Consider the following 144,179-nt stretch of genomic DNA (forward strand, 5'->3'; position numbering starts at 1 on the left):
GAGGACATAATTATGTGATACAGTAAAGCAACTTGCTACAATTGATGCTAATAAAATAAATTAAAAGTTATGCAGTTCTAAAATGGTCTAATAGATAGATTTTTTTCCTCCCAGAAAGCTAGGGAACCAAATGAACTTTATTCCTACTTGAGCATTAACTGACAATCATGAGAGTAGAACCATTAGATTTTAGTTTTTAATATCATATGTGTGTTATCTTTCATCAGTTAATAATGAGTAAGCCTATTCAGAAAAAAAAGTAAACTGATCAAACACTCCAGCCTTTCATTTCAGCATCTCCAGCCTTTCATTTCCTGCTGTTCAGGAAATTGCTTAGAACATCTTGATGTCCTTCTTGTTCTTCCTGGAAAGGGGCTTTTGGGGATTTTGTTCCTACTACGTAATGTGATAGCTACTTCAGAGTTTTAAAAAATCTTAATACACTCAGTAAGTTGAACTTTTGTCAAGTTTTACTGTGAAACTACATGTTAAAACATTTTTACTAAACAGCCTGAATTTTTACCTAGCACTTTTTTTGATATAAAAATGATATTACAGTGCTAGGTAGTTTTCATTACAGTTGATGTACAATAGTATATTAATTTCAGGAGTACAACATAGTGATTCAACATTTATATACCTTATAAAGTGATCTCCTTAATAAGTCTAGTAACCATCTGTCATTGTACAAAGTTACTACGATATTACTGACTGATATGCCCCATGCTGTATATTACATCCCTGTGAATTATTTTATAACTGGAAGTTTGTGCCTCTTATTACCCTTCACCTTTTTGATTCTCCCTCTTTACCCCCCTCCTGTCTGGCAACCATCAGTTTATTCTCTACAAGTCTGGTTTGTTTTATTTTTTATATTCCACATGTAAGTGAAATCATACCGTATTTGTCCTTCATTGTCTTGACTTATTTCACTTAGCATAATACTCTCTAGGCCTATCCATGTCGTCACAAATGGCAAGATTTGGCTGAATAATATTCCATTTGTGTGTGTGTATATATATTTATATACTACATCTTTATCTGTTCATCTTTCAATGGACACTTACGTTGCTTTCATATCCTAGCTATTGCAAATAATGCTGTAATGAACATAAGGTGCACATATCTTTTTGAATTAGTGTTTTTGTTTTTTTCGGATAGATACCCAGAAGTGGAGTTGCAGGGTCGTAAGGTAGTTCTATTTTAAATTTTTTGAGGAACCTCCTTACTGTTTTCCATGTGGCTGCACCAATCCAACCAATAGTACGTGAGGGTTCCCTTTGCTCCACATCCTCACCAACACCTGTTTGTTGTTTTTGATAATAGCCAATCTGACAGGTGTGAGGTGATACTGTGGTTTTGATTTGCATTTCCCTGATGATTAGTTATGTTGAGCACCTTTTCATGTGTCTGTTGACCATCTGTCTTCTTTGGGAAAATGTCTATTCAGATTCTCTGCCCATTTTTTACTCATATTGTTTCTTTGATGTTGAGTTGTATGAGTTCTCGATATATTTTGGATTAACCCCTTACCGGACGTGTCATTTGCAAACATCTCCCCTTCTGTGGGTTGCCTTTTCCTTTTGTTGATGGTTTCCTTCACTGTGCAAAAAGCTTTTCGGTTTGAAGCAATCCTGTTTGTTTATTTTTGCTTTTGTTGTCCTTGCCTGGGGAGGATGCTAGAAAGTCTTAAAGTCCACAAAATCCAGTTAGCAAATACTTTGTAAAATTGAGGTATGGAAATTGCTGAAATAGTTCAGGTAAATTTTTTAGTCTAACTTTTTAAAGATTTGTTTTCAGTTTTCACCAGATGTTCTACACCATAGTAACATGTAAAATATGTGCTGCATTATGTGATACTTAAAGTTGTTAAAATTCAAGTAATCTCCAATTTCACTGTAAAAAGTATTTTCAATTCTGATACGAATCTGTGGGAAACCTTTTCAGATTTAAGGACATCCCTATTTTGATTGTTTCACGTGTCCAGGATTCTTAATCTCTACATTAGGAACTTTAGGCTTAAGGATGATTAAAGCTTTTTTGAGTAAGATAAACAGGCTTTTGGGATAGATAGTGAATGAGTGTTGCTGAACCTGACATTTCCAAGGGTTTCTGTGGATGCCATCTAATTCTTAGAGGAAGTTTATATAATTATGCCCATTATTAAAGTTTGTATAAAGTAACCCAAGATATTAACTGAAGAAGCCAGAACTTCATTTGATTCGTGTGCAGCTATGTAACAAAGTGATTGAATTTCTTTACTTGGGGTTTTCTGAAGATGTGCAAACCTCTTAACCGTATTTGAAGTCTTGTATGCGTATTTTGGGGGAGCGGTCATAGCATTTCTTAAAAGATTCTCTGTTTTCCCCAAAAGTTGAGAGCCATTGCTATAAATTATTTAATGTGAGAATAATATAATTTATGACTCATGCTAATGATTTCGTGTGCTAAACCTCCAGTAATTAAAACTGTCTTCAGGGTACTCATTTCCAAATCATGGTCTGTATTATCAAAATTCATGTCCAAGCTCTACTGCAGACCTATGGAATCAGAATCTTTAGAAGTTGCATTTTGTCAGGCATCCAAATAGTTCCTGAAACTCCCTAAAGTTAGAGAACTGCCGTTATATTATATTTCATTGTATTATATTATATTTCATTATTTTATATTAAATACATTATATTGTATTTCATAGGTTAATGTTTTGGCTTATGGGCAGGTAGACAAATCCCTAAGTTTTTCAAAAGTAGTTCCTTGATTTTCTAAGGTGAATTTGCTCTAGTTCTGGTCAACATTTTTAATAAAAAGTGATGCCAGTCATCTTAACCTATTATTAGATTTCCTGCTCCATTCTTACATTTTGAAGATAAACTTTCATGAAACAGGATTAAATTTGAAATCAGCCTGAAAGGTTTCCATCAGTATCTAATGTCATTACCTGATAGTAAATATCTGTACTTATTTGTGCTTTTAATGTGAATACACTGCCATTTGAATGATGCAATATATTTGGCCTGTTCTCCCCTTGGGTCCTCATATAATAATATGGGAATTTTCAGTTGTGGATTTTTGGGCGTTCTGATTACACATATTTTTCTCACTGTTTTGTAAGTAGACTTATATTTTTCAGGCTATCCATCTTAACACAAGGAAAAACTATGTTGTCCTTGGATGCAAGGATGGGGTCAGGTAGGGCAGTTATGACTGGACATACTTGTATAACTCTTTTTGGATATCCAAAGCTCTTTCAGTCTGTGTGAAGTTATACTTTACAAACTTGCTGTAGAGAAAAACTATAATCAAAGTCTTTTTCTGAAAGAACTACCAAATATGGAATCAGAAATACCATATTTGCCTAATGTAGTTCAATCCCTAAAGTTAGAACTGGAATGTTAGAATAAGAGGGAGGTCAGCTATTAAATATGCTTCTGTTAATTATCTGGATAGTGTGTTTCTCCTCACATGTCTATGTGCAAAAGAAGACTGAAAAGAACAAACTGCAGTAAGCTTAGCTGTGATCAATGAGCAGTCTAGTTCTGATTCAGTTTTTTTAATTAAAAAGACTTATTAACCTCAGAGATGGGCTTTTGCTTGTGACAGTCAATAATAAAAGTTTTCCAACACCACACTAGTTTTATTGGAGGCATATGATCCAATAGGTTTGTAGATGGCTTTAAAACAGGGCTGTGTTTTAGATTGCTTTAGATGTTGTAGGCCTGATTGTAAAGTGACTAGGATCTCTTCCGTGGTGGATCCCAGGCTCACTTTGAAGGCAAATTGCTCTCCAGTGGAGAAGCCATCAAGGTCCTTCTGAGTGTTCAGCAGTTACACTGCAAGCTGCTGTCTCTGTTGGACACAGTATGTGGGATACACCCACAGAAAATTGGGGCCACATGCTTTTTGTTGGCTGAGGCAAGTTCAATGATCCAAATGGAGTATTGCTGACTAGGAAGTCATTAGCAATTAACAGTGTCTAACCCAAATAGACGATTTGGGGAAAGACTTAAGTTATCTAAGTGAAATTGTTTAGGTACTTTTACTTTTTGTACTCTTAATAGAAGTAGTACTATTATAAACGCACAGATGCTCCTATACCCTCCTCTCCACCTTCCCCCAAAAGGACAAAATTCAAGATACGTTCTTTTGCACACATCATGGTGTAAAGAAGGTAAGTCAAAAAACTGAAATTTGTTAAATGGCTCAATTTAAAATCATCTTCTGAATAGCTTTGGGATAAATAATAATTCTCTTGGTTTACAGAGCTTTTAAGGATTCTGTATAAAGGGCTCATGAACTTCCCGAAGGAGGGGAAAGGCAGCCTGATGATTCTCACTAGTTTCTTCCACATCCTATTAACCAACAGTATTTCCCAAACTCCCCTTTAACCTTTTTTGTTTAGTATGACTTGTGCTGAAATTTTATTGATTTGTGAAGACAGAGGGAAGAAGAATCCCTTTCATTGGCATTTCATACCAATGAAACGAAACCCTAGCGTCATCAACTACGACTTGCAGAATGAATGGGTAAGTCTTGGCAGAGGCACATTGTAAGGGAGGACATTTAAGGAATAAGAACGCATTAGCTGAGATCAGATGGCAGAATCCTGGAGCCATCACTCAGCCTCAGCAGAATCCTTTTTTCTAATCTCTTGGTCCTAACAGCTCCAGTTGAATCATTCCACACATGAGAACCCACCCTCTCTCTTCCAAACACCAGTAGAAAAGGAGATTCTTTACCACAGAAATTCTCATTTCTTTTGGTCACTGATTTTGCGGTGCTTTTCACGTGTCTGGGTTGCTGAGTTTTCCCTATCCCTTCAACTCTATCATTCAGAATTAGACGTAAAAGGTAAATTCAGAAGAGTGGGAGTTTCTGTGAGAGGGCTCAGCCATTTGTGACTGTTTTTTACATTCAAGTCTTAAATTCATTTTGAGTTGATTTTTGTGTTATGTGTAAGATTGTCCACTTTCATTCTTTTGCATATCGATGCGCATTTCATTTGATAGCTTCACAGTAGAGCGATTTCATCAGAGGCCTGGCCTTGGTCTAAGGTGTTCTTTTTTTAAAATTAAAGTTTATTAGGGTGACAATTGATAGTCAAGTTACATAGATTTCAGGTGTACAATTCTGTATTACGTCATCTATAAATCACGTTGTGTGTCACCACCCAGAATCAGTTCTCCTTCCATCACCATATATTTTAGGGGATTCTTTTTAATCTCTTTCCTAAGTTTATCTTAAGGATTCTCACGTTGAGAGTATCACCATAAATTAAAAAAAGAGTAGACAGTCTTTGTCAGACTGGCTTTTAAAAACCTTAGAAATTTTGCATGCTTTTTTTCTCTTTGTTTTCTTAGTTACCTGCTATCACTGAGTCAAAGTTTCTTGGTTACAATTTAGAGCCCCAGACCTGTGTAAACATATAATATGACGTGTCTTGATAGGTGGAACTTCTGGGCATGTAGTGCAACTTGCTTGGCATCTGTTTCCTCAAGGAATTCAAGGTGGCTTAGGAGGGGTATGTGTGGATGCTTGGATCACCTTATGCTTTATGTTCTTGCCATGGGTGGAGAGTTGACTCTATAAGCTCTGGGAGTCAGATGTTAGAAAAAAAATTTAGTCCAACTGATGGAATTGTTCATTTCAGAAAAATGTCCACTGTACTTACTTATGAATGTGACGCAGAAGAGCTAAACTATTTGGGCACAGGTTTTGGAGTCAGCTAGTCATGGATTTGAGACCTGGCTCAGTTCCTTCTTAATTTGGGGACCATAATCATTCTCTCTGAGTCTCTGGTTTCTCACCTATGCGTGGGGATACCTACCCCAGTTGTGAGGAGTAAATGGAGTACATATAAAATGTTTAATATGGTCCCTGACATGATTAAGCATTAATAAATGCTATCATTATCATATGACAATGAAACAGATACTGCCACAAGCCATCTTTTTTAATCTTAATAATACTCTGGTTTGTTTTTCCTCCCTAAATATAACTATACAACAGGAAGAGCCCTGGGGCACCATTCAGTTTGTTTCCCATTGACGGAAGTTATTTTAATTTCAAATCTGAACTGTGTATTCTGTTTTCATCTGAGCCACTGCCTCCCTGACCCCAAAATAAATCACTGTCCCCTTTGTGCTTCAGTTTTTAAAAAATTTTATTGGGGAATATTGGGGAACAGTGTATTTCTCCAGGGACCATCAGCTCCAAGTCATTGTCCTTCAATCTAGTTGTGGAGGGCGCAGCTCAGCTCCAAGTCCAGTTGCCTTTTTCAATCTTAGTTGCAGGGGGCGCAGCTCACCATCCCATGTGGGAATTGAATTGGCAAACTTGTTGAGAGCGCGTGCTCTAACCAACTGAGCCATCTGGCCTCCCCTGTGCTTCAGTTTTAATCCTCTTCAAATTGGACTTAAATGTGTTTGCCTTTTGTTAATTTCCCTTTACGAAAGTTGTTACAAAAACAGTGAGAACCCAAGTATAAGATACACCTCATATTTTGCTTAATTCAGTCTGAGCATTCTCAAGTCAACCCTCTTGGTCAATATAGCAAATAATCATAAAAATAAAAAACAATCACAATGCATGTCTGTATTAAGCATTTTTAGGAGCATGAGAAATTAGTCAATGAACATTTTATCCCCCTGGCTGTAAGGTCAATGCCTGGCTCTCGCCTCCTCAGATTTGAGAGTCTCAGTATCCAGTGCATATATTCAGTTAATCACCTCTTTTCAAGATTATACCCCAATTCTCAACTATGGCTGGTGCCCTTCTGTTAGGAGGACCTCTGTTTTACTGTTTCCAGAGAATACGCTCCACTCATCTGCCTGGGGGCAGGAAGGGAAGTGGCTTGGCTATGTAGAATGAGGGAGGGAAATAATGGGGTTTTAACTACTCCCCTTGTAAAATAACAGCTTCATGAAGATATAATTCATATGCCATAAAATTCACCCTTTTAAGGTGTATAGTTCAGTGGTTTTTAGTACATTGGCAAGAGTTGTGCAACTAGCACAAATATCTAATTTTAGAATATTTTCATCATCCTCAAAAGAAACTCTGTACCCATGAATAGTCATCCTTCCCCTCCCTCCAGCCCCTGGCAACCACTACTCTCTCTCTCTCTCTCTCTTTCTTTTTGCCCTTTCTAGACATTTCACATACATGGAATCATACAATTATGTGGACTTCTGTGACTGGCGTTTTTCACTTGTAATGTTTTCAAGGTTTATTCATGTTGTAACACATAGTAGTACTTCATTCCTTTATATTGCTATTTATGTATATACCATATTTTGTCTTTTCATCAGTTGATATTTGAGTTTCTACTTTTGGCTATTATGAATAATGCTGCTGTGAACATTCATATACAACTTTGTGTGTGGACGTATGTTTTCATTTTTCTTAAGTGTATACTTAAGAGTGACATTGCTGAGTTATGTGGTAACCCTAGGTTTTTCTGAGGAACTGCCAAACATTCTTTCAAAATGACTACACCATTTTATGTATACCTAGAAATAAAATTGCTGGGCCATATGGTAACTTCATGGTTAGTATTTTGAAGAACTAACAAACTTTTCCAAAGTGGCTATGCCATTTTTCAATTCCACCAACAATGTATGAGGGTTTCAATTTTTCCACGTTCAATACTTCTGTCTTTTTTATTTCAGCCATCCTAGTGGTTTATGAAGTGGTATCTCGTGTTTTTTCATTTGCATTTCTCATGACTATGTTGAGAATCTTTCGTGTGCTTATTGGCCATATATTCTTTTTTTTAAAAATTTATTGGGGTGAAATTTTAGTAAAATTACAGATTTCAGGTGTACAATTCTGCATTACATCATCTATAAATCCCACTGTGTGTTCACCACCCAGAGTCAGTTCTCCTTCCATCACCATATATTTGATCCCCCTTACACTCCTCTTCCACCCCCCTCTCCCCTTACCCTAGTAACCACTAAACTATTGTCTGTGTCTATGAGTTTTTGTTTCTCATTTGTTTGTCTTGTTCTATTCAAATACTTTGCCCATTTAAAAATTAGTTTGATTGTCAAGCTCTAAAAGTTCCTTATGTATTTTAGATACATCTCCTATGAGATACATGATTTACAGATATTTTCTCCTACCTGTAGGTTGTCTCTTCATTTTTTTGATGGTGTCCTTTGAAACATAAAAGTTTCTAATTTTGAAGTAATCTTGTCTATTTTTTCTTTGGTTGCTTATGCTTTTGGTGTCATAGCTAAGAAATAATCACCTAATTCAAGATCATGAAGATATACTCCCATGTTTTCTTTGAAGAGTTTTAGCTCTTACATTTAGATCTATGATCCGTTTTGAGTTAATTTTTGTGTATGATGTAAGGTAGGTGTTCAGTGTCATTGTTTCTCAGGCAGATATCTCAAGTTGTCCCAGCAACATTTTTTAAAAAGGTTGGTTTTTCTCCATTGAATTTTCTTGGTCGGAAATCAGTTGACTGTAAATGTAAGGATGTATTTCTGGACTCCAAATTCTATTCCATTTATATGTCTATCCTTTTGCAGTATCACACTGTTTTAATTAATGTAACATTGTTGAGTTTTGAAATTGTTTAACTGCTTCTTAAATAGGCTTTCAACCACTCTTTTCAGTTTCTTCCATTTACCCCACACCCCAACTCCACTTTTGGAAGTATTTGAGTCTTTAGGGGATTCTACAGTGTAAATCAAGTTGCCTCTCAGTTGTCTTCATTAATAGTTTAAGGTTCAGTTTTCTTATGTCTGCAAAGTTTTTGATCACTCATCTGTCAAGCTTCCAATTTTTTGGTTGCTATTATTTCTCCAATTTATGCTGCTATTTGTGCCTTAAAAGGAAAGTAAATTCTTTACTGTTGCTTTAGTAGGATTTCTGGAGGAAGCAAAAGTACCGTGTTTCCCCCAAAATAAGACCTAGCCGGACCATCAGCTTTAATGCGTCTTTTGGAGAAAAATTAATATAAGACCCAGTATTATATTATAAATATTATATATGTCATATCATATATATCATATCATATTATATATTATACCTGGTCTTATAGTAAAATAAGACCGAGTCATATATTAATTTTTGCTCCAAAAGACACGTTAGAGCTTATGGTCCAGATAGGTCTGATTTTGGGGGAAACCCGGTAGTTAAAGCTACATTATTAATTAGGAATAGCCCTTTCCTATCTTATATAAATGGTCTAGACCTGTTGCCTATATTTCAGCAGCCACACTCTTTAACGCCTATAATCCGGGTTTGATTTCTTCTCTTTGCTAAAATGGCACTCTTTAAGGTCATTAATGACAGTTTCGTATCCAAATCTAGTAGTCTTCCTCTGGTCCTCATTCCTTTTTTCTTCTCTGTAGTTTTTGAAACCAGTGACCACACATCTTTTCTTACATCTTTTTTAAGCGTTCTTGTTTCACTTCCTTCAATCATCTTCTTACCTCATGACTTCTCTTTTTCATTCTACCTTTAATTGTAATACATTCACGCTGTTGTGTGACCAATCTCCAGAACTTTTTATCTTATAAAACAAAAACTATGTACTCTGTTTTTTCCTTCCTCCAGTCCCTGGCAACCACCATTCTACTTTCTGTTTTTATGACTTTGACTACTCTAAATCCCGCATATAAATGGAATCATACAGTATTTGTCTTTTTGTGACTGGCTTATTTCACTTAGCATAATGTTCTCAAGGTTCATCCATTTTGTAGTATGCATCAGAATTTTCTTCCTTTTTATGGCTGAATAATATTCCATTTGTATGTATGTACTACATTTTGTTTATTCATACGTCGATGGACAGACACTTGGCTTGCTTCAACATTTTGGCTATTGTGAGTAACAATACTATTACAGGTGTACACATATCTCTTTGAGACTGTTTTCAAATTCTTTTGGATATATATATATACAGAGGGTGCCAAAAAATATATACGCATTTTAAGAAAGGAGAAAACTATTAAAATTGTAATAATATATACCAATAACACAAGATGAATACAAGTCATATGTATACATTCTTTTGGCACCCCCACTATATATATATATATATATATATATATAGATAGATAGATAGATAGATAGATAGATAGATAGATAGATAGATATCTGTATATATATATAGATATAGATATCTGCATATATATATCTCCAGAAGTGGGATTGCTATATCATATAGTAATTTCTGTTTTTACTTTTTTGAGGAACTGCCATACTGTTTTCACCGTGACTGTTTCATTTAAAATTTCCCCCAACAGTACACATGGGTTCCAATCTCTCTTTCCCCCCTCTATGTATTCTTTTACTTGGAGAGTTTGTATTCTACATGAGCTAACATCACTGAGTTGTTCTCAAATTTCTATTCCCAGCTCTAATCTATTTCTCAAATTCCAGTTCCACATTTATGATTGCATGTTGTTTAAAGTCATTTGATTGTACTGCACCCACCTCAAATTCACCGTCCCTAAAATTCTCCCCCACCCCCAACCTTATTCTTTCTTTGGAAATAGTGAAGATCCCACTATTTCCAGCCATTGGAGGCTTGACAGTTTAGTCTTTATCTTTGACTTCACCTTTTTTTTCAGAAGTAAAATTTAATGAGCCACCAACTCTTTGTTGATTCTTATTTTTTAAATTAGATTCAGGTGTACAAAACAATGTACTAGTTAGACATTCCTTTTTGTGTTCATAACTGCCACTACCCTAATTCAAGATTTTACCAGTTTTCTTCCCTCTAACTGGTTGTTCTTCCTAGATAAAAGTATCATTATCATTAGGGTACAGTTCCAGGACAAAAATAGTAAATGCTCCTCTTTAAATATAATTTTTTTATCCTAGCACTCAAATTTCCAAATAATCAGTCCTTTATCCTATCTTTTTTGTTTCATATTTGTCTTCTAGAAACGTAGCTTTGCTTTTCCTACCTTTCTGAACTTTTTTTTCTTATTTTCATTTTTTAAACTTTAAATTGCTTCTTAAATTTGATGTTCTCCAGGGTCTGTTCTGGTTCTCTTCTCAAACAACATATTCTCTGTAAGTGAAGCTATACTCACATAGACTCAGTAATTTGGCAATACCTAACTCTATATATTCAGTTTAAGTCTCAATTCAGGTTTTGAACCATATACCCAAATGCTCATGGAACATCTTCATTTGACTTGTCATATGCAATATGTATAGAAATCCAACTTTAAAAAGTTCCTCTTAAAAAAAAAGTTCCTCTTAAATTGCTATTATTTACGTGTGGTTTAGTTCAGTGAATGACACAATCATTTACCCAATTCTCCAAGTTAGAAAGTTGGGAATTACACTGGAACCTCTTTTTTCTGCTCCCACATCCAAATAGAGGTGTCCTCTTAACATCTCTTGTTCTTTTCATTGCGTTCTCGGTGCTGTTAGGTGTGTCACCTGAATCCAGGCCATCACCTGGCTAGACTATTTCAAGTCCTAAGTGATTTATGCCTGCAGTCTTTAAGTCCTCTTGCAAGCTGTTATTTTTCTACCATATCAATGTGGGTATGCTCTTGCCTTGCATAAAGCCCTTCCAGTTGTTTTCTTTCGCTTACAGGATAAGGTGATAAGTGCAAAGCCACCAAATGCCATTCAGGGTTTATCAGGATTTGGATCCTGCTTTCCTCTTCAGCTTTATCTCTCACTGGGCACCCTTGCCCCCAAACCATACTCTATCATTGTTGAGCAAAAACTGTCCTCTATTTTCTTGTATTGTTCTCCTGGTCTGAAATAAGCTCCTTACCATCTCCCATTCCCTTCCAAATGACAAACACAAACTTACTTTTAAATATTCAGCCCAGGCAACACCTCTTCGAAGCCTCTAAGGCAGCATTACACATTCTGTCCCCTGTGCTTCTAATGTCTTCTGTAGAGAAGTCAATATACAAGTATTTTGTTTCACTTATTTATTTGCATGTATGTTTCTTTCAGCTAGTCTGTGATCTCCTTGAGGGTAGGCACTGTATCTCATTCATTTTGCACCCCCAGGATTCAGTTTCAGTGCCTCACACAAAGTGAGTGCTTAACAAATCTTTGCTGAATTACACATCTCAAACCCTGTTCTAGCTGAAATAATCTATATATGGTCTCTTGAGTGTACTTTTTTTAGGATGATATTTCCTTGTTTGGAATACTCAAGAGGCTGTACAATGTAATAGTTGAGAGCATGGATTTTGGAGCCAGACTGCCCAAATTTAAATACTGCTTGAGCCACTCTTTAATTGTGTGAATTTTAAGTAAGTTACCTAAATTCTTTGTGCCTCAGTTTCTCCATATATAAAATGTAAATAATAGTTACTTTCTAGTAAGTGTTGTGATAGTGGATCCCATTTTTACCTAACAAAGTGCTTAGAATAGAAATTGGCAAATACTCAGCAATCAGTAATATTAGCTACTATTATCATTACTTCAGTTAATGTATTTAAACTTGGCTTTCCTCTTAGCTGCTCAGAGGTGATTTTTAGAGGAAAGCAAGCCAAATAGTATTTCCAAATTTAGATCACAGTTATCTCCTCTTAAGGAACAATTAAAGTCTGGTTAATATTTGTTCATCCATTCCTGTTTTGAAAATGTTCATCTTGTTTTCTATGTAAACAAGGAATATCACCCCCAGGTTTTGTTTCATTTTGTAGTCAAGCAAATTTGGTCAAGAGTCTTTCATCCCTCAGGAGGATGGCAATATATTCCCGTGATATATTGACTTTTATGACTTGCTTAAGTTTGAATAAGTACATCAATTGATCTATGCATTTCAAATGTGTTGGATTTGATCTAGTTACAAGTGAAGAGGAAAAAGTCAGTAACCACATCAATAGCACTAAAGGAATGACTGATATATAGACATTTAGTTTCCTTTTCCTTCCCGCTTAGTGAGGAAGAGTCTAGGGTAAGTGTCTCAGTTATGTCTGTGTGGTGTATAAAAATATATTCGCATATATTTATATACATGGCTAAATCAAAGCCTCACAATACAGTTGCCTGACTGACACCACAAAATGGCATCACACAATTGGGAAGCAGTGCCGTTTATGAAAACCATCACACACACACGTGCATGCACAGAACCATACACATCAGATCGGTAAAAGCTAATTCGCAAAATAAAGTGGCTTAGGAGATCAGCAGTGCTGATTTTCCTAAAATAATTTTCCTCCTTTTGGAAAAAGAGCGCAAAACCTTTGAATTCATAGTCACCTAAAGACTGAGGTTAAGTTGCCAGTAGCAGGTTTGAATGATGGGAGCTAACATCAGTAGACTGATGTTTTCTTTTACAAATAATACTCTGTTATGTATTGTTCACCACCAATGCCAAAACAGCTACTCGACCTATGAAACAAATCGCACCATGAGCACAGATAACCCCAGGCTTCAGGCCTGTAATCTGTCCGTGGCCATCAGCAGCCTGAAATGAGTTTCTTTCTAATCAGCGTTCCATCAGTCCTCAGTCACTCATATAAAGGAGTCTGGGAAGGAGAGGATTCACTTTCTTCAGCACCAGGGTTCTGGACAGCGCCCCGAGCCGGCTTCTGTTCTCACTCTCCTTCCTCTTTCAGTCTCCTCAGGGCTGCCACTGCCCCTCTAGTCCCCTCTGCTGCAGAGAAAGAAAATTACATCAGGATCCATGCAGCCGGCAATGATGATGTTTTCCAGTAAATACTGGGCAAGGAGAGGGCTTTCCCTGGATTCAGCAGTGCCTGAAGAGCAACAACTACTTGGCAGCTTAACAGTGAGTACTGAGTAGCTAGCACTCTCTAGAGAGTGTTTTCTAGGGTAGTGGTCGTCTTATCCTGCCATATTGCCCTTTGTACACCTGATGTAGAGTAAGCACAAACACCTCAACTCCTTCCTCTATCACCTGTGTACTCTGCCTTTCTCCTGTCTGCCTCCAGTTTTCCTTCTCTCCCCATAAAGTAAAGCAAGTATACTGATCGCTACAGCTAAACTTCCCTTCCTCAAAGTTTATAAGTAGAAAGCAAAGAAGGTCCTGAATATTAAGGACAGGAGATTGTATGAACCAGTGTCTTATATCCACAACCAAAATAGGTGTGGAGAATTTTGAAAGGCCATTTGTTATGAGTAGGAACAGGGAGAAGAAATTAAATAGGTTTCTATGGTTCCTGCAAGATTGTTTTGTCTCCTACCTAGACCCTATTCCATCTACAAAGCCTGATCTTTAAATGCAGAAGTAATTGTTTTCTATTTTTGTCTATAGGTGCTGGTTATTAGAATAAAAGAATGGCTGCATTCCTTTCAAAAAACTTTCTCCTGTATCCCTCATTACCCCATTTTTATTTTCAGTTTAATTGATGGAGGAATGAAAGCAATACACCACTTGTTTCAATATTTAAGGCAGGTTTTATATTTAAATGTTAACAATAAAAAAGTAATATTTTGCAGGATTTTAGATCCTGATGTGAGGTAATCGTCATGGGATTTAATAAAAAAAGACAGTGAAAGAAAAATGTATTCAGATTCCTAGTCATTAAAAATATTAAGTGATACTTCATTACTGTTCTATCAGACTTTATCTACCAAATACAATTCAGTCTGTATCAGAAAAATCTGTTTTAATATTATAATTCCAAATACGTGCCAGAGGGTTGTATTGTATTGGTATATTATTACTGTTAAAAATGTCTAAAAGTAATCAGGGCAAGTTTTATAGAACTATTTAAATCAATTTGTAGGAATGAGACTGAAAACTTAATTTTTTTTTAACATTTAAATATCATGAATATTTTGTTGAGACATTACATTGAGGAATTTAGAAGTCATAATGAACTGCTAGAGGAAAACAAGAAAACTCAGAGTTATGGTTAATGTGTGACCCTTTCATATAAGAAAACTGCTACTTAAATATGTAAGATACGTGTGTTAGGTGGTGAGGAGGAGGCAGATGGAGAGAGTACTAAGACATTTGAGCTTTTAATGACTAAACACACTATCAAATGCCAATGTCTGCTTAAGCTTCTTCTCTCCCTTAGGTCATAAATAATGAAATATTTTTTTTATGATGTAAAAATTTAGCGAGTAAGGCAATACTAACTTGTGAAAATAAAGCCAGTAGAGAAATCAGAGGAAGGCAATGGTAAATCACTATTCACTGGGTTCCATATCTAATGTACATTTCTCAGTTTCATGAGAAAGCAATAGATTGGTGTGATTGTATTATATCACTATACTCCAGGGAGAAAGTTCTCTGCCCACCTGATTCTTCATTTTCTTGTACCCTAATTTTGCTTTGTCTGTCAAATGAAAGTCTCCAGCTTTTCCTTCTGCATTTCTGACAATGTGATCCGAGTTTCTGGAATTTGTCATTTTTGTCTTTAGCCAATAAGACTAAACTGCTCTTTGATCCTAACGATTAGCTAGTTATTTCTCTCTCTCTCTCCAGCCCCGCCCTTCTCTCTCCCTCTCTCCCCCATCTCCCACCCCCCCACATCCCATTTCTTTTCTTTCCTTTTCTTTGTGGCTGAATTTTAACAGCCACTTTTCAGATATCATCTGCTGACACAGATGGCCTTATTTTAATACATCCCTTTGTGCTGAACTTCTGTAGATAGATTCACATTGGCAATGTGGATCTAATTGCAGAAAGTAAGGTTATCAATTTCAGTGCATGACCTGACATAATTCAGAATGAAATGAATATTTTGTTTTTAAGATTTAATTGAAACTATAGTGATTGTTGTGAAAAATGTTTCTTCGTATTTGTGTTATGTTTAATAATTAATATAGTTTCCATATGATTCAACTAGGCTAACATCAAATTTTATGCTGTGAATAAATCTAGAAAGGCAAGAATTATTCATATATGAGATTTTTTCACTTTGTGATGGTCATATTTTTGTTGTTATTAAAATGAAGCAAATCTGATCCCCTTTTTATTTCAACCACTGGATGATATTTTAGAGCCCTGGAAAACAGTTTCCCAGAGTAAATTAGACCAATATTTATGATCAAAAGTTATGAGTTGACATGGCAACTTCTTGAGTTTATATGATTGCTGGGGCTCCCAGCATATGAATGGAATATTTGAAAAAAAATCTAGTAAAAATGAATCCTAACTAATATTTTTCTGTGTCCGTTTCTACCTTCTTGAAGCTAAATAAAGCTAACTCTGGCAAAAATGATGATAAAAAAGGCAACAAGGGAAGCAGCAAAAGTGAAACCGCCACTGAAGGTGGCAAGACCGCGGTTGTATTCTCCTTGAAAAATGAAGTTGGTGGATTGGTAAAAGCACTGAAACTCTTTCAGGTGAATGTAAAATATCATTACATAACTTTAAAAGTAACTGTGTTCCTGGTTACAAATCTGTCATATGTTATGAAACATTACTGAATCAATTTCTGGATAATGTATTGAAAGGTTCAAAGAAACCAAACTTCATGAGATTTTATGAGGGGAGTCTGCCAAACAATGGAATAAGCAGATTTGTATGAAATATGTTTTATCAATTCAGAGTTAGCCTACAAGTAATTCTGTGGACTCTTGCTAGGTGAGGAAGTCAGTAATTAAAAAATGTGAGCCTCAACTGGAAATGCAAACACAAAAGAAGCCAAACAGGTTATCTTTAAATGTCAAGAACCGGCAGCCTTTTTTGATTTAATAGTTGCATCATGCCCATGTCCTAGGAGCACAGTTATTGCATAGAATGAGATACATGAGTATAGGCATTCTGTACTCCCCTAAGCCTTATTGTTTCATGAGCTTCCCATGTCTTTTGTAAAGATGAGTCACTGTCCATATGTATAAGCTAGGACTAGCTCTCTTTGTCTTATAGAGATGCAGTGGTCTTTTCCAAGGCCCAAATTAGTGGTTTGAACCCTCAAAAAAAGAGCCTGGTTGAGGGTGACGTTAGAAACGTCCAGATAAACAATTGCCTTCTTGCCAGGATATACCTGATGGATCCCCTGCTCTTCAGCAAGCACCCTCCGTTACAAATGCATTTTGTTTGGGGGTGATGGCTGCTGATTAGATAAGGTAGGAAGCCCAGCTCTGCATGGTGCCTTGGGCTGCTAGTGCAGTGGAAAGATGGTTGGAATTATAGTCAGAGGATTCAGACTTGTGTTCTCGAGGCTTGGCTAATCATAGCTGCTTCCTTGGTTCAATTTCTTCATTTGTGAAATAGCAATAATACTTCCTACCTAACAAGATTGTTGTGATGAAGTAATATGAGTGAACGGGCTTTGTAAAGTGTACAGATATCAGGTGTTATTGTAATGCCTCTTTGATGACTAGAGAGGGGGAATTAGCAGCCTCATTTGGCAAATATTTCCTTGTTCTCTTTTGACCTTGAAGAAAGGATCAGGCACCATAAACAGTGGTAATGAAAATCTGAGGAAATATTTTACACACAATTATATCATCCAGCGCTGTCTTTGTACAGTGCCCAAAGGCAGGCCAATTCAGTTAGACAGCTGGGTGCGGTGGAAAAACCCCTGGAGAAGGAGTCAGCAGCCCTGAATTTTCCCTTGCCCATGAGCTCGTCATGGGGCCTTAGCTAAACCGCTAACCCCATCGAGACCTCAGTTCCCTGGTCTAAAAATACCTACTCTGCTTTAACCAAAGAACATTAAAAATCCAAAGTGACCCAATATGATTGAAGACTCTTGAACTTTGAACTTAATATTAATCTTACCTTTATTATCTGTCATTTAGAAAATGTGGCATTCGTGTAAAGGTTAATCCAAACAGAAAAAGAGCATTTAATTTCCTTGTCACAGGACTAGGTTCTTTATACAAGGGGATGCTATTTGATTTGATCTTACTCTGGCACTGGAAACTACCTATCCTGCTCCTATGCTGAACGTTCTGAGGCCATCCAGGATTGTACTAGGAATTGTGCTGATCAGAGTGTACCTTCCTGAGTGATGGCGGGTGGGTATCTTCCTATTTGGGGGTGGGTTAGGGTGGAGACGAGAAGTCTGTCTTCAGTTAACTCAAAGGAAAAGAAGACTGTATCTCTGGGGAAACTGAAACCTGAGGTTTCAGTTTTAAACTGCTGCCATCCCTCAAACACCTTCTTGTAAGGAGACGTTTACCCCTAAAATCCATCATGGGGTGATAGTTGTAGCAAAACATCCTTGTATGAAGCTAGCCTGGAGGTTGCTGAGAGAGAAGAGTTACTAAATGCTCCCATTTAGGGTTTTTATGTTTGTTTTTTGGTTTCTCTTGGCCCTCGGAGATCCTCTCTTGGCTGCTTTTCTTTTTCTACAAAATGGGCTATATTTTGGCAGATGTTTCCCAACCATCAGTCATTTTCATACCACCTTCCAAATTTCTGCCTCATTTGCCTGCCATTGTACTATTTACTCATTTTTTTCAAAGATTATTTTTAAACTTTAAATCATTTATTTTAGAATTTTAATTTATAGTGGAAAATGTATACCACCATCAAATTAGGAGTTTGAGTTTTAGTTATGTTTTTGAAAAACGTATACAAATAAAAAGATAAATCTGGGAACTATATGCCAATATGATAAGCTAATTGCTCCCCTCTTCCACAAAATAATCATGCATACCACCAGTGGGATGTGGACTGCTCTGGGAAATAGTGATGTTTATGATTATAATATATTTTATAATATATATTTTATAGTATACACCTTAATGACCCTCCCTTTTTTAATGAGACAGGAAAACTGACACACAGTCTCTTCCTATTAATGGAGACACTGGTTGAAAATATTTCCATGTTTTCATCAACCAAAGAGGGAGGAGATTTTCTTTTCTTCCTTTGTGGGCATTTGGCACCTTGTTGTGTAAGAGTTGAACAAGAACAGCTAGTGGCATCTCTTTTATTGTGCCCTGGAGGTGACTTAGAGATATTGCTTATATTTCCACAGGAAAAACATGTCAACATGGTTCATATCGAGTCCAGGAAATCCCGGCGACGAAGTTCAGAGGTGGAAATCTTTGTGGACTGTGAGTGTGGCAAAACAGAATTCAATGAGCTCATTCAGTTGCTGAAATTTCAAACTACAATTGTGACGCTGAATCCACCAGAGAACATTTGGACAGAGGAAGAAGGCAAGGCCAGTTTTTGCTTGTCGGGTGATTTTGCAATCTGACAAATGTTGCAAAGGGGAAAACACAATCTGTGCACTAATATTTTTGAAACTGCACTGTGTTTTCAACAGAGCTAGAGGATGTGCCCTGGTTCCCCCGGAAGATCTCTGAATTAGACAAATGTTCTCACAGAGTTCTCATGTATGGTTCTGAGCTTGATGCTGATCACCCAGTAAGTGTCCAGTAAAATCCATTCCACACATGCTCTTCCAGCTTTGCCCATGTGCCAGGCGGTGTGCCATGTTCTGTGCTGTAATGCTTTATTGTAGAGCAATTTATTATTTCTTCCCCATCACTGAGAGCAGACTTTCAAATGATAAAGCTTCCCTGTGAATATGTGTTGGCTGGAAACAGGTTAGAAAGATGGCATTTCCACATAGCATTCATTTTTTAAAGGGTTGGATGGAGGAGTAGATTCTAAACCTTGAAGAATATTTCTGTAGAATTAGGCAGCCTGAAATATACTTGCAGATGATGACCCTTGGAAAAACGATGAACTGAAATTGATTACTCCTTTGGGAAACTAGGGAGAACTTGGCATTATGGGGCTCAGTGAGAGAATAAAATTCTCCTTGCTATTTTCCTTGACTGGAGGTAGTTAGGAGTAGAGTAATGGAGTGGACGTCAGTCTCAATGGAAAGGCAGAGGTTTTTAGAATAAGGCTGTGATGGAAGACGCATCTCTTCCCACATCTACCCGGAATGTATTTACCACCATCTCTCCTCTACGCCAGTAAAAACGACCACCTTTAAAGAAATATGATACGTAAGTAAGCATTTCCCATTATTCCCTCTCTCCACCTTTACATCGGTTTTTATTTAACACAAGAGACCTGGAACTTCTTTATGGTCAGAATGAAGTACAGTTAACAGTCTGGGAGAAATAAGCAATGTACTCATTCGTTACAAGCATTTCCTTCCCCTGGTGCCTTTTGTCTAAAAACAGGGGGATAGAAAGGCGAAACCCAAGTGGATCATGCTTATAGGAGGGCTAAAAACAGGGGGATAGAAAGGCGAAACCCAAGTGGATCATGCTTATAGGAGGGCTTTGTGGTCTGAGGGTAATGGCTTACAGATATTCATTTTATTTAAATGAAGGAAATCTGATAGTGGGACTATACTCTCTATGCAGTGGTTCTCCAACTGTGGCCCTGGGACCAGCTGCCTCAGCAGAACCTGAGAGCTGGAGTTAACAGGCCTATACTTCAGTGTGAGGAGTCTGCTTTAAGTATGGCAACTTCAACGTGAGGGAAATTTTCGATCAAACCGATCATTTGGCATAACATATCAGTTCAAACTAATTCATAACATAGCATTCAAACAAAGGGTCAAATAAATCTAATTCAATTGTATTATTAAAAAGCTGAATTCTCTCAAAGACACAGCATGTTATATTTGCCATCATCACCTACAATTTCAGAATAATTCACAGAAATTCCCATGTAAGGCTCTGGAACATTAGGAAAATACTCAAAAGTGCCTTACTTAATAAGCATCCATTTGTCACCTTCCCCTTCCCCACCTCCAAAGGAGTCAGAATTAGCAAAGAAGTATAATTTAAGAGATTAGCAATAACAGGACTGCCCAGACACCAGCTATTAACTTGCAGGATGAGGGCAAGTCCGTCTACCTCTGTGCCTCAAATTCCTTACGTGAAAAGTGGAAATAAAATTCTTATTGACTTCCAAGTGGTGGCGTTTGTATAGCCTAGTTAATAAAACAATTGCAAAGTATGTTGGCAAGAGTAAATACTTAATTCCAGGAATGGAAATGCTGTGTTAAATCATCCCGATCGTACTGTGTAGGGCCTGCACAGTAAAAGATTTCTCACTAACCTCCTATTTCCAAAAACTCCCCTTAGTCTAGTTTGAAAATTACTCACCAGGAAGGGGGTCAGTCATTTTAAAGGAACAACCGCAGGAACCACTGACCTTGCTGTGGCATTTATTCCAATACCAAGCGTACATTGTCCTGTGCTTAATTTTGTTTCATTACTCCTAATTATGCCCACCTTATGATCCCTTCTCTTATTTTCTGTGTAGCCACTTGAAATAATTGCAAGTACTTAGCAATCTCCTACCTCACTCATTTTTTTTTCTTACCACACATATTTCTTTTATAAGCATACCAAATGTTCATCATGCAAAACTCGATATTGGTAAGTTGGTGGTTTTTATAAATTATTATTTGATGAGGATGGAACAAGTTGTCTAAGGACTGTTTGAGCTTGGGAATAATCCCAGTTTTGAAACAGGGCTTATTGTGAGAGGATGGCCCCCTTGTGCTGGGGTGGCTCAGAAGGGGCTTGGAATAGAAGAGATTGCTGAGGCTCCCTAGGAAGGGTTCAATATCTATCTAGGTCAGTGCCTCTCCAACTTCAATGGACAAATCACCTGGAGAATCTTTTCAAAATGCAGATGGGGGGTCCTGAGATTTTTAGGGAGCTCCCTAGCATTTCTAGTGAGCTCTCATTTGAGGCTTATTCTGGAGGTTTGGGGACTACACTTTGAATAGCAAGGATCTAGAATGGGAGAATCGTTCAAAGTGTGGTTCAAGGTCCACCCACAAAGTGTGGTTTAGGTGCTCGTTAAAAGTGCCGTACCTTGAGGCTCATGTGAAGCCACCTGAATCAGAACTTTCAGGATGGACCCTGGAACTCGTATTTAAAAGGACTTGAAGGAGCTCTAGGGTTTGAGAACTAATGTCCTAGGTCAGTGATCCTCAGCCCTAGCTTTCCATTCAAATGATCTGTAGGGGATTTAAAAATACCCCGAGGCCAGGGTCTCATGCCAAGTGAGGTTCAAATCTGACCCTCTGGGAATGTGGCTAGGTTTGAGTCATATTTAATGCTCCCCAGTTGATTCTAATATTCCATCAGGGTTGACTTATTTGGGATAGCTACAACGTACCTTTAGCGGAGCACTTCAGGTTGCTGGCTGGTCTTCAGTTTCCCTTGATTTAAACCGAGAGAAGAAGGGTGGGTGTGCAACAGATACTTTCCTGGCCCTAGGGTTGCCAGATTTGGCACATTTGTAGGATGCTCAGTTGAATTTCAATTTCAATTTCAGATAAGCAACAAATAATTTTTTCTTATAAGTATGCCCAAATATCACACGGATGTCCTGTACTTTATCTGGTAACTATCCCTGGCTTCAGTCTACAGTACATGGCCAGGTAATGCTGTGTCTCTGTAACAGCCAGTGGAGCCAGCAGCCCTGCTTTACTTTGCCGGTTCCCGGTTCCATCCTGGAAGCCCAGCATCGCCCACAATGTTCGCGTAATCACTACCACTCTAGGCTAATGAGGCATGATGAGTACATCACTCTCTCACATGCCTGGAAAAGGTGCAGGTGTTTGCTGAGGAGAGACGATTGAGATTCTTCAGGAAGCCCAGCAGACTATGGGGCTGTTACCATGGTGTCCGGTTTGGCAGGAACCGGGGAACAGATGCTGTGCTTTTCGCATGACTCTTTTCCTTTTGTCACGGCCTGCTCTCTTTTTGAGTAATAACGATGCTTCAATCTCTTCAGTTTCACCACCCTGGGTTGCCTGATATTACTAGTGAGTGTCGAAACTCATACTCTCTGGCATGACCATTTATACCTTCAACAGCAGGAGACCCCCGTTTAGGTCACAGACCCATTTGTGAATGTGGTAACTATGGTCACAAAATTTTGTATATACACATTTTAAGGCTTTGCAAGCCTGCTGATGAGCCCCAGTTAAAAAACTCCCAATTCATAGCAAAAGGAAGAAAGTGCTAGCTACTAAGACAGGATACTTCATTTCGGCAGTGTGTTTGGGTGATCTCTCTCTCTCTCTCTCCCCTTGTTAGTAATTCTCTTGTCATTCCTGAGAGGAAGGCTGTTGGCAATGGAAGTTCTTCATTTCTGTCCAGTCCAGAGAACTGGCCTGAAAGCCAGTTCTCCTTTAGCCAGAAGAGAGAATGGAATGTTCCTATGAGGAACGATTTTCCTCTTGCACAGCCCATCTTGCACAGAAGTGTCTGAGCTGCAGCAGCGACAGGCTGGGCCTTTGTGGGCCTGTTGCCTCTCTCCTCTTAGAGCCCGGGATCCCAGCTGCTAGTCTTCTTGCCTGGGCCCCATTCTCTGAGTGGCCACTGCTTCATGGTTATTTTTTTGGGTTGTAATGGTAAAAAGTTATATTGAAACAATTCCTCTTGGGCTTCCAGAAGTTTGAACAAACAGCCCTGGAAAGAATTGATTATCTGAAAGTACTAGAAGGGAAGGAAAATGGAAAGTTTGTTGACAAGAGGAGAAATTCTTGAGTAAACCAAGAAGTTGTCTTGGAAGGATTCCACTTGACTGAAGAATGACAGACGGGATGTTTCATTTCCCAAGTGTTATGATGGTGGCTGAAAGTCTTAAAGCCACTGAAGATTAATCTGAATCATAGGAACTCAAAGTGGAATGGAGCTATCCTGCTATCCTATGCATGAATCCCTTAAAATCGATTTTGCGTTGTGTGGCTATACTCATAAAATACAGCAAAACCTCTTTCACTCATATTAATTTGGGGATTTGATAATTATTGTGAATGATAGAACTCTTAATAAATAACTTTGTCATTTCTCCAAAGCAATTAAATGTAGGTGAACTTACCAAATAACATGTTAACCATGTTAACTGTTTTAATGACCAAGATAAGATTAATTTGTGATTAAGATCAATTACATGTAAATGATACTTGAAAAACCAAAGCATATTGTTCTTAATATCAATTTGCATGGCTAAGTCATCCTGTCTGCTTAGCAGAAAGGTAAACTTTAGCCTGAATTCTCACATATTCCAAATTAGTAGAGCCCAAATTTAATGAGGTTTTACTGTAAGCACAATTCGCTTCTGCCTGTGTCATCAAGATGGTCATACAAGGATAAAAATTAACATTTGAATGGAAAGCTCAATCAACCTTGCAGTGCTTTTCTTTTAGGCCTTCAGCAGCTAATTTTTTGGCACTCTGTTAAATAACTTAATCTCTTTTGTATTGAAGGGATTTAAGGACAATGTCTATCGACAGAGAAGAAAGTATTTTGTGGATGTGGCCATGGGTTATAAATAGTAAGTACCTGTATAACTCTTTCCTGCAACTTGTCGCTGGGTAGTTAGAAAAAAAAAACACATGCTGTGTTAAACAGACCTGTCTTCTCTTCACTTCAGCTTTTTCACAAGGCAGACTGATCCATTTTAAACACTCAGCAACTCCGTAGGTTTTAAATGCCGTCACTGATATTTGACATCCGGGTATAATTGTAAAAGAATGAGACCTACAAGCCACAAGCCAAAGTGCTACCTTTTCACCATTGTATTTGCAGCTCTTACACTAAGGTGAGGAACCATTTTGGTACACTCTGCAGGGCCCAGAAAATGTATTTTAATTTTAAATTTTGACTTGAATTTTCAGTAACCCCCTTCAATGTCTAGCATCCCCAGTGAAAGCAGAGAATCGGCAAGAATGGTGGAAAGTGCTCATGTAAGCAGCCACAATAAGAAAGAAATGTGTTCATTTTATGTGGAAAGGGAAACTTGCTGTAACTGGAGTGTTTTTGAAGAGTTTCACATCCAATCCTGGATCAGGGTTGGGGTGAAATTAGAGAACGTCAGGATTGGAATGAGGATTGCATGGTGCATGGTGTTAAGTGGCAATGACAGGCTCTTTGCGACAGGCAATAATGTAGTGTGTTGACTGCAGGCCATGTCTACAAAAATGGAGTGGACGTTAGGCCTCTGTTCTGCTCACACTAATAAAACGTATAGGCCATTGTGCACTGTCTTTACTTTGCCTGGTATGTGCTCAGCCCCCAAATCTTGTCATCAGAACAAAATGTAAATCCATAGCTGACAGGAAAGAGTCTTTCTTATTCTAGTTGAGATTAGGTGAGAACCTGGACTGTCCTGTGGGGCAAGCTTGTCCTTGGTAAGAATTTAGGGCATTGTATGTATTATAGAAGGTGCCTCCCTTCCTCCTTCCCTCCTTCCCTCCCTCCCCCTTCCCTCCCTCCCTCCTTCCCTCCCTCCCTCCCTCCCTCCCTCCCTCCCTCCCTCCTTTCCTACCTTCCTTCCTTCCTGGATTCCACATTGCAGCTCTGATTGGGTCAGTGATTTGCTCATTTCTAATTTCATTTGAGGCTTTGTTTCTTTTCCCTTCGTCCTGTCAAGCCCTAGGCATCCTTCATTCTTTCTCCACTATGTGTATCACCCTGAAAAACAGGCCTACTTGGCACATGCTTTTTCCACATGTGTGTGCAGCCATTCTAATCACCTCTGTTCCATGCGGCTTGTCTCTCTTTAACCAACTGTGACGTTCTGCCCCCTCACAATGTCAGTGTGCTGATGGCTTGTCGTGGCCCAAGCCCAACCGCATGGCCCTCAGCACCATCGCGCAGTAGCCCTGTCTTCCATTGTTTCCCAGTCAAGTTGCCAAGCTAGCACCCTGATGGCCTGAGCTCACTTTTCACATCAGGCCCTGATAAGGGTTTGTGAGGGTTCAGATTAGTTCCCCTTGATTCACAGACCCTTCCTGTGGAATCAGAGCACAGATGGATCCTTAGAAGGGGTGTGGGCAGGCCCTGCCTTTGGGGCATGAGCTGTCAGGACATGGTAAACACTCAGTGCTTGGCATAGCCTTTTCCTTTAGATGAAAGACAGATAAAAATGTATTTTATATGTAGGTGCTATATGTAATATGTGTGTGGTATATAAAGGATTTTGTTAGCATAGCAATCGAGGGACTAGCTCAGATCTTACTTCTTCATAGAGCCCAGAAACTGCACAAAGGCAACCTGATACTGGGGTGATGCTAATAGAACTGTACAGACAAGGCAACCGGTTTTAAGGGGCATTGATAAGGGGGAGTCTTATGGTTTTAATGAAAACTTATATACGAGTGTGGAGAGAAGAAAAGAGCGTAGAACTGAAATGAAATGATGGAGGTTGAGACTCAAAGTGTTAGCAAGTTTGCATTTGCCACCTTCCCTTAGCTAAAGAAGAACATTGAGGTCTAGTGTTTACGGGAAACCAAAAGTAAAAACTGGAGGTTGGAAGTGGTGGAGATTTTGCACAAAGGAGGGCTGGATGGAGCTGGAGTCTTCCAGGATCTGGCCCCAGTTTACAGAGGTGGGGTATGCTCAGGCTCGAGGGCCTGACTCTTGGTAAGTGAAAGTTCAGGAGGCTGAGGTAGGCAGGAAACCTCCCATTCATCATTTTACGGGGAGAAACCACTCTGACACACCTCACAAAACTCTCCCTGTTGTCATGATACCAGCCAGGCCAAATTATAACCTGAAGATTGTTTGGTGGATATAGGGTCAAAGCAAAAGGTATTTAAGAGAGTTTGGGATATAGGGCCATTGTAACCCGCTCCCCTGGAGAGTGCAGAGTCCAGCCTGACTACATAGAACAAAGTAATTGAAAACTGGAACTCTGGAGTCAGACAGTCTTGGGTTGGATTCCATTGCTTCCTAGCTGGGTGATCAATATCACGGTGCCTGTTTCTTCATTTGAGAAGTGTGTCTAGCAGCAGGACCCATCTCACAGGGCTCTAGCGAGGATTATGAAAGAGAATGCATGGTTGTGCTTAGCACAATGCCACATGATTGGTGGTCATAAGTGTCAGTTATTATTGCAATCTCCTCCCTTTTCCTTTTCCACAGGCTGTCTTTAGTTTCCAGTTGACCCACTGTTTAATTCTTTAGCTATGTTACTACAATTGTTTTTTGCTGCCACCTGAACAAATATGGTGGCTCAAATGTCCCTGGAAGTCATCCTTGGAAGAAAACTCTTTCAGTTACCCATTTAAAGACTGTTGTATACACTGATGCTTTTCGTGCTGACCATCATCCTTATTTATGGAGAGATTTTGTAGAAAGCAATAATATTCTCATTTGTGCGTGGGGAAGGGGAGGGGAAGCTGCCAAAATACTGATAACAGATCGCCAGTTGCCCAGGACACTTGTAAGTGGACGGAGTGAGGAAGGTGCCTACCAGGAGTCGTTAAATCTGGAAAACACGACCCCAGGAATTGTGGAAAGTAGAGAGAAAAGGGTCATTCCTCAATGCGTCTCATGTCATCACAGAGGTGGCTTCTATGAGTATGAGTTTGAGGATTGATAAGGGCTAGCTAGCCATTGTGTGTGTAAATACATGTGGGTTTGCAAGCACACTGAGGGCAGGGCTCAAACTTCTGTTATGGTGCTGGTGGGGGTGGGGCACAGGTACTAAACAAGTGATTCATCGCTTCTAATTTGCCATACAAGGTTTCCTTGTATTTTATACAAAAAAGTAAAGCTGCTGTTTCTAATTGAAATAGGTCTTTTTGTAGTGCTGATGGCTTTCTGAGTGAGCAAACAAAAATAATGTCAATACAATAATTACTTAAAATAAACTCTTTTGAGTGGCTTCTGGCAGCGTGCTATGATCTGATTTTCCAAACCAAAGCTAGGAATCACTGGTTTGAGAAGCAGATTATTTGAAATTGAGGTGGTCCCCCAAAATCCAGCATGTGAGGTCTCTGCAAATACAGTTTGGTGATAAAATTGGGAACCGTTCTGTCATGGGGAGAACAATTCAATTCCCTGTTGATAGTTCATTACGACTTCTAGGACACTAAGGAGAAGTCAAATATATGGTCAGAAATATAGACGAAAATGGAGTACTGGTGTCTTGGGGTTATTGTAGGGATTGGCAGGATGTAGTTTGAGGTGTCTAAAGGAAGGGGAAGGAAAAGAAATGAAATATGGAATAATATCTATTGAAACCATGGCCAGAAAGCCCTCTGGGGAATTCATGTTGAATACTGTATTTTCTCTGATAGTGTTGAAAGGATAAAGCTGGGGCTGGGGGTGGGGGGGAGAATCAACACACGCAGAGAAAAATGAAGCAATTCTACTCTATGATGAAAAACAGCAGGCTCAAAGTCAGTATTACCATGAACCTGAAAAAGAAGAGGGAGTGAGGACTGTGTTAGCAAGCTGAGAACCATCAATAGGTGCCACTGAGGTGAGTTTCTGATTGACAGCGCTGCCAAGAAACATGATTGATTACCCAGAGGCCCGCTGCCGCCTGCAGACATGCCTGAGCTATGTGGCCACGAGTGTCAGGAAGACCTAATTGCCTCACCAATAATGGCAGAAGAAACATTCATTAGTGCCAATATCATTCTCCATAGAAGACCTGAGAATGAACGCTCCGGGTTGACAGGGCACAGTTTCTAAAATTATGTGTGAGAGATGCGGATCTCAGGCTGTCCTCCCAACCCAAATAAAAGAAATTCTAGTGTAAACAGGAAAAGAAGTTCCCCATGACTAGATAATGTGGAGTGCACATACCGGGGGTGCCAAAAAAATGTATGCACGTGACTTGTATTCATCTTTTGTTATCCGTATATATTGAGTATTACAATTTTAATAGTTTTTTTCCTTTCTTAAAATATGGATACATCTTTTGGGCTCCCTCTGTAGACTTTCAGTTTAGAGGAAATGGAAGTGTGTGAGGGCAGATGGCATGTGGAGGAAGAGAAAATTATGACTGTGATGTTGTAGCTCTAAGGTTTTTTTGAAACTCTCCAGTTTTCTGTCATTGGCACCTTCATATTTTAACCTTGGCATTAGTTTTGCTGCATTTCTGTGCATTTTACAATTGCTACATTGTTGGGGGGAAAATCAGTAATACATTTTTTCAATTGACTAGAAATAAACAAATTTTTCTTTGGGGGCTATTACAGTGATTATTCTTCAACAATATGCATGCATATTTAATTTAATTATACTTGTGGTGGGGGTAGTGGTTGTTATTCCAATCCATCTTACTCTCTTGGAAAAAGGCCCCGAGCTCTGACTTTAATTATGCCACTCTTGTTTGCTTAAATTGATTTTGAATATTACCGTGATTGTGTTTTGTTATGAATGTCCTTTTCCCTGGTTGGAATTAAGGTAGTACATGAACCTCATGTTCTGCTCATGGGGCTGCTTCCTCTTTGCTTTATTTATTTTTTTAGTGCATGGAATCTGAAATGTAAATAGGTAAAAGCAAATGTCAGTGGGTAAGGTAAGGAAGGGAGTTTCAATATGCCAGAATTTGCTTAAATTAAAACTGAAAAATTCCCTAATATGCCGAGAAAACTCATTTCAAATTCAGAGATCCAAGTGGTTCTTTAACATTGTTCAACCTCAGTGTTCTCCTCTGTAAAATGGGGAGATAATAGTATCTCTCTGCCTCTCCCCTGGGCAGATTAAATGAAATCAAGGATTAAATGAAATCAATAGAGCATTGCTATACAATGTACTTTACTATATTGTCTTTGTCAAAACAATAATCAACGACTCTAGACCAAAAGTCTGGGGTTTGCTCAGACCCTGGCCCACTTGGAGGGCTTTCTCCAGTTCTCTTTCTTTCTTTTTTTCTTTTTTTAAATTTATTATTAATTAATTTATTTAATTAATTAAAATTTATTGGGGTGACAATTGTTAGTAAAGTTACATAGATTTCAGGTGTACAATTCTGTATTACATCATCTATAAATCCCATTGTGTGTTCACTGCACAATTTGATCCCCGTTAACTTCATCTACCACCCCCCTCCAGTTCTCTTTAGATCTGAGAGGCAGTGTATAGAGCGGTTAAGAGTGTAGAACTTAGAGCTGCATTGCTTGCGGTGAATTCCAGCTTTGCCACTTCCTAGCTGAGGGAACCCTGCAAGTTATTTGTCTTCTATGCCTCATTTTTCTTATCTGTAAAATGGGGATAACTACTACTGCTTTATAGGATTGTTATGAGGATTAAATGAGCTAATATATTAACAACACCTAGAACACTACATAGGAAGTGATATATAAGTATTTGCTAATATTTTTATAACATAATTTTTTCACTTCAACTGATCTCGCCTTTTGTCTGCACTCATGCTCCACATTTCTTTATTACCTTTTGTTAACACCCTCCTCCACTCCCCTTGGCTTAGACTTTCTTTAAGCCTCAAATTCCGTCTGATTTGTCCACTGCATTATTTATTTATTGCTGTATAACAAATTACCCCCAAATTGAACAGCTCAAAACTGCAAACATTTGTTATCTCACAAAGTTTCTCAGGGTCAGGAATCAGGGAGCAGTCCAGCTGGGTGGTTGTGGGTCAGGGTTTCTCACGAGGCTGGAGTCAAAGTGTTAACCAGAGAAGCAGTGAAGGCTTGACTGAGGCTGAAAGATCTGTTTCCAACATGGTCACTCACATGGATGTTGGCAGGAGGCCACGATTTCTTGCACCGTGGGCCTCTCCACTGGGCTGCCTCAAGAGATGGCAGCTGGCTTCCCCCCGTCAAAGTCATCCAAAAAAGAGCAAGGCAGAATCTACCTAACCTCAGTAATGACATACCACCACTCCTGGTGTATTATATTAGTTTCATAGCCCAACGCATGTACACTGTGTGAGGCGACTACACATGGGCATGAATACCAGGAGGTGGGGACTGTCTTGGAGATGGGCTAACAAGTACATTTAACATGTGTTCAATATTAGTTCTTCAAGACCCCCCTCACTGCCCAATCACAATGGGTGCTCAGGCATTTCTGTGGAACTAACCTACAGAACGCCAAGGTGACATGGTGTAGCAGAACGTGTGGCAGAATGTACAGGCGTTGGAGTGGGGCAGACCTGGGTTTGAATTCCTGCTCCATGTACAGGCTCTGTAGTACTGCGTGCTGACCTAGGCTCTCTGAGTCTCAGTGCCCTCATCTTAAAATGGGCACAGTATCTACCTTGTACGACTGGGAGGATTAGCAATGATTACAGGGCCCAGAGGTGACTGGTCCAACTGGTGTTGAATCTATGAGAGTGTGATTGTTATTATCACGTTAGGTAGCTAATGGTTCCCTGATTCCATATAATCATTTGTTAAGTTCACTTCATGAGTAAAGGACTTTAAGGAGTGAATGACTTAGGGAATTTCAGGTTCCATGGTAGGCTGTGTTAAAGGAGCTTTTCAAAAAAGTGTGTGTGTGTGTGTCCCTTTCAGTTGCATGTAACTCATACATACAGCTTGCTGCTTCCATCTGAAAAAGTGACCCTCTCCAAGGCTTTCCCAGGTCAGTAAGTCTCAGTTAAGGTTAGAGGCTGCAGGTTGGGGCTGGGTTGTGTTGGACTCATCCCTGAATGGCTGATGGTGGTAGAAATGTTTACCGTAAGTGGACCTCTCAGCTGGCTTATTTGGGTACTTTTAACTTCCTTTGTTAAATTCTGGCCACGAGCTGGACACCATGTTAAATACATTACTTATGTTCTCTCATTTACCCTCACAATACACCTTTGAGATAGCTGCCATTACTGTACTCATTTTAAAGATGAGGGAACTGAGGTTCAGAGACATTAAGAAACTTACTAAAGGTGACACAGCTGATCCTGTCATCTGCATAAACATGTTATTAATGCTTTAGTTTCTCTGAGACTGAGTAATAAATTGAAGAGCAGAACAAAAGCAAATATTTGTAGTCTCGGTTGATTTCCCAGATGACCGAAATAGTTTCTGAATAAGGTCACTTTCAGGGGTTTCAAATGTGCCTCTCTCATAGAATCTAAATGTCTTTGTTTCCTTTGCTTATGAAACCACATCTTTTCTTTCTTTCTTTTTTTTTGTTTTGTTTGGAAATGGCTGTAGGACTTCCACTTGCCATAGGTGTTTTTATACACAAGTTGAAAACAACAGTGACAGAACTAAGTGACTTGGGATTTTTAAAAGTCATTCTCTTTATAGAAGTCTTAGAATATTTGAAATGCATAGGTCTTGTATGTATTTAATACACTTAATACTTTGTGAAGCCGGGACTCAAACGGGCCCTGTCTGACCTCAAGGCTACGCGTTGTCCTTGCAGGGTGCTGGGGACCTCTGCTTGGCCCTGGCCTGGCAGCACCGTGTCCTAGCCCTGTGTCGCGGTTGTGATCTCCTTTCTCAGGCCCTGAGCTCTTCTCCCCCAGCTGGAAGCCTGACCCTTGTCGGTATGTAATGGATGGAAATAAACACAGCTGGGCTGAGGCTTGAAAAAACCATTGGCAGGGACTTGTCTCTCTCTGGCTTTTTCTAGTTGCTAACCTATGTATTTCTTGATTTTTTTTGATTTACAAAATTGTACCCTTTGTGATTCATTTGCTGTGAGGGTAGGTACACAGCTAAACAGAGACTCTAAAACAAAGCAGTCCCAAATGGAGACTAGCATATTTGAAAAACGCAATCAACAGCCCAGCAGTTTGGGTGAGCTTGGGAATATTCTGCTTAGCTCCATCAGAAAGAGAGAGAGAGAGAGAGAGAGAGAGAGAGAGAGAGAATTCTCTCATTTATCATGGAGTGGTGATGGTTCTAACCTCCTTGCCCCATCAAAGCAGAGAAGGGCATTTCTTTGCCACTCTCTTTCCCCCTCCCACAGCCCCAAATACCACATGTTGTTAAAATGAAGCCCTCTGGGACGGAGACACAGTGATATGCTATGCATTTTAAGGTGTTGAATAGATACATAGTTACGGAATGGATGTATTTTGTGATAAACATATTGGGCTTGCAAGCCAGCATCTCACTTTTCAGGAGGTCTTCTCAGTTTCATTTTTTGCTAGATGACTTAGTAGGAGTCAACCATAGGTTTACAAAGAAAAGGAAGGAGATGGATGATCAGAGACAAAGGTAGGCTCCCTTGAGTTTGACAGATATTGGGTAGAGCTGTTTGCTGCTCTTCCTCTTACCTCCCGATGCCCGTGTCAAACAAAAAAACGTTCATGGCAGAAAGCTATTCTGAAAGAAAAGGTTTGTTGAGCCATATGCTAGCCAGAAAAAGACCAAGTCCTGGGGCATGAAATCTAAACCACCAGCAGCAAGGTTAGACGGAGCAGACAACATGTCCGCTGTCCCAGAGGCAACAGACGCTTTTATACATTGTGTTTTGGGGAAGAAAGATATAAATTGCTTTGAAAAGAATTTACCTTGGGTACGGATAAGGGGGGCAGGAAAAGGTGAAGTGGAGCAGTTCTAGGATAGGTGCACAGTCTGCACAGAAGAAACACATACTACTTTTGATGGTTATAGGCAACAGTACTGACCATTCATGCAGATGGAGCATGCGGTGGCATCTGCTGGTCAGCTAATAGACTCTTGGAAGTTGAGTCAGAGCTCCAACCTTCGTTCAGGCATGTGAGCAGTCTTTGGGTGGTTGGCGCACAGCTGTTAACTGGTTAACTATTCTTGTCTCTTTCTGACACTCTCTGGCTCACTGCAATTTAATGTAGGACATCCCACAATTTTTTTTTTTTTTTTTTTTTTTTTTTTTTTTTAATTTATTTATTGGGGTGACAATTGTTAATGAAATTACATAATTTCAGGTGTACAATTCCGTATTACATCATCAATAAATCCCATTGTGTGTTCACCACCCAGAGTCAGTTCTCCTTCCATCACCATATATTTGATCCCCCTTACCCTCATCTCCCTCCCCCCACCCCCCTTACCCTCTGGTAACCACTAAACTATGTCTGTGTCTATGAGTTCTTGTTTCTCATTTGTTTGTCTTGTTTTTGGTTTATATACCACATATCAGTGAAATCATAGGGTTCTCTGCTTTTTCTGTCTGACTTATTTCGCTTAGCATTATATTCTCAAGATCCATCCATGTTGTCAGAAATGTTCCTATATCATCTTTCCTTAATGCTGAATAGTATTCCATTGTGTATATGTACCACAACTTCTTTATCCATTCATCTATCGAAGGACATTTTGGTTGTTTCCATGTCTTGGCCACCGTAAACAAAGCTGCAATGAACATTGGAGTACACGTGTCTCTATAGAGAAATGCTTTTATATTTTTGGGGTAGATACCCAGGAGAGCGATTGCTGGGTCATATGGTAATTCTATTCGTAATTTCTTGAGGAACCTCCACACTGCCTTCCATAGCGGCTGCACCAGTCTGCATTCCCACCAACAGTGTATGAGGGTTCCTTTTTCTCCACAGCCTCTCCAACACTTGTTGCTATTTGTCTTGTTGATGATAGCCATTCTGACTGGGGTGAGGTGATATCTCATTGTGGTTTTTATTTGCATTTCTCTGATGATTAGTGATGTTGAGCATTTTTTCATATGTTTATTTGCCATTTGTAAGTCCTCTTTAGAGAAATGTCTCTTTAGGTCCTCTGCCCATTTTTCAATTGGGTTGTTCGTTTTTTTGTTGTTGAGTTTCATGAGTTCCTTGTATATTTTGGATATTAGACCCTTATCGGAGGAACTATTTGCAAAAATCTTCTCCCATTCAGTCGGTAGCCTCTTTATTTTGTCGATGGTTTCTTTTGCTGTGCAGAAACTTTTAAGTTTCATATAGTCCCATTTGTTTATTTTATCTTTTACTTCCATTGCCTTTGGAGTCAAATTCATAAAATGCTCTTTGAACCCAAGGTCCATAAGTTTAGTACCTATGTTTTCTTCAATGCAGTTTATTGTGTCAGGTCTTATGCTTAAGTCTTTGATCCATTTTGAATTAATTTTGGTACATGGTGACAGATAGCAGTCCAGTTTCATTCTTTTGCACGTGGCTATCCAATTCTGCCAGCACCATTTATTGAAGAGGCTGTCATTCCTCCATTGTATGTTTTTAGCTTCTTTGTCAAAAATTATCTGTCCATATTTATGTGGTTTTATTTCTGGGTTCTCAATTCTATTCCATTGGTCTACGTGTCTGTTTTTCCGCCAATACCATGCTGTTTTGATTATTGTAGCCCTGTAGTACAAGCTAAAGTCAGGCAGTGTGATACCTCCAGCACTGTTCTTTTTTCTTAAGATTGCTTTGGCTATTCGGGGTCTTTTGTGGTTCCAAACAAATCTGATGATTTTTTGTTCTATTTCTTTAAAAAATGCCATTGGGATTTTGATGGGGATTGCATTAAATCTGTATATTGCTTTGGGTAATATGGCCATTTTAACTATGTTGATTCTTCCAAGCCATGAGCACGGAATGTCCTTCCATTTCTTTGTGTCATCTTCAATTTCTTTCAAAAATGTCTTATAGTTTTCAGCATATAAATCCTTCACATCCTTGGTTAAGTTTATTCCTAGGTATTTTATTCTTTTTGCTGCAATTGCAAAAGGAATTGTTTTTTCTATCTCTTTTTCTGAGATTTCATTGTTGGTATATAGGAAAGCAATGGACTTTTGTACGTTGATTTTGTAGCCAGCAACTTTACTGTATTCATTGATTGTTTCTAATAGCTTTTTGGTGGAGTCTTTAGGGTTTTCTATGTATAGCATCATGTCATCTGCAAAGAGTGACAATTTAACTTCTTCATTCGCAATTTGGATGCCTTTTATTTCTTTCTCTTGCCTGATAGCTCTGGCGAGGACTTCCAACACTATGTTGAAAAGCAGAGGTGATAGGGGACAACCTTGTCGTGTTCCTGAACGTAGAGCAAAGGGCTTCAGCTTTTCACCATTAATTATGAGGTTAGCTGAGGGCTTGTCGTATATGGCCTTTATTATGTTGAGGTATTTTCCTTCTATACCAATTTTAGTAAGTGTTTTAATCATAAATGGATGTTGTATCTTATCAAATGCTTTTTCTGCATCAATTGATAGAATCATATGATTTTTGTCCTTTATTTTGTTTATGTGATGTATCACATTGATGGATTTGCGAATGTTGAACCATCCTTGTGCCCCGGGGATGAACCCCACTTGGTCGTGATGAATAATCTTTTTAATGCATTGTTGTATTCGATTTGCTAGAATTTTGTTTAGGATTTTAGCATCTGTATTCATCAGAGATATAGGTCTGTAGTTTTCTTTTTTTGTGTTGTCCTTACCAGGTTTTGGTATCAGGGTAATGTTGGCCTCATAAAATGAGTTAGGGAGTACTGACTCTTCTTCAATTTTTTGGAAGAGTTTGAGCAGGATTGGTATTAGATCCTCTTTGAAGGTTTGGTAGAATTCACTGGTGAAGCCATCTGGTCCAGGACTTTTGATTTTGGGAAGGTTTTTGATGACTGATTCAATTTCCTTACTGGTGATCGGCCTGTTAAGATTTTCCAGTTCTTCATGATTCAGCCTTGGAAGGCTATATGTTTCTAAGAACTTGTCCATTTCTTCTAAGTTATTAAATTTGGTGGCATATAGTCCTTCATAGTATTCTTGGATAATCCTTTGTATTTCTGTGGTGTCCGTGATAACTTCCCCTTTTTCATTTCTGATTTTGTTAATTAGTGTCTTCTCTCTTTTTATCTTAGTGAGTCTAGCCAAGGGTTTGTCGATTTTGTTAATCTTTTCAAAGAACCAGCTTTTTGTCACATTAATTTTTTCTATTGTCTTTTTGTTCTCTATTTCATTTAGTTCTGCTCTGATTTTTGTTATTTCCTTTCTTCTGCTGACCTTGGGTTTCGCTTGTTCTTCTTTTTCTAGTTTTTTAAGGTATAACATGAGGTTATTTATTTGGGATTTTTCTTGTTTCTTGAGATAGGCCTGTAATGATATAAATTTCCCTCTTATAACTGCTTTCGCCGCATCCCAAAAATTTTGGTAGGATGTATTTTCATTGTCATTTGTTTCTATATATCTTTTGATCTCTCCTCTAATTTCTTCTTTGACCCAGTCGTTCTTTAAAAGTATGTTGTTTAATCTCCATGTATTTGTGTTTCTTTTTGCTTTCTTTTCGCAGTTGATATCCAATTTCAAAGCCTTGTGATCAGAGAATATGCTTGGTATGATTTCAATCTTCTTAAATTTGCTGAGGCTGCTTTTATGTCCCAATATATGGTCTATCCTTGAGAATGTTCCATGTACACTCGAAAAGAATGTATAATCTGATGTTTTAGGATGAAGTGCTCTATATATGTCAATGATGTCCATTTCATTTAATGTGTCATTTAGTGCTGCAATTTCATTATTTATTTTCTGTTTGGATGATCTATCCATAGCTGTCAATGATGTATTTAAGTCCCCTAGTATAATTGTGTTTTGGTCAATTTCTCCCTTTAGTTCTGTTAGTAGTTGCTTGGTGTATTTTGGTGCTCCCTGATTGGGGGCATAAATATTGATGACTGTTATGTCTTCTTGTTGTATAGTCCCCTTTACCATTATGAAATGTCCATCTTTGTCTCTTGTTATCTTTTTCACCCTGAAGTCTGTTTCATCTGATATCATTATGGCTACACCTGATTTTCTCTGGGTACCATTTGCTTGGAGTGCCAGTTTCCACCCTTTCACTTTGAGTCTATGCTTGTCCTTGTAGCTGAGATGTGTCTCTTGGAGACAGCATATGGTTGGGTTTAGTTTTTTGATCCAATCTGCTACTCTGTGCCTTTTTATTGGTGAGTTCAGTCCATTTACATTTAGGGTGATTATTGATACGTGAGGATTTCCTGTCATTCTATCTTTAGTTTTCTGGTAAGGCTGTGTCTCCATTGTTTCTTTGCCTTTTTGTTGTTGTCTATTATTTCTGTGTGGTGGTATTCTATGATGTTTCCCTCTGTTTCTTCTTTTATTACAGTATATATTTCAGTTCTGGATTTTTTTGAGTGGTTACCCTTAAGATTATGTAAAAGTAAGTTTGATATTTAGAGTATTCCATTTTCTTCAGCACGCTTACTTTCTCCATTCCCATATTCCGGTTCAGGCCTTTACGCTCCCCCTTTTTATGTTTCGGTTGCCACAAATTGTCCCTGTTGATGGTGGTTTAATAGCCTCCTTTAGTATTTCTTGTAGTGCAGGTCGTGTATTAGAAAATTCCCTCAGCTTCTGTATGTCTGGAAAGGTCTTTATTCCTCCTTCATATCTAAAGGATATCTTCGCTGGATATATTATTCTTGGCTCATGATTTCTCTCTTTCAATAGTTTGAATATTTGGTTCCACTCCCTCCTGGCTTGTAGAGTTTCTGCTGAAAAATCGGATGATAATCTAATGGGCTTTCCTTTGTAGGTTACCGTCTTCTTTTCCCTGGCTGCCTTGAGGATTCTTTCTTTGGAGTTAATTTTAGACAGCTTGAATACAATGTGTCTTGGAGAAGGCCTGTTGGGATTGAGGTAATTAGGTGTTCTATTTGCTTCTTGGATTCGAGGATCCAATTCTGTCCACAAATTTGGGAAGTTCTCATTGACAATTTCTTTGAGTATATTCTCTGTTCCCTTCTCTCTTTCTTCTCCTTCTGGTATGCCCATTATTCTTATATTGCTCTTTCTGATGGAGTCAGAAAGTTCTTGTAGAGTTCTTTCGTTTCTTTTAAGTCTCAAGTCTCTTTCTTCTTCCATCTGTGTAATTTCCAGGTTTCTATCTTCGATGTCACTGATTCTTTCTTCCATCTGGTCAACTCTACTACCTAAGCTGGTTATTTCATTCTTAATTTCTTCTATTGAGTTCTTAATCTCCAGAAATTCCATTTGGTTCTTTTTTAAAATTTCAATCTCTTTCGTAAAATGCTCATGTTGTTCTTTGATTGCGTTTCTGAGTTCATTAAATTGCCTTTCTGTGTTTTCTTGCATCTCTTTGAGGTTTTTCAGAACTGCAATCTTGAATTCTCTATCATTTAAGTCACATATTTCCATATCTCTAAGTTCCTTTTCTGGAGACTTTTCACTTTCTTTTTGAGCTGTCTTGTTGCTTTGGTTATTCATGGCAATTACTGATTTATTATTTCTCTTCCTAGACATCTACAGGAGTGGTTTATTCAACAGGTTGATAGGAAGAGGTCTCTCTGACACAGTAGTGCTATATTTTCTCTGCACTTTTCCAGCTTCTCACACGATGGGGGGATTCCCTGGGAGACGGGCCTCTCCTCTGTTAACAGTTCACCTGGGTCATAGGGCGTCACCTCCCTGTGGGGGTGCGGAGAGCTTTTGAAGTTCCAAAGCTCTTTCTGCACCCGATTCAGAGCCCGTATGTTTCAGCAGTTCTGTTTACTCCTGCAGGGATCCGCCCAGATAGGTGGGGCCAGGGGCGGGGTGAGTTGTGAGAGGTGGCCCAGAGCAATGGCGGCGACCACCACCACAGTCGGTCCTGCTTCCACAGCTCCCTCCCCTTTGCCGTAACTAGTTGGGCTGCGAATCTGTTTCTGCAGTCCACAGTTCTCAGAACAGCAAAGATCCTGTCCTTGTGATCTGACACTGCTAGTTTATCGCTTCTAGCACCGGGCAGGTGGGGGTGGGGCGAGCTCTGGGAGGGTAGGGAGGGGCGGCTAGTCTCAGTGCCTAAGGCTTCCGTTCTCCGCTCGGCAGTGAGGGCTTAATCACAGTTTTCAGCCTTCTTCCCTCAGTCTTTTCTCCGAGGTCTGCCGTGAACGTTGGGTTCAGCTGTGCTATATGCTGCCCCCTCAGCCCTGTGGGCCGTAAGCGGAGCCCTAGCAGTCCGAGTCCTTCCCTCTCCCGCAGCTGCGGTAGTTCCGGGATGCAGCGAGCTCGGAGCACTGAGCTAGGTCTGTGTCCTGCGCCCGCGGGGCTCCGTCCAGCACTTCTCCCTTCCCTCCTCCCCCGCTCGCGCGATTCACCCACCTGGAGGTGAATTCAGTAGTGGACCTCTTCGTCTTGCCTGTCTGCTGTGCAGGGAGTGTTTTGTGGAGTTATTGTTGTCCAATTAGTTGTAAATTCCAGGAGAGCTTTACAGAGGCTCACCTCACGCCGCCATTTTGATCCGGATTCCACCACAATTTTTTTCTTGTCACCAGTACTGTGCATATTGGGGTTTCCCTACTCCCAGGTAGCTGTGACGATTTAGCTTTTGTTTGAGCTGGAGGATTACCAATGCTGAGGTTTTCCTAGGAGGCATTTGCAATTATTGCAATGTGCAGAAAAATAACTGGGGTGGCTCCACCTCTCCACCTTTCCAAATATTTCCATTGACCTTAGCATTTCTCATTTCATGCGAGAAGAGGCATGATTTATGGATCCTGCTTGGTTTCAGAATGTAGCTTAAAGGAATACATTACTAACAGGAGTCGTAAGTGCTGTATTACTTGTTTTTAGATAGGCGAATCTTAATTGGAAACAAAACAAATAGAAGGTGGAAGAAGAATGAAAGGGAAAAGTTCTGCTTTCTTAACAGGGAAACAAAACTTAACTGGGGGGGTTGGAAGTTTTTATCCTTAATGACATTTTCCTCATCAGTTTCATTGGCAGATCGTCACCTTGAGGAATTGTGGGCTCTATTGTGATATGGGACCAAGCTTTAATTTTTTATCTTCTCTGCCTTTTTGAGAAGTTACCTTAGAAGGCCAATATGTTTTCTTCCCGACTGAGCTAATTTTATCCTATTTCATTATCCTCCATTGATTTGCTTTCCCAGGTTTTGAATGAAACTGAGATATATGTGGCTGTTTGGGTACTTTGTGACTCCTGCGTAAACACCAGTTGTTGATGTTTTAATTTCTCTGAAATGGAGCGGTAAATTGAAAAGTAGAACAAAAGCAAATATCTGTAATACTGGGGTCATTTCCCAGATGACTAGAATAGCTTCTGAGGAAGGTCGCATTAGGGGTTTCTAAGAGTGCCTTTCTTACAGAATCTAAATAACTTTCTCTTCCTAAGAGGCCACACCCTTTCTTTCTGTTTTAAAACATCTGCACAGCAACTTCCATTTGACAAAGGTGGTATACACAAGTTGAAAACAAGAACACCAGAATTAAAGGACTTGGGTTTTTAAAAAGTTGTTCTGTTCTATATTGAATTCTCAGCATACATGAAACTCACAGTTCTCATGAGTATTTAAAAGACATCGAGCTTTATGGAAGCATCATTTTCATGCCAAATGTTTCTTCCTACCTGACATTTTCAGCTCAATGCCTGAAAGGAAGGGAGCCTGGGAGTTGCAAAGAAAAACAAAAGGGAAAATTGATTTGGAAAATGTTTCTCCTTCTTATTTTTTGGGGCTTGGTGGGTTTTTTAGATGTGTATGAATGCCTCAGTAGGATGTTGTCTGATGATAGCATGGCTCCCACAGTTATGGAAAACATCAACACAGTATGGCCCGATATTACTAACAAGGCCAGAAGTTGCACCAAATACTAACGTGTTTCCCAGGGAATGAGGTATGAGTAGTTTTACATTTTTACTTTAAGATGATTTCCATGAACATGAAGGATTAAAATTACTTCCACAAATCCTGTCCAAGAGATGAATGGATTTATACAGAATAGTGCTGTTTTGTCATCTTCAGACCTACTTCTGGCCCTGCAGGGAAGTGATGAAATTTTATTCATTTGTATACACCTGGAGAAAGGAAAGCGATTAGTTTGAGTACCTATTCAGGTATTAGGCAGTGGCACAGGTGCTTTACAGATGACATGTCATTTGATCTTCTCAGTGTTGTATGGTTGTCTTATTTCCTTCAGTTTCAAATGAGGGAAATTAGTTTCAAATGAGGGAAAGAGGCCAAACTCAGTGCAGGATACATACTAGGTACTCAGTACCTTGCAGTGAAGTGCACTGGTTAAGAGTGGGATCTCTAGAGCTAGCCTTCTTAAATCAGTCCTAGCTATGCTACTTACTAGCTGATTGATCTTGGACAGGTTACTAGGTCTCTAACCCTCAGTTTCCTTAGCCATAAAATGGGGACACTAGCAGTCATTTAATCACCCTATAAAGTGAGCATCATATGACATAATCCATGTCACGTACTATTATATATTGTTGTTACACTTAAATGGATGAATGAAGGAATGGATGCTATTATTAGGGCCGTGAACTGTAGGGTAACTGCATTTCCTCCTCCACTGCTGAAAGAGGTGGGGCCCAGTATTTACCAACATTCGGTCCCTGTTGGTCAAAATACAAGATGTATGGGATGGAAAGTGCAGCTCTCGGAGACTAATCTGGGTCTCTTCCTCCCCGTGGCCTGAGATTGTTGACTGCTATTGAATTTTAGCTCCTTTTTGGATTGCTTTCTTTGATTTCCACTTCTTTGTGTATGTTGAGCATGCACATATCGATGGATGTTAGACCCATTGTTGCTGTTGATATTTAATTTCATGGTAGTTTTGGCAGAAGAAAATCACTTCTCTGGAATGTGAAGATGGCTTTCTGCAAGGTGAGAAAATGGTGGGAAGCTCTATCCTGAGGCACAGGACAAATACAAACAAACAATGTGCAGGAGTTAAATCTCCTGTCTCCCTGGGTACAGTAGTGTATTTTCCTTATGTCTCTAATAAAGGCAGCACTGAGATTAACAATAGGAACAAAACAAACTCACGCTTTTGCTTGCTACCATCTGAAAGTTCCTTAGGGCCCATAGACTTATTTACAAAAATTCATGTGCACAAAACTCATTTGCAAAATCAAATAAAATATGTGATTACAAATGCTCTTTACCCAACTGGCCTAGGGGCCTAGCTGAAAATGAATTTGTGCCTTGACGTTTATTCTGTGGGGTAGCTTAGCAGATCCAGGTCACCCCATCGGCTCAGCAAGTGAACCCTCATCTTGAACCCTCACTTGATGTCAGACCACTTGAATGATTTGAAATCTTGGTATAACTCATGTGGTGGTTACGTCATCGTGGTGGTCTGTGAGTTTCCTTTTTGAAAAATAGCATTCAACCATCGTGCCCTATGGCTTTGAAAATATCTTTGAAAGTTCATTGATGAAGATGTCCAGCCAAGGAAACAGGATTGTGTTTACTTAAGTTTGGCTTTCATGTCCCTTTGGATGTATAGATGCTGCTTTCTTTCCTGGTAATAATTTTGGCTACAAGTGTTATAGGGGATAATGCCAAGGAGTTATCCTGAGTTGAGAAAATTTAAAAAAAGAGACCTTTACATGTAAAGTAAGTAGTACATAGGGGTAATTGAAGCGACCAGAAAACTTGTTAAAATCTCAAAGTGTTTAGAGTTGCTTTTTCCATAGCAATTAAAATATATTGAGGCAGGGAGGAGATAAGACAATACGTACCTGTCAGATTTTCTGATTCACAACTATAATTTTTCTCACCCTCTAAATTTGTGGTTTGTTTTAGCCTGATTACTTATTCAACAAATATTATTTACTGAATACCTATATATTCCAGGCTCCGCTCTGGGTGGCAGAGATATAAAAATGAGCAAAGCAAACAAAAATCCCTGCCTTTGAGAAGTGTACATTGTAAAGGGGGGGATAGATTAGCAGAGTAATGTTTTTGGAAATTTTACTTCTTGTTTTTTTCTCCTGGATATTACTGCGAGTATTTTATCATACAGTTATTGTCTTTTACTGTCTGAATTCTGAAGTGTAATTTTATCAAATGTGGGAGACTTACAATTTCCCCAGGGACTCATGGAAATAAGTAGAAAAAACGGCATTTGATTTCTGGTGTAACTATAATGGAATCCATCCACTCCACTTAGAATTTTTCTTTTTCCTGGTTTGTGGCACATGTTTTCCAGTCTTAGGGACATAAGCCATCTTCCTGTTGAACACTCACTGACTATGTAGCTCTACTCAGGAGATGCCTGGCTGCAGGTGGTACTATTTCATGAAGGTACCAACCAGCGTAGTACTAGGTGACATTACGGTGAGTCGTAAGTGCTGATCGAAATTTCTGCGCACTGTGGTGTCACCTCAGTTATAAGAAGTGTAACAAATGCTTGGTAACAACTAATAGTAAATTTTGTGAATGATGAATGTTTTTTTCTAAAAAATTACATTAGATCAAAATCAAGACCATTCTATAATAATAGTAGAATAATGTCAATCTCACTCTTCTATGTTCTTACGTACTTTCTTGATGGGAAGGAGAGAGGATGAATTATAGATAGCTCCCTGGGAACAATGCAGAATTCAGGGTATGCTCATAGAGGAGTGTAGCACATACATGTCATAAGTTAAAAAAGAACCAAGATAGAGACCTCCAGCCTTCATGTTTGTCATAATCTTTCTCCAAAGGCCCTATCCAAACCCTTAGAGGAGCTGCTAATTGCTATTGTGTTGCAAGGTTGATGGAATTTTACATTCACTTCTTCTCATTTCCCTTCTGCCACTCCCAGGTGGAAGTGTCAATAAAGTGAGAACCATCTCAGGTGGGGAAAGAGAGAAAAGATGAGGCAGCGAAGAATGGGACCGTCTATTCCAGGCAGATAAATAGCTCTTGAATAAGTGAGGCATCTCTTGCCCTGAGGAACATGTAATGAAATAAAACAGAAAATGAGCTCATGTCTAACTATTTCTATCAGACTCACCAGTCCCCTTAACCAATTCTCTGTTAACCTTCTGCTCTGCTTAGTCCTTGCCACTGAGGAAATCCAGCTTTCAAAGCACACAATCTACATTGTACTTCAGCCGGTCTTGCCGTTTTGATGTAAATACTATCAGCTGCAGTCTGTCACATCTTCCTCCACTAAAGAAGTGAATTGCTGCCAGACACTAGAGTTCCTCTAAAGGTAACACAAGCAGAGAAACTGCATCTCACATGTAGGAATTCTGGCCGCAAGGACTCCAGGAGGCAGCCAAGATGTACCACCATGATCAAATATTTTCCAATTCCCCAAATTGAAAAGAATATATATAAGAAAATACCTTGCTGTTGCACCTGCTGGAGGAAAGATCAAATAGTTAAATAAAACGAAAGCATTATTGCTTATTCCTCTGGCTATAGAGAGAACCCCCACCATTTCAGCCTCAGTGGGGTACATGTCCCTGGATTTCAGTGTCAAAAATGTGTTTGTTAAACAACTTTGCTCTAACAAGCTCAGGACTTACATAGAATAACTGTATCTGTACCTACCCCCAGTTAGGTTTGTCTACGCACTTTCTACTCTTTCCTCTCTGCAGGGACGAGGCAGGTGTTTTAGAATCATCCCCCTGCCTCTGAGAAGAATGGAATTTAAACGTACACGCAGAGAGATGCCTCCTACAGCCTTCAGTATTTTCAAAAAAAGTTCTTAGTCATCCCTGTGTAACATAGGGTACCAGGAGATTTTTCCATTGTCAAGCCTAAATCCCCACAGTGACCATTTCTGTCGTTTTCCTGGTATGTCTCCACTGAACACTGATTTCCTATCGTGTTTATAAAGTCTTAGCATTCTTTGGCAAGAGGGCAGAAACTGCAGTGAATGGAAACTACTGAAAGTGACATCTGTTTTCCTCCAGTGAATTAGGAATCTGTGAATAATAATTTTGGTTGTTGAGAATTCCGGATCACAACTAATTCCATATAAATGGAGGAGTTCCCTAGAGATCTCGTGATGTTTACATGAAATTAGTTTATTGAGGAGTCTCATCTTGTTGGGGTTTATACCTATGTAAAATGGTTTTGTTTTTCCCACTCACTCTTTTCAACTGTCTTGTGTTGGGTCCTCTGTTCCTGCTGGGAGCTAGTTCCTTAGCAACGTCTAATTTCCTGTCATTTTCAATTATTAGTATAGTCTCATTTGTATTCGTATAGTCTCATTATAGTATTTAAGGTATAGTCCAGTTCATTTAAAAAAAGATGAATCTCAAACTTGATTCAAAGTGTATCCTCTGTCCCCCTCAGTTATTTGTAGTGTGTGTGCACTTGTGGGTATGCACGCTCTAGTAATGAGACATTTTTTCTTCCCTCTTCTAGAACCTAGTTCCTCTGGAGTTGGGGCTGAGAGGAGGGAGGGAGGAGGCTGAGGGCTTTTTACTGGACTGTTAGACAGTCAAAGGTGGCCAGGCCTCAAGCCAGAGAGATTCTTTCCGATGGGTGGTCTCTGTTGAAATGGTTTCTGCATAGTGTTCTGTGTATTTTTCTTGGAGTAGGAGCATTGCCTTCACCCCCACCCCTGCAGAGATGCACCCTGCCTCCCTTTGGTTTTATTAGCTGTCATACCACCAACCCCTTGTCCAGGATGGGCACGCCATGGTTTGGGTCCCCCTCACCAGGTGTTATAGGTGCCACTGGAACATTCTTCTGCCTCCTGAGAACTGAGCAGAACTGGAGAGGTGAATCTTCCCCATCTTCCTCCCAGGCAGATCGTGTGGAGTCCCATGAAATTCTCTACATTTCACTGGGCATCAGGCTCCACATTCACATGAACCTCAAATTTCAAAGGACACATGGCAAGGGTCCCCTCTTCTTCATCACAGCATGTCCTACTCCTAGGCTTCCAGATCCTCTTCCAGGACTGTCTCTCTCTCAATCTTCCTCTCTGCTGACAGGACCAGGGAGCGTCTGTGTGTCTGCTGCTCAGCAAGTGTCCAGTTGGGAAACAAGATGCCAGATCCCACTTCTCGTGGGCATCTGCAGTCCTTATAAATAAGTCTCATGGCACAGCCTGCCCTCTTCACTTAGGGATGGTGAAAGAACCTGCCCTTTCCGCGAACCCGGGCCTCCACACAATACTGTGCACCTCTTGTTTCCTGTTAGACTGGCGGGTGGGGTCTGGCTGGGCAGGGTGACACGAGAGGGCTTTGCTGGTGGTAGGGCCATTTCTCCTGCCTCTTTTTTTAAAAAAATTTATTGGGGTGACAATGTTTAGTGAAATTACATAGATTTCAGGTGTAAAATTCTGTAATACATCATCTATAAATCCCACTGTGTGTTCACCACCCAGAGTCAGTTCTCCTTCCATCACCATATATTTGATCCCCCTTATTCTCATCTCCCTCCCCCCACCTCCTTACCCTCTGGTATCCACTAAACTATTGTCTGTGTCTATGAGTTTTTGTTTCTCATTTGTTTGTCTTGTTCTTTTGTTGTTTTTGGTTTATATACCACATATCAGTGAAATCATAGGGTTCTCTGCTTTTTCTGTCGGACTTATTTCGCTTAGCGTTTTACTCTCAAGATCCATCCATGTTGTCACAAATGTTCTTATATCATCTTTTCTTACCGCTGAATAGTATTCCATTGTGTATATATACCACACTTCTTTATCCATTCATCTATCGAAGGACATTTTGGTTGTTTCCATGTCTTGGCCACCGTAAACAAAGCTGCAATGAACATTGGAGTACACGTGTCTTTATGTATAAATGTTTTCAGATTTTTTTGGTGGATACCCAGGAGAGGGATTGCTGGGTCATATGGTAATTCTATTCGTAATTTCTTGAGGAACCTCCACACTGCCTTCCATAGCGGCTGCACCAGTCTGCATTCCCACCAACAGTGTGTGAGGGTTCCTTTCTCTCCACAGCCTCTCCAACACTTGTTACTATTTGTCTTGTGGATGATAGCCATTCTGACTGCGGTGAGGTGATACCTCATTGTGGTTTTTATTTCTGCTGCCTCTTAACGTGACCTGCAGGGAGATGGCTGGCTTCAACTGCTGGTGGATTTTTCTAGAGTGTGGAGTACTTAAATGAGAAGAGAGCTGTAGGATGCTGAAATATGACACCTGTAATGTACATGTTATAACATGTAGTCATAGAGAGACGCCTAACGATATGTGGATGTGTACCCTGAGCCCTAAGACAGAGCAGCACACCCCTCTGCCACCCTCCTCATATCTATTTCACAAGAAACCCACCAACCCATAACAACTACAAAGGAGTACAGTGCATTCTGATTTTTCCCATGACTATGGTTTTTATTTTTCCAAATGCCAAATTTCAAATTTTTTAACAAAAGACATGGCTGCCCCTGCATTCCTGTTCCCCAAGCACATGTTTATTCTGTTGAGGAACCCAGAACCATCCCAGTCTTACTGAGAAGGGTAAATGAGTAAATTAATATGAAAAAGTATGTGACCTGCAAATGCTTGGTAGCATCATGTGTACATCCAATTGTATATGAGATCTTCTTTGTATGAATGACTACACAGGCCTAAAAACCTTATTTTAGTTTGGTATGTGAAATAGGTTAGTGTCTGGAATACGTTTTTTATTTCGTTGGTATATACTAATCAACTAAGACTACAGCCAGTTTTGAGCCTGGCACCATCATTTTAGGCAAATGGCTTAATCTCTCTGAGCCTCAATTTCCTCATCTGTAAAATGGGGATAATAATAGTGTCTACCTCATGGAGTTGTGCAAATCAAATGGGTTAAATCGTATAAAAACAACCTTAGAAAAGTGTTTACCACCATAGTAAGTTCTCCAAGATGAGCTATTATTATATACCTGTATTAACAACAAAAAAATGGGAAGTTTCTTATTTTTTCTGTATTTGAATATTTAAAATAGAAATTAAATGGATAGAACTAGCCTTGACTTTGTGATGAAGCTGATTTTTAAACATTTATGTTAAAGAGTTACGGGGGTGGGGGGATGGGGATGGAGATGGCGGTGTGTGGCTGGGTTAGAGTGGTGTGAGAAATCCCTTGATGTGATCGGAGGCAGACTTACCAGTGATTGAGCAAGGTAAGAATCCTGTACTGCCCCGGCCATTAACTCAAAGAGCAGGCCAGTTAGACAAGTGGAAACAAATGAGAATATACACTACCACCCATATTATAAAGATTGTGACACTGGGCATTCATGACTAAGAACCAGATCTGAGTATCGCTTTCTTTCCACCCTGACTCACACTTGTTTTCCTTCTGCTGCTTCCTGTTGACTACATTCAGCTCCCTTTTGAAATGCTGCATGTTTGCAGATTGATATTGAAGGGAAAAGTTTGACTTAACGATTCTTTTCAAATGGCTGCTCAATATTTCACTTATTGTTTCAGCCTCATCGCTTTTCTACCTTCCGACTGGGCACAGCCCTTATTAGCTTTATTGGCTTACCTGACTCATATTGATTGCGTTGAATTTTCTGGAACTGGAGGTGGACCGTTTATATATTTATTTTTTTTATGTCCTTTCTATTTTTGTCTTTCCATTTCAAGCTTTCATTCTAAATTCATCACAGATGCTAAGTGTTCACAGCCTTGATCTTCTGAGCAACTATATGTCAGGTTGTAGTTTTTTTGTTATCAACAGCCAAATTTAAACAATGCTAACCTTGTTCTAATTTGGTTTGTATAAGCCCTCGTCTTGGTACTGAGAGAAAGCAAATGTTAATTTCTGGTTCTTTCTTGCATGTATGTTATTCCCCCATCCCTCGTGGACTGCAGTTGATTAAAACATAATAATTTGGGGCAATGGGAACCACATTTGGATCTGAACTTTAAAAAGAAAGCATTTTGGCACCACCACTGAGGTACATAGAGGGTTGGAGGCGGGAAATCTGTTTGCTATCCTACTCTTGCTCTCATCCCCCTTCCTGGTTTTACTACCTCAGGGAGTGCTCTGGAATGGCCTCGGCTTGTAGAAAGTGCACTGCTCTTGCAGCAACCCTGAGTGACAGTTAGTCTCTGTACTTGGGCTCCCGTGGTGGCTGCAACTACAGGCTGGGTTACTTAGATTGCCAGGGCAAAATTCCTAGTTGTATGTGTATGCATTTGGACTTCCATATGTTGTGTGTGGAGACTTTCTGACGAGTGAGCAGGGTAGGCAAAGGGGAGTGCTGCATGTGGCTGTTGAGCGTGTCATGAGATGTCTTCTCAAACCCGACTTTCACTTTCCAAATAGGTATTTTATTCCGAGGCTAAATTCAGATTCTGGGTCCTTAAGCAATAGTTTGCAAAAGCACATGTCTTTGTTCCCTCTGTCCACTGTCCCGCGTACCTCAGGAGTTGTGCTCCCTGCTCGTGTCTGCTGCCCGCTTTCAGAACAGTGTTTCTTTTCTCACCTTTCTTACTGTGGGGGAACTTGCAGATCGTACCTGGCCAACAAGGCTCAGCTTACGTGTGTCTCCTCCAGGAAGCTCTCCCTGATCGCTCCAGTCAGCATTGTTGAGGGCCACCTCTCAATAGTCTAAACCAGGTGTCAGCACAATACTGCTCATGGACCAAACACGGCCCACTGTCTGGTTTTGTAAAGAAAGTTTTATTAGAACATAGGCTATGTTCATTTGTTTCTATATTGTCTATGGCTGCCTCCAAGATACAATGTCAGAACTGAACAGTAGTCACAGAGACTATATGGCCCACAAGCCTGCAATATTTACTTCCTGGCCCTTTACAGAAAGGGTTTGCTGACCCCTCTCCTAAACGGAGAGGGTTTAATGTGTGCACCTCTCAGCCTGATTGTAATAAATGCTCCTATTCTGCAGTTTGCAAAGCTCTCAGTTTTGCATGTAGTGTAGTCTTTTAGTATTTCCCATTTTGTTCACTGAACAAAGAGTCTCCAAATTACAGATTGGGGCGAATGTCTCACAAGGGACAAAGAGAACCCACAGATGATTTTATTTTCATGAGGAAATATCTGTTTATTACTGTTATCAGGTGATTGCAGATAAGGCTCTCAGAACATAGATTTTTACCTGAACTGGTTCTTTCCAACCCAGAACTCTTACTTGTTACTGATCTCAGTGTAAGAATATAAATCTTATGAAATTTCCATAAGGATGTGTGACGATGTAACTTAATCAAATCATTTATAGGGAAGTCCAAACACAGACACACAACTTTAGAAAGTTATTGCTTAACTTTAAATAATACTTAATGGGATTTTTTTAGACACTCAGTTGTCCCGCTTGATAAGAATCTGACTTGTAATACACATGAAGGTGAGAGTATACTTAACTCAGCGACCCAGAGCTAGATTCTGAGCTCGACACTCTTTTGTCTTCTCTCCTGCCTAGTGGTCAGCCCATCCCCAGAGTGGAGTACACGGAGGAAGAAACTAAAACTTGGGGTGTTGTGTTCCGGGAGCTCTCCAAACTCTATCCCACTCATGCTTGCCGGGAGTATTTGAAAAACTTCCCTCTGCTGACTAAATACTGTGGCTACAGGGAAGACAACGTGCCGCAACTTGAAGACGTCTCCATGTTTCTGAAAGGTAAGGCTTCACACAGGCTGTCTTCCTGGCCAACGTCCTCGTGTGCCTTCCAAGGACACATGTGGCCGCAGTGGCCCTTGTTCCAAAAAGGAAAAACTCCTTTTGATTTAAAAAGAAGAGCATTGAACCGATAATTATCTGGGGCCCCCTTCGGGAGGCAGGGACTTTGGGCAAGGGATGGAGAAGTGTTCACACCTCACCACAAACTTCGCGACTTACAACAACACAAATGTATTTGTTTACTGTTCCGGAGATCAGAAGTCTACAATCAAGGAGTTGGCAGGGCTCTGTTTCTTCTGAAGGATCGTGTTTCCTCGTCTTTTTCAGTTTCTAGAGATCTACCTGTGCTCCTTGGCTCATGGCCCCTTCCTTACATCATTCCTTACATCATTCTTGCTTCCGTCATCATAGCTCCTTCTCTGAGTCTGACCCTCCTGCTTTCCTCTTATAAGGATCCTTGTGATTATATCAGCCCCACCTGAATAATCCAGGAGTATCTCCCCATCTCCAGATCCTTAACTTAATCACATCTGTAAAGTCCATTTTCCCACATAAGGGAACCTATTCACAGGTTTGGGGGGTTAGGATATGGACATCTTTTGAGGGCCATTTATTCAACTAAGGATTAGAAGCATTGCCACTTCTAGCATTGTGACCCACTGTGAACTTGTCCTTTACTTCCCATTCTAATGCCATCACCCAAATCGAGGTCCCCATCATTTTATAACCTTGACATCTGTATCTTTCCCCCCTTTCCTCTCCTCTCCACTGCTTCCAGATAAAGGTCTATCCGTAACGCATTCCTTCCTTTCTGGCATCTCTGCTCAGAAGCTATCAGCGGCTCTCCTTTGTTTTTATTGGGGTTAGCAAACTTCCTTTTTCTGTAAAAGACCAGATAGTAAATATTTTAGACTTTGTTGGCCGAGAGGCAAAATTGAGACTGTTATGTAGGCACTTATATAACCATTTAAGTGACTACTACAAAATGTAAGAGCTATTCTTAGCTCATGGGGCGTATAAAGATTCGTGACAAGTTTGATCGTAGTTTGCTGATTTCTGATTCGTACTATCAAGTTCTGAATTGCTCGGCTTCAACTCAAGGCCCTGACCCAGCTTTCCACATTTGTCTCGTGCTAGGACTACACTGCACAATCCCCCTGTTCTTGCTGTGGGCTCTTCATACTTTTGCTTAGACGCTGCCCCATGTTAGAAAAGGCATGTCTTCTCTACATATTCAATTTCTACCCATTCTTCAAGACTCAGAGCAAGTCCTGCTTTCTCTATGAATCCTGATTATAACATCCATCATGATCTCTCCCACTCTGCTTTCATTCTAGATCAAGTGTGTATCAGGAGAGAGACAGGCGTGGTCTGATAACTGTTACACTGAGAACCACACCTAGCATGATCAGAGGGCCCCGTGGGTAAACATCATCCATGATATTTGTTTCTGAGGGGAAGGGGTGGAGAACCACTGATCAGTGTCACTTCATCTGCCCCTATTTACACAATGCCTTATGCTGTTGCTTAACTAGATTATATTTTCCCTAATGGCCCTGTCTTTGACATGTCCCTCTTCTTTTCCCACAGAGTTATGTGTATATTATATATTTACCATGGGCTTGGTTGCTCATATATGGCGGTTGCTTTCTATTTCATTGTTTCTCAAACTCCAGTAATTAGAATATCATCTCATAATGTTTGCCATATCTGTCTCCAAACTTAACACTTTTATGAGAGGTGGTATGGTATAGCATGGATTCTGGATGCCCTGGGATTAAGTCCCCACTCTGCGAGTTCATAGCTGTGTGACTTTAGATGAGTTACCTTAACCTCCCTCTGCCTCAGTTTCTTCCCCACAAATGAAGATAACAATTTTATCTACCTTACAATGGGTTGGGAGGGTAAACTAATCAATATACTTTATAGCCCCAATGTTATTGCTTGGCACACATTAAGTATAGCAGAGTCTTGATTGTTATTATTATTATTAATTATTATTATTATTGTTTTTCACAACGCTTGGTGAACTGGAATGTATCATTCATTGGCATATAGCAAGCACAATGTCAGTATATGTGTTTTTATTTCTTTTAATTCAATCACTTTAAAAATACCTAATTTATTTAAAAAGGAAACTTATAAAGCAATGGTATCCACAAATTGAGAGTTCTTGATGTGATAAATGCATATTTTAAAAACTTTATATAAAAATAAAATATATAACTATTAAAATAAAGACTATTCCTCTGTGTACCACTGCTCATGTCCCACATGTGGGATACACTGGTTTAATTGACATAAAATAGAAAAAGAAGTACACGCACTTATCTTTTTGATATTCGGTGGGGAACAATCCAAAGTGAAAGCTTTGGAATGAACATAATACTGTTAGAATTATGGGTCTGAGGAGGCGGAGAACAGGGTTATTTCCTTGTAGACACCAGAAACTCCAGAGGGACTTGTTTTATAAGCTTAATTGTTTTTTGTCTTTAAAAATCATTTATGACCATTCTGAGGTGTTATCCTAATGAGCTGAGGTTTTCAGGATGAGCCTCTATAATGCTGATATGTGAAAGAAGACTACTCCTCCGGTCGTAAATTCCTGGGCCTTCCTGGGAAGGAAGCAGGAGGAAGCCCTTAAACTGAGAACATGGATGGTCCACAGCCTAACTGAGTTAGTAGTGTAGAACGATTTTATAGATTTTGTGATACGCTGCTTATTTTGTTCCCTCTTACCATAAACCAATGAATCATATAGAGCTTTACTGTACCGCTTCAAATTTCAGTAACCAATGTGATTGCTTTCATAATATCACAGAAAACAACAACATAGAATGAAGGAATTAGGTGGTTGTCATAAGGGAGACGCTGCTCACTGCGCCATTTGTCGTGCGGGGTATCAGGCGGGGTCTCTGCTCCCGCTCCCCACATAAGAATGCAGGACATGGTAAGGCCAAAAAGGAACACCCACGGAGCCATAGATAGGAGAGTCACACCACTATGGTTTCACTGGAGGCTGGGTTCACACAACATGTGACCTGCTGTCCGCTTTGCTGCCAACTGACCGACTCTCCTCCACTCTCCTACCCAGCGCAGCCGCGGCAGTTATGTCAGCGGCCAACGGCTCTAGGGTTACAGCTGACGGCCAACAAGCCACAGCTGATGGCCATCTATTACCCAAGCCAGCACCCTTCCACGTGAGGGCGAGAGCCTGGAAACTGCTCTCTGGGGCTCTGTCCCCACAGTGGTATTGACAGTAGAAAGCTGTAGTGTGAACTGATTCCACAATGCTAGTGAAGGGAGTGACTTAGCTGTGTGTTACCCGACCACACACACGAAGAATGCATCCCTACCTAGGTGTGTGTTTTAGAAAGATACTAGGTAATGGCGTGGTAAGCATTGCTTTCGATTGTAATCTCCTGTGTATTTGAGCTTTCTGATTTTAATTTGGCTTCTGAATTTAAATCCTTAAGTATTTTTTTTCATCTTTCTTTCCATTTTAATGAATGTGTTGTCCCCCTGGAAACTGTCAACAGTGTATTTTAGTAAGTAGAAGGCATGACGCCATAGCTGTTAACAGTACAGTTGACCCTTGAACAATGCAGGGGCTCCCTGCGCAGTGAAAATCCGCATATAACTTGACTCTGCAGTTGGCCCTTCCCATCCCCAGATTCAACCAACGGCAGATAGAGCACAGTATTTTCCATTCAGGTTGGGAAAACGTCGTTGGGAATGTGAACATACTTGTTTTCATCCTCAGTTGGTCGAATCTGCAGATGTGGAACCTGTGGATAGGAAGGGCAGACTGTACTTATGGAAACAAATCCACATACAAGTGGACCTGGGCACTTCAAACCTACATTATCAAGGGTCAACTGTATATGTCATTTAATTGTCAAGAGTTTTAGGACCTTGATTACTTTGTTTCTAGAATATCCTTATAAATAATACCGTGTTTCCCCCAAAATAAGGCCTACCTGAAAATAAGCCCCAGTTAAAATTGTCAGCCAGACGGGTGCATTTAGTACGTTATGACGATGTTCCAGAAGATGACGTGACTGTATTTGAATAAATGTAGATTGTTGTGCATGAAAAAAATAAGACACCCCCTGAACATACGCCCTAATGTGTCTTTTGGAGCAAAAATTAATATAAGACCCAGTCTTATTTTCGGGGAAACATGGTAGGAAGCCCTGTGTGGGCCCTCAAGTCCTGTCAGGGTAATATTTAGTTGGCTCTTTCTGTTGCCTCCTTAGAACGATCTGGCTTCACGGTGAGGCCGGTGGCTGGATACCTGAGTCCGCGAGACTTTCTGGCAGGACTGGCCTACAGAGTGTTCCACTGTACTCAATACATCCGGCATGGCTCGGACCCTCTCTACACCCCGGAACCGTGAGTACCCACCCTGGAAGCCGTGGCTGGATGGAGACTACCTCACTGTGGAGTGGTCACTGCTCAGTTTATTTGAAAGTGACGGAGGCCCTCTTTTCCTCCTGAGTAATTGCATCCTTCTAGCTGGTGAGATGCTCAGCACTCACCTGGAGAAAGAAGGGCTTATTGCAAGATCAGACTGCTGGGCTGGGTATGTGGGGGCCTCTGACAGTCTCGCTTGCCTCTCTAAATTTATGCCAGCACTGAACCTTCCGCTTTGGTCAGGCTGTTGATGACATTGCTCCTTAAGCCATGTGTAATTTTCATAAAGCCATGATCCGTATAGACCGTTAGGATAATGTTGCGTTGAAGATGGAATTCTCCTAATAAAGATAATTCCCACCGGCCAGATGCTGCTCTCATTAACTCATTTAATCCCCACGGTAACCCTGGGGGAAAGGTACCATTAGGATCTCTGTTTTTACTGATGAGGCGATGAAGGCACAGCGGGGCAGAGTAACCATTGACACACAGCCAAGACACACGTGCCTCTCCCGTGCGGAGGCTCTTCTCATGTGAAGGAGGTTACACATGCAGTACCAATCCCTGCTTCTTCCGTCCTTTCATCACCCCCAAACTCAGAACTCTGTGCTCTGCTCTCCCTGACGTCTTAGTTTCTTGAACGTTCCTGCACCCCTACCCACCACCTCTGGATGTATATGGGGTTTGTGATTCTTCTTGGGCTCTGTCAACTTTCCTTCAGAAATTCCAGCTTTGGGACTTCTTCCCTTTCTCTCTTGGACAATGGGTGGTCTAAGAGTGCAGAGAGAAGCCAAGTGGTGATGCTGAATGCTCGCTCAGGGTGGGCTCGGAGCAGAGGGTAAGTTGGAAACCCGCACATGTTAATGATTTGGCCTCATGGCACCTGGCATTGCACAGTCTCTTGGGGTGAAATGCCCCGGGCTTTTTTCCTGAACTTCCTGAATTTTCCACTGCCTTCAAGTGGATGCAATTTCCATCTCCTCTGGGAAACACTTGCCACCCTGTGCTTACTCTGTCCTTCCCCAGAAAATCTGTCATTTACTCTCCTTATTATCCATCTCTTATATGTATGTAACTATATATATGTTTTAACATTTTAATCTTCCCTGAAATCATAAACTACTTGAGAGTAGTGCTCTGAAATATAATTCTTTGTGTGCTTTGAGAAAACAAAACAAAACAAAACACCAAACACATATTGGGAGACTTGTGTGTTCCTGGATTGTTCAGGAACAAGACAAAGTCTCTGCCCCGCTGGAATAATGAAGTGGGGGTTTGGGGGAGACAATAGCCAGCATATAAACAGATAGATAAGTAATATGGTATCAAGCACAAGTGTTATTATGTGCTAAAAGTGCTATGAAGACAAATAAAGCAGGGGGAGGAAACGACAAGTGATGGGTACTCCTTTTTGGAATTGAGTCATTAGGGCAACCTCTTGGGAGGTGCCATTTGAGCAGAGTTCAGAATGTGATTATATCTGGGAGGAACATTCCAGGTGGAGAGAACAGAGCAGAAGCTCCCTGAAGCTGGGAGCAATCTCTAGGTCTTTACCCCTTTGGACTCCATTCAAATAAGTGCCTAGCTCCCATCTAATTTGTCACCCACTTGTAACATTGTGATTTATAATAAGAAACACATATTTGGTCTTTGTCCCCATTTCCGGAAGGAAGCTTCTAAAACCTTTGAAATGTCCTTGGTGACAGAGGAAATGTAGTCTTTTGTTATATCAATGAGGTGACTTTTGGAAAGCCTCCAGGTCATTTAAGAGTGTAAGCTGGCTGTCAGGGGAACCAACCCTGTGATTGGAGGGATGGAACTTTCAGTCTCACCCTATTGGCCTCTGGGGAAGGAAGAGGGGTTGGGAGTTCAATCAATTGCCAATGGCCAATTATTCAATCCATCAGGCCTATGTAATGAAGCTTCCATAAAAACCCAAAAGGACAGGGTTCAGAGAGCTTCTGGGAAGCTATCTGCCCCATCCCACATACCTTGCCCTATGTATCTCTTCCAACTGGATGTTAATCTGTGTCCCTTTCATATCCTTTTATAATAAATCAGTAATCCAGTAAGTAAAACGTTTCTCTGAATTCTGTGAGCTGCTGTAGCAAATTAATCAAACCTGAGGAGGGGGTCCTGGAAACTTCTGGTTGATAGCCAGTCAATCTGAAGCTCAGGTAGCAACCTGGACTTATGACTGGTGTCTGAAACCCAAGGCAGGAGTTTTTGTAACCTTGAAACTATAGTAGGCTGGTCGGAAGCACAGATGACAAACCTGGACTTGTAACTGGGGTTTTATGTGGGTGGGGGAGCGCAGTCTTATAGCACTGAGCCCTTAACCTGTGGAATCTGGTGCTATCTCTGGGTAGAATTGAGTTAAATTGTAGGACGCCTAGGTGGTGTCACAGAGAATTTCTCCTTGTTGGTGGGAAAACTACCCCCACCCACACACTGAAATTGGGTCCAGGAACCCAAAAGACTGCAGTTCTTTAGGCCACTAGGGTTATTAGGTTGCTTATGATGCTGTTTTACTTGAATAATCTTGTGATTAATGGGCTGCCATTGTCTTCACTGGGGAGCAGAGAGCGCTTGGAGATTCAAGTAGTTAAATGGGCAGAGATTGGAGCTGAGCCTATGAAGCCCCATCCCCCCTCCCAGGTGGGCATGGGGCTCACTGACCAGTTGGGTCCCTGCAGAATCACTGCATTGGTTTTTAAGCTCCTGTCAGCTTCCCTGAAAGTGTTTTTAGGGTAAACAAAGGTTACTTATAGGGCTCAAGACATTTGGAAAAGAAATGCTTCTTAGAGTGGAGTGAGGGCTCAAAGGAAAGTTGTCAGAGTTAGAAAGGAAAGGCAATCTCTAAATCTAGCCCAGAGGGTTTACAAATGGCCCTGTTTACAAATAGCAAGCACTTTGTTAGTTCCCTTTGAATAACTGGCCCTCCTGAGACCTGTGATAGCATGCCAATAGGTATGCAGAGAGAGAGGGCAAAGAAATGAGATTTTAGCCACAGTAGTCTATAAAATTTGGGGAAAATGTGTTACATTTTTACCAATGTACTTTCAGCCAATTCATTCAGCAAACATTTATGTGCAATGCTAGCAGGGAGGTGCAGTGGATTCAAAGATGAATAAAATATAGCAGCTGTTCTTTTTTTTTTTTTAAAGCAGCTCACATTCTGGCAGGGGAGATAGAAACATAAATAATTATGAAAGAATGTGGTTAGGGCTACCCTGTGGCTGTATACAAAGTTTCAGAGGAGCACAGAGGAGGAAGCAATCCTGAAAGGCTTTTCAGAGAAGGTATAATCTGAGTGGAGGGGGTTTCAAACGGTGTGTGTGTGTGTGTGTGTGTGTGTGTGTGTAGGAATTTCTTTTTAGGACAAGGCAGGGTGTGGAGGGAAGGGAAACAAGGCTTGTTACACCCAAATGGCCAATGCATTGGTTACATATTAGGTGATGAAATGTTTCTGTAAGTCCTCAGTGTAAATGGCTCTTTGCCAGGCTAGGTCCTTTGGGCTTAATTCTGTAGTCAGTAAAGAGCTATCCAAGCTTCTTAGGCATGATCGGATCATCTTGTTTAAGAAAGATGATGGGGGCTGAAATAGCTGGAAAACCAGACAGGAAACTCGCATTCCAGTGAAGGTATATCGTTTATAAGGTGTCGAATTAGGAAAACTCAGTGAGACATGACAAGAGGGAGCTTTTGGGAAAAACAATGAGATGGAGTTAACACTATTTGGTGACTCTGATGACTGTGAGAGGGGCGGGTCCCTAAGGTAACGCTAAGGTGCTTTGATTGGGAAGCTGAATGTGTATGTAGTTATTTTTAATTATGATTGAAAAGATTGGTGGAGTATCTGGCTTGGAGGGAGGAGGGAGAGAAGAGGACGATTTGGGTTGGGGGCATGTTGTCTTTGAGGTGCCAATGGGTGGGACCTCCAGATGGAGAAGCCCTTGTATTTGGACAGAAGGATGGAAAAATCAGAAGTGAATTTAAAGTTCCCACTATAGATTTCAGTGTTTTCTTCTTCTTTGTGTCCTATGATGACTCAGACAAGAGGAGGCTAATTCAGAGGATGGAAACTTGGGATCCACTAACTTGGGGCTGTTTTTACAGGCTCTTTTTCTTATTGGTGGGTTTTATACCATTCTTTGAAAAAAATCATTCCTATTCTTTTATGACAGGTAATACATGTACATGATTCAGTATTCAAAGCTATGGAAGGGGATACTGTGAACACGGACTTCCTTTCCCTCTTCGGCTCCCTCCACACCCACTTTGTTTTCCCCAGAGGCGACCCCTGCTACCAGTTACCACTGAATCCTTCTCGAAACACGCTATGCCGACAACGTTTTCAGTAAAGGTCCTTTTAATCCTTGTGTGTTGAAAGCCCCAAGGCCTTTCTTAGCCACATAGTTTAAATCTGTGGGACACTATCCTGGAGTGCTGCTTCCTGCCCGAGCCCTTTCACAGGCATTGTCTTTGCAACGGAATCCCACTTCCTCAATTGAAAACCAAGAGGGCAGATTCTCCAGTTTGTGAAGTTGAACTTGGCTACTGTGTTTGTACTCTGCTTCCAAATAACTGCCTTCAATCGCTGAGCTGTTGCAGTAGAGGCAGCACTAATGAGACCAGTGTGATCCCTGAGGATAGATGCAGGTAGAAATGAGAGTGAAAGCAGCAAAAAGACGTAATCTGAAAAAAACAATTATATTTTCCTTTTCAGGCTGGGTAGAACGTATTTTGATATCACAGCTTTCAACACACATTGGGTTTTAAACACATGTTTGGCTTGCTTTTTGCATTTTGCATTTTAAAGATTCTGGGTTCTGTAAACCCGGCCACATAATGGGACTTGGATTTAAAAAGCGATGGCAGATTGGACTGGTTCCCTGGGGAAAGTTTTCTGGCCTGGAGGACGCTAGAGAAAGTCTTGGAGAATCGGTGACTCCTGGTTTCCTGGGTGGGACGAGTTGCTGTTCCACGTGCTTTTACCTGGGTTGAAAGGTGCTGATGTTGCCAGAAGGAAGGAGATATTCTTGCTGTTTCTCCCTTTGAATAGCGCCGGAGGCAGTGCATAGCTGCATGCTTTGATCAGCTGTGATTGCCAGCAACCTTGTCACTAATTGAGTATTGAAGTTTGCAAACGATTTTCTTTAAAAAAAAATCGGTTGGGTTAAATTCAAGGTTATCCCAATAATAGCATCCGTCTCACTCAGTGGCATGGAAGGGAAAGATGCAGAGTTCCAAGTTTCGTGGGTGTGTGAGTATCACTCAGCCTGTGGCTAGTGGCAGAACACAAATTTGAGATGCCCCATAATCTCCTGGTCTTTCCTTTGCCTCTCTGGGCCGTCCATCGTGGGCTGTGCCACATTGCACCTACTGGCCACCTCATCGTGTTTTAGGACAGGATTTCTCCACCTTGGCTCTATTGATATTTTGGGAGCTGTCCTGTGAATTGGAGAATGTTTAGCAGCATTGCTGACCTCTACCCACTAGATGTCAAGAGCACCCTTCCACTCCTGTCAGATGTGCAACCAAAGATGTCTCCGATATTGCCAAATGTCCTTATGTGTGTGGGGGAGGCACAGCATTGCTCTGGGTGAGAAGCACTGTTCTAGAAGAAAAATTTGACTGGCCTTGTTAATACTACTGCTCCATCTGCCAATTATTATGTTCCTGTCTCTTAGAAGCAATCTGTAGACTCTGTTTCCTTTCTAAAACACAAATCTGAGAATCACATTCCCTTGTTTAGCTTCTCTTGGTTCCCTGTTACATATAGGGAAGAAGTTTGATCTCATCAAACCATACCTGCTTCTCTTTCTGCCCCCTCTACAACCTTATGCTCCCGCCACACTGGACCTCTCACCATCCCCACGAACCTGCTGGTTCGTGACTCCATCTTTTTGCACAGGTGTTTCATTCTGCTTGGAATGAGTCCAGTAAAATCCTTTACTTCTCTAGAATTAATGCTCAGTCACAGCGTTATCTGTGAAGACTTTTCTAGGCATAGTTAGCTGTTCCTATAACACTTTGCCTTACTTCTAGGTTAGTACTTACGATACTGCGTGGTAATTATTTGTTCATGTGTCAGTTCTCCTTCAGAAGCCTGTAATTAATGCTAGACCAGTTGGGAAGGCAGTGCAGGAAGAAGATCCAGACTGAGGTTGGAGTGGGTCCCCAAACCTGTCGTATAAAGTGAAAACCGAGTCCAAAGTGGGCTGAAGCCCTGAGCAGCACCGCCACAACTGTCCCGTGGTGGTGGTGGGAGGGTGTTGTCCATGTCCAAACTGAGAGGGTACTCTTCCCTTATGGAGGAGAGTGGATCAGAGAGATAGGAACACATCTGAATTTGTCTCTAGAAGCTTCTTGCCGGAGCGTGTGGTGATTCAGTTTAGGAAAGTCTTGGGCATCCGGGAAAGAGAGGTGAGTTGGAGGGAGGGATCTTTCCCTCAGTCTCTGGTCGGGTTTGGCCTGGTCCGGTCTCTGACATCAAGCTTCTGATTTTCAGAGGGTGCTTTAGATTTCCGATGTGGTGTTTATCCCACTCCTCCTAGCTCTGCTTTAGTTCGTTTGGCTTGTCTTCCTGTGGCGCTTCCTTCTTGGGGTCTGTGGTCTCCCATCTTCGTGGTTCCTACAGACTTGTGTTTTGTACAAGGTGGGTGTGGAATACTTGCTTCTTGAGTATGCATGCCCACAGGGGCTTGGGTGTACTATTTACCATCACATCTGTCGTCCTGATGGCTGGTGGTATCTTAGAAATGCAGACCTCTGTAATAAGAAACACACTTTAATGGAACTATATTCTTCTGGGGTCAACTTTCATGTGTTCCTTCAGAAGCTGTAGGGACTTGACTGAGATCTCAGAAATAAAGGAGGTAGGGGAAGACACCCTATTTTCTAAGGCATTACTCCTAGTTACATAGGATCATTCAGTCTTGTTCTCTTCAGTGTAGGCCAAATCCACCCTGTTCTAGATTTCTGGTTGGAGACCACAGGTGGCAGATGTCTCATGATTCGGCTACCCTTTGGAACATAAAATATTGCCCAGGGCACAAGCCCCCGATGCCTTTTCCATTGCTCAGGGAGAAACAACAAGGAATTTAAAATAGAAAGCCATATTCTTTGACATCAATTCTCTGAGGGAGAGCCAGTGCAATCTCTGTCTTTCCAGAAGAGCTATTGCCAAAGTCATTGTGCAATTTTGCATCAGAAATCCCTTTTTAAAAATGCTTTAATGAAAACATTTAAAAATATTCATTCCGTTTTATTTTTCAGGTGTTGTGCTTAACATACTAGTAACAAAAATATCCTTGGCACAGCAGAGTATAAGCTATTCCATTGAGGAGTTCTATACTGAGGCCTGCATCGGGATGAGTGATTATCAGCCCACACTAATGTGGATGCGTTCTCTTCTGCTTGTACCTGCGGTGTCACTTTTCAAATCAAAGAGCAAACTTTCAATCATTAGGAAATAATTCATGACACCAGTGACTAATATTGCAACATTTATTGCCATAATACAACGAACCGCTTTTGCATTAAGGAAAATCTTTCTTGCCGCAGTTGAGTGTTTTAGGGGCAATTAATGTTAGTTTTAAATATAACTGTTTTAAAGTTTAAAAAAGGTTTGGCAGTCAGGTGAGTGTTCTTATAATGGCCACCATGTTTCAATTTTACAAGAAAAGTAAAAGTGAATTATTTCTGGCATATTTTTCCTCTCTTTTCTAAGTAAAGTAAATGAATTTTATGTTGAGCCCTTGCTTATTAGAATAGAGCCCTCTCTAAAACTGGCAGAAGATGTCATTTATTTCCTTTCCTTGTGGCTCAGACATTAGTCCTCACTTGTTAAGTGATAATATCAGCAGGTAAATACGCAGGCTTTCAAATTTATAAGAAAAGTTGGGTCCTCTTCTCTTAAACCCACAGATGCCTTTCACTAGGTCTGCAGTGAGGGGAAAAATAGGATCTTTCTTTTTCCAGCTTCCCTCCTTGCTGCCATCTGAGAGACTGTGGGTTTGGGAACTTGTCTTACTTACGCCCTGGCAATCATGGGTGTTTTTAGTATCAGGCCCGGCTACAGTCAAGTCTGAGCAAGTTCTCACGGCAGAGCCAGGAGGATCAGCCAGAGCGACATAGACTTTAACCTTCCTTCCTAGGAGTTTTGTTCCGCTTAAACTTGCTCTTTCCCACAGGGCACCCAAACCCAGTGCCAAACTTCCTGCTTAGCCACCTGACTACATCCACAGGGCTATTTTCACGTTTGCTGTTCAGGACTGCAAAGAAGCATTACTACCAGTGATTCTCAAAAAATGACATATTCTCTGAAAGGCAATCCCTTCTGGCCTTTCGTGCCTGCATTGTAACCCAGAACTCACACCCCCAGCGTAGCAGCCATCTCCCCTCTCAGGAGAAGTTTGGTTGGGGCTACACCCAGGACCAGTTAAGATGTTAGTGGCCCTAACACCTGAAAATATTGTCATCCCTTCCGTTTACTAACGAAGATCATTTCAATAACAATAAAAACAACAACAGCAGTATTTTTTTTTTTTACTAGTCATAGCAAACATGTATATATCAACTAGTATATGCCAGGCAATATTTGAAGTTTGTATGTGGATAAACTCATTTAATACAACAATCATTTCAGTTGCTACTATTATTATTCTGAGTTTATGGATAAGGAAACCGAGGCACAGGAAGGTTAAGTAACTTGCCCAAGGTCACACAGCTGGCAAGTGAGGGAGGCAGAATTTGAAATCAGGCAGTTGTGCTGGCATTTGTGGGATTAACCACTGTTTTATGTTAACCAGTAGCACTAAACAGAAAAACTCAAAACTTATGTGTGCTGAAGCTGAAGGGCTTCTTTCTTGGTTTTCTAACTATAAGTTTTGTGTGAGATAGTAAAGTAACACATTCTTACTTTAATTTGGTGGCCTTGCTAAGTACTGTATGTGCCTATTGGATGGTCCAGAGTTGTGTCATCATTGGTTCCAGTCTCCCGTCCAACTACCAAGCTTGTGAGAAGCCCTCCCTCTCCTTTGATCTTCACAGGATGTCCATTAGCCTGCCCCATTTATCAAGAGGCGGTATCTCCTACTTTATTGGAAAAAGAAGGGAAAAATGCCTCAGTACAGTGTAGAATTGCAGAGAGAAGGGTGCTGTGTCCACGTCCACAGGCAGAAGGACCTACGGACTGCATGCCCTGACATCCAGGCTCCACTGTCAGCTCTGTGTGACTGGAAGCAAACCACTTAACCTCCCAGTGGGAGGGATGATGAAATAATAGCTTTGATCTTTGAAGAGAAAAAGCTTTATGTAAATACCAAGTAGGTCACTCTTACTTGGCACCTCTTAAATTCATGTGGAGGCTGATGTGCCTCATAAAATTCCAGCATGTCCTTAGTTTCAAGGCCACACGCCTAGACCAGGACTCCCAAGTTTTCCATCATAATATCATGTCTGGTTTTGTGAAGTGTCTAAAAGCAAAAATAGCCGCTAAGACTTTTTACAGAGATTTTTGTCTCAAGAGCTCCAAGCACTCTAACAATAGACATTCTATGAAAACAAAACCAACAACCCTAGACATTTTTTAAAACCTGTGCATTTTGAAACCAAATTTGTGTCTAAGTGCCTGTTGGAGCCCTGCTTTTATTCTTTTAGGCTATTAAATGTAGTGACTTGGAATAAAGCATGTGTGTGTGTGTATATATATATATATGTATATATATATATATACACACAAATATATATAGAAATATATATGAATGATTTTTTTAACAAAAAATATAAGTCAATATATATTTACTTAATTTTTTTAAATTAAAATTTTTTTTTTAGCAGATTCAAAGCAGAATTCCTTTTTCCCACTACTCCACCCCCAAAGGTTCACCTTCTTTGCATGGTGCCTGTAATCCAAAAGTAGCAGTCATAGGCACTTGCACCTGAATCATAATTTATATTCCCTTAGTGCCACGTGTTCAATGAGAGGCTCATTGATGTACCCCCAGGTGTGGATGACTGAGATGACCTAGGAGAACTTTTTTTTCAGGAATATTTGCATTTTTAAATTGCAAGTTCAGAAGAAATTCAAAATGATTGAATATTTTTAGGCCAGGAAGCGATGAGCATGGTTCATACCCTTCACTACTGTGTAGAGAATTATTACATCTATTGACAGTCATGGAAGCCACCCTGAGAGAGAAGGAAAACGGGATCTGACATTTCCCACACATGTTCCGTTCATCTGGCCTCATCCCACACATCTCTGTGACGTAGGCAGGGTTGTCACCATTCTATAGATGGCAAGTCCAAGATTCAGAGAGGTCAGGTCATTTCCCTATAGTCACACAACTAGAAAATAGTAAAACCAAGATCTTGTCCAAAGTCTTTATGCTATACTGGAAATTAGAAAAATTATACTCGGGATTCGCTTGGGTTTACCTAGACATGGAGCAATAGCGCCCCTTGGTCACTCTTCTATTCAGTTGAGTTCAAAAAAGAAGTCATTGAACATCCATTATGTGCCATGCTTTTCTAAGCACTGGGAAACCAAAGATGAACATAGCATGACCTCTGTCTTTGAGATGCTTACTGCTTCTTATTTAAGTAATAAAATATATTCCAGAAGAGCAAAACTTATTGAAATATAATAGACTTAGGTATAGTTACAACTCAGTGTACTATGACTACTAATGCATAACTTGATGGAAGCTTATGTTTAATGCGGTATCTTACTGTATTGTTTAAGAACTCCATGAGATAGAGACCCTTATAATCTCCATTTTATAGCTGAGAAAACAATATATCTGGACTGTCCAATGTGGCAGAGACATGGCTATTTAAATGTATGAATTAAAATTAAATAAAACTATAATTCAGTTCTTCAGTAGCACTAGCCACATTTTAATTGTTCAATAGCCCCCTTTGCCAAGGGGCTACCATACTGGGCAATGCACATATAGAGTGTTTCCCTTATTTCAGAAAGTCCTCTTGCACAGCACTCCTCTAAGTTATATGCCTATGGAGGAATGTGGGTATGGACTTGGGTCTGCCTGCAGAGTATGTGCTTTTAACCATTGTGAGATATTGCCCCCTTAATATTTATTGAAATTGGGTTGGGGGGAGGCAGGGAAAGAGTTAGAAACCTCTTCTTTCTTTAAGAAATAAGAAATATCTGAGATGGGGAACTAGAGACATATGAACAGTTTCCCCTGCAGTTTGTTTGTGGTTCTTGTAAGAACTGGAAACTTCCTTTCCCTGGGTCAGGAATGTTAGGACTTGCTGTTTGACTGTACTTTTCTGGAATCATAATGTGACTTTACTAGGAGTTACACTAGGGTTATGCCTTATTTACTTTGAAGCCTCAGTTCCTAACATAGTACCCGGCCCATAATAGGCCCACAGTAAATGCTTTTTGCGCTAAATTTCGAAAAAGATAACTACAGTCTCTTTTGTCTGGCTCAAAATAATCATAGTGCTGAAGAGTAACACTGGTGGCCTTTCTTATGATTCCTAGGGGGAAATAAGGAAAGACTTTTTCCAGGGCTTGGCTTTGTGAAAACAAGGCCACGTATGTGTTTATCTACACTGGGTTAAGGAGGTGAAGAGGAAATGAGCATAAGACCTGCCGAAAATCTGGGCCAGATTACACAGTATGCTATTTTAAATCTAAACTAAAGAAACTCTGTATATGGCTCCAGAGTGAGCACTGAAAAACAAAAACTGCTTCTATACCAAATTAATTCCTGTTATCATCTCCTTAGTGCAGTGAAAACAAACTGAGTCACCGCCTTTTCAATGCTTCCCAGTGTGTTATCCTAGATAACTTGCACTTACCCACCAAATGTGGCATGAAAGCTGAAAAAAGACCACCAACCACCCCATTTTGGTTCCCAGCTCATCCCCATGCTTCTTTTCATCAATGTAAGCGCTCCAGTCCTCCCACTCATCTTCCTTTCTTTCTCTTCATGATTTAGCTAAAGTATTGGCTTCTGTGTCATTTAGAACAAACAAAACCTATAGAAATATGGTTTGAAAGACAGATTCGCTGATTTGGGATGGGAAGCAAATGTTGGATGCTCTCTCACTGCTTGTTAAAGGCTTCAATTTACAGCAGAAATACAAAAGAGCCGTTCAACAGGTAGTGTGAAACAGTCAGCTTTGCGGCTTTGCGAAAGGATAAGGGGGAAAAATGCCAGGCTCGTTTTGAATTTGCATTTAACAACTAGGACCCTTATTTCTCCAGGCAGCAGAAAAATGGCAACTTTCTTAGAATGATTTAAGAATTCCCTGGAGGCATTTTGCCCGGGCCCCTTTGTAGGCCATTTTGGGAGGCTTTAGAGTCTTTCTAACAGGGCTTATCAGAGAAGATTCCAATTTAGAGCAGCCAAAGTTTACTGTCTGATATCAGCTCTAGCTTTTCATTCATTCTTTCTGTCTTTATTTTTTTTTCTTCTTCAAAAGGAGACATGATGTTTTACAGTGTTAACAGTTTTGAAAGGTCCTACGTTTCCAGTGAACAGAGTGCTATTGTGAAAAGGCTCTGAAAAGCATTATTCAGGCAAAAATGCATCAAAAGGATGTGAGTTAAAAAGAGGAAAGTTTGCCGATGTAGAGATTGGAGGCAGCATGTACTGACAGGTGCAATTATAGACAAATAATTGAATCTTTTAAGAACGAGCTGGTGAAATAAGGCAAGAGCTGTGGACTCACCTCGGAAACCTGTTCATAATTAGATACTCAGGGGTCCAGCTGAGTATCTGGATGACATACATAACCAACATAGGGAGCTACTTTACTTGCAGGACATAATAGCTATTGCATTTTGTAAATAGGGTGAAATAGCATGCTTTCATCCCAACAGAACTTAATTGATGCAAAGGTTGGAGAGAAGGCTCAGCTTGCTCCCTTGGACCCCCAGTAGTCTGGAACTTCTTTCAGGCCCGAAGAGCTTTAGTCAACTCAGCTTCTAAGTCCTTCAGTCTCAAAGAAACAAAAGAAATGTAGACTTTTCAAAGTTAACTAATTGCTTTGGTTAGTAATATTAAAGATCTTTCTACTTCCGTTGACTTTGTGTACATCCTAGTGTTAGCTGAAGACGTGGGGATAGAGAATAATCTGGTGTTTATTTCTGAGGCTGTTCTGATAAAGTCTCAAAGAATAATAACCTTCTTTCTGGTCTTGAAATATAGGTGCTTAAAACCTTGGCTCGAGGAGAAGTGGGGTTCGTGTATGTACTGCAGCTATACTTGCTCAGCAATCTGAGCAGCCGCTCTTCCTCAGGCTCCCTCTGCCTGGAGACGAAGGACGATTGAGGAGAGGGCACAAACTAGCGCAACACAGAGCGGTCGTTTCTGCTTAGAACAGGGCAACGGGCACCCCTGACGTGCCATGAATGCGTCTGTTGGACACATTGCTTCAGGCTTTCATTCTTAATGAAACAATATAACTTACGCTGCTGTAGTGTGTGATTGTTTTTCCTTTCAAATGTATAATTTCTTTTTTCCTCTTCTATGTATAGTTGGATTACGTTGTCATTGTAATGCTATTAAAGTTTCTTAAATTGGCTGCAAGTTACAGGCTTTATAATGACACCTTAACTTAAAGTCCAGGTGACAACCCTTTTCTACCATAGAGAATTGACTCCTTAATGTCTTTGGATCTCTTGTATTTTCCTTCCTCTTTCCTGTAATGGCCAGCTTTTCACTTTCCCTTCTGCCTTTCGGACTCCATTAGGACCTATGTAGACAGAAGAATGTCTTCTGCAGCAGCCTACCTCAAGTATTTAACAAGCTCAAAAGTAAATCCAGAATTTACCACGATGGTAGCCACGGCCTCTCCTGTTCTCACATTTATGAAGCACTTAGCACAGTGCCTGACCCACAATAAGAATTCATTACGGGTTGGCCACAGAAATCATTTTAGTTTCTGCTCACCTCATTTATTCATACCATGAGCTAAAAACATCTTCCGTATTTCCCTGGAGTTTGACATCTGGTCTACTTTTGGAATTATTGTTGTCCCATTTTTCTGCCTGGATCAGTAGGGGTGCTTTAGTATTTACATCATAGACTACAATGGGGGTATTCAGATTTATCCATGGTGGGCCACCTTGATCCTAATTCCAACATTGGTGCAGACTGCATGACCTTTTAAAAACCAGATCACAGGAGTGAGTCTATAGGGCCCACTCCTACTGTGGAAGAATTAGACCTTTAACTGAATCAAATGCACATGGAGGAATAATTAGCTATCTTGTGACCTTTATGTCACCTCCTTTCTTTATTCTCCAGTATCAATGATGTAATTGTAGTGGAATTAAACGTGGGCAGCTCAAAATTATATAATCACATTCAGCTTTAGTTTCAAAAACTAGTTGCTTGAAGCCTGCAGAGCTTCTAGCATCGTAAGTGGTGACATTGGGTCTCCACCCTGGCTGTGTCTTACTATCACCTGCAGAGATTTTTAAAAAATACATATGCTCAGGTGTATCCCGGACAGTCTGCTTGAATTGGTATTAGGTAGGGCCCACTCACTGGTATTTTAAAAGAGGCTCCTCAAGTAATTTGAGGGTTGAGGACCACTGATTGGCTGGAAAAGAGACTTACGGCATACTACAGTTTTATTTGTGTGAACCAACTTAGTTGAACTCTCCTCCTCACAACCTAAACCGTGGCACACCCTCTTCTCATTTACACAAATACAAGTTAAAACAGCAGAGCAGAAAGAGCATAGCTTTGATGCAGAGGAACCTGATTTCAAATCTTATCGCTGCCTCTTAGTAACAGAATGACCTTGCAAAAGATGCTTTAGTTTATGAAATTTTAGCTTCCCCATTCGTCAGATGGGAATAATACAACTTCTTTGTATGGGAAGATTAAGTTAGTAACGTGATATGAAAACATGTAGTACAATATCCAGTATACAATATGAACTCATATATGTTATCTTCCCCCCCCTTCTGTCCTTAATTTATTCATAGGTAAAATGAGAGGCTTAGATAACATTTAAATTCACCGTATCCTCTAAAATTCATAAGTCTGATTCTCTGCTTTTGACATTGTGATTGGGGAACAAACAGCACATATCATTTCCCACAAATTTCATTTATGTACAAGAAAAAAGCTATTGGCACACAGTTGACAAGGAATGAATTTGGAGTTTCTTTGAGGATCATGTCCACAAATCTCACTTGGCTGCCTTTTCAGCCTGACATGTCTATGAAGTGGCTGGCCACGGTTGGGGATGTGGTTGAAGCTGTGGGAACAAGATTTTTTGATTGAGTAATGCCATCTGTTTTATGTGGGCATCTATCTTGTGCCTTTGACCACCATTCATTTGCTTCAACCACATGACCACCTAACCTGCTTTATACTTGTAATAATGGTGGTAGCACCTGGCATTTATATCATAGCACCTATTTAAAGTGATACACTCCATAGGAGCTCACGTGAAATCAGAGACAGCTTTTCATTACTGCCTGGCTAATTAGTTTTTGTCACAAAAGTAAATATATTGCTGCCTCTTGATCTAGTCCCAGAGAGTCAGAGGAGACTGCATTTCAATGTAGCTTGGTATCAGGGAAGAGTTGTGATTCATGGCAATGACTCAGTAAGTCATCTGCCTTGCTTGTTGGTGACACATACTGACCTGCCTTTGCCTGGTCATCTGGCTCCAAATGGAAATTCAGCCAAATGATAGAGGGTCTCAGCATCTATTGTCACCTAGTTCAGGCTAAGAAAGCAGAGGACTGGGAGGGTCTTCCAAGGTGCAGGCTCAAGGGAAGTCTTTGTGTTATAGGCAGATAAATTGTCTATGGGAAAAGTCACTTTGATGATGACAATATGCTCTGCTGTTTCCCAGTGACTGGCAAAGTGTAACATGAGATGCAGTGCAATTTAAGGGTTAAGAGCAAGAGATTAGAAATCATGACAAGCTGGATTCAATTTTGGCTTTATCACAAAAACAGACAGTGGGCCAGATTTGGTCTAGGGCTGTAGTTTACCCTACCCTTCTGACCTTTAGATTTTGCACCAATAAATTACTTTAATCCTCTAAGTTTCTCTTGAGGATTAAAAGAGATAATAGATATAATAAAACACTTATCAGATTCTTGGCATAGAGTAAGCCTTTTACAATAGCTGCTCTTATTTTATTAAAAATATTATATATCGTATGATTTAAGATGCCATTGACTGTAAGGTATATTGGATTTCAGAGCTGTGAAGATGTGATAAAAGCCTTAGAATTAATGAAATTTGGTAATAGTAATTATTTAGAGTAACAAGGTTATGATTAGAATTTTAACCCGTGGTAGTTTAAAGCTTCTCATAGAACATTTCTTTGTAATGGTTTTCTTATCAGAGACACATGTCACGAACTCCTGGGACATGTTCCACTACTTGCGGATCCAAAGTTTGCTCAATTTTCACAAGAAATAGGCCTGGCATCTCTGGGAGCATCAGATGAAGACGTTCAGAAACTAGCCACGGTGAGTTCATTTTCAACTTAACTGTGGTATTTATGTCCATTTGAAGGTGAAGGAAGCTTTATAGTTATCAGCTATGAATTTGAAGGCAGCTGTTCTGGAGAAGGCATGGTGACTGTCCCTTTCCGTGTTGTGTTCTTTTGAAGCACAGTGTGTTCTTGGCTTATTAACCATCGAAATATGTGTATTGTATCTTTCTCATTCAGGCGTTGGCTAGGTAGAAGATATTTTAGGTCAGGTCATAAGGTCTCTGTCACAGGGACTCAGCTCAGCCACTGTGGTATATAAGCAGTCACAGACAATATGTAAATGAATGACTATGGCTGTGTTCCAATAAAACTTTATTTACAAGAGCTGGTGGTGGGACAGATTTGGCTTGTAGTTTGCTGACTCATTTTATTTTAGTGTTTATTTCCTAGAACTATCAGTCATAGTAAAAGGTATGCATTTATGATAGGGTGGGGTTGTACTTGAGATGATCTCTTTGATTAGTTGCTATGATAGTGGTAAGACACAACTTCAGTCAGCAATAAGCCGCTCAGGCTAAACAATTATGGTAAGTACAAAACTGGAAAAAGATTTACTTTATGCTATGGTCTCAGCAAGTTTCTTCTCAAAACAAGCACCATGAGAGGAAATGTTGGCAGCTACCTTTAAGATGCTGGAGAGCTAGACCTTATAAGCTCATGTGCCTTATTTACAGAGCCCAGGGCAAGAGAGAGCAGTTTAGCAAACTCACCTACAGGGACCAGTCTGTTAGCCTCAATGAGCAAAGCTACCAGAGGAAGACAAACTGGGATCTTAAGTTGTGTGTATTTGACAGAGATACACATTGATGGTTTATTAGACATGTGGGAATATTTTTCACTCCCACCAAGAAGTAAGTTTTCTCCTAGATTTCTTAAGACACACACCCTTTCTGTATATCTTTTGTTTCCTACTTTTGATAGGGATGTGGGAACTGGCAAATATTTCTCTACTAAAGGAGAAGCAGCAGTGCAAAAACCATGCTGTTGGTGTCAGTGAGGGGCTGAATAGGGGGTGGTGGGGACTTTGGTGAACTTGGGGAGAGCACAGCTGTTCCACAGCAGAAGGCCGATCCTCGCTACCTGCTCATGGCTGCCAGGTGGAAAGGCAGGGCTTTGTGTTGCCAGATCTCCAAGTTTTTGAGAGAGGCTGGCGATCTGGATTTCTAAATAAAATTACATGATTTTAAAAATTTTAGCTCATAAAAAAAAAATCTACCATCATGAGCTGAGGAATATATATTTGTAGACTGAATCAGGATCTTGACTTTCTACTTTTTAACTTTTGCCCTACAAAATATATCTCATTTATATTGACTATCTATTATTGTGTAACAAATAACCCCAAAATTTAGTAGCTTCAAACAATGAACACCTATGAACACTTATAGTTTCTGTGGTTGGGAATTTGGGAACAACTTAGCTGAGTGTTCTGGCTCAGGGCCACTCCTGTGGTTGCTGTCGTGATGTGGGCTGGGTCTGTCGTTGTCTGAAGGTTTGGGAATCTTCTCCCAACACGGCTTACTCATGTGTTTATTGGCAACTAGCTTTCTCAGAGCAAGTGATGAGATCGTGAGAGAGAGAGAGAAAGAGAGAGAGAGAGAGATTGAAGAGAGGAAGTTGTAATATCCTTTGTGACTTGATTATATGCTGTTCATGTCGGCCATATTCTGTTCATTAGAAGGGACTCACTCCAACCCACACTCAAAGGGAGGAGGATTAGCCTTCACCTTTTGGAGAAAGGAGTGCCAAAGTGTTCGTAGACATGTTTTAAAACTACCACACATGAGTCCTGTTATTTAATTCTCAAATCTTGGATCTGGGTTTCAATTCCACATTTGGAACCTTTTCTGTGCCTTTCAAATTTCCCTTGAAATTTTCTGGCTTCAGCCTTTGACCCACAACAATTCAGACATTTGGATAGGGATGGATGTGTTGCTTACTTATCTGACTCTGAATAGCTACGAACTGGGATTTAACTCTGCCAGGTTGTGCGCGGGTGCATGCGTGTTTGTGTGTGCATGTGTGTGCATGTGTGTGTATGTGTGTGTGTATGTGTGTGTGTATGTGTGCAAAGAGAGGAGAAGAAGGAATAAAGTAGGACTCGATGAATATGAATGTAGGTGGATCTTAGTGAGTGATCTTACTCTTTTCCTAAAAGCAGTGACAAGAAAGCAGTTTTGTTGTCCTTTATTTTTACATTCCATCAAATGATCAATTAATCCCATCATTCAAACCAATAGGTGCAAAGAACATGTTCCGCACTTGTCAAACATTTATAGCCTATATAGATAAAAACCAAGATTTTTCAGAGGAGAGGAAGTTTGTGCTCAGTCTTCAAAGATGAGAAAAAGTCAGCCAAGAGGTAAAGGAGAAGGGGGAATAGCGGGACCGTTTCAGCGGGAATAAGAAATCTCTCTGGTTTGGGGGTTCAGCAGGGAATGCCTGCTCACCAGTTTTGAGGGCTGTGCTGAAGCTCAGGGTTGCCTTTTGTATTAGTTTTCTGTTGCTGCCGTAACAAACTATGTGTGGCTTAAAACAAATTTGTTATCTTACAGTTTCATAAGGTTAGAAGTCCTTATGGACTTCTAACTGGATTCTCACTGGATTAAAATGAAGGTGTTGGCAGAGCAGTGTGCTCCCCTGTGGAGGATTTAGAGGACAATCTGTTTCTTCGCTTTTTCTAGCTTCTAGAGGCTACCCACATTCCTTGTCTCATGGGCCTCTTCCTCTGTCTTCCAAGTCTGCAGTGTTACAGCCCTCTGACATTCCTTCCATTGTCACATCTTTTTCTCACTGACCGTAGCTGGGAAAGGTCTTTTAAGGACTAATGTGACTACATTAGATAGGTAATTCGTGATAATCTCCCACCTCAAGTCCATACCCTTAATCATATCAGTGAAGATAACAAATTTGCAGGTTCCGGACAGTAGGGTGTGAACATCTTTAGGGGTCCTTTAATCGTTGTTCCTATTTATATATTTGCAAGAAAAAAAAAACCTAAGGCACATACCTTGAAAACTATTTTTACGAGGGCCAGGAAACCTGTAGGATGAGTAAGTTTTCTTTTGGAATTTACATGTCTTAGCATGATTCCAATACTCTGGGCCATGGATTGTCCTAGGTCCAACAGCTAAAAACACTTCCATCTGTTAGAAAGCATTAGGTCATTAATTATGTTTCTTTTTCTGTCTCCCTCCTTTTTCATTGTCCTTTCCCTGGAATGCATTTGCTTTCCTGCAAAAAGCCAATTCAAGTCAACAGATATTCTTTAAGTTGCTAAAGAACCTTAGATACCGTGAGGTAGGGATAGAAAAAGACTCAAAGGTAGTATTTGCTTCAAGGAACTCACAATGTAGTATGCAAAACTATAGAGCACCCAAAGTTAGCGTCAGCTGTTATTGATATAAATGAACAGATATGTAGGACAAGTGGATTTCAGGTAACTCTGCTAAGCGTGTGTGAGTTCTGAGTTCACTGTTGGAGACTGGGGTTTAGAAGGGGGGCCCTGGGCCAGCACAAAGTTTCTTCTCTATACTGGAATTGACTGGTGACAGGTTAGGAAAATCAAGTGTCTCTCAAGGGAGCCGACCTGCCTGGACTCTTGCAGTGGCTTTGACAGTTAAAAAAACCCCACAGTATAAACTTGCAAAAGACTTCAATGCAGAAGATTTTGAGTCTCTTCTAAATGCAGTGGAGATTTGGGGTAGAGGGGTGGTGTCTCACCATTGTTTTGCCTGCTCGACTCATTTCTCCTTTCCAAATATCGCATCAGCCTCCATCCCAACTTTCTTTGATTTTTTGTGTCTCACAAGCCTTACATTTCCAATTCTTTCAGTTTTATAGTCTGTCCACTTACTTTGAATAGTATTTTGCAGACCAAAGACAAATTTGGAGAGTGTTTTCCGTGTGCTTTAGAGAATATGAAGGAGGATACACTCACAGGGGGAGGAGGGTAGGACGAGTTTTCCAGAAACGATACTAAAACTGCCATTGATTTCTAGAACCACATCCCATCCCTCAATTAAAAACAAAGCAAATGGAAAACTGCTGGAAGATGGTCTTACATGAAAACACAGTTAGATTTCAGCAGACAATTTCAAAGTAAACCTTGGAAAAAGTAACCTATTGATGACATGCATATTAATGACCCTCAAGCCAGATGCTGAAGCTAGAAACCCAATTTAATGACCCAACTGCAAAGACTAAGAGATCAGAGCTAAGGTCTCACTAGGAGGGGTATAAAGCCCAATGATTGGAGGATAGTGGTGGTTAGTGAGGTCCCTTAGTGTCCAGGTGCGAAACAGAGATAATTGGTAGCTGATTTCCTTAAAGTGGTTCCCATTAAGTTCCCTGAAAAGAAGTACTAGAAGAAGTACTAGAATAAAATGAAAGATGAAATGTGCCAAAGGAGAAAAATCCATAGAGAGGACAAATGGCAAACCACAGAAATCACTATTTATGCAGAACAACGAAACAGGCCATATTATTCTCTTACTCTAGATGAGATTTATATTATTAATGACTCTGTTTATATAGGGCCTGCTTTTCATTGTTTAGTAAATTTAAGCACTAATGAGAAAGAGAGTCACACCTACTAAAAGCAGATACTTAACTTTCCATGATGTGCTGTCAACAAATCCATCTAAAGAACAAAACAACTCCCACTGGGACAAATTGGTGCCGCCTGACTCTGTCTTGTCCTGAGCTGCTTTTGAACTTCTGGGCCTGATTTCAGAGGGGCCAGGCTGTTGCCTGTAGCTACTGCCTCCCCTTGCTATATTTCTGCCTGATATTTATTTTGACATTTTAATAATGCTCAGTTTTGATAATGAAGCTATCTCTGCTGTTTTATGTGGGCAATGGTTTCTTTGCCCTGAGAACCATTTAAATGAAACTCTTTTGTATCTGAAGAAATTGATGCTGCTGCTTGGTAAATGTATTTCAAATGCATTGTTATACACGTAAATAATTTGCCCTTTGGTGAGTAATGAATAAGGCTACTGGTTTTGGCAGCTGCACTCTTTTCATACTCATCATTGCCGTCCAAGGTCTGTGCATGATAGATATGTAAAAATATTCCCAGTAAGGGCTGCTTAGAATGAGCTATAATTTAGAGACCAGCCATTTCCCACTGTAGTGCTAGCTTAAGTGGATTTCATAGATTAGTGTCTTCTTTAAGGGTTGTAAACTTAAATGCCTCCAGGGGCCAGATAGGTAGCAAACGTGTAAAATAGCCTGATATAAGATAATAAGGAGTATTGGAGCCTCTGGAGAACTGGAGGATACATATTATACCTGAAGGCCTTACAATTCAAAAATTAAAGCAAAACAAAATGTTCTTTGGCTACAATTTATGTCTACAAGCTGAAACAGAACTATAGGTGCTCCGCTGCCAGCCCTTGTATCTAAAGTTAGATTAACTTTATACCATCTTTGAGGACCAGCCCAACCTACATTCATCTTCATATCATGTGGAACATTCTCAATGACTTTTTGCTGAACAACTGGCTATTTTTTTTCCCTAGGAAAAGATGGGTATTACAGTGTTCACTAGAAATAAGTATCTCGTTGTTGAGAGGTGACTGGTTTTGAATTATAATTTTTAAGAGATATAGGCATGGCTGTCATACACTGGTGCTGAGCACATGTCAAAGATTTATTTAGCTCATTAATGAGCAAAAAGCAGGGTGGTATACCTAGTTCAAAGAAGAATTTGAGAGACCAAGACTTTATCGCCGCTGAAAGACAGATTCCTGGAATAAGGTGCAGCAGGGTTTCTGTTCTACAGGGCAAGAAACCATAACCTTGAACTTATCTTTTCTACCAGGCAGAAATCATTTACATGTCTAGTGGACAAAAATAACTTGCAGCTGATCAATTTTCACAAGGTAACTTCTATCTTACAGCATCTGGGCCCTAATCATTAGTAAATAGGAAGTCAGACAAAGGTTATATAGCTCCTAGATCAGTGCTTTTGAAACTGCAGTGTAAAATAACCTAACGATCTTGTGAAAATGCAGATTCTGATCATAAAGGTGTGGAATGGGGTCTGAGATGTGGCGTTTCTGACAAGATCCCAGGTAATGCTGGTGCTGCTGGTCCAAGAGAAGCAGGTGACCTATTAGGCAGGTGGACCTGTTAGACAATGCTCCAGTGTGTTTTTGAAAAGGTACATGGTAATCTTTTAGCCTTCCTTTCACATTTGATACTTTTTCTAAAAACTGGATTAATAGAGTATCATCAGATACACATTGTATGGTGTAAAATGAGTTTATTTAGGGCTTATTCTGGGCCTGAAAATGGACCCTCGCATCTATGAGAGCCATGCCATTGGTTCTGTTATGTGTGTCTGCTCTCACACTTTCCTGCTGCCTGCTATTTTGCCATATGCCTTTCTTTATTCATTTTTATAGGAATGAACAAACAGAAACTTGCTGATAAGGTGAATTTAGGAACTAGTCCTAGAAAAATATTGATTTCTCTTCTTCTAAATGTTAGGAAATGTAAGGGGGCTCCTCTTACCAGACAGTGAATCCCATCGTCTGATGCAGATGGCTTCAATTCAGTCTATTCATTTCTCACATCATAAAGGCATTTGAACAGACAAAGACGTGCATCACTTCTAGGAGAAAGCAATCAGGATGAATACATCACAGATGTTTCTCAAGCAGAATAAATTGGCCTCTGGCCCACTTGGAATTTTCCCTGTACTGAGAATTTTAGGTCATCCATTAATTTCTGTCGACCCTGAAACATGTTCCCCTTCACTTTCTGATGGAAGGGTTTCTGTCACTGGGTCTTGGTAATGCTGGTGAGAGAGGAGTCTTGGCCAAGGGTGAGAAGCAGTCTCTCCCAGAATGTGTTCCCAGAATGTTAGTCTCATGAAATGTTATTATGAGTTCTATAAAAAGAGGGATCTTTGGGTAAATACACTTGGGAAACACTGGATTAAATGAAGTAAACAGATTTGTTTTTTAAGTGTAGGACTTTTCAGAGCCTTTAATAAGATAATGTGCAGAGCAAATTTCCATAAGTGATAAAAAATTATTTTTCCAAATTTACCATGTTTCTCCATTTTAAGATGCCATTGACTGTAAAACACCCTCTTAATTTAATAGTGTTTTTGTTTTTTTTTCGTTTTTTTTTTTTAAAAGGGGAAAAAAGATTCAGCTGGCAAAAATTTTTTTACATTGTTTGTAAGACAAAGCTCCATTTTGGAAATGTTAAAATGTGAAAAAATTGAACTCAAAAATTGAGAAAATACATTATATGGTTGCAAAAGTCTATTTTTATTAATATTCCAAGGCACACAGTTTAGGAGATACAAGTCTAGAATATTTTCTGAAAGGGTGGAATTCATTGTGAGGAGAGACCTGATCAGCAGCTAATTTTTTTTTTTTTGCGGGAAAGAATTGTCAGAAAATTAATAATCTAGCATTCCATTTATGCTTTATCAAAACGGTAATTTATTCGTTACAAGTAAATGAGGTTGCATTGACTGGGGCTTTTGACAGCCATGAATCAAGTGTGTTTGAATTTCCAGGTATAACCAGTACTTTATCATGCTGAGACTGGTAATAATATATACAGTCAGTCTTAAACTAATAATCGACTGTAACTCACATTAGAAGTATAATTATAAAGGTAACCTTAGTTTATGAATTGCCAATTAATATTTTCCTGCCTGCTGAGGACATTAGCTTGTTCCCCAGTCTCTCATGGGTTTGCCTACCTGGCCGGGGGTGGGGAACTTTTGGATGCTTTTAGAGACTTACGCCCAGCTCTCCTGAAGATGGATGACATGTAAAATGACCATTTTAGTATCTGCAGAAAGCCTGACTTAATAAGCTCCAGGGTTATTTATTCCATGTAGCATCTTTGAACTAGTTCAACTATTTGGAACATTTGATACAAAGCTGACGAAAGACTGGAAGGAATGCACATTTATACATTTTTTAATTGAGATATTTGAGTGGATGATCAGTTTATGTGTTATTTCTAAGAGTAACTTAATTAAAAGTTAATAATGTCTACTCCAACTCACTACTTTCACTTTTATGTCTTCTATGCAGGTAGAAAAGTAGTAGCGCCTGGCAAGGAACACGACATTTCTTTAGCTAGCCTTATAGAGCTTCACTTCTGTCCTTTCTCATTGTTTTCACCACTGCCTTCCCTTGGTCTTTTTCTATTGGAGTGATGCTAGGCCATACTTCCTTGACTCCCACTGTAGTCTGTGAACTTGGATTTGGGAGCTAAGGCTATTTTGCTCTATCTATTTGTATATATTTCAAATATGATAGTCATCATCGCCATTATGATGTATGTGCCATCTATTTATACCACGATGAGACCATAACCATTAATTGGAATTAAAAAGTGAGCTCTAGATTGCTCACTATGTTTAGAAACAAATCCATTTGCCATCCGGAATAGCTGGACATTTTGGCAACTCAAATCTTTCTTTGTCATTTATAACTGTATCCTAGGGGCTTCAGAGAACCATCATATAACTGCAGATGAGAAAAAGAACCAACATATTTTAGATATTTAGAAACTCAAAATAGAGCTGCTTTGATAGCTGTTCGTTCTCTGTACCCACTTAATTTTATGCGTGCGGTAAGTGGCACCCCAAGGCAGCAGCTGGGGGTCTCTCAGCATGTGAAGAAGCTGTTAGTCAGGATGTTTGATGGGCAATGTATGGTGTGGTGTGATGTGGTGGAAAGGGTGTGAACCTGAAGTTAGCCCAGTGGAGTTTGAGTGACATCTTTTTTCAACCCCAGCTTTATTGAAATATAATTGAAGCATAACAATGCGTAAAGTTTAAGGTGTACAACTTATTGACATAGTAATAATACACTTATATGTTGCAAAATGATTAGTTAGCTAACACCTGCATGACATCGCATAATTTCCATTTCTTTTCATGTGGGAAGACATTTAAGATCTTTCTTAGCAACTTTCAAGTACTTAATATGGCATTATTAGCTATAATCACCATGCTGCACATTAGATGCCCAAAACTTATTTATCTTGTAACTGGAGGTTTGAATCCTTTGATCAGTTCTACCCATCCCACTCCCATCCCTGGTAACCACCATTCTAGTCTCTGTTTCTATGAGTTTGGCATTTTAGAATCTACATATAAGTAATATCATACAGTATTTGTTTTTCTTTGTCTGACTTATTTCACTTAGCATAATGCCTTCCAGGTCCATCTGTGTTGCTGCAAAAGGTAGAATTTCCTACTTTCTCATGACTGAATAATGTTCCACTGGAATATATATATATGTATATACGTATATGTATATACGTATATATATATATCCATTTATACATCTTTATCCATCGATGGACACTTAGGTTAGTTTTGTATCTTGCTATTGTGAATAATGCTACAATAAACATGGGAGTGCAGATATTTCTTTAAGATCCTGTTTTCATTTCCTTTGGACATATACCCAAAAGTGGAATTACTGGATCATATGGTAGTTCTACTTTTTTTTTTTTTTTTTTTTTTTGAGAAACCTCCATATTATTCTCCATAGTGGCTGCACCATTTTACATTCCCTTTCCACAAGGGTTCAAGGGTTCCCTTTTCTCCACATCCTCACCAACATTTATCTCTTGTCTTTTTGATGATATAAATGCCAGCTTTGTTACTTACGAATCTCGTACTCAGGGACAAATTATATTATGTCCTTGTGACTCAAGTGTCTTCTTCAAAATGCTAATATTCTTCTACCCAGTGCTTCACGAGGAGCAAAATGCAGTGAAATACTCTTAAAATGTATGTCATGCCATTATCTACATCAGACCCAGGTATGATAGTACTTGATCTCACTATTACAGACTAAATAATTTTAAAATCATTTCGAGACCTGAAATTCTTTAATTCTTCTTAGGAAGAGCTAACTTCTTCCTGTGATTCGATAGCCCTGACATAGAACCCTTCTTACTTTTTTCTTCTCGAAGTAAGCCAGAATGCATTTGTCAAGAACAGAAGGTTTTTGCAGTCATTTTAATTTCCACACAGAAACACAAAGGAAGGACTTTTCTAGTTTAATTACAATGGAGTAGACTCTCAAATCTTATACTTGTATTAGAAATATCTGTAGTGTAATTTCATTTCTAACAAAAGCAGAGAGAAGAAGGTTGGGATTATTTTTTAATGAGCTAGAATAGCAGAGGTAATGTTATATCGAACTATAGGAATTTAATTACCCCATTCCACAAATGTAGTTTTCATATAAAGGAGTCAAAAGGATTTCCAAACCTATTCTTCTGAACTGTGATATAAAAACCCAGGACACATTTAGTGGATGTAAAATGTATTACTGTACATTATGAGCCACTACAATGAATGGGAGCACAATAAGAAACATGGCATGAGATTGAACACACAGTGATTAAAGATCTCTTTGCTCCCTTAGAAATATTGTAATTTGCTTAGAGTTTCATATGCACATTTGTGGAATATTTTGGGTGGGAAATACTAAGGAAATATATACTAGGGAAAGGTTTCCCAGGAAATAGAAATGCTATCATTGAGGGGCTTACATCCAGAGTAGGTACAAGTAAGAATGCTGAGAGGAATAAATCACCCAGGGGGCCTCATCATTCTTTCCTGGGTCTGCAAGTCTGTCTTTATACTGCCGATAAAAGGTCATTCCCTGAACACTGGAGGGAGGGCTGATGTAGGGGACTTAGGGACTCCTTTACCGAAAAGTCTTTACAAAAACCTTTGTTTCTCTTCCTTATTATAAAAGTGACACACATTCATTGTGGAAAAGTTTTAAAGAATAGATACGTAAGGAAAAGAATATAAAGATCATTTGCACCATCACGGCAGCGATAACCGCTGTTAACATTTTGGTATATAGCCATCTAGTTTTTTTTGGAAAAGTCATTTTGCCAAGTCAAGTAAGAACTAAGTAAAAAGGAGTCCTGACTTTGTGAAAAGGAGTACTGAGGTGTTCATCCATTTATCAAAGACTTGTGCTGTCAGGAGAAACTTGATCTTTTATATCAGCAGAAGAAAGAATAGATTGGAAGTACTCAGGAAATATGGAGTTTATGACTTTTCATCAGTTGCCAAGTGGTTTAGTAAACATCATATGTAGCTAATAAGTTTTATTTGCTTTTCCTCTTTTTTTTGAGAAAAAAGTTAGTAGATACAACTTTTTAAACTAAAAAATTGCTTTCCGTATGTTTTTTAATCTTCAGTCTTCAAATTTTACCTTAATCTTGTCCCTAGGAGTGAGTGCTACTTTTGTCTAATTAACATTCACCCCTCCTATTGTTCTCTTCTTGAATAAGATCATAAACATCTTTCCCCACAGCACTTGACCTCAGATAATCATACCAGTAGGGAGTAAAGGGAAAACTGGGATAAAATACAGTGGGCCTTACCATATGTGACACTGTTGGCTTTCCTCGGGCCTGTACCTGTACGGACCTGCTAATGAGGCAGTATAGTGTAGTGTTTAATCCAGAGTGCAGGTGTTAGGGTCAGATAACCTGGATTCACATCCAGGCTCTATCACTTATTGGCTGGGTAACCTTGGATAAATTAATTAACCTCTCTGTGCCCTAGTTTCTTCGTTTTAAAAATGAGAATAATAATATCAAGTTTTGTAGAGCTATTGGGGATTAATGAGACAATGCATTATAAAACTGCTTAGCACAGTGCTAAGTGTTCAATAAATGCTAGCTTTGACATGATTTTACTCTTAGATATCTAGGTAGTCACATCAGTAAGATTCAAATGCAGGAGAGGCCCCTGGAGAGAATTTCTACTCTTGCGTAATTCTCTAACTTTCAACAACTCAGGTTTTCCCTTCTGAAATGCAGACTCTGCAGTTTATATTACAAAGGGGCTTTAGATGGAGACAGCATGCTACCTTGCAAAGTGAAGTATTTTAACCATAAATAATAAAGGTAAGACCTCCCCTAAAAGATGTCAAGCTTCTTCCGGAAGATGGAGGAGGCCTCCCGTGAGTTAATAGCACACCTCCTTTGAGTGAACATAAAGAAAGACAAGTTGCAGGAAACAGCTTGGGAAAATAAATGAATAAATACTGTTTGTGCCAATGAGAGCACATGAAATATGAAACCCTGACTAAAGTTTTCAAGCAGATTAGGAGTGATGCTGTTCGTTGATACATGCAACACTCCCTTAATAACTAACGAAAGCAATAAGTTTGGGGTTTCAAATCTTGGCCGCTCCGCCTCATGAGTTCAAGATTCTGAGAATTCAAGCCAGCTGTTTGCAGTTTGGCTGAACAATGGCTGCATTAATATAAAAGTATGCAAAAAGAAGCTATTGGAAGACTTCCAGAAAATGTTTGCTCTAGTTTTGATGCATTTTGGATGTGTCTCCACGTTTGTATACAGGGGTCCTATGTTGGTTTCTAATTAGCAAGGTTTAAACGTGCTCTGGACTAAAAAAAGGGGAGTACCTTAAGATGGCATACTTTAGAAACATTTAAACATTTAGCTCTCGCAAAAACTTTTTTTGGGATGTTCACCTTTTCCTCCTGGAAATATAATTAAGAAGACTTAGTTCTGCTGAGATAAAAGTCAAGGCTATAAACAGCAAGGAAAGGGGCATTGGATTCTGCTTCTTTGCCTAGGTGACCTAGTGAAGGCATGACCTTGCTGATTCCTACTAAATATCTTTTCCACAACTCTGATAGAATCAATTACGGCCCATTGTTTACTCACTCGGTAATATTTACTGAGGATCTACTATGTGTCAGGAGTTGGGAATTCAAGTGTGAAATAGGTAGATGTGGTCCTGCTTCTTGGGGACTTACAGTCTAGTGAGGGATACTGATAAGTGAGCAGAGATTTATATATAACTTGGTAAGTGCAAAGATAGGGGCACTTAGGTCAGGTTTAGGGAGCAGTATGGATAATCGAAGGTGGTTTCCTGGGGGCAGACTTTCTCAGTGGTCCAATTGGTAATTTGAAAAAAATCTTTCAATTACAGTTGACATATAATATTGTATTAGTTTCAGGTATACAACATGATGATTAGACATTTATATAACTTATAAAACGATTACCCCGATAAGTCTAGTACCCATCAGACTCAAATTGCTGTTATATATGCTTACTGATAGAGTAGGTGTTAATACTTTAGGACATTTTTGCATCTCATGGATTGAATGCATATTGGAAAGACCCTTAGATTGGGTTTTAGGAACTGTTGACCTGTAATTAAGTCTACAGTCACCTACCCAGAAGGAATTTCTGTGTAGAACCAGAGCCCTGAGACCAGATGAGTCAGCCATGAAGATAACTATGGTCTTAACCATCTTAGAGCATGGAACCTTTACCTAAGTTACAGCTTGTACACTGATGTAGTGTTTGAATCTCACAAGGACACTTGAAGACAGCCAGGACTCATATTGTTATCCCCTAACACAGACCCCGGTATCCATGGGGTGTTGTACACACACTTGGTGCCCAATAAAAATTTGACAAGGAAAGGAATCCCCATTTTATAGATGAATAAAGGGAGGCTCAGACCAGTGAAATGACTTGCCCAAGACCATACAGTAAAGGAATGGCAGAGAGTGAACTGTTAGTTTTTCCGAGTTCCGATCTGGTACACCAAAGCACTTCTCAAGAATTTCGGATGTCAGGGCAAGGTGTGACCAGGTGAGATAGCAGAGGCATGTGTTTGGTGTCCTGGATGCCAGTTACCACTCCTGAAGCAGGATTTAGGCTCTTTAAATCATGCTATCCTCTAAAGAGATGATGCATTAGTGTCCTCTGTTCTGGCTCATGTCTGTGGGGGAAATATACGTATTTAGTCTACACCTTTCTTAAATTTAAAATATAGCCTGCGTTTACACATCGGAGACTATCACATAAACATCCAGATTCCTGCTTCCCTTAAAGAACCCAGCCACTCTGGCAGTCAGACTGCCGCTACCCAAGGAGACAATTGGCTGGAGATGCGGTGGTGTCCTCATTTGATGGGGTACACGATCCTGAATTGGGAAGTGAAATTTCATCTTCAGTCACCTATCTGTCCTCCTTTACTGAGTAGGGGACTCTGCTAATTAGGGGAAGGGAGAGAGAGCAGAGGGATTGGCATTCTAGACAGTAGCAGTTCTCTTGGTAGCCAGAGCCAGAGAGTAAGTGTGGCAAAATAGCTTGTCATGAGATACCAGAGATGTTTCAGGTCATACCGCTCTTTACTGTCTCCTGAATGCTCACTATCCCTTACCGAGTTTATTTTGTGCCCATCAAATAATGCATCTATATAAAATATAAGTAGATTGTTGTCGTTTAAAGCAATGCTATATAGCATTTGGTTTTGTGCTTTGTAATAGAATGTTTTAACATAAACACGATGTATTTTATTCCCAACCCAGCCTCATTGGAGGTAGGCTAATTGCAGTGCTGTTTTCCGCCGGTAAGGCTCAGAAGACTTGCCTTCCTTTTATGACTGGCTGCTAGTGTATGCTCTTCACTGGCTCCCAACAGGCCTGTGCTGTGTTACCTGGCTGATCCAGGGGCCACAGGTGAGATTAAGGTACCTACCCCAGTGCAAGCCCTGGAGAGATGACTGTAGGCAAGCTAGCAGACCTGACGTATACCAAATTCAACCATTAAGGACATGGCATACGTCCTATGGGCCTGCCATGTTCAGTAACTGAGAACAGAGAGCGAACAGTGCAGTAAAGTACAAATAACATGGACACTGAGGGTCAGGCACAACCAATTTCTATCCAGCTTTATTAGCCTTAAACTTGCCCAGCTTAGTCAGCCTAAGTCTCAGTTTTGTCATCTATAAAATGGGGGATTTAGCATTGGCACATAGTAAGAATTCCATAAATGTACGTTATTCCTTTTTATTTTTTTTTCATTTTACAGACAAGAAGCCTAAGACCGAGAAAGGCTAAATAACTTTCCTAAGGTCCTGCAAATGACAGAGCCTGCCCTTGAATCTTGGTCATTCTCTCCAAAGGCAATGTGTTGAAATCACCACGTTGTGTTGTTTCACAGTGTCTGCCTTGTGGGGGTGTGAGCGTGATGTGAAGTACTTGGCATTGTGCGATAGTGTAGGTTTCAGTAATTGGCAGTGATTCTCATTAGAGACAGGGGAGCTCCACTGAGCTGAAATGCTATCTAGAGGTTCCATTACCTATGGACCCTCACTGTCACAGGGACCCCAATTCACAGGTAAATCTTTTCAGCCCCATTTACACATACAGATGGTAGTGTCGATTCTGAGTGTGAGAGATGATGATGGTAGTGGTGATGGTTAGTGACTAGAAAAGAAACATGACTTCATTAATAAAAGCTTAAAATCGAAGACAGCTCAGTGCAATGGAGCAGTGAGAATGGCTCTCCCCGCTAAACATACCTTTCTTGTCAGTTTTCAGACGTATAATCATCTTCCAGGATTCCTGTTCTTGCCTAGAAGGAAACAGGTGAGAAAGTGCCGGCTCTGTAGCCCTAATGTCTGGGAGGGTGTTGCTTTTCGTAACACGGGGATAAAAATAAAATGACCCTCTAAAGGCAGTGGTGACTACCCACAGCTTACTTGGGAGTCAGTAAAAATCTCATTTTTCATACCAGCATTCAAGAGCTGACCTTTAAAATCACCACATCTGGGGAGAATGTGTGATTTGATGCAGAACATTTTAGGGCATGCCAAAGGATGAACGGCTGAGAATGTGCTCATCAGTTTTCTTCTCCTTCAAGGAGTTCAGAACTGCTTAGGTTATAAAAGTCAGTTCTTGGGCACTTCTGAACCTATGGCAGTATTTCTTAAGTAGGTCTTCTGTGTGAAGTCGATTAAGCGCGTATATAAAGGGAATACTGATCCACGTACCTGGCATGAAAATGAAGTGTGTATGTGTGTGTGTGTGTGTGTGTGTGTGTGTGTCGTGTATGTGTGTGTGCATGTGTCCTCAGATTAAAGGCTTAGTCATTTCAAGGTAGCTAGTTACATAATAAGTTCATCAAAGGGCCATTTGGGAAAAGATGGAATTGCTTTAAAAGAAGAGGGAAACTGCGTAAATCGTTTGTTATGGAGATGTCGCACTGAGGCTGATGTACTACATGTAGGGTCCAAGGAATAATACCGATGCATATCAAAGCGGCTTTTGATTTGTGAAACTCAAAATACCTGCAGGTCCAGAAGGCATGAAAAAGAAGCCTATTTGTATTCATAATACCCTTTTCAAAGAGCCACAGATTATGTGGAAAACAGAATTGGATGGACGGTCATCTCACAGATTCATCTCCAGGAAAAAATGGTGTCTGTCTGATGTTGGGTGTCATCATTTGTTAAACGAAGGTCTGGGCAACGATGCCAAGAGCAATTCCTTGTAGCTGCTCATTCTGAGCAGTTTGGGCTGGGACGCTCGTCAGGGCCTGGATCTATCTCAGTCAGACTCCTCTAGACCCGACGTAGCACAGTTAGCATTTCCCCTGGCTGGTCTCCAGTTGGCTGCAACCTTCAGAAACAGCAAACTGAGAAACTTTCCCCTGATATGTTCTTTTTTTCTTTTTTTCTTTTTTTTTTTTTTTAATATTTTATTGGGGAAGGGGAACAGGACTTTATTCAGGAACAATGTGTACTTCCAGGATTTTTTTCCAAGTCAAGTTGTTGTCCTTTCAATCGTAGTTGTGGAGGGTGCAGCTCAGCTCCAGGTCCAGTTGCTGTTGTTAGTTGCAGGGGGCACAGCCCACCATTCCTTGTGGGAGTTAAACCAGCAACCTTGTGGTTGAGAGGACACGCTCCAACCAACTGAGCCTCCTGGGGCCTCACCCCTGACATGTTCTGATGAGGATCCAGGTGTCGGAATCGGTGGGTTTTCAGAGTTGCTGCTTATGGGAATGAAGAAGGCCAGAAGGCACTTAACCACAAGACGGCTGCCAATCAACCTTCATCCTCGCTCCTGAAGGCCTGTGAGGAGACGGGCTCCTTCCCCTTCCTCACCGGCTTGGAGAGCATTGGCTGTTGTTGAGAGGTCCAAGAGAGAGGTCCAGGGACAGATTTATTTCTGAAGCCATAAGTGAAACTGATCGGATGGCTCCAGTAGAGGGGTTTTCATCTTTTCAAAGCCTGTAATATTGGAAAATTTGCTGATGATAGTAGTTACTGGTCTGGAAGATTGGCACTGACCTGGTTGGCTTGGCCCACTGGAAAACTCTTCTTGCTTAACCGTTTCCTCCCTTCTTTCAATATTTGATGAGTACCTGCGACAGGTCAGGCAGGGTACTGGTGATCAGACATTAAACAACAATAACAAAAAAAGGTCCAGATTTCTTCATATGGTAGAAAAGACCCTCCGGGACCTAGCCCCTGCCTCCCTCATACTCATCTCTCAGTTCTCTTCCTCCCTATTGCCCACTCCTCAGGGAACGATTTGCAATTGTGCAGACTCAGGGAACTGTCCCTGACCTCAGGGACTTCAGAGGCTGGTGGAGGGGAGAGGCAAGAAGACTGACAAGTTTAGTATGGATACCTCAGTGCTCCCCTGGGGTGAGAAGAGGACCACCTAACCGGCAGAAAGCAGGAAGCAGGCAAAGGAGATGGGCGGTGACGAGAGCATTCCAGACAGAGGGACGGTGGTGTGCAAAGGCCTAGATGGGAAGCTGAAGAGAGCATAGTGAGTCCATGCAATTGCAAATAGTTCCCCAAGGGGTCGGCAATAGGGGGGAAGAGGACTGAGAGATGTCTGGAGGAGGCAGGGGCTAGGTCATGAAGGGTCTTTTTTGCCGTATGAAGAAATCTGGACCTTTATTCTAGGGCAGTGGTGCCAGTGAAGGTTTGTCACTGTGTTACCATATGGCCATTGTGACTGGCCCTTGAGCCCTGGGGGTGGAGTGTCTTACAGTGGGACTTGTCAGGGACTTAGGGGTGGACCAACTGCTTGGGTGGCACTGAAATTAAGTGAATGCTTGTCACTCCTCTTAATCCATGAGTGGGAAGCAGAGAATGAGGGATGTTTCTTTTAAAATAATACCATTAAAGCCCGATGTAAAAACTGGGAAATGTTAAATAATAAGTCATGTGGCCTCCTTTGAAATTGAGAATGCTCTTAGAGAAGCTGAAGAAGGGGCAATAAATCTGAAATGGCCAGAAGACACTTTAATAAAGTTATCCATTTATTCTCAAAACCAACCTTAAAGATATGGGAAATGGATTTAAGAAACACACAGAAAAGTCCTGACTGAAACAGTGCTGCTGAAAATTGCCTAGGTCGATGTATTCTTCAGTAAAAGTTGTTTCCTGCTGACACTTTTTTTCTCCTACGGATGGTCCTCTTATATTTGATGACCAATTTTCCACAAGGTTTGCCATAATGTTTCCTCAGAGCTTAGGTTTCACATTTTAATTCATTTGATGGCTGTTCTTAACCTAAGACAGTATATGCTGTTTCCACGATTCAGGTCATTGTATTCTAGCTGACAAGACGTTACTCAAATCCCAACCCTCCTCTTTTTCTCTAGTTGTTTTTGTCTGTTTTGGTTTGAGGAGAATCACCGGTAGAAGAGACAGTCTCTACTGGTTCAAGTGGAGCCTGTGACCTGGTACATTCAATAATTTGACTTATCTCTACCTCCCTATGACGTATATTTTGGGCTCCCATAAGTCACCCCCTCCGCCAACCCCTAGATGTTATTGTTTCCAGTAACTTTCCCACTTTCCGAAGCCCTGTCAAGAGTCCATTTACCCATCAAAATCCAACAGAAGCTTCAGATTCTTCATGTTCTGAGACAGCAAGCACTCTACAGTTTCACGACAGAGAGAAGTATGTGGTGGGTGGGATAAAAACCGCAGTTTTATTATTATTATTATTATTATTTTCATATTAGTCTGGTCTCCCCAGCCATATGACACCTTTCTTGAGCACAGATGCGTATCTTTAGCGACTTTTGTAATCTCAAGTAGAGCTTAGCACAGTAGAAGTCAATAAACGTAACTTAAAAACATGTATTTCGATGTTATGACTTGCCAAGAGCTATGGTGATTTTCATTTAGAGACGGGTGGTAGAGTCTAGATACCCAGGTGGAGCTACATTTGCATGAGGCATTTGGACAGTGGTAGTTGGAATATATGCAGTGACTAGACCCCAAATCTGGGAACCTGAGGCGTGGCTTCCTTTTGCCAAGGGGAGACTTCAAAGACATGGTGTGAGTGGTCTGTGGTTACAGAGCTGCTGTAGCTCTGGGACTGCAGATGACTAGTGTCTTCCAGCTCTGAGTTTCTAGCATTTCTTATACTTTTATTTTACACGGAACTAGCCCAGGGCAAAATAATGAAGCCACAACTCCCCACGTCTCCCCTTCTGCTATCTCTGGAAGCTCATCCCAGGACACTCTTCCGGTCAGGAAGCCTTGCTCTGCAAACCGAGCATTGGGGTCATCATTGCACCTAATGGGATCTGGCTTTATGTGTGACTCTTGAGAGTTTTTGTAGTTTAAATGGTCAAAGAAACAACCACAGAAATTGATGTCTGGTGGGAAGTTTCCTGTTTTGTGCCATTTGAGCGATGGCTTAAGCAAGGCAGCTTCTATTTTCACTTCTGTTTCCCAATTTTTGTTGATTTGTATTGCCTTAATATTTCTATCCCAACGCTTTCTGTTTAGCTATCAAATTTCACTCCTGTTCCAATTCTATTAATCATTTGTAATTTAATCAACATTAAGGGAAATTTGGCCAAAAGTGAGAAGATACTTGTTGCTTGTAAACTAAGTTTTGATGTAGCAAAAAGTCAAACTCTAATATCTCGGGATGTGTGGTAGAAGGGTGAGTGGAAAGGTGACCTAGAATGGTTAAACAATTAAGTGTATTCTTTCACATGCCAGCTGTTCAAACTAAGACAGAAAAATGTTATAGAAAATACGATGAAAGCAAGACGGTGAAATACAGAACGCTTTTCACGTGTTTTTATCTGCATTTTATCACAGGTACAGACATCTGATGTCAGGGCATCTTTGAACGGCATTCTTTCCTTATGGGATTGATCCTTTTGTTATGACATGAGCACCACGCAGAACAGGTGCTTGTTAGACTTGTGTGGCGCAGAGTTCTGGAGGCCCCAGCTTTAGAGGCATTGAGTCTGTATTTGCTAGATAATGAAGGGTAGTGGTGGGAAGGGCAGGAGGCATGGAGCCTGGAAGGGGGCTGGGGCCATGTGAGTGGCCGGAGGTACTTTGGGAGTTGGGGGAATAGCTCTGTATGCTCATCCTGGAAGCATTTCAGTATTTCAGCACCAGGAACTGCTGTGCCACTGTGACTGGCTGATAGTGGTCATGCACCCACAGTGCACTTGTTGCTGAGTTTGACATTAGGAAATGAGCTTGACTCCTAGCTCTCCCAGCCAGGAGTTGTGGAATCTGGGCAAATCATTTGCATGTTGAGCTGCAATTTTCCCATCTATTCAATGGAAATAATAATAGCTGCTCTGTCTCAAGTTAGTAGCAAGATAATTTTAGAGTTAGATGTATATGAACCACTTTACTAAATTGGGAAGTCTTCTGGCTAACTCTCTTTATTATCGTGATGATTTAGCATCATCATAAAATTCTGTTGTTTAGTGATAAGTTCAAATGTGGACGTGTTTAGGGTTGTTTACCCAAATATTACATTACTGTGCTTCTTGAGTTGTTAGGTCTGCTTTTGTGTGTGTTTTTCTTGTGCCCTTCTTACGGTATGGGCTTGGAAGCTACATAAGCAAACTTTGTTTGCACAGTGTACGGATAAGGATAAATAGGATCGGAGTGAGGGCCTGAAGGATTCTTTTATATGTAAAGTAAATCAAATGTAGCGTATGACTTTTTGTTATGTTTAGTACATCTTAGGGCTTTTTCAAACTCTCTTTGCTAGCTTCTTGCTTTGGGCCTGTGTCCTGGCTATGTGGATAAAGGAATTATAGATGTGGAATGATGTGTGTGAATATGTTAAAATATATACTACCAGTAAGTAGAGGTCAAATTTTTAGTGAAGGTGGTAGAGAAAATACATCCCTCATTCACTCATTCACTCCCTCAGGCATTTATTAAATGACTTGTGTAGCCCCTTTCTTGAAGAAAGGACACCTAGGCTTCCTCAGAAGTTTGTATGTATTTTTTTAATCCAGTCTAAGAATATAGCATGACTCTCAGGAAGAGGTTATAGCATTATTTCCTGGGATGCAGAGAATGGGGGAAATGGGAAGCAAAAGGACCCTTTTTTTGTAAATTTCTTTTCCATCAAGAGTTCTTAAAAAAAAAATAAGTTCATTTCTTTAACGGGAATATGTGCCCAAGCAAGAGCTTCAGGTGCCTAACACCAAACATAAGAAGGCTGTTACATGGTGTGCTTCTGTATATCACCATGGGGGACCAGTGTGTATTTTGTTGGTGTGTTCACTCTCCACGGACTTTGTTCCCGCAAGCTGTGACTACTGCCCATCTGGCTAGGCTAGAACTTTGGCAAGAGTGGTATACTACCAGTAGTGATCTGAAGATGGCAGCATTGGGCGACCTATCTCATTTTCCTCGGCACGCATTCTGTGGAGCTGGTCCTGTAGCTTATTCCATAGCAGTGTTTGAATTTCAGATTGTCACTCAGAATTTCTTCTGCTTAATGACTATATGTATGTAAATGACTCTGCTTTTATTTTGTGGAAGAGGTCAGATCTATCATTCCTGTTTTGATTTTCAGCTAATGATTCTATGCAATTATATTCAAATAAAATATTTATAAATAATTACATATAATTAGTGGTGTGCAAAATTTGGAATTCATGCATGTCAGCTTTGATGAAAAGTACCCTTCAATTTGGGAGGTGTTAGTCTCAGTATTATTATTTGTTTTTGTTTGAAAGACATTAGTGGCCAAGAATCTGCAATTCTCTTATTGGTGTTCTTATAAGGTTCAGGATTTTATTTCCCTGTTATTGTTTATTTGTTTTTTAAATAATAGGTAGGATATTTAGTTGGTAAATCTCTAGGGAATATATTATAGATTCACATCTGGAGAATCCTCTGAGTAAAACAAATGATATTTTCTTAAAAATTTCGGAAGCAATTAGTTATCCTTGAATTCTGAAGGTCTTTAAGGGGTCATCCAGTGCCTCTCTAAGCAGGCTTTGCGTTTAAAACCAGACAGAGGAAATATGCAGTTGCCCCCTCATCCCCATTAGTGATTGTGACCAGGGCACTCTGCCTTTTGAGGTCTCCACTGGTATTGAAAACAGAAAGAGAAAAATTATCCTGAGCAAGTCCGTTATTCAAGTTTTGCCTACACCTGAGGTTCAGGGGCATTTTGCCATTTCTCTTTATCTGTTAGCCACACATGGAGCTGCAAATGGAAAACTGTTTCAGAGCAAAAGGACTGATTCTCGGGGGAAAGTGGGCTGTAGAAACTGCACTGAGGCACCTTCCTTGGTTGAGGATAACAGGAAACCAAAGGGAAAGGTAGATAGGGAATGAGCAGATGGAGCTGTGTAAGGCCAGAGTTTCTGGAAGGACTCCCAGGAAAGAGATGGGGCCAGAGAGCATTCTGAGTGGAGGGAAGGAGTCTGCACACAGGGCCTCTTTCCTCTGAGGTTGCCCGTATTCTAGAAGCACACGGACTAGAGATACACTGATAGATTTAGCCTTGAATCTTTAGATGAATTAATGCAGACTTTTAAATTTTCCTTAAAATAGGATGGGATGCCAAGCTAAGTGAAGACCGTGTATATGAAGCATCAGAGTTTCTCAGAGGCTCCCTCAGCTTGTTTTGATTTAGGTTGTAACCATGATCATGCCTTGTGTACGCTGATATAGCATAAGGAAAATCAAAGATGCTCTTCACAGGCTGACCTAAATGCTCTCATGACTGGCTCCATATGTGTATTTTGGAGGCTTTAGAACATGACAGCACATTTTCCCATAAGCTCTTCTTATGCAATGTTAAGGCTTCAAGGATTTCCAGTCATGTGCTATCAATGCAATATAAATTAGAGAAATCAGCAGAAGACACACTAAGAAGATGCTGTGGGAGTCTGCTTTTCCTTTTTGAGATATCTCTTTGTCCATTTTTTGATCGTAAGGGAAAAATCATGTGTCTGTTAATCTTTTACCTAGAAACTTTAAAGTGTGACAATCAAGCTCTTTAAAATACTGAGCTCTAGATCTCTTAAATATCACCATCTAGACTGGTTCTGGGTAAATCACGTCATCTCCTTAAACTTGAGTTTTCCTTTTGGTAAAATAGGAGGCTGAACTTCCAGTCTTACTGTTGTAGGACTGTGTGATCACTTCTCTTTATTGTGTCCAGCATTCTGTAACGTTTTTTGGAAGACAGACTTGAGGGCTATATTTTAATTTTTCAAAACAGATTCATGTCTCTTATTTTGTTTTTTCTCATTAGGCCTCTGACATGGACTTCTCCCAATCTCCTGCCACCCCTGGTCCAAGTCATGTTCTAAGTCAGTCAACTCTCTTGTTTCTTGGCTGCCACTTCCTTCTGGCGGGTCTCTCTGCTTTCACTATTACCTCTCTATGGTCTATTCTTTATCCAGCACCAGCATGATTTTTTTGAAAACTAAATCAGACATGTTTGTCTCTGGCCTAAAACTTTTCAATGACTGCCCTTTTTTCTTGGAAAGACAAATATATTCCTGCCTCAGGGCCTTTGCACATCCTCTGCTGGGAACGCTCTTTCCCCTAGGTCTTCAAGCAGATTGTAGCTTAAATATTACTCCCTCAGAGAGATCTTCCCTGACCTCTCCATCTAAAATAGCCATGTATTCTGCTTAATATTACCATTACATGGTTTTATTGTTTGTATAGCATATTTGACTTGAAGTTATCCTGCGTATTGATTTTTGTTGTTATTATTGCCTGTCTCATCTCAGTATAGTACGTATACTTTCTGGGATCGGGGACTTGTTCATTGTATATCCTTATCAACTAAGGCATAGTCTGGCATACGTGTATAACAGGTGCTCAAGGAGTGTTTGTAGAATAAAGGAATGAATGAGTGGATGTCATGGGCAGGAAAACCACATGCTAGAGAGGTTGTGGTCACATAACTAATTACAAACAGCTCATGCCTTCTTATGTGTTTCTTTCCTCCAGGTCATGCTGCCAGACAACAAGCCTAACTTAGAGATAGTTCTATCGTTCACTATTTATTTATTCACCAAATATGTATGGAGCTCTTATTATGTTTCAGACATTATTCTATATAGTGGTTCTCAAGCAGGAGTGATGTTGCTCCCCTGGGAACATTTTTCAATGTCTAGTGACATTTTTGGTTGTTAAAACTGGTCTGGGGCGCTCTATTGGCGTCTAGTAAGTAGAGGCCAGGAATGCTGCTAAACATTCCAAAACGTACAGGACAGCCCCCCGACAGAGAATTGGTCAGCCTAAAATGTCAGTAGTACTGAGCTTGGGAAGCCCTGCTCCAGATGAACAGACAGATACCTGCTCTCATGGAGTTTACAGTGTAGAGGGGGAAAACAGATGACAAACAGTACATACCACACAGAAAGAAATGGAAAACCGTGTCAAAAGAGTGGTGTAATGGAAAAAGCAAGAAAAGTCAGAACAGAGTAAGGAATTCTGGTGGGCACAGGGTGATGGGGGTGGGAAGGGCTGTAATTTTAGTTTCCTTGGGAGGTGAACTAGGAAAGGAAATTTTTCCTCTGGAGGTTCAACTCCACGACCTGGATTGGCCCGGGGGATTGGCCCGCTCAAGGTCAGATCATCTTCACACAGTGAAAAAATACAAAACCCTCCTGAACCAAGGGGTATCTTAATCTCCAAATAAAAATAGAGTCAACTGCCACGGGCTAGAAATAAGTACTATTTTCTGCCTTTTCAGGAGTGTTCAAATTCTCTTCCTCAACACCTTCAGGACTCTATCATCACTAATACAGGGGAGTGTTAATTTGATGCAAGTTTTATTGCTCATTGTCAGTTTCTCACTTTTCACTCAGAGCAAAATGGTGTGATTTCAGCCTCTCTCAAGAGCATTGTGAGTTTTTTGTTTTTGGTGATACAAAGGTTTCTGTCTGTCTAGGTTGGTTTCCTAAACTCAACAGAAATCAGTGTAGACTTTAGTATCTTGGGAAAGCTGTAGTCGTTGATGCTGATAAAACTCAAGTCAGTGAAATGGTTCTTACTATATATATTTATCTATATGTATATACACACATACATTGTATATGTATGTGCATGTGTACACATAGATAGACATTTAAGATCTCGCTAAAAGTATAATATTGAAATTGTGGTTTTGGTAGTTTGATAGGCATGTACTTGCTTTCTTAGTCTCTCTCTTGTTTCTTTACCAAGCATTGGCACCTAGTAGGCATGCAACAAATATTTATTAAGTGAATAAACAAACTGCAAAAATCAGTTTGGGATTATTAGGTTGCAAGTTACTTTTTCACATTGCATGAACTTATTTATGTCACTGAACTACAGCTTGGTAAATATTGTAGCATATTCTTATGGCATTATCTCTGTGACATATTCATTCATTTCTAAATTGGCATTTTACTATTTTTAAAATTATTGCAGGGGATATGAAATTATTGCAGGGGATATGCAGGGGATATGACTCATGGGATTTCTGAATCTAAGAAGCGTCAGACTTTTAATAGTTAATAACTTTTCTGTATGCCTTTAACCTAGGGAGGGACTATTAAGCAAGAAAATAGATTTTTCTTTATTAAATATTTAAATAAATATTTTTGATTCGAATGTATTTAAATTGACATTGTTGAAGAAATTATGCACAGTGCACCATTTTACTTTGGGTGCCATTTTATTCTATGGAAGAATTTGTTGACCAGTTCACTGGATGTCTGTTGATTCTTTCTTTATTTTTTTTTTCAGTGCTATTTCTTCACAATTGAGTTTGGCCTTTGCAAGCAAGAAGGGCAGCTGCGAGCATATGGAGCAGGACTACTTTCCTCCATTGGAGAATTAAAGGTATGAAGCTGTGAATGAAAGTATCCTTCCCAAGCAAACTGGTTCAAGGTCATGAAAATATTGATTTGTTTGTCTGTGCATTTCTACTTGCAGATAGTCCATAAATATTTAACACAGAGTATTTGGCACCTCAGTGTGGGTGCTGACCTAACTTTTTGCACTTCTGAAAATGGGTCATACCTTTCTGGGTTTGTGGTGTGACTCAAATGGATGAGCAGCCATGTGCACAGTCAACAGGAATGACAAATGTATGCTCAAATGTTGGCTAACAAATGACTGTCCTAAATTTAGTGCTGAGAAGTGGACAATGAGCTAACAGTGATCCTACTGATTAAATTTCCTTGTAAGGCTGGCTATGGCTCCCATGGACTCCCCGGCATTTATTTCTTAGAGAGAAATTTGAGATGATTTTAACTTCTTCAAAATTAATTTGTGTTAAAACATTTGTGGACATACACAATTTGGGAAAAAGAAACCCAAATAAACAGATGATCTGAGAGGTATCTATTATGTGTAGTAATGCTTAAGGAATGCTATCTTTTACCTTAAAATACTGTAAAATGATCATTTATTCAGAAGGGGCCTGGGGCATCTGATAATTTAAATACTCTGGTCACTTAAGAATTACTATCTGCACCAAGTTTTGTACAGCAAGTTTTGATGAATTTAGAATGTGATGTGATATATAATCTGGAAATGGTTCTGAAAATTTAATCTTTCTTTGATTATTTAGATTAAGATCAGGATTATGGACTATCTTAAGGTTTTTATTTAGAGTATTGATTATCGTTATATTGTTGGGAAATATATGGCAATTAGAACTTTTTGGCTATTTCTATTCTTGAAAGATGTAATTTGACTGTAATTTTATAAAGTCCTCTCACTTGATGACTTCATTCATTCATTCCCCAAACATTTGGTTGAGCACCTTCTATTTGCCATTTACTGTGCCAGTCACTGGGGGATACAAATACAAATAATAATGATGAAGAATAAGAATAAGAAACAAATAACAGCTACTTCAATGGACATTTAAAGAAACCTTACTATTTTTAGGTGCTTTAGACATATAAACCCACTTAATTCTCCTAACAACCCAATGAGATATACAATATTATCATCACCGATGAGAAAAACTGAGGACAATAAAGAATCTGCCCAAAGTCATACAGCTGGAGCTTTTTAGTCCAGGCAGTCTAGCCTCCAGAATCCAAGCCTTTAACCAGTAGGCTACACGTCCTGGGATCCCTGTGACTAAGGAGTTTACATTCTAATGCAAAAGATAACCAATCAGATAAAACAAAGTGTAGCAAATGTGTCTCGCAGGTATTAGGCCATCCCTGGCAAGGCTTCCTGATTAGAGCCTGCTGCCCAAGCTGATTTAAAAAAATTTTTTTTTATTGGGGAATATTGGGGTGCAGTGTGTTTCTCCAGGGCCCATCAGCTCCAAGTGGTTGTCCTTCAATCTAGTTGTGGAGGGCGCAGCTCAGCTCCAAGTCCAGTTGCCGTTTTCATAGCCGGAGTGCTAACCATTACACAATGGAACCGAGTTGCCGTTTTCAATCTTTAGTTGCAGGGGGCACAGCCCACCATCCCATGTGGGAGTTGAACCAGCAACCTTGTTGTTAAGAGGTCACTCTCTAACCAACTGAGCCATCCAGCTGCCCCTCGGGCAGCTCAGCGGCAGCTCGTTGTCTTCAATCTATGTAATTGTGGAGGGCACAGCTCACTGGCTCATGTGGGAATTGAACTGTCAACCCTGGCGTTCAGAGCTTGCGCTCTAACCAACTGAGCGATCCGGCCGACCCCCAAGCTGATTCTTGATGAATGGAAAGGGTGAATGGGTAGAGGATGAGATACCCAGATCAGTCATTGGGCAGCAGTGTGTGTACTCTCGTCAAAGTCTGGCCCATTTAGGGAGCTGCCTGAGATTAGGCATGGCTGGAATAGATGATAATATTTAACATTTTTAACGTAACAAAAGCCTGATGTAATGTGGTAAGAATTGTTTTACTAAATTCTCAACAAAATAATCCATTTGGAGTTAATCTCAGCTCAGTGACCAGAATCCACAGCAATAGCCTGATGTCATGTCCCTGAAAGACCTCTCCCTTCTATAGCGTGATTCTTGCTTTCCCCGAAAAAAGAATTAGCCAGAAAATGATGTAGCTCTTGAGCTACATCTATTTACATTCTCCTCAGAGGGTTCATAAATTACGCCAGAAACAAAAGAAACGTATCTCATTGCCCCAACTTTCGTCAGGGCCCTCTGATCTGGTTAATGAGGCATGTGTAGGCAGCACTGGGGTGAATCTGTTATTTTTGTTCCTATGGGTGCGGACAGAATCGTCTGGAAATGGAAATCAGCCAGAAATATGTACACTGAAGGGCATTGTCTGCCGTGAATCTTCTTGTTCTGGTCCATCACCTCTGGTCATTAGCCTTCCATTCTCAAATTTCAGCACTCCAACATCCCTATGATTGCTACTTTGGACCATTTTTACAATTCAGAAATTCTTTCCATAAGAAATATTTTTTGATTGTTCACAGAGAATACATAACATGATGTAAATGCTTTCTGTAGCACCCCTTCTTTCATCCCATCCCATGGCCTGCTCTGCGTAGGTTTCAGAGCCCGCTCACATCACTTCTGAACACTTCTGTCTAACTTTTATTTGAATAAACAAATGACAGTCCTGGACCCAGGTAGGAATAACTTTATTAATAGTGTTATAACAATTCCAGTCTAAACACACAATTTTGAATGCAATTAACCTTGCCGCAAAATATTTTTTGCTCTTCCAACTGCAGCCCAAATGTAGGCCCCAGATAAGTTGTTGGAGGTTTTGGTGTAGTCTTTATAACTTTTACCTGAATATCCACAATTCACCTCTTCTTGAACAGAACCCATTTTAAAATTTGTGCTTTATGAGGCTGGATTTTCCTGAGTGTACATGTTGTACTTCAGAGCTGACCTAGTACTTCCAAGTGGTATATCTATAGTTTATAGGGTAACTTTCATTATTCCAATCTATTTTTTTATTTTTTTACAGCATGCTTCTTTTTTTGGACAACTTTTTGACAAAGCTTATTTTTATCTTGAAGACAGAAACACAAAATATGGAAAAGCTTGTAAAAGCTAACATAAATTTGATAACCAAAAAGATTATTTAAAAAGAAAAAAATTTCAGCAATGGTTGCTTTGTCTTTTGTTCTATTTATCTGTTCTGTCATGAACTTTCAGGAATTCCAAAAGTGTGTTTGGGTAGGGCCTTTTCATATCTTCATCATATGGAGAGAAGTTAATAATGAGCTAAGTGGTCTGGAAAACTGACTTTTAAAAAAGGTTGAAAATAGGATAATTGACTGCCATTCACCCACAGTCTGTCTAGCACGCGTCTTTCCTTTCACACTTTTTCTTTCTACCAGAGTTGGCCTAACTATTTAAGTCTCTCATTTAAAAATTTTATCATTCATTGATTCATTGATTGATTGATTGATTCATTCATTTTATTCAAAAAACCCCAAATTGAAGGTCTTGGATTTCAAGGAAGTTGGAATCTTTAATGAGGAAGTTCTAAGAAAGTGATTTATATGGATTTTTGTTGAATCCAATCCTCTTGCAGAAGCAACAGTGAAGCTTGTTTATATTACGTGGCAAGCAAATGATTTCTAATCGAATTGGCTGAGTCTTATTTGAAAAACAATCTATCACAAAAGCAACAGGCAATTCCTCCTTCTTTTTCATGGGTATTGGTAAAGTCTAGTTTTTCATTTCCTTAAGGGTAAACATTGTTTATTTATTTATTTTTTATTTTTTATTTTTTTTAAGGGTAAACATTATTTTTTTTGTAAATGGCCTTAGCACAGACCCCATCGTAGTCGCTGGAATATTATGTATAAATACGTCTGTTCTACTTTTCAGGTTTGATGAAGCCGATGGTTCAAAAAAAATTATTATTATTTTTTGGCTTTAGTTTTAGGGTATCCTTGCACAGTGAATTTATTGTACAGTTCTTTTATAGCTATTAATCAGCATTCACAGAACAGGTTTATATTTATTACAGTCATTTGTATTTACTATCACTTGCAGCAACTTAGTGAGGTGGTCAGAACTACTGCTTGGCCATAGAGAAGAGACTCTAGACACTGTAGGTTCTCTGAGGATGTCTGGTATATCAGCAGCATGGCTAGAGTTAGGACTCACTGCTCCTGAGCTCCCACACCTTTACCCTGTTCAGCTAGCTCACGCCTCCCTTCCTCCTCTCTTTTCCTTTCCATCACTCTTAGTAATGACTGAGCAAATGCTGGAGCATTGGGAGCTGGAAACAGGTCTTCAGTCTTCATGAAAGATTGCTTGAATAGCTAGGTGGTTTCCTCGTCCCTGCAGCTTATTCAAACTGATGAAACTTTCAATATCACTGATTTAGAAAAAAAAGTACGGTGCCATCATCACCCAGTTTGGCAATAGGGATGTCAATGCCACTTTGTGTTTGGTTAGCAGGAGGAACATTTGAGGGAGACTTAAAAAATATTATATACATATGAGACCAGACAATTAAGTTCGCGAATTTTCTACCATGTAAGTGCATAATACATACATACATACATACATACATACATACATACATATGTATGTGTGTATGCAAATGTACATATTTGTTGTTCTGACTTGGGAAACGATAATTGCACTGTGAGTGTAGGGCTGTTTGCAAATTTTTATTCAGAATCTAGGGCCCAAATTACCTATAATCTTGACTTCACACCTGAGTTTTTCCCCAACTTTAACCAGTCCTCATATAGGTTCACAGGGTTTGAATCTAGAATAGTTGAGATAATAATTCAGTGTCATTGCAGAGGCAGGTGGCTGGGAGAAGAAGGAAGATTTTAAACTGGGTGAAACAAGGGCAGGCACTGTTGTAGAGTAGGACCTGGAAGCCTGATAGCTAGGGCCATGTTTATTTACTTGTGGGTTCTAGACCCCTGGGGGATAGGAGCTGCACCAGTGGTGGAAGCTGTGACTGAATGCATATGTACACCAAGCATCATCCTGAGACTATATTAGCAATGATAAATAAATATATTGAGCATTTCTTATGTGCCAAGTACTTTGCATGCATTACTTACTACAGCCCTGGGTTACAGATACTATTATTATTTTCATATTTCCACATTAATAGTTCCAATTTTCAGATGAATACTGGAGCAGGCTTACAGAGGTGGAATAACTTCCCCAAAGTCATATAGGAACTTTAAGTAACAATTGGATTCTGGCAAATTTTTGATGTTGAAAAGAGACTTTTTAATTTAAAAGGCTAGCATGGCAAGTAAGTCTTAATTTGTGCACTAAAACCAATTAGTTAGTAATTGAGAAGTTATTGGGTCTTCTGTTAGTAATTGGGTCTTCTCTGTTGGGAAGACCGTACCCGGGCCCAATGGGAAAGGCTGTTATGGTCAATTAATGCTGGCTGGTATGGAGGGAGAATGGGGGTGTGAGTGAAGGCCCTGTTAAAATTGTATTGCAAGAAGAGCTTTAGAATTGACCAATTCTAATTGGTCAATGGAGGTCAATCTTTTCAGTTTATCGAAGAGGAAACTGTGTCTCAATCTGGGGATTTTTCACGTACGCGTGTGTGATATCACACCTCTGGGAAAGCTACGTTTTGAACCCAGGTCTCCTGGCTCCCACTCTTCCGCCCTTCTCTTTAGCATTATGGATAAATCTAGTACAGTCTTTTGAGCTAAGAGAAGGTGATTCTCTAGCATTCCTGTACTTTAAAAATGGCTTGAGAGTAATAGACCATCAGCCAGATCCTGTCAGCATTATAAAGCCTCTGTCTGCAGAAAGTTGGATTAATTCTTGCAGACGTCAGCATACCTGAACAACACTTCAGGAAGGATTCACCACGGAGTTCCCTGGGGACATTAAGCAGTTTGGCTTGATGTTTAGAGAATCCATTCTGGATTCTCTAGAGTAGAGGGCGTAAGAGCTGCTTTCCCAAACCCAGCAACTTAGAGAGAGACATGGATTGTGGTTGAGGAGCAAACTCAGTAGGACTTCACTCCAGTGAGCAATGGATTTTGGAATCAATGGAGACATGGATGCTTTTTATATCCCTTGGGCCACACTCTAGTATTCAGAAACAGGGGACCTCATGGGCTGCATGGATGTTCCTGGCAGTCCTCACACAGGACAGATCCCTGTCAGGTAAATGAGACCATTTATAGGTGTGATCACCACTTTATTTGTTCACCTCACTCACTGGCTGCTTCCTAAACTCCAGGCTCTTGTTATTCTCCAGGCCAATCCTTGGGTACCATTATCATCCCTATACTCATAACAGCCAAGGAGCAGCACTGGTCCCACACTCCATGGATGGAGAGGTCCCCAGTAAGGACCTCTCAGGCTCCTGAGGATAGACTGCATTTTTGAGAGCTTAGAACAGTTTTTCCTTTGAATATTACATGCAACAAATGTGATAGGCATTGCTTAATGGTCTTTGCCTCAAATTATGTGTTGCAAATCCACTGACTTTTCTTGAAGTCTGGGGCAGACTACCCTGTCCTCTGGGATTTTTCTTGGTCTACTCTCATCCCCTTTGCCAGTGAAAATGATGACACAAGCTCATCTGAGTATCCAGTGGCGTCATATTACATGATAAAATTTTTAAAAACTACACGGATTCCAGTCTCTGTTATTGCATCCACACATTCTGGAGGCGTCCTCTACACATAATGACTGCTAAGGTTGCTAATTTCCCATCAAAGCATTGCAGACCCTAGCAGATGAGCTTCACCCTCTTCTTGTATTTCTCCTTGATCCAGTGAAAAGTCTCTGGCTCAGCAGGAATGCCCCAGGGGAGCGGTGGTTTAAATGTTCTTACAGCCTGTTCTGCTTTGACTCTGTCCATGCTCCTGAATGTGGAACTGAGAGAATAGAAACACCAAGGACACTGAGTCACTCACATTCCTTTCTTTCACATGTCCTGAGGAATAAATGCACAATAAGAGCAACATACTAAAGTAAAATGCTCCGAGAGTATATGGCTGCGAAGAAAGCAACTTCTGATTCTGAAACCTGTGGTGAATCAACAGGAGGTCTATTCTTTATAGAGGAGCAACAGCTCTTACAAAAGGACAGTTTGTTTCTTGAAACTGAAGTTGTTTTAAAAATGTGGTCAGAATTATTAGTCATGTGGAACCAAAATGCCCTGATGTTCGCTGCACTGCATTGAATCTACCACAAATGCATTTGGAGGTGTAGTGACCTTCTGCTTATTATCAAGTATTTTGTGCGTCAAAAAAAAAAAATTAGTTCAGTCTGAGAGGCTCCCTGATTCATATATGCATTGATGTAGACAGTGGAAATTGTGAGAAAGCAAATCACGCATAGGGTAGGGCCATGTGCCCTTTCTCTTGTACGTCAGTCCTTTGGTTCACAAATGTATTTTGAAACTTAGGGAAACACACCCTTCTTCATGAAAGGCTGCAAATCAATCCATGTCTTTTGAAATTGTTGGGAGAATGCACCAAGACACTTGGCCAAGGTTAGGAGTTGTAGTGGATCTACCTAATAGAAACAAACAGAGAAGCAGCCAAAATGAGGAAACAAAGAAATACATCCCAAATGAAAGAACAGGAGAAAACTCCAGAAAAAGAAGTAAATGAAATGGAGGCAAGCAACCTATCAGAGACAGAGTTCAAAACACTGTTTAAAAGGATGCTCAAGGAACTTAGCAAGAACTTCAAAAAAGAAATAACAAGCATAAGAAAGGACATACAATCATAAAAAGGAACCAGGAGAGAAGAATACAATAACTAAAATGAAGAATGACTAGAAGGAATCATGAGCAGACTAGAAGAAGCAGAGGATCAACTCAGTGATTTGGAAGACAAGGTAGCAAAAAACACCCAATCATAACAGCAAAAATAAAAATGAATAATAAAAAAAAATGAGGATAGTTTAAGAGACCTCTGGGACAACATCAACTGTATCAACATTCACATCATTTGCTGTCTATGAGAAACTCACTTCAGATTGAAAGACACACACAGACCAAAAGTAAAGGTATGGAAAAAGATATTTCATGGAAATAGAAACAAACAAACAAAAATCTGGAGTAGCAGTACTTATACCATACAAAATACACTATAAAACAAAAGCTATAATCCCACTTCTGGGTATTTATCCAAAGAAACCCAAAATGCTACTTCGAGGGTACCTAGCATCCATATGTTCATTGCAGCATTACTTACGAGATATGGAGGCAGCCTGGGTGTCTGTCGATGGATGAATGGATAAAGAGGAGGTGATACATATAGACAATGGAATATCACTCGGTCATGGAAGGGAATGGGTTCTTGCCATCTGTAGCTGCATGGATGGCCCTGGAGGGTGTTGTGCTGAGTGGAGTATGTCAGACAGAGAAGGACAGATGCAATGTGGTTTTGCTTATATGTGGAATCTGAAGAACAAAATAAACAAGCACAACAGAAACAAACTCATAGAGACAGAGAACATTTCGATGGTTGCCATCTGGGAGGGGGCTTGGAGGTGGGTAAAAAGAGGAAGGGATGAAGAAGTAAAAATTGGTCATGGGATGTAAAGCATAAGGAATATAGTCAATAAAATGGTAACAACTGTGTATGGTGTCAGATGGGTACTAGATTTATTGGGGTGATAGATGGAAGAGGAGTTGGTGGACAGGGTGAAGGGATTAAGAAGTGCAAATTGGTAGTTACAAAATAGTCATGGAGATGTAAAGCAAAGGGAATATAATCAATGACATGGTAATAACTATGTATAGCGCCAGGTGGGTACTAAACTAGTCAGGGGGATCACTTCTTAAATTATATAAAGGTCTAAACACTATGGCTGTACACCTGAAATTAATATAAATTAATATTGAATGTCAACTGTAATTGAAAAATTTAAAAAGGGGGGAAAAGGCAAAAGGGAACGAGAGGTCCAAATTTCCAGGTATCAAAAAAATAAGTCATGGGGATGTAAAGTACAGCATATGGAATATAGTCAATAATATTGTGATAGCATGGTACAGTGTCAGATGGTTGCTGTACTTATCATGGTGATTGCTTCTTTTTTTTTTTTTAATGATGGGAATATTCATTTGCTGGGCTTCATACAGATTTCAGTGTGGAACAAGCAAGACTACTTGCATTTTTGTTATAAATAATAGAGGAATACATTTTTATAGTTGAAAATGTTATTGTACAGAAACTGTCTTCATTTTCATACATCTGAAATCCCACCACTTTCCCTAGAAGTAACCTCAGAAAGATGTCTGTATGTACCTGTCTTGATATCGTTCTATTCATTCTTTAGGTATATAAATGTTGGAGAATTATGGTGTACGCCTGAACCTAATATGATATTGTATGTTAGCTCTATTTAAATAAAAATCTTAAAAAGAAAAAAAAAAACCACTTAGCCCAAACCTCTCTGAGGAAATGGAGGCACAGGGAGGTGAAGTGATTTGCTAGGGTCGTCTAGTCAGACAGCAGCGACTCCTGGACTAGAGCCCAAGCTTTCGAATGTCCAGTTCAGGGCTGCTTCTGCTACCCCTTTTCTCTCTCTCCCCCAACTAATTTACCCTTTAAATTAAGAAAGAGACAGAATCTAGCAGAGCATTGATCAAAATATAGTTCACAACCACTTATGTCTGAGTCACCTTGGATGCCTTTACAATCCAGACCTACCAAATAAAATTGAGGCCGGGGTACCTGCAATTTCTTCACGAGCTCCTTAGTGATTCTTGTGTGCATTCCATTGAGAACCATGGATCTACAAGTAGGCAGGGAACATGTGGCAGGAAATGACCAGTAACTTTTGGCGTGACTGAATTTATCCTGAGAATCCAATCGTTCATTGTTCCTTGCTATTTTTCTGGTCAGTCCTGCAGAGAGTTGAATGGAGCTACTGATTGTTCAAAGAGTAATTACACTGGCTTTCCTATTTTTCTAATGCCTGCTCTTGGCATAACTATAACTATTAATACTAGCTCTTTTTTTCCAACCTGGAAATATTTATCTGCTGTATACTGCTCTGCTGTACTTGGTGGAAGGTAAATGAATGCTTTGCAAATATCCTCAAATACAGGCCCACTCCAGACTATTGATACATAGCACTTGGCCTCAAAATGTCTCTCAATGAGTCCGCAAGTAGTTTAGTCAGAGTCCCAATTACCTCTCCACATAGGTAATTATTACTTCTGCCATTTAAGTGAAATTTCAGTACATTGCTTATGGCAATAAATTTAGGACTGTATTAATACTCTCCCTGCTTCTATTCATGGCATAGATTAAAAATTCCAATTCTTTTGGGATATAACTTTGAATTATTTGTTCTTCAGTATGAATTGGGCTGATAATAAACTAAAAAAGAAAATACCATAATCTCATTTTTCTCCTCAGAGCCTAACAGACTTAAAAAAACAGACCCAAAACCCTAGCACTTAATTTACTGCACATATGGGAGAGTTCCATATTTCATAGCAGAGTAGTAACTGAGCAGTTCTGTAAACTTACTGAGCTATGTTGTAGAAATGTGACATCATGGCACTTTGGAAGTCTTACTACGGAGTTTAACGAGTTTTGTGGTATATTTTACAGCATGCTCTTTCTGACAAAGCATGTGTGAAAGCCTTTGACCCGAAGACAACTTGCTTACAGGAATGCCTTATCACTACCTTCCAGGAAGCCTACTTTGTTTCAGAAAGTTTTGAAGAAGCCAAAGAAAAGATGAGGTAAACTTGTTTTTCTCCCATCTGGAGAAAATGACTTCTTATTTTTCTGGCTCTGTTTCTTTCTTCTAGCTATCTCTGGTACCAACGAGGGTCCATCGCATATCCTCCTATTTCTGTTTATTTTGCAGGGACTTTGCAAAGTCAATTACCCGTCCCTTCTCAGTATACTTCAATCCCTACACACAGAGTATTGAAATTCTGAAAGACACCAGAAGTATTGAAAATGTGGTGCAGGATCTCCGCAGCGATTTGAACACAGTGTGTGATGCCTTGAACAAAATGAACCAATATCTGGGGATTTGATGCCTGGCCCAGTGTTATCGCCAGCATGATTCTTTTGGGGCTTAGCAGTCAATGTCATATAACACCAATAGCTTTCTGTGTCATGGCTTCCCTAGTCAGCATGCACTTATGTATATCTCTACCTACTTGTAACTTACCGTGTTAATGTGTGAAACACCATAAAGAACCCGGTGACAGGTAACCAATCACTGTATGAAAAAACTGTAATATGTTTAAATGTCTTAAACTGATTTGACATTCTTGCTTAGTGCTTTTAACCAAACTGCATCTATTTAAAAATTGTAGCAAATAGATCTCTTATGAATCTAGCTTATGACCTTATCTTTCTCAGATCTGAGCCTTTCCTCTGCGTTCATTAGATAAAATGAAAATAGCAGTGAAAGTGTTTCTATTTTTTATAGTATCAGTGCTTTCACAGCATTATTTGAGATAAATCGAGAATCGTATGAATTTCCTGTTACATTAAAAAAGATTCAATATGCTGTTTCAAAAATTGTTGAGGTAACACACTAGTTGTGATTTTTTAGGTTGAATACTTATACAATGTAAGAAAAGAGATCTTTTTATAAATGGAATATATAGGTTGCACTAACGTTGTAGAAACTGAGTTGTGGCATGCTTCCCAAAGTATTTTGGAAGGAAGTACTTCCAGAAAGGACTTTAGGAAAGATGAAACTGTGAGGAATAAATCTTGGGACTGTTAATTTTATCCTGGAATAGAGTGAATTATCATGCTCAGGTGTTTAACCCATTTCTCTTAGAGGACAATGAAATCATAGAACTTTGCTTTTAAAGATGTAGAAATTGAGCTTCAGAGGAGTTAAGTGATTTGCCCAAAGTAGCACAGTTAGTTGTGAACCAACATTTATAGCCCATTGCATATTGCTTTTAGATTGCTAAGAAGCTTAACTTGATATATGTATTTATGTGTAGCCAGAGAAGGGAAATTAATGCTTATCAAAACTAATGTTTGTCACTAAATAGAACTTGGTTTGTGATTAAGGCTTGCCAACAGCACAGATGTTTCTTCTCACAGGCCTAAACCAAGCTGGATCTCAGTGAGTCTGTCCATTTACCCAAAGTTCGGGCAAATTTGGGCAAATGAAAGTGATACATCTCAAATCTCTGGTCATACTTTCCATAAAAGGTATAATCAGGTGATTAAGTGAAAAAAATAAAAAACTGCTGAATAAATGAATGAATTTTATCTTCTGATTTCCTTAACAAACAATACTGTTCCCCTTATTCTGCTTTGGTGGTACAGGGTCCTGGGCAGAGGCAAGAGGAGACAAGAAAAAGTAGAGAAGGAAAAGATGACGAAATGACTTTTAAATTAGTAATTCTAAAATATCTACTGAAGCAATTTCTAAGGATGTTATTTTAATAAGAAATTACATAACATTTCAAACTAATTCATACTCTTATATAGGCACATGATGAGTCAGAAATATTTGGACTAAATATATTAAGGAAGAATACAGAGAAAGGGTTAAAACACTGATCAAAGAGGGAAAATTAAAATGAAAAATCAGAGGTTTGAATAATGGTTATGTTAACTATCAGGGATCTTTTATTTCTGTAGGATTCTCAGAACAACTGAAGTTTTGAGAAAGGATTTGGTGGATAGAATGTGAGAGTCATGCAATTTAAACACTATTCTAGGTGAAAGAGATAGGGGCTTGAAAAATTATTGGTGGTAGAGAAATTATGAATAAGCTGAACCAAATTAAAAGGATCTAAAATGATCAAGTAGTAGTATTTGCAGTAGTTTTATTGATCTACAAATACATAGTTTCTTACATTTTGCTTTGCTAGATCTCGATAGTCCTGTGTAATTATTTACTTATAAATATTAATCCAGAAAAGGAATCCAGAAATTTCTAGAACTAGTTGCTGAATTTTCTCAGAGGAGAAAATTAGTTAAGAAACTCTTAATGTCTGCCTTCTGTGTTGTTTCCATAATTTGGTGTTGGTTTAGACACCATTACAAAAACCCATGAGTAGCTAATAAGCTTTTCCCTCCTAGATGACAAAAGGGAGCCTCTTAAGTTAAATGTATTGCAGGAAGAATTATATTTAATTCTAAACAAATTCCCTCAATAAAAATAACATTCCAGCTGTCTTCTGATTGGCTTATAGTGGAATCTTCAGTTTTCTAACATGTGAAAAATTTATGTTGTTTAAAAAATATTAGAGTTGCAAAGTGAATAGGCTTTCCCACAGAGCTTATATAGGTATCATACAAGGAGGAGGAATTACTGTACTTGATTCATTTTAGATTTGTTCTCCATCCAGAATAGCAGTTACCATGGTTTTCACTGTGTGAAACAATGGGATCTTGGTTTCCATTTGTTGTGAGCGTTTCACATGTAAATGCCATTACAACTAATGGTGGGAAAAATCCTATAAAAGTTAACAGCCATCATAAGAAAAGTGTTGGCACAAGAAGTCCTCGAATGAAAACAGTACAACAAAATAATCACAGGCAGTTTTTTGTCATCTCTGATACCTGCTTAGTGTAACCATTCATCTCAATTATGCCTCATGACTCAAAGCTAAATTAAATAGATCCAAGGGCAATTACAAATTTAAAGACACTTGCTCACTGTCATCTCACTATGAATCACTACTTTATTTTCACTTTGCTGCTGACTTTAGTAATCAGCTAATCAGAAATCAACCCAAGGTTCCTAGCAAGACCAGGTTTCATACGTATCACACTGACAAAGACTGCCAGCCTCTGATTAGTCCAGTTTCCTTCTCGAAGCATTTTTGTCTGTTGTGAGTTAGGATCAGGTATCCAGTGTATTCTTGGATAATCAGTTGATTTGGCATTGTAGGAGCATAATAGATTGTTCATAAGTTTATCTTTTAAGAGTAGGGAACTTTGACCTAAGTTGGTTTAAATTTTATTTTTTTAATTTTATTATTATTATTTTTTTTACTTTAGCACTGAGGGTTGTGAAACTTGATTTCTGGCTTAGTATTTATTTATTGTGTAATTTAGAAATGATATTTTATGGGGATGATATATCTGTGCTTATCTTGCTTGCACATAGTAAATGGGCCTGAGCCTAATGAATGTAAAGCATTGCAACATTTACTAACATGAAAAGTCTAAAATGAAAAACAGTGTGCTTTAACGTGGAAGCAAATAGAAACACAAAGTTTCATTTTCAAATGGAGTCATGGCTCACATCATCTCATTTTCTTCCTTCGAGGAGGAAAACATTAACACAAGATGTAGTTGTCCTCCAATTCATTTGATCTAATTTTCAACTTGTAGAGAATCAAGCGCTGATGCTTACTCTCATAAACCTTGTCTTACTTATAATGAAAAAGAAGGCAGCCCAGAGTTTCCATGTGTCTGTTTTTTCCCCCCTTCCTTTTCAGTTTCCAAGACATTGTCTTCTTTTGGGAAATGATCTTTATGCAGATTGCCATACTTTGGGAAGAGTCAAGGGAATACTTGATTAAGTGGGGTACTGCTTCTTCTAATACAAGATTTACATGTATTCAAAATAAACCAGTTCTGGAACATGAAATGGTGACGTTTACATAATGTGACTCAAGGTCACAAACATTTATTCAGTGAGTTAGACCATAGCAGGGACTGTATCAGGCAATATTCTAGACACTGACGGTATAGTGGGGAATCAGATAGGAAGTTTATGCCCACTCAGAAGTTATAGTCTAGTGGAGAGATACAGGCAACAAATCAGGTTATTTGATTGAGATGGTGGCAAATTTTACGAAGAAAATAATAAGGGTAATGTGATAAAGAAAATGGAAGTGGGAGTATGGTGGCCAGGGAAGGCCTTTCTGAAAAGATGACATTTGATGAAAAACCATGGGATGAGAAGTAGCCAGGTATGTGCAGAGACAGTGTTCCTGGAAGAGAGGACAGCAAGATCAAACAAAGGCTCTAAGGCAGAAATGAGGTTGATGTGTTTGAGGAAGAGAGAGATTGCCATTAGGCTGGAGAGGAACGACAAGAGAATAGCATGGCGGGGCAAGAATGCATAGTACAGGGATTCAGAAGGGGTCAGGTGTACTCTGAATGCAGTGGAAAGTCCTGAAGGGCTGTAAGCAAGACAGTGACAAGATCTGATTTACATTTTTAAGGGGTTACTCAGGCTGCTGTGTGTAAATGAATTGTAGCGGGGTTGGGGAATGTGGGTGTGGACGAGAGTGGAAGCAGTAAAACCAATTAGGAGGCCATGGCAATATTGGGGGGAGGGGATCTGCAAAGTCAATATCTTGCTGGAAAATGGTGGAAATTATTAGAAATCGTTGTAATTAAGTAGGTTACAATGTTAAATGGTGGGTCAGAACTGTCAGATGAAAACGGGGAAACTGAAATAACCCGTACCTCAGTTGATTATCATTTGGCTGGAGGAGCACATATCCAACTATATCCTGTATCTTGGCAAATACTTAATGCTTCCTTTGACAAAACAACATCATGTTAAACTCGCTCTGGCCAGTTTTTAAGGACAAAAAGCCAGACTGGAAAACAAATGCAATTTTTTTTCTTGTGACTTACAGATACGGACTCCATAAGAAAAATGAAGTAGAGACTAGGCGTCTTGGTGAACATTGGTGGTGCTGACATACAGGGTAGTTCAGGACAAAAAAAGCTCCGTCACTCCAAGCAAACTAAATAGCTTTGCTCAATGTCCACTCTGGCCATTTCTGTAGGAATAGGCCATAGAAAAGTAAGTGAGTTAGTTAAGTCTATTTCCACTCTTCTCTCTGCCTCTCATCTCCCCAAATGTAAATTTCAGATACCCTAGAAAGGTTCACTTGTTGTGATTTCTTCTTTGCAAGAAGGATGGGTCTGGTGCAGCAGCTGGAAGTGTGTTTCCTTCTTTGGGAAGATCACAGTGAGCCTGATGTGCAACCCAAGGGCATCTGTGGTTGTGGAGCCTGCACACAGCATTCTCATCATCCAGTCTGGATATAGTTTTCATAATTGAACAACAAAAACATCTGGCAGATGTGGGAGGGTAATTTGAAAGCTAGATGGCACAAAGAAATCAAGTTCATTTTCTTGTCAAAATCAAATCTTTAAAAAAGATGCAAAGCTAGCTCTCACTAGAGAAAGATCATATTAATTATAGGAAGGTGGTAGGAGTTTCCTGGTCTCCTTCCAGATCCCGTGCAGTCTCCTAACTTTTTAGTAGTTCATTTCCATGGAACTAGCAGGATGCTGATTCAGTAGGTCTATTATTCCCAAAGGTTTGCAAACCACTGAATACATCTAATGTACAGCTTGCACCATTTCAGTGAACAGCTAACTTCATAGACGTTGATGAGACCAATTATTGGCAAGTGAATTTGCAGTGAAGAACACATTAGGTTTGCCACTATAGCAGTTATTTGTTTATCAGGATTGATGGAGGCAAACTTCCTTTTGATCATTACATCTGATTGATCCCCGCACATGGCATTGTGAAAAAATGAGGTTCCCAAACCAGATAGTTACTTGGAAGCAAAAATCTCCACCTTACAAGGGAACAACATGTTCCCTTATCCGTTTCAATGTGAAAGCCTAGCCATTAAGTTGGAATGGATCCTAATTAGCCTCCTCACAAATCTCTAAAACTTTTTGGTCGTTCCTATTAAGTGGAATTTAAAAGAAACCTATGTAAAGAAAGAAAGAAAAAGAAGCCTAGCTTTCTCCCTTCCTCAGGTATAGTCAGTATCAAAGAAAACAACTTGCAGGGTAACACTGCTGAACACAAGTGCAGACATAGCAATCCTGATTTGAAGTGGCATTGGAAAGTGTAATTTGATTCACCCAGCCAAATGATTACTCCAAGTACAGACCATCAGCACGGCCCACTCCAGCACATTTGAATTGGTGATCAGCTGACAGCTAATTGCCAGACAGAGTCTGCCTCTTGAGCTTCTGCCTGGGAACAGAGGAAATAAATCCCCGTGACTCCTACCTAGCCTGGACAGAGATATTTTTTGTTTTTTTGTTTTTTGTTTTTTCCTTTGAGGGAGGTTATCACTTTGCTTACACTGGTAGCTGTTGTTTACTCTATCCATCCCCTCTGTCATGCAGGGTGGCATGGAGGGTCTCTGGTCCCGCTCCCCACACAAGAACGCAGGATATGGCGAGGCCAAAAAGGAACACCATAGATAGGGGAGTCAGACCACTATAGTCTCACTGGCGGCTGGGTTAGAGACACAGGAAGCAGGAGCCACAAGATCCACAAACTGCCATCCATTTCTCTGCCAACCAACCAAACTCTTGCTAACTGCAATCTGCCATGCTAACTGCAAACCGCTCTTGCTAGCTCAGCCACCATCTTGCTAGCCCCCGTTTTCTGCTAGTGCAACCACGGCAGTTATATTAGTGGCCAGTCGCTCACTGGTTACAGCTGACGGCCAACTAGCCACAGCTGATGGCCATCCAATCACAGTTGATGAGCATTTACTACCTGAGCCAGCACCTTTCCATGTGAGGCCAAGAGCCTGGAAACTGCCTTCCTGGCTCTGTTCCCACACCCTCTTTGTCCAGTAACTGCACCATCCTTTTCCTTCTGTGAATCACTCCCCTATTCTTTGTGCATACGTTGGGTGAGCCTCACTCCATCTTCCAGTTGCAGGGATGGGCTTATGATCAAGGTTTGGTCAACTAGATATTTCCTGCCCCTGCCTACGATGATTGGTGCAGAGGTGGGCCACGCCCTGAGGTGGGCCAGTTATGGTCAAACCCTGGACTTTTCTGGAACCATTGGGAAAGAGGTGTGCTGCTTTTTTCTGTCACTGGTAAGTGGTGGTGTGTGAGTCTAAAATTTCTGGAAGCCATGTAGGGAATGCAAAGCCTAGAGTAAGAGATAGGGGCAATGTCTTAATGACATTGTCAAGGTCATGGATTTAGCTGTACCTGAAGCTAAATGTTCCTTTGGACTTTCCAGGTCTGTGAGCTAATAAGCGGCTCCTCCTCCCCTGTTCTCATTTTCTTGCTGCTGCCACTGACACGAAAAGAGTGCTAGCACCCAGGAAGAAAGCAGAAGAGGAGAAGCAGGGATTTCACACATGCTTACTTCATATTGTTCCTCTTGGTTTGGGAAATCACAACTTCCTGAAGAAGTACTATTTACATTTTTTTTGGGTGTAGTCTGTGCCATAGTAATATGGGAAGCCTGACCTGTTTATCTTCCTCAAATGCTGGGAACTGGATGACATCTTCCAGTGAGACGTGGCCAGCAAAATTTTCAATTAAAGTGTTTAATTAGACTCTAGGTGACTATTTGAGATTCAATATGTAGACCTCCAATTTGTTTCATGGAAAAAGAATATTAAGGGAAATTAAACTTTAAATAAACGGATAAGACTTTTTCTCTTGTTTCTTTCTTTTTTTTTTTAACTGTAATTCTTAGGAGGATCTGGTTTTCATTAGGATTGGGCACCTTTAAAGAAAAATTCTCTCCCAGAGTGTAGAAAAGAGAACATGGACTTTGGAATCATGTAAACAGAGGTACAAATTTTCCTTTTTTTGTTTATAGGTAGGTGACCTCTACAGACTGATTGATACCTTCTGAGCTTCAGTTTTGTTTTCTGTAAATGGGTATGAGAATACTTCATTTAAAGAGTTATCATGAAAATTAAATATTATGTATATGTCTAACCATAAAAATTACTTAACAAATGCTAATTTCCTTCTCTTATTTTTAAATCTATCAGCTCTTTGATATCTGCAGCTTCTCCTGTACTTTTAGATGGTGAAACCATTGTAACTTAATGGTCCAAAGAAGCACTAAATCAGTGTTAGGGGTCATTGTTTTTATTCCTGTGACCTTTCCTACTTTCATTGGACAATTTGGGTAGAACTGGCTGAAGCTCTTTCAGATGTAAATCTGTAGGCTTGTGGTCATTTGCATGATGGCCTTAAATCACTACCTGGAAATTCAAAAGCAATGGATACTCACCGATTCAGTGACCTCAGAGATGTTTTGCATTTCTCTCTGGACATCAAATTTGTATCTATGAAATGGTAATAAAAACCTATTCAAATTAATGAAACAACATAAAAGTTGGAACTTTCTGGAAGAAAGACACTAGCAAATCAAACTATTCATAGTTCATTGAATTGTGGCTCAGAGCCACCAAACCGTCTGTCTCAGAAAAACTGAAATGGAGGGCAGAGTGGTTGGTGCGTGTATATTCCAGTCCATCTACTAAAAGGCAGGTCCAACCAGCCTCTGTGTCAGAGGTACTGTGTTCCCAACGCTCCATTTCAGAGAGCAATTGCTTAGGTTTGTCTCTGATGAAAATGACGTTCTGGTCAAAGGGAACAAATTAAGGCCAGACTATAAATGCATTTTATTTGCAGAGCAGAAAAGGGAAGTGCTAAGTGAAAATAGGAAATTGGAATATTATGTGTTAGGAGAGCAATTCCTTTCATCCTTGCAGCTAATGGACCAAACAAAAAGTGAACAATTTGTTTCGTGTGATGATTCACTAACGCTAACTGACAAGGTTTCCATTTCTGAATCCTGTTCCACATGCAGCCGCTTGTTTTGTAGTGCAATAGTACAATTATCTGTCTATCTATTGCACTGCATAAACAGGATGCCTGAAATGTATGTGAGGAATAACCAGAGGTGCTTAAATCCTTCCTGTTAAATGAAGGAAAGAGGGAAAGGCAATATGGAGTGTCTCCTACTTGCTCCGACTGCAATAACCATTTGCTTCCTTTGTGATATCCTCTTTTGAAAATTCACTTTTAGAAAAATATTCTAATATGGGAAGGGAAAAAGGAGCTGGATCCAGTTTTACTGTGAGCTTTGTTCTTGCCTCCTATTCGTTTTAGTTGTAAATTAAACAACTTTGAACCGAATGCTCGTTCTGACCGCCAGCCCAGGCACACAGCAGTTATCCTTATGCGTGGCTTGCCTTTACGTGAGGACCTATGAGAGGCATGAAGACTGACATTTGACAGGTGAACTGAATTGGATCCTCATTTCAGGAAGGATTATAATCAAAGATCAATCAACTTTAGCTTTATTTTCCATTCCTAAACATTTACTTTGTTGACTTTTATTTTTGTATTATTTGCATAATTTGGGTTAGCTTGGCAAGCAATGGGAGGTTTATTACATATGACTCATGGAATCCAAGAGCAGGGATGTAGTGGGCCTCCCAAAGGGACTTAGAGCTCATAACTGGAAAGACTTCAAAATTTTCTCTCTGCCTTCACCTTTGCCTTTTCTGCACATCTGTTTCATTCCACTTTCCGGGACTCTCTTTTATCTTTTTATTCTCTGCAGATGGGAATCTTTCTACTCACCATTCTGTACGGTAGAATATGGTGACTCTAAAATTCTTGAGTTTTGCATGGTATCGTTTTAGCCAACGACAGTCTCATTGCCTCTGAATTTCAAATTTCGAATTCTTGGGAACGAGACTCTGATTGATCCAGTATGGATCAACTGTCTATTCCTGACCCAGGTGGCTGTGGTCAGAATGGGAGGGTAAGGGGATATAAATATGACCACAGGGACCCTTTTCTGCAGGTGGGGAGGCAGTTCTGGGTCCATATAGACCAGTGTCTAAACAGAGCTAAATCAGAATCTGACCATAGCCTTGCTCTGGAATCAGACCTTCTTGGTTCAGATTCCACTTCTACCATTTAGTAGATGAATGTCTTTTGACAAGTTACTTGATCTTGCTGTCCCTAAAATATGGATAACACTGAGCATATGAGCTTGCTACTTCTCTCCCACAGAGAAATAATTTCTATCTTAAGAACTCAGTGCCAACTCTCCAAATCACAAATATTCTCTCCTGCACACGCACACATTGCCCATTTTGTTACTTCTTTAGTCCCAAGAGTAATGAATAAATGCATCATAATTTAACCATTTCTCTAAAGTGGTTAATTTGGGTTGTATCTAAATCTTTGTGGATAAATGTCTTTTCACCCTATTTCTATAGACTGAATTCCTAGATGTAATGTCACTAGGTGAATAAGTATGAAGAATTTATAGTAACTGGCACATATCATAGAATTTTTCTGAAAGAGATGATATCAGCACCAGAATTTTGCCTGCAGTAGTTAATAGGGTTACAGGTCAGTCTTGAATCATAGCTCCTACAAAAGCTGGAAGGGGTCTTTAACTTTGAACTTTAATTTTGATTGAATTCACATGATGAAATAAAAATATGCAGAATTAGTATTTGGTTAACATAAGTATAATCATATATGATAAACTTTAAAGATGATAATGAGACCAGAATTTCAATTCATCCTCACTAAGGAATGAGTACAAATCTTAGCTAAATGTGACTGAGCAAACAGTTTGGTTCCACTTTTCTCTCTTGTACTGTCCAAGTTTTTTGATCCTTTTCTGTGTGTCTCATGGTGTTCTTGTTCCATTTTAGAAGGTTACTTCCTTTGAACAGGACATTTCTTACTCTTTGCAGCAAATCTTTAGTTTCCTACTGCTTCTTAAAATACAGAGTCCATCCTAGTGTTCAAAAAAGACTGCTTTCCCTTTCTATGATGCTAAATACGTCTCATCTGTTCCTTACTACCCCAGCAAGGTTCACACTGTTTTTAGGGTCCTCTTCAGAGTTGCTCTCTATTTGATGGACAGCCTGATTATGGTGGTTTCAATCTAATGCTCTGGATTTGGACAGAAAACTGGGTCAAAATGTGCAGTAGCATAATCACCGTTACATTTCCTATATCATGCTGTTGTATGTCCTTCTGGACTACAGCAGGTAAGTTTAATTATTTACCTACTCAACAACCCCATGCATGCAGCCTACACTAGTGAATGATGAATGCAAAGTTACAACATAATTTATTACATCAAAACTCTTATTCTGCTATAAAAGGAATCAAAGGGAAACTTCAATGTGGAGATTGTCATTTATTTAGGAATTCAGGATCAGCCTTCAAGGCAACTGCATGGCCTTGATACTCTTATAACATCATTTCCATTTCTGTAATGGTAAGACTATACACAAATAGCAGTGAAAATCAAAGTCACTGCCCTGTACAACCAGGTAATGTTTTTCCATGTTTATAAAGGACTTACTTTAGGAATGAATCATTTGATCTCTGTGGTTTGCTTGCCTAAATTATGGTGTAAAGTAACATCAGAAACCCTTTAATCTTATACAATCAGGGCTGTAGTTAAAAGGGTTAATTAAAGAAGCTGAATAAAGCGGAAAGTTATTTTTAAAAGACCCTAAGGAATTTATTTACATATAAATTTATATTCATTCACCAATATTTTGCCCTAGACTCACTGTCGTTATTCTGAGTCTGGGTCCCCTGACTGGAGTTTGGCGTCATCTTTCTTGCATCAACCACACTCAGAATTTATTGTCGATGAGTTCTGGTTCCGCTTCTTTAAGTGGAGCAATAACCCAAGGACATGGGCACAGCAACCCAAGTGCTGATGCCTTCTACATTTTCATGATTCTTTAAAAATACTTTACGATTGTCTCACTCACATCTAATCTGACAACATAATTTTTGGTGAGTCACCTTTGTAAAATCTTTATTAAAGCATTCAATACAGTTTTCAAAGAAGCCATAACTCTCTTTTTGCATTCACATTTCACTGACTTACATGTTATTTTATTAAATTATACAATTATGCAATTACAAAAACAAGCGTAAGAGGCATAAACAGGATTGGGAACAAGCATAGCTGACTCTTGGCAAGCACCCAACTCAACTGATGGGAGCAGAACAAGAGTGGTCTGTGCCAGTGGCTTTCTCACTGCTCTGGACTCCAACGGAAAGGCTTTATTTACAAGGAGATGGGGAGCATCGGAGAGTCTGGCAAGTTGCTTAAGTGGGGTTGGTTAAGAGCGGTCTACTGTACTTCCAAGATCCCTAGTAAATGTTTTATAGGGCAATTTAAATGCTATTTACTATGGTTTCAGGTAAGGTGTGAGGTAAGTCTTTTGCAGAAAGCAAAACCTTTTAATTTGATATTCTGAAAGATTTTATCTTTTAGTTCACTCTAACTCTTGTCTTGATGTGATTCTTGTCAGTTTCCATACCGGAGCCTAGATGACTCTTGCGATACAATGGCTTCTCATTTCCTTCATCTCCCCTCTTCCACATCTCTGGTCCTCCACCCTCCTGCAGCTCTTCATTTGCTTCCCACCTTTGTCGCTGTGATCAGTAACAACCTCTCCATAAGTTCTGTCCAGAAAGCTACTTCCTGCCACCACCATCACTTCATTTTTGCAGCTCTCTTCAGTAATCTCAGCTCCAAAGGTCCTAGTACTCAATCTTTTCACTTTCACTTACACCCCTCCCCCACACCCTGTGCATATGCGTTTCTTTTCTTTTCCAACTTAAATTCCATGGTCAAACATGACCACTCCCCGGCAGACACCTTCAACTCCCTTGATGCACTCTCTTGCTGTCTAAGTTTTGTTTGGGAATAGCCCAACCTTGGACACATCTAATTATCTCCTTGCTTTATGGGTGTAACAGGATGTGGTCCTGAACAGGCATCCCAACCATGTGATTCGTCTCACTTTAAATTCACGATCACTCACCTTCAGTGGACCTCATGCAGGCTGGCCTTATGGAGTCCCATTGAATTTTCCACCGCCCTCGATGATTATTTCATACTTCTGTCTCTTTAAACCCTCACATCTCTTGCTCTATCCTCTCCGCTGACCTCGCTTCCTATTCCACTGAGAAAAATAAAAACAATCAAGAGATTTTTCATAAGTTCCCTTCCAAAGCTACTTGTCTTTTAGCATTAGTTCTCAGACATCCGTCTTCTCTCCTTTTTATCAATTGTCCGCCTCTCTTTCATCAAGTTGTCCTCTTCTGCCAGATTATTCTTATCAGTATATGAATAAAAATGCCATTCTCTCTTTCGTTAAATAACTCCTTTTAAAATCTCATTTCTCCCTCTAGCTACTTTACTTCCTCATTTGTCTGCTCCTCCTGTCTATATAGCAAAACTTGTTGAAGAGCAATTTGTACATACTGATTCTTTTCCTCTCCCCCCACCCTCTGAAACTCATCCCAGTCAAAGCTTTTCTCCCTACCACTCTACCAAAACTTAGTGGAATCACTAGACCTTCACGTTGCAGGATCGCATGTTTCGGTCTTTATCCTTCACCTTTCAGTACAACATTTGGGCCAATGGATCACTTACTCTGAACATCACTTTATGCACTAGGTTTCCATAAACCTTGTTTGGGCCTTCTCCTATATCTCTGGCTGCTCCTACTCAGTCTCCTTTGCTGGTTTTTCCTCATTTCCTCAACCTCTTCACATTGAAGTTTCCCAAGGCTTGAATTTCATCGACTCTTTACATTCACTTCTTTGAAGCTTTTAATTAATCTTATGGCTTTAAATGTCATCTAAACTTCCATGACTCTTTCAGGATCTATTTTCACCTAGATCTCATCTTTGGTTGGTAAAATTCCTGTTCAATCTCCATTTTAAAGTTTAATGGAAAACTCAAACTTAGTATGTCCAAGACTAAGTTTGGACATACTAAGTTAGTAAGTCTTAAGACTAAGACTAACACTTTCTTCCCTAAACTTGCTTCTCCTGCAGTCTGCCTTATTTTAGTAACTACAACTCTATCTATTGAGTTGTTCAGTGCATCATTTAGCTATCACTTCATAACAAACCACCCCACTCTCAAGGGCTTAAAACAACACTTATTTATTGTTAATCACATGTCTAAAGGTTGATTTGGAGTTGGCTAATATAGACTGGCCTCAGCTAGGCACCTTTGCTTCAGGCATCAGAGCTTAAGGCTCCACTTCCCATTGCAGGTCTGTTGATCACCTGAGCTGCTCTACTCCACTTGTTCTTATTTCCTGGAACAATCAGCCTTGTCAGGACGTAGTCTTCTCATACTGATGGCAGAGGGCTAAGAGGGCAAGAAACACCATCTGCAGACAATCATTTCTACACACATGTCATTGGCCAAAGTTAAGTCTGTGGTTGAGCCCCATGGTCAAGGAATGGTAAGACGGAAAATGCTCACCTTGAGAAGCATGCTGATGCCTGGACACATGAAGAATTAGGATCAATAATTCAATGGACTACACTCAGCCAAAATCTCCAGTATCACACTTGATTCCTCTTTCTCATACAAGCCCTCAACATTTAACTAGTAAATCCTGTTGATTCTACCTTCAAAATCCATGCCAAATCTGACCACTTCTCACCACCTTCACTGCTACCACTCAGGTCCCAGCCACCATCATATCTTGTTTGGGTAACCATAAAGACTTCTATCCAGTCTTCCTGATGCTGCCCATTTCTCTTGATGGTAACCAGAGTGATCCTGTTAAAATATAAGTCAGACATGTCATTCTTTTCAAATTCTTCTAAAAGCTTCCCAACTTAGAGAAGAAGCCAAAGTTTTCACAATGGCCTAAAAAAAGGCCCACGATCTTCAGCCAATGCCTTACCTCTAGGATATCATCTTTTTCCTTCCTTACTTGGCTCCAGAAATGCTGCACTCCTTGATATTCCTCTAAAAACTCAACTATACCTCTGCCTCAGGGCCTTTGCACTCACTTTTCTCTTTGCCTGAAGCACTTTTGCCCAGATATCAACATGTCTTTCTCCCTTAACTTCCTTCAGTTCTTTGCACAAATGCTGCCATCTTAGAAAGGGCTTTATTATTTAATTTTCTCTCCCCAAATTTTGCTACCCCTAATACTCCCCATTATTATTTCCTGCCTTGTATTTTTATAGTACTTATCACCATCAAACATATATCATATTTATTTTTTGTCTTTCTTTACTGGAATGAAAGCTCTCTTCTTACTCCTTCTAGCTGAGATTTTTTCCACCTTTTTGTTCACTGCTGTATCTGCAGTGTCTATAAAAATAGTCTATACCTTCAATAAATATTCTATAAATATTGAAAAATATAAAAAGCCTAGAACTTCAATAAATATTCAATAAATAGTAGACCTTCAATAAATATTTTTTAAGTGAGTGAATTTTACTGTTTTATCAGTATTTATTTCTTAAGGGGCAGAAATATTTACCTCAGAAATGTTTAACTTTCTAAATAGTGTTGATTAATCTAGTCCTCTGAAGCTGGTTATGGATTTATGAGTTGTTTCATCGGAAAATTTTTATAATTTGGATGATGATTAATTATTATTAAAGTACATAATAGAGGATACATAGTCATTGAAATTACTTCTTCTCAACTGAGCTTCATTTTCATCTTTCCTTTCTTCTTTAATCCATAGTATTTACTCTGAATAGCACAAAATCTTTATTCTTTGTTCCCTTTCTTTTGCAAAATGACTGGTTTTGCAATTTCAGCAAAATAGCCTCAGTTGGGGAAATAAATAAGTTTAATTTTCCTTTAGGTTTTGAGATGATTAAAATTGAGAATAGGTGGGATGTTTCTTTCATATGTTATTTCTTCAGCTTTATAATTTTATGTTCAAGCTAGTTTATTTTTCTAAGCCCTCCCTTTTTCCCCCTCCTCTGAGGGCAAAGTAAATCGCTTTACCTTGCAGAAACATGCCAGCAGCATCCTGCAAAATCTTCGAGGAAGCTTATCTATTGTCATTAATTTTGGAAGATTCATGGATTCCTGTAAAAGATATAAAAAATCAGTGCTTGGAAGCTGATGATGATTATTTTTTACTTTTCTTCCCTTTCATATGCAGGGGGGTGGTTGGGCATATTTCCTTAGTTTTAATGATAGTGATACATGATCAGAGATAGTCATTCTTCCCCCACTCCAGTGGGTGTGGGTAGTGAAGGCTCATCCAAAAAATAGAGCTTGGTCTTCAGTAAGAATTATGTGCATCTGGATGAAAGAAATTGGTTTGGGTCTCCTAGCATATATCAATAAGTTTAGTTTCCTTTGTATATCTTACAAAGTTCCTTTCATTTCTTTTACTTTATGAAAGGTGATTGAAGCAGAGGTTTAAAGGAGCTAAATATATTGCTGCAATTCCCTGCAACTATTATGTTTCCTTCCATATGTCAGGCTGAAGACAATTATCAATAAAATGTATAGAATTATTATTTGGCCCTGACACTCACCACTTATCACACACATTTATAAAGGCACAGGGGATATGTTGTGTTAGGTATTCCAAGTCTTTACAAATAAATCTTTTGATCTTTGATTGTTTTAATTTGTATTTAATTTTTTTAAAATTTACATTTTAATCTTATATAGAAGAAAAAAATCCTCACTACCCAGTTTCTTCAGGTTCCACATTTTAAAGGTTTTGTTGTTGTTGGAATGCATTATCTTACCCCCCTCCCACCCCGCACCGCCCAAAATGATCAAATGATAGTTTTTCTTTATGTGTAAAAAATTGAACTTAAATAGTATCATTTTTAATGGCTGGTATATATTAAGAAAAATACTTCATGTTCATTATTTGATCTCTTTCCTAAAACCAAAAGCAATAGATGAGTGGGTTTGTGAGAAAGAGTAGTATTCTCCTATAGAAACCTTTTCCATTTGTCAGTATTATCTTATAATATTTTCTTTGGGGCCCAGTGATTCTAAGCATGATGTCTCTTCTGGAAAAAAATATAGGACTGTCGTGCGGGGCGGCCTGCGGGGTCTCTAGTCCCACGCCCCACATAAGAACACAGGACATGGTGAGGCCAAAAAGGAACACCCATGGAGCCACAGGTAGGGGAGTCACACCACTATAGTCTCACTGGAGGCTGAATTTACACGACGTGTGACCTGCTGTCCACTTTACTGCCAACTGACCGACTCCCCTCGCTAGCTGCAATCTGCGTGCTAACTGCAATCCGCGCTTGCTAGCTGAGCCACCATCTTCTTGCTAGCCCCCATTTTCTGCTAGCTAGCCACAGCAGTTATATTAGTGGCCAGTGGCTCACTGGTTACAGCTGACAGCCAGCTAGCCACAGCTGATGGCCATCCAATCACAGTTGATGGCCATTTACTACCTGAGCCAGCACCTTTCCATGTGAGGCCGAGAGCCTGGAAACTGCTCTCTGGGACTCTGTCCCCACAGGAGCCTCTACCTTAAAGAAACAAATAGGAAGAAAAATGAATGGACATATCACTCTGGACGTACTTTGTAGATATTTCCAAAGTTAATTTCTCCCTGAGGAAGGGCAATAAACAGGCATTCACTTTGGAAGGTCAAAGTCTTATTTTTAGCCATTTAAAATGGGAATGTTAATAAGAACACAATTAGAGTAAACAGTCTACAGCCCATGTGAGAATCATCAAAGTTATGAACAAGAGGAGGCATTTAAGTGGTGAACATAATTGCTGAAAATGTGTTTGGAAGAAAAAAAAGATTAGACTGAGAACATGCGAAGGGATTTTAATCAGATCTTTGCTCCTTTTTATACACTCTCCTCAGCCCTCCTCCCCCAAATATCTGCCAAGCTGTGGCCTTCCTGTTGGGTCTGGAGTGGCAGGAGGGTGACACATCAGAGAAAGGAAGTGCCTACCCGCTTCCCCTTCCCATTGCCCACCTGGGACAGTGTCCTGGCCCAGACATTCCCAGTAGGTTTGACCGCATGCTAGATCCAGGCTCACAGGCACTGGGAAGAAATGGCGTTTTCCTTGTGTGAAGACACCCAGTGCTTGAAAGAGAGAGGTGCTGAGAAGGCTCTCTTATTTCTATGGAAAACTCGAAAAAGGGACTGGTGGGACCCCAGGACACCGTTGTTAAAACTTCAAAGCACTAGAATAGGCACTGTTGTAAAAAAGAGGCTTTAAGTTTCTGCTTTTGGAGATTGTCAAGGAAAACATTCAGTGCATCAACAGCTATTCACTGAGGCTTATTTTGTTTTAATGTTCAGAGTTTTCACATCTGCTGTCATATGGCTATGCCAGGACATTGAGTGCACATGGAATTCCTTGTACCGCATGATTTAGACTGCTCTTGTCTGATGGCGTGAGGCCCCACCCAGCCTGACGAGCCAGGAGAGCAGTTGGGTGATGGAGACCCTGGCCTCTGTAGCCAGACTGCCGGCCTTTGAGTCTCAGTTCTTGTGCTTACAAGATGTGGGACCTTAGTAAGGTATCTAATCTTTCTGTGCCTCAGTTTTGTTATCTCTAATATGGGGTCAACAATGGCATTTCCTTTACAGAGTTGCAGTAAAATGCTGAGAACAGTGTCTGACACGTTGTAGCGTATGACCTAGGAATGGAGGAGGCTGAGAATAAGAATGATTCTACTTTGCATTTAATGTGAGATGTGACTGAACTCTACAAAGTAAAGTGACTCATTAAAAAGTGTGACAGCAGCAATAAATTTTGTTCTACCCCAACATTTAGGTGTAAGACATTTCTTTTACTTCTCTAAATCAAATTTAATCTGATTCAAGCCTTCATCTAATTATGTTGGCTGGAAATTCAATCTCAGTAATTATTAAAGTTTTCTCTGCCTCCAAATTGTGCAAAGGTGAGGTTGGGGTGGGGTGGAGGAAAAGGATGTGAATCCTACAATAATAATACTTGGGAATGATTCTCATGTCTTTGGTTCAAATGGATCTTTGCCCAAGCTCACATCTATCCTGGATGGCGAGAGGTTTTTTTTTTTTTTTGCTGCTTCTCCCCCTCCCCGAGCTTTATTGAGGTATAATTGGCTAAAATTGTATATATTACAATTGTATAATATGACGATTTGATATACGTATACATTATGAAATGATTACCACAATCAAGTAAAATAACACATTCATTACCTCACATAGTTAAGTTTCCTTTTTGTTTGGTGGTGAGAAGCTTTAAGATCTACTCTCAACAAATTTCAAGTGTACAATAGAATATTATTAACTGCAGTCACCATGCTGTACATTAGATCCTCAAAACTCATTCATGTTATACCTGGAAGTTTGTACCCTTTGACAAATATCTTCCCATTCCTCCCAACCCCAGCCCCTGGCAACCACCATTCTACTCTCCACACAGAAGTGATACCATAGAGTAATTGTTTTTCTCTGTCTGCTGATTTTGTCACAAGCCGGAGCTTGGGTCTTTGTGAGGCTGGGTGACTAAGCACCTACTGTCCAGTCTCGCTACATATACTGAGCAGTCATTACTTTCAGGGGTCCTGCCATCTCCTTAGTTTGTGGAACCTCTTTGTTGTAGAATCCACAGATTCCAATCCCTTTCTTAGTCTTGGGAGAAGCTCTCCTTCCAAGCATTCACCTTACCCCTTTTCTTCTTCCCCCACAGACCTAACATCGCTCCCTAAATGAGTTTAGACTTTTAGGGAAAAAAAAATCCAGAAAGATACATAATCTTTAAGCAATGCCTACTTGGGGCTGGCACTATGAACTCCCCTAACAAGAAAACATAAACACTTGGTGGCCATTTGGAACAGGGAGGGAACATTACAGAAAAAAGAAAACACATTAATCTCACCATTTTGGTGTCAACATTGGTTTGGAGTGTGGAACATGGGAGTTGATTTTCTCTAGAGTTCCTCATACACTCCTTTCCCACTCGTAAGAGTCATATTTTTAGTTACTCACTGAAATCAACAAGTCATGTTAGATGGCAGTCAGTGCAGTTGTAGTAATTCTTGCCTATTGTATGGCCCATGTATTTTCTTTCATTGGAAAATGCAGCATGAGTCTTCCCACAATAGAAATTTCAAATGGCAGAAGTACAGAGCAGATCTGAGGGACCCAACACGCCAAGGTAACACTGAATCATTTATATTTGGTTTGAATTTTAAAATAGAGCTTTTGTTGAGAAAAGAGTTGGAGGAGGTCATCGAGAGGACATGACGGCTGACCACCGGTTACCCACAAGTTGGATCCAGGCGACTGGATGCTTCTCGCCCCTCCCCTGTCCTTGGAACGTACCATTGCCATAGCAGGAGGCATTTTAAGATCATAGCCTTGGGAGTAAGGTGGTACTGAGACCATTTGGACTGAATAGTGACTGAACCCACGTAAGGCCTCCATGCAAACTTTTAAGATTCTGGTGGGCAGATACAGACATCTACTTGTCTTGTGGTTGCCCACGACAAACCTCATAAGTAAGTTCCCTTGCATATTCAAACTGGCATCTACCAATCTGGAGTGGTCTGCCTCTTTCCTTTGGTCTCTTCTTGCCCTCTGTGTATGGGGGCCAGTTTGCCAGCTAACACATAGAATTGAATTAAGCCAATTACCTTTACTTGTGTGAAGTACTATGTTTTAGATTTTTAAAAATACCGTGAACCAGTCTTTGGTTAGCCATGACCCTGGATAATATAATGTGACCTTGGAGGAATCCTTGACAACCTGCCATTCCTTACCATAGTCTCACTGGTCTCTTTCTCTTCTCTTTTCCTTACTATTTCTTTCCCTCCTATTCTATTCTCTTCCTCATTATTTGCTCTTTCTATCTCTTCATTTTCTCTGTCCTCTTTCTCTGTACTTTCCCAAATTTTCTATTACAGAATAGTTATTTTCCAGCCCCATTGAGGACAATCGGGACTAACGAGATTGTTAATTTCTATGTGGAGGTGTTTTCTTTCCTTGAATCTGAGAGCTACTTTATTTTCTCATTGAGATAATATCACGTATGCATAATACGGTGTCCATTTGTTATCCTTTGTTTTCTATCTTGGGTGTCTAAACTATAATTTTAGGAAAGAAATATAATCTCAGTAAATATCATTCCTAGAGTTCTCATCAGAGAAAATAAGATCAGCTTTCTCTACACCAGAATAAGTATTTGAGTTTCTAAACTGATAGTCCCTTGGATCTTTTTAAGATCAAGCAGTACTACTGAGGTCAGGATTTTAATTGCTAAAGTCCAGAAATTTTTGTTTCCATTAAGAAGCCGTTAAAAAAAAGATGTCCCATTCTGTTTCCATTTCTACAGCAGCATTTTTCTGGAGGTGGTCAGTGTCAGTTACCATTGCTTCAAGTGAATATCTCTAACTATCTCTACCTCTGTCTCTATCATCTCTATCTCTATCTCTATCTCTATCTCTATCTCTATCTCTATCTCTATCTCTATCTCTATCTCTATCTCTATCTCTATCTCTATCTCTATCATCTCTATCGTATATATCCACAAAGATCAGAGTTCAAAATCAAAAGAATAAAGTCTTCCAAATAGTTCAATTTAATTCAACACATTACAAAGGTGATAAAAATAGTTCCTATCTTCTAGAACAAGATGCAACAAACTATGTCCTGTGTGCTCTACATGGCTCACTGCTAGTAAATAAAATTTTATTGGGACATAGCCATGCCCATTTGTTTCCATATTGACTCTGGCTGCTTTTGTGCTACAGTGGCAGGGTTTGATAGTTGTGACAGAGACAGTATGGTTTGAAAAGCCTGAAATATTTACTGTCTGGCCCTTTGTAGCAAACATTTACCAATCCCTACGATCGAAGCTAACATTTAGTGTGGGAAGCAGTGTGGAGAGTGGGCAAGGAGACACCTGTACCTTTTGGCTCAGCTGTATTATATGTTATGTTGCACGAAGAGGTAAAACCTTCTGTGTTTCCATTGTATCCTGTATATACCATTGTTTTTATGGCACTTGTCACTGTGTAATTTCAGTTATTGTCTTTAAATAGCTATGTCCCTTACTGTTAGGTTGTGTTTGTTCAACAAACACATATTGAAGATCTACTTTGTACCAAGCATTGTTCTAGGACAATGAGATAGGACAATAAACAACAATAAAATCTCTCTCTCTCTCTCTCTCTCTCTCTCTCTCTCTCTCTCTCTCTCTCTCTCTCATTTCAAGGAGTTCACAGTCTAGATCTGGGGTTGCAAATCCAAATGACTTCAGGGACCAGGCTGGTAATGTAAATGAGTAAAGCAGCCCAGGTGTCTTAGTTTGTTCAGGATGCTATAACAAAATACCATAGACAGGGTGGCTTATAAATAATCCACATTTATTCTCACAGTTCCAAAGGCTAGAAAGTCCAAATCATGGTGCCAGCAGATTCAGCATCTGGTGAGGACCAGCTTCCTCATTGATAGCCATCTTCTCACTGTAACCTCACATAGTAGAAGGGGAAAGTATGCTCTCTGGGGCCTCTTTCAAAAGCATGAATCCCATTCATGAAGGCCCCACCTTCATGCCTAATCATCTCCCAAAGTCCCCACCTCCTAGTATTATCACCTTCAGGGTGAGGATTTCAACATATAAATTTTGGGGGGACACAAATATTTAGACCATAGCATCAGGTGTAAGACACAGATCCACTTTCTTTGACTATTATATAAGATGTGTAAAAATAGTTTTCACTTCTACAGACTTTGTACTATTTCCTGGTTTTCTTGAAACATGAGTTCCTCTTGGATTATCCTTCATTTTTCCAGTTTTGATAGGGACATATTTGAGATACATTTCTCTGCTATGAGAAAAACAACAGTGTATGATGATAAATGGGGTCAAACACTTGGCTTTAGTGTCAGAGAGGCCATAGGGACTGATAGGGACTATGACACACTGGAGATGAATACCTTCTTCAAAGGAAATGCCAGGTACTTAGCTCCAAGCATTATTGTCATAGAGGGCTGCTACTCCTTTCTTCCTCCTACCCACCAAGAAGATCTGTATATTCTGTGAATGACTAATCTTTAAATGTTGACTCAACTAAAACAATTTCTTACAGAATCAGCTCAATATACATGCCAGTCAAATTTTGTTTATAGTCCATCGGTTTGTGTTCTTGTGTGAGAACTGTGTAACGTCCTGGGGAATAAGTACCTTGTTATAATAATAATACTATTCTCAGTGATTCTTTAATCATGCTATTATTATTCTATTTTATGGGTAAAAAGGAGGTTCAGATAGAAGTGACTTATCTGAGATTCTGAAAAGCACTTTCTCTTTTCTCAAGAAAATAGTACGGAAAATACAGGACTTTTTTGAAAATTTAAGGAGAGATTATCTGCAAAACTTTTTTCCATAAACTATAATGCATTGTATAATATGATAAAAAAAGGAGCTGCAATATTCTCTGTAAGTGTTGAGAAAAGACAGGTTCTTGTGTTCGTGGCAGAGATAGACTTTGATGTGGACCTTCACAGAAGGCTAGGGCTTTGGAGGGGTGGAGGACAGCATTCCAGGCAGATGGAACTGCCTGGGCAAAGACCAAAGCATCATTTCTTAAACTGTTTCTGGGAAGCCTGGTAGAGCACTGGTGTTTGAGAAATTTTGGCCTAGAAATATGTAGCTTTAATGTTCATTTAGGGAACTGAGTATAATTGTGTGACTGAAACATGGTTGGGTTGACTGGACACATGTTTGAAGAGGAAGGAAATTGTCACATTGGAGAGTGTCTGATGGGCCAGGCTTGGGAATTTGAACTTTATTCTGTAGGAAATAGTCATTATCGGAGGCTTTGGGCAGGCAAGAGATATGCTTATATTTCAGTTTAAGGAGGGAATAAACTCCTTCAACAGTGTCAGGCATGATGGATAGCTTTGAGGAATTGACCAGAGGCTGGGAAGCTGCTTTGTTCATCTAGGAAGATAACGAACACGTGAAAATGAAAGGTAAAGTTGGGAAAAGTTTTCCATCATCTTTCTCTTGTTTTTGATAAAGATGCATTTTTATGTTGCTTTTATATTAAGGAAAAGTAATGAGGTATTTGGATCTAAGCTGAAGGATTTTTGCATTACTGAATATGTTCCTTCTGTCACCAGCCATTTAGAAGAGAGAAGTGAAAGCTTTGGACAGAATGATAAACATTAGTTTTCATTTAGAAAAATTTAACTATGCAAAGAACAATCCATTTGGATGGTAACACTGGATGTGTTGATAGTCCTGAAAATGGGTATACTAGATTTATGTGCTGGCTCTGCAATGACATGCTATTCTAGGCTGATTATCTATCTATCTATCTATCTATCTATCTATCTATCTATCTATCTATCTATCTATCTATCTATCATCTACTTATCTATCTATCATCTATGTATTTATTTATCTAGGCTGTTGATAGGAGCTCTTAAACTCCCCTCCTCCCATTTTAGTGGCAAAATTAGTCTTTGCTTTATTCAATTGCTTCAGAATATTACCTAGTTTAGCAACTGATACCAATTTGTTTTCTTGTCATCATTTCTGAGTTGCTTAGGCAGGTCATTTCAGTTATATATGTTTAGAATGTTTTTCTTTCCTCTGTAGAATGCTTTATCTAACAGATCATAACTTGTCTGCTTCTGTTGAAAGCTGGCTTTCCAGGCCTGCTAGAGACAGGCTCTTGGATAAGAAAAAAATAGAGAGACTGTCTCTATGATGTTTTTCCCATGTTTAGGTCAGCATTCTGCATCCAGAGATGTTTAAAGAATGCTGGTGTCTGATATCTTTTTGCAAGTCTCTAATTCCTACTTTAGTTTGTATATAGCCGTTTCAAGTGAAAACTAGGAAAAAAATTTGAATAGAAGGAGTTTATGCAGATGGATTCAGATTAGCATTATTAATTAACCTCAGCAATTTGTGCTGGTTAACAATCGCCAATACAGCACACTTTGGAGGATTACTTATTAGGTAGTATAAATGTCCCTTCAAAGACATTCTTGCTATTTCATTTAAAAGGCAATGAATTAGCCCTGGACATCTGCCATCTATAATTTCTATGTAGTGGAACTGCCCTTCTATATAGCATATTGGATTTTAGTGCTGGGAAAATTTCTTCATCAAGTAACATCTTGTTTCTCTAGCAGGGGAAAGAATTGAAGATGAGAACAATGTCAGGAGTGATGATAAAATTTACGTATTACTTTTTGAAGACTTTCATTAAAATATAGCTAACATACAATATTATATCAGTTTCAGGTGTACACCATAGTTATTCAACATTTGTATACCTGAAGAAGTGATCACCATGATAAGTCCAGCGACCATCTGATACCATACTATGCTATCACAATATTATTGACTATATTCCCCATGCTGTACATTACATCAGGTATATAGCATAGTGGTTAGACATTTATATAATTTAAGAAATGATCTCCCTAACTAGTCTAGTACCCATCTGGCACTATACATAGTTATTACCTTATTATTGATTATATTCCTTATGCTTTACTTTACATCCCATTGACTATTTTGTAACTCTCAATTTGTATTTCTTAATCCCTTCACCTTTTTCACCCTGCCCCCAAGTTCCCTCCTATCTATCACTGTGATAAATCTAGTACCCATCTGACACCATACATAGTTATACAATATTATTGACTATATTTCTTATGCTATACCCTACATCCCCATGACTACTGTATAACAATCAATTTGTACTTCTTAATCCCTTCTCCTTTTCTACCAACCCCCAACTCCTTTCCCATCTGGCAACCATCAAAATGTTCTCTGTATCTATGAATTTGTTTCTATTTTATTGTTTGTTTATTTGTTCTTTAGATTCCATTTATAAGTGAAGTCATATGACATTTGTCTTTCACTGCCTGACTTATTACACTCAGCACAATACACTCTAGGTCCATCTATGTTGTTGCATATGGCAAAATTTCATTCTTTCTAATGACTGAGTAATAGTCCACTGCGTATATGTACCCCCTGTTCTTTATCCATTCATCCATTCAGGGACACCCAGGTTGGCTTCATATTTTGGCTATTGTAAGTAATTATGCAATGAACATTTGGATGAGTACATCCCCTTGAAGCAGCATTTTTGGTTTTTTTGGATAAATACCCAGAAATGGAATTACTGGGTCCTTCTTTGTCTTTTATTATAGTCTTTGTTTTAAAGTCTATTTTGTCTGGTTTAAGTATTGCTACCCAGCTTTTCTTTTCTTTTTTTTTCATTTTCATGAAATAACTTTCCATCCCTTTATTTCCATTGTTTTTATGTGTCTTTTGATCTGAAATGAGTCTCTTGTAGGCAGAATATGTAAGGGTTTTGTTTTCTTCTCCATTCATTCACCCTATGTCTTGAATGGAGCATTTAATCCATTTTTTAAAAGTAATTGTTGATAGATATGTAGTTATTGTCATTTTATTATTTATATTTTTGATCTTTTATTTCTTCCTCTTCTTAAAGAAATCCCTCTAAGATTCTTTGTAATACTTGTTTGGTGGTGAGGAACTCCTTCAGCTTTTTCTTGTCTGGGAAGGTCCTTTCTCTGTCCTTTGATTCTAAATGGTAGCTTTGCTGGGTAGAATAGTCTTGGTTGTAATTTCTTGTTTTTTATCACTGAATATTTCTTGCCAATCCCTTTTGGCCTGCAAAGTTTCTGTTGAGAAATGAGCTGACAGTCTTATGGGAGCTCCCTTATAGTTAACTAACTGCTTTTCCCTTGTGCTTTTAAGATTTTTTTCTTTGTCTTTAACCTCTTGCATTTTAATTATGATGTGTCTTGGTGTGGGCCTCTTTGGGTTCATCTTATTTGGGATTCTCTGTGCTTCCCGGGCTTGTATATTTATTTCCTTCACCAGGTTAGGAACATTTTCAGTCATTATTTCTTCAAATAGGTTTTCCATTCTTTGCTTCCTCTCTTATTCTTCTGGTACCCCTTTGAAGTGAATGTTGGTTGGCTTGATATTGTCCCAAAGGCCCCTTAAACTGTTCTCATTTTTTTGGCATTCTTTTTTCTTTTTGCTGTTCTGTTTTGGTGTTTTACTCTACCTTATCTTCTAGATCACTAATTCAATCCTTTGCCTCATCTATTTTATTATTGATTCCCTGTAATGTATTCTTCATTTCAGTTATTGTAGTCTTTATTTCTGTTTCTTTTTTATGCTTTCTTTCTCCATTTTTATGTGTTTTTTATCTCTCTATAAAAGTTCTCCCTGAGATTATTAAGCATCCTTATACCCAATGTTTTGAACTGTGCATCTGGTAGGTTGCTTGTCTCCATTTTGTTTAGTTCTTTTCCTGAAGTTTTGTCATGTCCTTTTATTTGGGACATGTTTCTTTGTCTCCCCATTTTGGTTGCCTCCTTGTGCTTGTTTCTATATATTAGGTAGAGCTGCTATGTCTCCTGGTCATAGTAGAGTGGTCTTATGTAGTAGGTGCTGCTTGTTTGGGTTTTGTGAACATTTGAGAGATTTTAGGAAAGTCTTCAGCATTAGCCAAGGCAGGCGGTTTGTATGAAAAAGCCACTGAAAATGACTTGGGTGTGCCCAAATGTTGGGTGGGGCATAGTCTCAGAATCCCCAGGGCCAGGTGAACGAACTAACCCTGTGCATGCTGAGAAGAGGGAGGGCACAACAAAGAAACAATGGCTTCTACCAGCTCCTCCTTCTGAGAGAAAGCTGCCCCTCCAGCCCTCACTCTAAAGCCAGACACATCAGTTCTTCCCCATATGTACCTGGCACTTTTCAAGCTGCTGCCCCAGAGCTGGAGTTCAGAGTAAGTCCATCAGCAAATAAATTCATGTGCGGGCCTCCAGGAGGAGCACCTGGGAGTGCAACTGCTCACCACGTCACTCAGCCACAACTCCACAGGTTTTCGTAACTAGAAGTTATGGGGACTTCTCTCCCTGGCACTGGAACCCTGGTCTGGGGAGCCTTGTGCAGCACTGGTACTACTCGTTTCTCCAGGGAAGCTCCGCAGCCAAGATATCCCTCCCGATTTTTAATGGTCAGGCACTGGTGTGGGATTAGCCCATTCCATGTCTCTGCCCCTCCCCTACCAGTCTTGAAGTGGCCTCTTCTGCATGTCCCTAGCTGTAGGGCTTCAGTCCAGCAAGACTTTTGGTTGTTCTCAATTATGGTTGTTTTGTAGTTTGGTTGTAATTTTGATGTGATCATGAGAGGAGGTAAGCACAGTTTTTACCTACTCTGCCGTCTTGACCAGAAAATCTACATATTATTTTTTGACAAATTGTTTTAAATCTATTTTTAAAGTGTCAAGCTAATATATATTTAGATCAGGAAATATATACAATGTAACACATTTTTTTTTTAAACAACTCAAATTTTATGGTATGGAGTGTGATAATTTAAAATCTAGAGATGGATGGAGCTGGGTTCACCTATTAGGTGTGACTTGGGTAAATTACTCAACCTCTGTGAGCCTCAATTTCCTCAGTGCAAAATGAGGATAATGAAAGTACCTTTATAGATTGTTTTTGATGATTAATCATACAGTGCTTGGAAAGCACTTAGTGTAGTATGTAGCACAGGGTTGGGCCCTTAATAAATTGTAGTTATAATTATTGTTGAATCCAATTCTCCTAGGAATTAATCTATGTCTTGTTTTTAAGTTTGATGTATAATTTTGGAATAAATTCTTTGAGGCATTGCTTTGAAGGGTTTAAAATGAGAATGAATAGTTTGGAATCTAGGATTTGCCATTTACTTAACTGTATGATCATGGACAAGTCATTCATTCATTCATGAACTCATGCATTTATTCAATACAATTTGGTGCCTTTATGTGCCAGGTTCTAGGCATTGGGGATAAAGAGATGAAAAAGGAAGCGAAGACCTCTATTCATATGATGCTTACATGCTAATAAGGACTGTTAGACAACCAAAAATATAAGAAAATAAATTAAAGAATAATGAAATAAAACAATTTGAAATGACATTATAAAGAATGTAACAGGCCATTGTGTTGGGGGATAATTGGGAGGGGCAACATTAGAGAATGTGGTCAGGTCTAAGAAAATGTATTTCATTTAAGACTGAGATCATAAAGCAGCCAAGCATGCAGAGACCTGTGAAAAGAGCGATCTGCATAGTGAGAAATGTAAGTGTGAAAGCCTTGAGAAGGCTGGTGGGGTTGAGGGACAGAAAGAGGCCTAGTGTGGCTAAGGTACAGTAAGCAAAGGGAGAGTGGCAGGTGCTGGTTGAGGAAGGCCTTGTACTCCATGGTAAAGTGTTTGGATACAATTTTAAGAATAATGGGAAGCCACTGGAAAAAAAATTTTTTTTTTTTCTTTTCCAAGTCAAGTTGTTGTCCTTTCAATCTTAGTTGTCAAGTTGTTGTCCTTTCAGTCTTAGTTGTGGAGGGCACAGCTCAGCTCCAGGTCCAGTTGCCAGTTGCAAGTTGCAGGGGGCGCACCCCACCATCCCTTGCGGGAGTCAAACCGGCAACCTTGTGGTTGAGAGGACGCGCTCCAACCAACTGAGCCATCTGGGAGCCCAGCGGCAGCCCAGCTCAAGGTGCTGTGCTCAACCTTAGTTGCAGGGGGCCTTAGTTGCAGGGGGCGCTTGCGGGACTCGAGGAATGGAACTGACAACCTTGTGGTTGAGAGCCCACTGGCCCATGTGGGAATCGAACTGGCAACCTTCGGAGTTAGGAGCATGGAGCTCCAACCGTCTGACCCACCGGTTCGCCCCTGGAAAATTTTAATCAGGAGAAAGACATGTTCCGATTTTTATGATTTAATCCTATGGGGGATCTGTTTCTTACATGTAAAAAGTGGACAGTAATGGTGGTCAAGTGGTAGGATGCTAGAGGATTAACTGAAATATTGCAAATAAAGCACTTGACTGGCATATATCACCACAAAATAGTGATTAGCTATTGTAATTTTTGTGTAATTGATGTTGTTTTTATTATAGCTGCTTTGGACTGAGTTGTGCCCACCCCTCCCCAAATCATATGTTGAAGCTCTGATCCCCAGTGTGACTAAGAGAAAAGGCATTGAGGAAGTAATTAAGGTTAAAGGACATTATAGGGTAGAGTTCTAATCTGACAGGGTTGATGCCCTCGTAAGAATGGAAGGAGATGCAGTTTGGATGGCGTAATCTCTGTTCTCACGTGGTTTTCTGTGTGAGGAGCAGCAAGCATTTGGGGAGACACACTGGCCAGGGACAGAGGTATTGCCCATTGACCTGATGGGAACAATGTTTATTTTAGCTAATACTCTGAGCACATGAGCTAAGCAGTCAATTACTTCCAGGTTCATTAGTTGTAGAGAAATGCTTTACAAGTCTGGTTACATACAATGACAACTGGGAGAATTTTAAGATTTATAGATTCCTGGATTCTACCTCCAGAGATTTAGATTTAGTGGTTCAGTGATGGAGTCCCGTAATCAGTATTTTTGACAAAATACCTCAAATGCTCTGCCAAGTTTGGAATGTACTGGTTTTAGAATATTGCCTAGTGACCTAAAATGACTTCATGAAATATGCTGAAATACATCAGACTTTTATCTGGATAACATCAGGCCCTAGGAGATTCTGATTATTTAAACTTAGAGTTTATAGGTTTTCTATGAAGTGCCTCTATATACAACATGCTTTTAAGAAGCTATGCAGAATGATGGTTTTGTACAAGTCCTCTGGACTTAAATTTATAGGCAAATCCCAGTGATACTATTTACAGGCTATGCAGTTTTGGGAAAGTATTTGCCTCATTTTATTCGTCTATAACTGGTATAATGATAATGTTCCAAATCCCAGAACAAATCTTACTAAAACCAATATAAGATGAAATACAAAATCTGAATAATCCTATAACTATGAAATAAATTGAATCCATAATTAAAAACTTTCTCACAAATAAAACTCCAGCTCAGATGACTTCACTAGTTTATCCCAGAAGATAATAAGTAATAGTGTCAATCTTATACAAACTCTTTCAGATAAAAGAAATGGAGAAAATACTTTCTATTGGTTTATGAAGCTAGCATAACAATAATAAATCCTGATAAGAATATTGAAAAAAAAACCCAGAGATATTATTATTCAGTCATTGTACAAGAGTTAATAGCAGGCTTGAGGCTGTTATCCTTAGAAAATCCTGCTCGAAAGGTTGGTCCTTGGCTGGTATCTGGAAACTTGAATTTCAGGAGTGTTTCCAGCATTCTATAACTGAAAAGAGTGACTCACTGGGTCTAAGTCTTTTGTACAAACAACATGGTTTATGCTGACTACTTGCTTTCCTTCTAGGAATATGGAATTTTAGTATGTGCTAGGCAGAGTTCCTATATGACCAGACCCCAATAAAAACCCTGGCCACTGAGTCTCTAATGAGTTTCACTGATAGATAAGATTTCATATGTGTTTTCACAATTCAAGGCTGGAGGAATTAGCATGTCCTATTTGACTGCACTGACAGAGGACTCTTGGAAGCTTGCTCCTGGTTTCCTCCACACTTCAGTTCTTGTGCCTTTCCTCTTTGCTGAATTTGCTTTGCATTGTTTTGCTGTAATAATTCAGTATGGCTAAATGCTGAACCCTGTGAGTCCTTCTAATGAGTCATAAAACCTGGAGATGCCTTGGGGTCCCCAGCAGATTCACGACCAATTCAATATGTCATGAAAAAGTAATAAAAAGCATAAGAACTATTTGCACATGACATGAACATGTGTGTAGAATTTTAAAATAAGTTTAGCAACATTGCTAGGTACAACATCAAATTGTTTCAAATTGACCATGTTTCTAGATAATACCGATAGACTGTAGGAAAATACTGTAGCATCAAATAGTATTAAAGACCCTAAAGTAAATGTTATGAATGTGTAAAAACTCTTCACAAAAGAGTTTTTGTGAAATATAAAATATCATTGAGAGAAATTAAGGAAGACATAGATATTTTGATGCATGTGCTATATTCGTGGATTAGAATGTTCAATATAATAAATATGAAAACACTTTCCAAATTGATTTATAGATTCTATGGAATATAAATTAAAATTCAATTTTATTTTTTAGTGAAAAGTATCAAGCTGAGTCAATTGTTTATCCATATGGAAAACAATATTCTGTATTTCACAAAAATTCATTTTAGATGAGTTATAGGCATAAGTATGAAAAAGCAAAACAATAAACAATAAAACTTCTAGAAGAGGACTATTCAGTAGAACTTTTTGTGATGACAGAAATATTACATAACTGTGCTATTTATTACAGTAGCCACTAGACCATGTACTTACTGAACCTTTGAAATGTTTCTAGTGTGAATGAGAAACTGAATTTTTATTTCTTAAAAATTTTAGTTGACTTAACTTAAATTTAAATAGCCATATGTAGCTAGTAGCTACAGTAATGCACAGTGCAGTTCTTAAGCATATTATAGGAGAATGTCTTGTAACCTTGACATAACAAAAAGATTTTTTAAATGCGACAGCAAAATTAGCAACTAAAAAGGAAACTATAATAAATTGGACTACATTAAAATTAATTTTCGTTCATCAAAAGACACTTTTAAGAGAATGAAAAGTTAAGGCACAGAGTGGGAGAAGGTATTTTCCGTACAAAAAATTAACAGGATGCCAAGGATATAGTATGGCATGCTCTGACTCTTTCCACATACCCTCCACTTTTTGATGTGAATGACTGATCCTTTCTTGATCTTAAATAAAGTCGTATGCAAGTGGACCTTCAAGCTCCATTTTCCAATCACATTGCTGCACATATAAAGCCACCACTCTCTAGGTTATAAAAGTGATATCCAGTACATTCTCATACCTTTTTTTTACAATCCAGAAAGATTACACAGAGGAGGGCAGCTGTCCATTGTTGAAATTTATTGGCTCTCCTTCAGACTTCAGTTGGAAAGAATCTGGGAGGAAGGGCTAGAGACAGTAGCTAAGGTTCTGTTCTTCATTCTGTTCCTAATACTGTCACTCTGGATCCATCCCTCACCGCTGAGATTCATTTTTTAAAATCTGAAAATCAAGGGAGTTGCTGGCCCCTGAGGACCTTGACTTTCCTAAGTCCCTTTCCCCTTCCAGCTACAACAACGTTGCAAAGAGTCGTGCTGTCAAGGGGATTGGCTAGTTGTAATTGTTACCGCAGAAGCCAATTTGGGGAAAGGCACATTTCCTGGAGAGAGAGACAGTCTTGTTCAGAATATATAAAGAACTCCTATAAAGAAGAGGATGATAAGAAAAAAGGAGATAATAGAAATTTTTCAAGAGATTTGCACAGGCACTTTAAAAGGAGGGCATATAAATAAACAATGAACATATGGAAATGTTCTCAACATGATTAATAATCAGAAAATGCAAATTAAAACTACGAGACAATACTACTTACTCTCTAATCAGAATATTAAAATTCAAAACACTTTAAAAATGCCAAGGGTTGATAACGATGTAGAGCAGCAGGAATTCTCACACCTGATGGTAGGCATGTCAGTTAGTTCAACTGTTTCAAAAAACAGTTTGGTATTGTCTCCTAAAGTTGAAGATCTGTATACCCTTTAACTCAATAAGTATTTTCTGAACAGAAACAGAAGGACACATGCTCTAAATAACATGTCTAAGAATATTCATAACAACATTATTAGTTATAGCCCAAACCAAGAATAACCCCAAATGACTATCATGAGTAGAATGAATGTATGTATCATAGTAGGTTAATAGAATGGAACTTTATTTTTGAATCGGATTTTTTATAATAATGAAAACGAATTAAAGGCATATATGACAAATCCTCAGCTAATATCATAATTAAAACTGAAGTTCTTTGGTCTACATTCAGGAACAAGACAGGGTTGTCCACTATACCACACTTATTCAACACAGTACTGGAAGTCCTCGCCAGAGCAATCAGGCAAGAGAAAGAAATAAAAGGCATCCAAATTGGGAATGAAGAAGTTAAATTGTCACATTTTGCAGATGACATGATGCTATATATAGAAAACCCTAAAGACTTCACCAAAAAGGTATTAGGAACAATAAATGAATATAGTAAAGTTGCTGGCTACAAAATCAATGTACAAAAGTCCATTACATTCCTATATACTAACAATAAAATTTCATAAAAAGAAAAAAAAACACACAAAACACCAATTCCTTTTGTAATTGCAACAAAAAGAATAAAATACCTAAGAATAAACTTAACCAGGATGTGAAAGACCTACAGACTGAAAAACCATAAGACATTTAAAAAAGAAATTGGAGAAGACACAAAAAAATGGAAAGACATTCCATGTTCATGGATTGGAAGAATCAACATAGTTAAAATGGCCATGTTACCCAAAGCAATATACAGATTTAATGCAATCCCCATCAAAATCCCAATGGCATTTTTTAAAGAAATAGAACAAAAAAATCATCAGATTTGTATGGAACTGCAAAAGACCCCAAATAACCACAGTAATCCTAAGAAAAAAGAATAAGGCTGGAAGTATCACACTCCCTGGCCTCAGCTTGTACTGCAGAGCAACAATAATCAAAACAGCATGTGACTGGCAGAAAAACAGACACACAGACTAATGGAATAGAATTGAAAACCCAGAAATAAACCCACATAAATATGGACAGATAATTTTAGACAAAAGAGCCAAAAACGTACAATGGAAAAAGAAAGGCTCTTCCATAAATGGTGCTGGGAAAATTGGAAAGCCACATGCAAAAGAATGAAACTGGACTGCTGTCACCATATGCTAAAATTAACTCAAAATGGATCAAAACCCCCAAACATAAGACCTAAAACAAATTGCATAGAAAAAACATAGGAACTAAAATTATGGGCCTTGGGTTCAAAGAGCATTTTATGAATTTGATCTCAAAGGCAAGGGAAGTAAAAGCTAAAATAAATGAATGGGACTATATCAAACTAAAAAGCTTCTGCACAGCAAAAGGAACCATCGACAAAATAAAGAGGCAACCAACCAAATGGTAGAAGATATTTGCAAACAATGTCTCCGATAAAGGGCTAATATCCAAAACAAAAAGACAAACAGTCCAATTAAAAAATGGGCAGAAGACATGAACAGAAACATCTCCCACGAAGAATACAAACAGCCAATAGATATATGAAAAATACTCAACTTCACCAGCTATTAGGAAAATGTAAATCAAAACCACAATGAGATATCACCTCACCCCAGTTAGAATGGCTATCACCAACAAGACAAATAATAACAAGTGTTGGAGAGACTGTGCAGAAAAAGGAACCCTCATACACTGTTGGTGGGAATGCAGATTCGTGCATCTGCTATGGAAGATGGTGTGGAGTTTCCTCAAAAAATTACGAATAGAATTACCATATAACCCAGCAATCCCTGTCTTGAGTATATACCCCAAAATCTGAAAACATTTATTTGTAAAGATATATGTGCTCCGATGTTCATTGCAGCTTTATTTACGGTGGCTAAGACATAGAAACAATCAGTGTCCTTTGATAGATGATTGGATAAAGAAGATATGGTAGGTATATATACACAATGGAATACTACTCTGCCATAAGAAAAGATGAAATACTGCCATTGGTGACAACACATATGGACCCTGAGATTATTATGCTCAACGAAATAAGACAGACACAAAAAGTCGAGAACCATAAGATTTCACTGATATGTGGGATATAAAACTGAAAGCAACAAAGGAACAAGACAAACAAATGAAAAAACAAAAACTTATAGACACAGACAACAGTTCAGTGGTTACCAGAGGGTAAAGGGGTTGGGTGGATGGTAGAAGAGAGTAAAGGGGGTCAAATATATGGTGATGGAAGGGGAACTGACTCTGGGTAGTGAGCACACAAGGTGACATATAGATGATGTATTATAGAATTGTACACTTGAAACCTATGTAATTTTACGAACATTGTCACCTCAATAAATTTAATTTAAAAAAA

At 39.5% G+C, this 144,179-nt stretch overlaps 1 protein-coding gene across 1 annotated transcript; it reads left to right on the forward strand.

The window, feature by feature from the left end:
- The first annotated feature begins 13,116 nt into the window (after positions 1-13,116).
- TPH2 (tryptophan hydroxylase 2) lies at positions 13,117-109,940 on the forward strand. The gene is made up of 11 exons (XM_081059308.1): positions 13,117-13,741; positions 16,120-16,272; positions 18,864-19,047; positions 19,158-19,258; positions 24,096-24,163; positions 50,594-50,790; positions 55,050-55,185; positions 71,575-71,701; positions 97,583-97,678; positions 108,308-108,441; positions 108,570-109,940. Exons 1-11 carry the CDS (start codon positions 13,637-13,639, stop codon positions 108,742-108,744), a joined length of 1,476 nt encoding a protein of 491 aa, XP_080915434.1. The 5' UTR covers positions 13,117-13,636; the 3' UTR covers positions 108,745-109,940.
- Positions 109,941-144,179: the final 34,239 nt, after the last annotated feature.

The sequence above is a fragment of the Rhinolophus hipposideros genome (assembly GCF_964194185.1).
Source record: "Rhinolophus hipposideros genome assembly, chromosome: 9".
Taxonomy (NCBI): Eukaryota; Metazoa; Chordata; class Mammalia; order Chiroptera; family Rhinolophidae; genus Rhinolophus; species Rhinolophus hipposideros.

Excerpts from the sequence above, each read along its gene's own strand:
- TPH2 (XM_081059308.1), top strand. The coding sequence starts at position 13,637 with ATGCAGCCGGCAATGATGATGTTTTCCAGTAAATACTGGGCAAGGAGA. Across the intron at positions 16,273-18,863 it reads AAGCACTGAAACTCTTTCAG|GAAAAACATGTCAACATGGT; the intron begins GTGAATGTAAAA and ends ATATTTCCACAG. Across the intron at positions 19,259-24,095 it reads AGCTTGATGCTGATCACCCA|GGATTTAAGGACAATGTCTA; the intron begins GTAAGTGTCCAG and ends TTTGTATTGAAG.